This window comes from Petaurus breviceps, unplaced genomic scaffold (genome assembly GCF_028583685.1).
Source record: "Petaurus breviceps papuanus isolate PSGF00001 unplaced genomic scaffold, PetGlider_PUasm1.0 90919, whole genome shotgun sequence".
NCBI lineage: Eukaryota > Metazoa > Chordata > Mammalia > Diprotodontia > Petauridae > Petaurus > Petaurus breviceps.
In genome coordinates, this window is record NW_027187378.1 from 39101524 (window position 1) to 39234023 (window position 132500).

Sequence of the window (132500 nt, forward strand, 5' to 3'; positions counted from 1 at the left end):
CCCCCCAGCCCGCCCTCCCTTCCATCATCCCCCCTCACATCCCCTTCCCCCCCTATTCTCCTGGAGGGTGAGATCCCCTATTTAGTGTGTATTTCCCTCCCTCCTCAAGCCAGATTCAATAGGAATAAGGTTGACCCATTCCCTTTTGTCTTCCTATTCTTCCCCTCCATTGTAATCATTTTCCCTTGCCTCTTCTGTATGAGATAGTTTGCCCCACTCTGTCTCTCCCCATCTCCTCTCATTATATTCCTCTCACCTCTTAATTTCACCTTTTAAGTATCATCCCTTCCTGTTAAATTGGTCCCGTGCCCTCTATCTATGTATACCTGTAAATGTATATACACACATTCACATATGTATTCACATGCCCGCATACCCTCATATAAAGACATATATATATATATACACATATATATATATATATTTCTAATCCCTTCAACTACTGAGAAAAGTTTCATAAGTTACAATTATTGTTTTTCCATGTAGGAATGGTAATAGTTCAACTTTGGCCAGGTGGCTAAGCAAGCAAGAGCACCGGCCCCAGTGCCGGGACGACCCAGATCAAATCCGGGCCCAGACACCCAGCACCGCACCCAGAAACAACAACTGGCCGTGTAACCCCGAGCAAGCCAGCTTTAGGCTATTTATAAGTTTATCTATTACTTGAATAAAGGCACCAATAGTATGCTTATCCATTGTGCATATGGCATATAGCTGGGAAGGACAGCTAACATGGTGGATGATAGAACCAGGATCCAAAAGGATCTTGACAGGAGAGAGCATTAGACTGAATCAAATAAGATGAATTTTAATAAGGATAGCAAGACTTGAGCTCCCCAACTCTTTCCATTGCAAGATGTTACCTTTCCTTAAGTAGTTTAAATTTTTAAAAATTTTATGATCAAATCAAATACAATGAGTGCCAAGGACTCTTTGTCCTGACTCTTTGGTATTGGACAGAGATATGGAATATCAGGAAACTTGCAGCAGGCTCTGACCCACTCATCCTTCATCTGAAGAGTGATATATCAATTTTCATTGAGTAAGAGCCATCTTCTCTGGCTCCAACCAAAGCACAAGGGTATGATTCTATAACCAGATACAGAGGAAAAAAATGCTCCCAGAAATGAAAACCATAGAGAGGAGGTGCACACCAAAAATATACCCCAAAAGGGAGGAAGATCCTAAGATAAGAAATATGTTATCCAGGGATTATTTTTTTTCCATGCAGAGGGAAACAGACACCCTCCACCTGCCTGACCTTTGTTAAGCTTCTTTTCCTTAGGAAGAATGGAGGGGGGAGAAGGATTAGACTTCATGGATAAGTATCTATCCAAAACAAAACCTGCCCCTCAGCAAAGTAGCTGGATTCTGTTTTTGCTTAAAAGCAGTCACTGTGGAATCAAGACATTTCCTTTGATTTTAAAAAAAAAATGTGTTTGTCACTAAGGCAGCGTTTCTTACAGGCTTTGGAGTGGGTAGCAGGTTTGAGCAAAAATTGATTTTCAGTTACTCTGGAACCCAAAGACTATGAGAGATAGGAACAAAAGCCTCCCTGTAACTGTTACTTAGCTGTGAAATCCTGGGGGAGTTGCTTCACTGACCTGAGTTTTGGTCTCCCCATCTGTAAAGTGGAAGTAATGGTGGAAGTAGTATTACCAACCTCATGGATTTTTATGATTGTTATATAGTCTCAGTGTTCACTTATGGTATCCATGGCTTAAACAAGCTAGATGACCCCTAGGCTCCCTTAGAAATAAGATCCATTGGAATGTAGTATTTAAAGATTATCTAGACCAGAAGTCCATAAATAGATTTCAGGGGGTCCATGAAGTTAGTTGGTTGGGTGGGGGGAAGCATTTTTTCCACTAACCTTTGGTTTCTCTTGTAATCCTATTCATTTTATTTTATTCATTTAAAAACATAATCAGGAGATGAGGTTCATAGGTTTCACCAGACTGCCAAAGGGAACCATGGTATATGCATACACAAAGGCTAAGAAATCTTGATCTAGACCAACCTATTCATTTTTGAATCTGAAACCTAGAGAGGTATGGTAACTTACCCAGGGTTAGGGCAAAAAGCTAGAGGCAACTAGGTGTCAGAGTGGCTAGAGAACTAGGTCTGGATTCAGGAAGACCTGAGTTCAAATTTGACCTCAGACATTTATTGCTGTGTGACCTTGGATATGTCACTTAACCTGTCTGCCTCGGTTTGTTCAACTGTAAAATGCAGATACTAATAGTAACTTCTTCCTAGGGTTATTGTGAGAATCAAATGAGATAATATTTGTAAAACAACAAATGTTACACATTAGGAGCTTAATTTTTTTTTAAAAGAAGGTAACAAGTAGCAGAAATGAGATTTAGACCCAAGTCTTTTGGCTCTGTGTCAAGTGCTCCTTCAATTTAAACATAATTCTATCAGTCCGTTTCAATTTTCTCCTTTACTATGGAGACTTAGGTCTGGGGAAAAGTAGCTCCTTTATTAACTATTCTTAAAGCAGGCTGTCTGGAGAACATTAAAACCCAAGAGAATTTGCCTGCATCTCATGCCACCTCTCAAATCACTTTTAAATGTTTATGTTCTTATTGGGAGTAGACTGGATCTTTCCAGTGACATTTCATGGTTTTCATCTAGTGCTGTTGATATAATAAGTCTGTAGGCTAGTGAGCCCAGAATTAGAGAAACTTTTAAGGGTGATTATTTTTAAGAAGTCTGCCTTTTTATAAGATTATTATGGGAACTCCAGAGACCTTTGCTTTTTTTGCTCCAAAAAAAGGTATGCCTATTTGCAAAACACAAGTGCAGACCTTCTGTAACGGGGCCAACTGCTCTTGGTGAGTGACTGGGGTTTTTTAATAGCTAAATTTACAGCAACAACAACAAAAAGTGAAGCCTGAATGCGGGGGTTTTCTGATCAGTGGAAGCAATAACATGCTGCCAATTTTATTAATGATTAAAAGTCTTGAAGCTGGCATAGAGTTGGTTCCAAGCACTTAGAAAAACAATCATTTTAGCCATTCATCCACCTACTCTACTTTTCATTAAACTTAAATTTTGAACCACAGACTTTTGCCCAGTAGAATTCTCCCAACTACGGGGAGTATTTCAGAGAAAGGAGGTGGTGGGGGATCTGGAGCCCATGTTTTGCAAAGACAACAGGAAGACAATAAGGACTTGAATTTTCTAGGACCAATAGCATTGATGACATACTTTTATACATCCCAGGTCCACATAGTTATTCCAAAGTCTTAGGAGATTCCCAATGGCTTGAGACCTCACAAAGTGTGTATATAACTGATAAATTCCAAATAAAATCCCAAAGAGCAAAGCAAAGAGGAAAAGTACTAGGCATAGGGAACCTGAAACCTCAAGACCACATGTAGCCCTCTAGGTCCTCAAGTGTGGCTTTTTTTTTTTTTTACCGAATTAGGGTTAAGTCAAAGGGCCACACTTGAGGACTTAGAGGGCCACATGTGGCTTCGAGGTCACAAGTTCCCCACCCCTGACTCACAGCCCATCCTGAGGCCTAGGTTTACAGATTATGCTATTTTCTGGAGTGTCAATGAGAGCTTTTGATGGCAGCAATATTCTTCAACTGAGCTCTTAATGGTGCTCTTTACCATTTTAATTGATGAAGGCCATATATTTCTTCCCACCTTTCTCTGAATTCTTCATATTTATAATTTCTTACAACACAAACACTCTATTATGTTCATATACAATTTGTTGAGCCATTCCACAATCAATGTACACTCACTTTATATCCATTTTTTTTTGTTGGTGTTTTTGGAAGGGGAAGGCAGGGCAATTAGGGTTAAGTGACTTGCCCAAGGTCACACAGCTAGTAAGTGTTAAGTGTCTGAGGCTGGATTTGAACTCAGGTCCTCCTGACTCCAGGGCCAATGCTCTGCTCACTGGTCACCTAGCTGCTCCCCAGTTAGTTTTTTGTTACCACAGACACTGCTGCTATTAATATTTGGGTACACAGGGGACATTTCTTTTTCTCAATGACCTCAGGTACATATCTAGTAGTAGAATGACTAGTTTGAAGAATATTAACAGTTTAGTGACTTTTTTCTTGAATAATTCCAACTGGTTTGGTTGGACCAATCTCATATCCACTAACGGTGTGTACTAAAGGACCTATCTTCTTACCAATCTGCCAACATTAGTTATTTCTGTCCTTTCTTATATTTGCCATTATAATGGATATGTGGCAAGACCTCAGAATCACTGTAATTTAAATTTCTCTTATTAAGGATTTGGAACATTTCTTTCATATTGTCCATTACTTGCACTACATTGCCAGTGATGCCATTTACATTACATTACCAGTGGTGCCATTTACATTACATTACATTACCAGTGGTATCATTTACATTACATTAAATTACCAGTAGTAGTAGTAATTTTTATCTTTTGAAAAGTTTTCTTCTCATATCATTTGAGATATGAGTTATCTACTAACTAATGGACCTTAATTTTAAATATTTGTATCGATTCCCTAGAATATCTGACTTTATCAGGAATGTTTAATGCAAGGATTTTTCTGACTTAGATTTTTGTCATCATACTCTAATTTCATTTATTTTATTCATATAGAAAAGCTTTTACATCTTATATAATCAAAATTGGGCATATTGATTTTTATGATTTCCTCTGTCCTTCTTATCTGTGAATTATTACCCTAGACAAGTTCTGAAAGGACCTTCTTTCTGTTTTATTTATGTTTTGTGATTTGATTATGATTTTAAATTTATGTCTCTTTTCCATTTGGAGTTTATTTTGGCATATGGTATAACATGCAGCTTTATATCTGATTTCTGACAAGTTGCTTTCTAGTTTTCACAATTCTAATCAAAAATCATTTGAACTGATGAAAAGTGTAGAAAGCAAAATTACAACATATACAACTACTATGATAATATAAATGAAAGCAACACTGAAGGCAACTTTTTGTGGCTGTTCAGCAATTTTTTTTTTTCAGTTTTCAATGCTTCATGACCAAATTTGAGGGTTTTTTTCATGGCAAAGACACTTGAGTAGTTTGCTGTTTCCTTCTCTAGCTTATTTTACAGGTGAAGAATCTGCGACAGAGTTAAGTGACTTGCCCAAGATCACCAAGTTAGGAAGTGTCTGAGGTCAAATTTGAATTTGAGAAGATGACTCTTCCTAACTACAGGCCTGGAACTCTATCCGCTACACCACTTAGCTACCTCAGAATAAATGTAATAATCATCATTCCAGATTATAGATTAATCAATCGCTCACTGAGCAAGCATTTATTAAGTTTCTACTATGTGCCTTATATTAGCTGTGAAAAAAAATAGTCCCTGATCTTAGAGAGCTTACATTCTATCAGGGGAAAAACATATAAATACATGCAAAATAGAGGTAATTATGAGGAAGGGGAGACTCTAGCAGCTGAGAAGATTTGGGAAAATCTCATGTAAAATTTATAATTATAACATTTAAGAGGCAGAGGTGAGGAAAGAGTGCCTTCCAGAGTTGAAGGCTAGCCTGTGCAAAGGCACAAACATAAGCAGCACAGAATCTGGGAGAAACAGCCACTTTGGCTGGCCTACAGAGCGTACAAAAGAGGGTAACACATAATAAGGCAAGGAAGACAAGTATGTCGTGTCCAGGTTGTAAAAGGTTTTAAAGGTCAATCAGAGGAGTCTGTACTTACAGAGGCAATAGGGAGCCATTGGAATTTATTGGCAAGAAGATCATATGGTCAGATCTGTCCTTTAGAAAAATCCCTTTGGCAGCTGAGTGGAAGAAGAGTGGAGGAGAGACTTGAGGCAGGTGTTGTTGCCGAGAACAGACCCCAAAATCTGAAATAGTTTTAGAAAGAAATACATTTGGTCGTCTGGTAGAAGAGAGCAAGCCAGAAAGGGAGAATGTCTCTGTCTATTCAGATTCTGGAAGATTTATGTTATAGAGGAAGCCCACATACCTCAAATACGCAGTTTAACAATTTTGCTGAGAGAGCAGCCTGAAACAAGGTATATTGAGACAGATATGAGAAATTATAACCCAAAATAGAAGCTTGGAGTGGACCCCTCTGGAGTTCCTGGGTGTGGTAACCCAAAACAAGAATGCTTTAGGTGGATCTGGGGCTTGGCAGAATTGGAAATGCCTTGTAGTGGTCTCTGGCATTCCTGGAGAGTTACTGGGAGAGTCACAACATTCTGGATGTGGAAAACCTTTAATCACATAAGGTTGGATTTAAACAGTATAAGAATTTTTTCCCGAATACTATAATAAATCATTTTTCCCACAAAGGGCAACCCATTACAAGACTATTGCCTTCTAATACGCTGGGTAAGAAGTAATGAGTGCCTGATGCAGAGCGGTAGCCATGTGAATAATGAGAAGAGAACAGATATCACAGATATTTTGGAAGCAGAATTAGTAAGACCTGTGTTCTGGACTGAGCCTGACTCAGGCCATCCTTCTGGTAGTTTAGGCTCAATGTTGGAACAAAAGAGGGCACTCATTCAACAGTTAACAAAAGGAGATTTATTCCACTATTAGAAGAAAAGAATATTCAGTAAGGATCGTCATTAAAGACCTCTCCAGTTGATTGAATAGCAAATGTTCCATCTCAACCCACTGGCCAAGCATCTTATCTCCTGTCCTCTGGTCCTTTGTGGTTGCTCTTCCTTGGAGGAATTAAGTCAATTAAGTTTTTTGGGGTGTTTTTTTTTTTTGCTTTTTTTCTTGGAGGGGCAATTGGGGTTAAGTGACTTGCCCAAGGTCACATAGCTAGTAAGTGTTAAGGGTCTGAGGCTGAATTTGAACTCAGGTCCTCCTGACTCCAGGTCTGGTACTCTATTCATTGTACCACCTAGTCACCCCAAGTAAATTAAGTCTTGAAGAAAATCTCAATACCTTTTTTAAAGGAAATACTAGCCTTATTTGCATGGGGGAAGGGGACAGAGGAGGGCTTAAGATATTGCTCCTATTATGCTTGGCAACTCATTGGCTATTTGGAATTAGGAAAAGTTAGAATTAAATAATAATGTTAAGGTTCTGATCCTAGGTTATTGGAAAGGTGGTGGTACCCTCAATAGAAATAAGAAAGTTTAGATAAAGGTTAAATTTAAGGGAAAAGATAATGAATTCTGTTTGAGGCTTGTTGAGTTTGAGATCCCAATGGGACATCTAATTCAAAATATCTAGTAGGCAGCTGGTGATGAGGTACTGGAACTCAGGAAGTCATAGGAGGAGTGAAGTGCTTTTGAGTCATTGGATGAAAGCAAACATAGCAGTTCCTCAATCTACTCCTTCCCATGGTTTCTTCTCCACTCCATTTTAGCTACATACAAAGCTACTCACACCCTTGATCTCATCATCACCCAAAAAGTTCCACTTCCATAGTTGTGAATTCCAAATTTTTTTAAATCAAATTATGATCTTTTATCATCCCATCTTTCCCTCTGCCTAACAACCCTTAACCCTGTTCTTCATCCTCACCATGATCATCACCCATGCCCTGGTTTTACTCCCTTCCATTCCTATATTGCCCTTCAGTGAATCAATTCCAGTCTACATTGAAGCCCCTCACCCTTTTGTCCTTTCCAAATGCTGATTTTGGACTAGTCCCACAATGTTTTGCCTTTGTTCCTTTTTACTTACTGTTAAACGATGCTAGAGAAAATCATGAAACCATGCTAACTGGAACCACTACAAATTTATGCTATATAATTTCAATTGTACTCTCATTGGATCAGGGCAACTTTTCTACACTTCCATAATCAATTCACTATCAAACTCATCACAGAAGTTATATGTATTCCAGACCTTTGCATGCATCCTCAATTATCTCATAGCAATCTCTCTCTCTCTCCCTTTCTCTCTCCCTTCTGCTCTCTCTCTCCCCCTCTCTCTTTGTTTCTCTCTCTACTCTCTCTGTCTTTCTCTCTGTCTCTATCTCTGTCTCTCCCTCTCTCTCTCCTCTCAATATTGAGGACTTTGCCTCAACCTTCACTGAAAAAATTGTTTCCAAAAAATTGCCGCATTTTCTCTTCTGTCCTCCTCTTCTTCATCTCAAATTATTCAGATATCTTCCCCCACTATCTCCTCTTTCACCCCAGTGTCTCACAAAGAAGGGTCCCTTGTCCTTGCCAAGAGATCACATGCACATGTATTCCCATTCTATCTTCTCCAATAGATTTCCCCCTCTGTCATCCCCATTCTCTTACTAATATTCAAATCTATTTCTATTGGCCACTTCCTAACACACCCATATCTCTCTCATCCTTAAAAAACCCTCACTTGATCTGACTATCCCTGATAGATATTGTCTTATATCTCTCCTCTCTCTTATTGCTAAACTCCTGAGAAAGTCATATACAGTTAACGCCTCCTGTTCTTTTCAATTCCAAACTCTCTTCAGTCTGGCTTCTTACCTCATCATTTGAAAGAAAATGATCTCTCCAAGTGTTACCAATGATTTCTTAACTGGCACATTGAATAGTTTTTTCACAGTCTCCATATTTTTCTCTTTTACCTCTCTGCACTGTGAAGGATCCTCCTCTCCTGCATACTTTTTCTTCTTTAGATTTGCATGAAATTATTTTCTCCTTAGTTGTATCTTCTTCTATATCACATCCAGTAAATATGGGTATCCTCCAAGGCTCTGCCCTTCTCTTCTCCTTCTATACCAAGGGTGAGGAACCTGTGACCTTGAGGCTACATGTGACCCTCTAAGTCCTCAAGTGCAGCCCTTTGACTGAACCCAAACTTTTTGCTCTCTGAAGTTTGGATTCAGTCAAAGGGCAACACTTGAGGACCTAGGCTACACATGGCCTCAAGGCCACAAGTTCCCCATCCCTGTAATCTATATTATCTCATTTAGTAATCTCATCAATTTACAAAGGTTAAATTATCATTTCTATGCTGGTGATTTATCTATCTCTAACCTCTGTCCTAACTTCCAGTCTTTATTACCAATTGCCTATTAGACATCTTGAACTGATGTTCCAAGACATCTTAAAAACATGTCCAAAGCAGAATGCTTTATTTTCCTCGCAACTCTGCCCCCCAACCCCTCCAACTTCCCTCTTACTTTTGGAGGTACCACCATCCTACCAGTCCCCCAAGATCTCAACTTCAATGTCACCCCATACTCCTCATTCACACTCACCCCCCCCTCCCTGTCTATCTAATCTTTTGCTAAATCTTAAAATTTCTACCTTTACAACATCTGTCATATACAACCCCTTCTTTCATTTTATAGCCATAATTGGTACGTAAATAGTCATTACCTCACTCTTACACTATTGCAACAGCCTTCTGGTTGGTCTCTCTATCTGAAGTCTCTCCCTATGCCAGTCCATTCTTAATTCAAGTTAAGGTCAGTTGTGGACACATCAACCCTTCCCCACCTTTCCCCATCACTCAATAAATTCCAGTGATTCCCTATTAGCAAATGGGATAGTAGGACAAAGTAATAGGGTTTGGGTTGTTTGTTTTAAAGACTGGTGAGGTCTAGGTATATTGATAAGCAGTGGGGAAAGAACCAAAGGATGAGAGACTGAAAATTAGCAAGAAATAGAATATGATTGAAGATACTCTGAAACCGGGACAAATGATCTAGGGTGGGCACAGGACCTGGAAAACTCAGTTCTCAGTATGCTAATGAGAAGGCAGAACATTTATTTATTCATTTGCATTCATCCACACACAGGCACCAACCATGTGCAAAAAGAGTCCCCCCAAATCTGAGAGGATGAGTAGAGATTCAAGACAGGAAAAAAGATCATTTGAGGTATAGGTAGCTATGTGTATAAAGTTACAGTGATGGGAAAGAATTAATTGTGGTTTTGGAAGAAAGTTGTCTAATTTTGCTAGAGTTGAAAATAATAATAATAAATAACTACCTTGCATGATGCTTTAAAGTTGGAAAGGCACATTACATGTGTTATATCATTGATCTCCTCAATAACCCAGTGAGGTATGTACTATTCTTGTCCTCATTTTACAGATGAAGAGACTGACTTGCCCAGGGTCACACAGATAGTAAGGGCCTGAGACAGGATTAGAATTCAGGTCTTCCTGAGTCCAAATCTACCATTTAGCACAATGTGACAAAGGAAGGCAGTGCCCAAGCAAGGCTGGCAAGTGGGTAAATAATCAGAGCATCTCAGAAGCACTGTGTTGGCAGGATAGACTCTTGCTTAGAGCAGAAAAACAAGCCAGAGAGGAAGCTGTTTGGCTGATCAGAGTGCAGATAATCAGAGGTTCACTGACTTGGAGTTATTTCTATAAGTGGGCCTGTACTAACTGGATGGATCTCAGGCCTCCAGCTACAAAATTTTAGCAAAGCTGGACCATACCAAAAACATTTTCAAAAAAAATTTTTTTTTAAATCCTGGTTAGAACCAGCCAAGAAAAATGAAGATGAAAGGTGACAATATTTGTGCAAGGCAAAAACTGCAGAGAGAAAAATGATAATATTTTGGCTGAGAGCAGAGATCATTTGGATAAGAAAAGAAGGTAATAGAAAGTCCAAGGATTTTTTTTTTGCATGCTTCTAGAAACCTCTGAGGTCCTGTAGAAAAGCTGACCAGGGAATGCTTTGAGAACTTAAAAGAACTATGCTACAGAGGGCTTTAATTACCTGGAGTGTAGTCCCACTAACAGTACAAAGTCCACCCAAAGAAACCTGCTGCTGTAGGGAATTGGTTAATTGATCCCTCTTTGGTTGGTGAAGGACTGAAGAGTTTGGCTCCTGTTCCAGACCTGATTCTAGGAAATCCGCCAACTCTGACAGAAGCTGTTGGAATTAGGAAGCATCTAGAATCTCAATGTTTGTGGCACTGTTCTGTTTCAAAGATTCATGAGCATAACAAGCAAGGGAAAAGAAGCCAGAGGAAATTCGGAGGGGGTTGGGGAAATGGGACTTCAGGGACCTGCCGTTTACCCCAAGGAATGCAAATGGGAACATCCCCATGATGAGAAAGTTGCTGCAAATGGTGGGAATAGTTTCAGCAGCAGCTGGGACAGCTTGCAATGGAAATTTATCTTTGTGGAAGTCTAAACAGGGAGGAAAGGGCAGCAGAGGCCAGCCAAGGCAGACAGAAGAGAAAGCTGTGAGAAGGACCAGTTGGATTCCAACAAAGTAGGCAACAAACAATTCCTGCCTGAAGACTTTGAAGTAAGCACCTCTCCATGCTCAACCCATTATGAGACAAGTTCAATGAAGGTCAAGGTGACTAGATCCCTTCTCATACCATAATGTTTTGGGGAAAAAAAATAGCTCTCCATCCAGGGAGCATCTGAACGGCAGCTAGCTGAATTGCAGATTTGATTTATTAAAATAGAATACAGAGAAGTTTAGTAAATAATCTTGCATACAACCACTTAGTATCTTGCAAAGCATCAAGGAGTTTATCCTGGATGTAATGATTAAAAAACATATGATATCAGAGCCTAAAGAGACCCTGTTTCACTTAACGAGGGAAGCAGGTGGGGAACTGAGACCCAGAGAGAAGAAGATATTTGCCCAAGGTCACAGCTAATTAGTGGTAGGACACTTGGGGCTTGTGGAAAGAATCCTAGATTTGTTGTCAGAGGTACTGTGTTTGAATCCTAACTCTGATGGCTTTTACCTGCATGACCTCAAGCAATTCATTTTATCTCTCCATCTCTTCTTCTTGTTTAGTTGTTCAGTCATATCTGACTCTTTGGACCATACATAGCATATCAGGTACATCTCTCAGTATCTCCCAAAGTTAGTCCAAGTTCATGTTGATTGCTTCCATGACACTGTCTATCCATCTCATACTTTGCCATTTCCTTTTCCTTTTGCCTTCAATCTTTCCTAGCATCAAAGTCTTTTCCAGTGAGTCTTGTCTTATCATTACATGGCCAAAGTATTTAAGCTTCAGTTCTGTATTTGTCCTTCAAATGAATAATTAGAGTTAATTTCTTTTACTATTGACTGATTTGATCTCCTTACCGTTCAAGGAACTCTCAACAGTCTTCTCCAGCACCACAATTTAAAAGCATTGATTCTGTAGCCCTTGACTTTATTCATAGTACAACTCTCACAGATAAGCATTGCTACTGGAAAAGCCATAGTTTTGACTATATGGACCTTTATCAGCAAGGCAACATCTCTACCTTTTAGTATGGCTGTTCATATTTGCCATAGTTTCCCTTCCAAGGAGCAAGCGTTTTAATGTCATGGCTGAAGTCACTGTCTGCAGTGATCTTTGAGCCCAAGAATGTAAAATCTGACACTGCTTCCATTTCTTCTTCCTCTATTTGCCGGAAAGTGATAAGACCAGTTGCCATGATCTTAGTTTTTTTGATGTTAAGCTTCAAGCCAGCTTTGATACTCTCCACTTTCACTCTCATCAAGAGATTACTTAATTCTTACTCATTTTCTGCCACCAGAGTGGCATCATCTGTATATCTGAGCTTGTTGATATTTTTCCTGGTAACCTTAGTTCCAGGCTCTGATTTGTTCAGCCTGGCATTTCACATGAGGTACTCAGCATATAAGTTAAATAAATGAGGTTACAATATTCAACCTTGTCATACTACTTTCCCTATCTTAAACCAATCATTTCTTCCATGTTCTGTTCTAACTCTCGCTTCTTGGCCCATATACAGGTTTCTCAAGAGACAAATAAGATGATTTGGTATTCCCAGCTCTTTGAGGATAGATGCTTTAGTGTAGTTAATGGAGCAAAAATAGATATTTTTTCTGGAACTCCTTTGCCTTCTTCGTAATCCAGCAAATGTTGGCAATTTGGTCTCTTGTTCCTCTGCTTCTTCAAAACTCAATCTGAGCTTCTGGTAATTCTTGGCTCACATATTGTTGAAGCCTTGCTTGTAGAAGCTTAAGCATAACCTTGCTAGTGTGTGAGATGAGCACAATCATCCTATATTTTGCTTTAGGATTGGGGCACAAAGTGATCTTTTCAATCTAGTGGCCACTGTTGAGTTTTCCAAATTTGCTGGCCTATTGAGTGTGGCACTTAAATATATTTCTGGAATTCTGGCACTTCCACTAGCCTTATTGTTAGCAGTGCTTCCTCAAGCAAACTTGACTTCTTTTTCCAGGATATTTGGCCTTCGGTCTTGGTTTTACTATATGAAGGGACTAGGTGACTTACTACATATCACAATAAATATAGTTATTAAGATCACCTCCTTTGCCTATGCATTGGAAAGAAGGAAAAAATAGCAAGAAACATAAATGATCTTTTCTCCTTTTTTTTTCTTCTCACTAGATAAGAGCTCAGATTCTGGATCTAAAAAGGAAATCAAATTAAAAAAACCTAAGAGGCTACATTGAATATCACAATTATCCCCCTTGTGGCAATCCTTCCTCTTTGGGCCTTTTTCTCCTTCTTTCCTAGGCCCAGAAAACATGCCTCATTTTTCAAGGCTGCTCCTCACAAGGTACTCCACAGGGCGGATGGAGCATGGCTCTACACACCAGAGACAACCTGAAGTGCCGTTTCCTCCAAAGCTTTCTCCTCAGGCCATCTCCCTACTGGAAGCCATTTCACATGGCTGAGATCACAGCCAAGATTTATTTCACAAGGTAGGAAAGGCCACTGGTACACACCCAGCTCATTCAGAGCAAATAGACTGAACTCCACAAATCAAACTAGGCTAGGGAACCAATGAACAATGGTTGTCTGGTTTTTGCCTCACAGTGAAGATTCACGGAGAAAGAACTCCTTCTTCTAGGACAGTAAACTTAAAGAAAAGAGAAAAGAAGAACTAAGAATCATCAAAATCAGAGGCAGAAGGAAACTTCAAGAGTATCTCTGCTTTGCTTTCAATGCTATAAACATTAGGTGGAGGAGTGGGTAAGAGCATTGGAATTTTAGTTAGGAAGACATGAGTTCAAATCCTGCCTAAGCTGCTTACCAGTTGTATGACCCTAGGCAAGTTGCTTAACCTTTCTCATTCTCAGTTTCCTCATCTATTAAATGAAGCACCTGCCTCACAATATTGTTGTAAGAATCAAATGAAAAAATGTATAATGGTGCTTTGCAAAGTTTAAAAGCCACATAAATGTTCATCATTTTTATCATTGTCATTATCATTATCTCCTTTGGGAGAGAGACTCATTTGAGTCCTTCTTTTGCATGATGAGGAGAAATGTTTTCCCTAACCATAATCTTCTGTTAAAGTCCTTTTCTGGTGCCTCAGCATGGTACAGAGGTGACCCTGGGCTCTGGAAACCTAGGCTATTGGAGAATGAACTTTGATAGACCACTGACCGCTGATAAGACGGCCACGCTAGAAAGGCTTCAGGTAGAATGGAGCAGCCTAGCTTAGTGCAGAGAGACCCATCACCAGTTGATGCATAAAGGCTCCCTCCAAGAAGGAATGTTTTTATCCACTCAAATTCATGAAGATACATCTCTTAATTTGAAGAAGGGGCACAATCTGTGTAAGGAAGAATTAACAAGGATGAAATCGTGTATCCTTAATGAATTACACATCCCTAAGGACCTCTAGGAATACAATTAGCTACATTTGGTAATGTAAGAGTTCATGAAGAGAAGTAGGGGGTAGTGGACAGAGTACCAGTGTCAGAGTCAGGAAGACCTTGGTTTAAATCACACACACTGACTCTGCGACAATGGAAAAATCACCTAAATGTTTAGAGCCCCAGGCAACTCTCTAAAAATATAAGTATTCAATGAGTTATCCATCTGCATCTGAGGAATTTCTCACGGGCCTGCCAGTAATTGTTTATCTGGGAAGGGTAGAATGTATGCACAACACACTTTTAAATTTAATCTGTATTATTAGCATATTCCCTTTAATCTGAATTATTAACATTTTCTCTATCACTTTATTAAGTCTAGGCAATAAATCAAACCATGATTTGTACTATTTGTTCATTTCTTTCTCTTTTTTTTTTTGGAGGGCAATTAGGGTTAAGTGACTTGCCCATGGTCACATGGCTAGTTTTTTGTGTTAAGTGTCTGAGGCTGGATTTGAACTCAGGTCCTCCTGACTTCAGGGTTGTTGCTCTATTCACTGTGCCACCTAGCTGCCCCCTATTTGTTAATTTCTGAGGTATAAATGAGCACACTGAAAATTTAACAATCAGCTCTTATGAGCAAATATGTCCTAGCTCCAGCACACCTCTGTCCTTTGGTTTCCCGATCTGTAAAATAAGAGTGGGGGGAGGACTTGATGGATTTTATGGTATCCTCTAGCTTTGAATCTATGATTGTATGAACTGCCCTCATAGATAAAATAACAACTCCAATTCCCCCTTCTTTGCCTCCCCCCCAAAATAGTGAGAACAAAAGGGTTCACAGCTGTGAGGAAATGACGTGTGAGATTACTCGGCACAAACCTGGTGATGCTGAAACAAAAGGCCCTGAGAACTGAGGATTCACAAGGTCAAGTTGAATTCATTGCCAGTGGCTGATTAGCTGAAAGTTTTTCTATGAGATTCTGTCTGTCCAGTAGCTAAGTGCTTATGTATGTTGCGGGGCAGGCTGTTTATTGAGTTGTTTTTGTTCTTGCAAGAGACACTGGGACATACTTGTTTTGGGGCTTCACTCCCTATAATGACCAGTTAGGGATCAAGGCTGACTTTGCTTCTGTGTTAGAGACTTTGGAGTTGAGTCCTTTGTCCCTGCAGAAACAAGATTGAGGAAGTAGCTGTCTGCTTCTTCCTTATAAGGGAGCATTCTTTGTCCTGTGTCACGCACAGGGCGGCCTACTCCTTCCCTCACAAATGCAGGTTCTGATCCTCTTACAAGAACTCTAAATTCTTTGGGTGTTTTGTTTGGGCAGCTGGTTCTACTGAATGTTATTTGAAATAAGCGAGTCATCAGTCAGGGCTTGGACATTTTTTAGGTTGGAACACAAGTTACCTGTGTCGTGTCCTTCTCATATCTACATGATTTATTCTGTCACCCCCACAGAGGCTGATCAGGATCACAGTGGCCCCACAAAGTATAAACACCCATTAGACAAGACCCGGTCTTCTGGGTGAATCAAACTTCTGGATGAATCAGCTTTCATTTCCAGAATAGGATTACACATGTAATAGAGGCTGGCCTCTTTCCCCCTTCCCTTTTATTTTGAGAGAAATGATTATTTCTCTTTTATATTAATAACCAATTATTGAATCGGGTCAAGGTTTTTCCTCTTTTGTATTTCCTCATTCAGAAATCAGCCCCTGTATGTTCTTCAGGCAGCCTTTGAAGTACAGGGTTGACAATGAGAGGGAACATTCAGATCTGTTCAAAAGGTAAAGAAATTTTAGTTTAGGTGAATTGATGGATTCCAACCTATTGGGTTTTATTCAGACAGGTCAGGAAAAACGTGTATTCTCTCTTGTTTAGATTATCCTCGACAGGGAGATATGGGTATAGATAAGTCTCTTTGACCAAGATTTAGTGATCAGAGTCATATCCCCCAGACCTTCATTAGAATGAGCCCACCTCTCATTATAATATTTATTCTCATTACTTATTAAACAATCAGTGTTAATTTCCATCCTCAGGAACACCTACTCTTCCGAGAGCATATTAATGTTGAGTAGGTTTCATGAGGGGTCTTTGGCATTTGTGAGTGTCATTGACCCCTTTTATTAATTATTACTAGCATGATTAATAAAAAGATTACCCAAAATTATGTCTCTTGAATTTTTTTTTTTTTGCTTTTTGGAGGGCAATTGGGGTTGAGTTGCCCAAGATCACACAGCTAGTTGTGTGTGTGTGTGTGTGTGTGTGTATGTGTGTGTGTTAAGTGTCTGAGGTCACATTTGAACTCAGGTCCTCCTGACTCCAGGACCGGTGCTCTATTCACTGTGCCACCTAGCCACCCCCACCTTGAACTTTTTATACATCACGATTTCCTGACTCTCCTTCTACAACCTCATAGCACTGTGTTCAAAGCTTGATGAAATAAGTCTCAGAAGGTCAATGCTATGTGATAAACAAGGGAGACTTATCATATGGTCCCTAATCTCCAAATCCACAAAACATTTTTCTTCCTCCCTCCCTTCTATTCTTCCTTCCCTACTTCTTCCCTTCTCCTATTCTCCTTCCTCATTTCTTTCTTTTCCCTTCCCTCCTTTGTTTCTCCTTCCTTTTCCCTTCACCTAATTCATCCCTCTCATTTTACAGGTGAGGAAACTCAGGTTAAATGATTTGCCTTAGGTCATACAGGTGTAATTTCCCTTTCAAAATATATGCCTACCATTTCTTTGGTCATCCACACACCACATAATACCATCACCTCAAGCACTTGGGTTCCATTTTGTGGGAAAATCTTCTGGTAGATAAATCACCTGAGTCACAGTGCCCCTTCTCAGAGACAAGGAAGTTCTAAAATCAATTTGAACTTCAATGTTCAATTATCACTATAATAAAAGATGCCTTCACAAATGACAGCATGGAATGGGGGAGGGGAAGATTAATTGGAAGAGAAACAAAGGCAGGAAACAGTCTTGGCACCCAGTCAACAAATGGATAACTTTTTACTCTCCTTTTTGGCAGCACAATTCAGAAAGGAAACTTTCTCCATTCACTTTCTACCTGCAAATGAGGGAAAACAGGGCAGAGTCTACAACTTAGGACACTCCTGAACGGAATTGTGCTGTATAACTTGTGACTCAGGAATTAGGTGATATTTCCTTCCACTCACTGCTCGTAATTTCTGGTTCCCTGACTAAAGATCTCATAATCTCTACATAGCACTGGTACAACCTTTCCCAGCTTGCCTTACTTATTTGGTCAACAATCTGTTTGCTTAGTCCATTCAGAGACCTCTCTCTGGTGTGTATCATGACTCAGGAGGTACTATGTCCCTATAATCCTTACCATATCTGCTCACCATGATGATATCCCCCACAGTGCTGTCAAAGCACATGTTAAGCATTTAATGGACACAGCCCTGCTATAATCAGGCCTAAATCATGATGGTTACTGCTTCATGGGGAATGCATTTCTTAATCAGACGGCTTGGTGCTTGCTGAACAATGGCTTGCCTTTGTCCAATTCTTGCTATACTTTAATAATACAAGCTAGAATTTTGACAGGAATCAAAGTCAAGGTCATTGACCTTGAACATTTAAATTTGAATATTCAACTCCGTGTATGTGTGTGTGTGTGTGTGTGTGTGTGTGTTTTAAAACTTAAGGCATTTGACTTTCTCTAGTTACAAGGCATTCTCTTTGATTTTTCAAAGATCACTAACAACATCTAAGCAATTCTATTTGCCAGTAGTCAAGGACATAATTTGTCCAAGCCTGATGACTTGGATTAAGAAAATACTTTCTATCCAAAATTAGAATGGGTTGCCTCAAGAAGTGATGTATCCTCCTCTTACTAGAGGTTTTCTGGTAGAAGCTAGACAGTCTCTTATTTAAGATGTTGTAGAAGGGCTTCTTGTGCAGGTACAGCTTGGTTCACATGAGGCCATTCCTTATCCTTCCAATTGCTCAAACCTTCCTCCCTCAGATTTGCATTTATTTTGTCTATACTTTGTGCATATTTATATAAGGTACTTCCCTTTTTGTAAGTGAATGGGTTGGCTGCCAAAAGAGACCCAAAACAGAACATTTATATAAGAAAAGTGACCAAAATAAATTTGTAAAGGAGCACAGTTTCAGTTAAAAATGTTGAGAAGCACAGATAGAGAACCAGATAGAGGATGGTACTTCAGATGAATGTACTGAGAGATCCTTTTTAGCTAAAAGAGCATAACACTTTTAGAGTGCTCTATTAAGGGTGACTATGAGTTAAAAGTACTTGTCACTGCTTCATCTGCCTAAGAGAAGAAGAAAAAGAAATCTAGGCAGTAGGAAAATGGTGATGACCAGAAGGTAAGTGCTAACAGAGAAGAAACTTTGTGTGGTACAGATTGTTTCTGAAGGAATGAAGGACATCAAGACAAACAATCCAGAGTTATGAGTTGTCCCAAACTAATGAGTTTCTCTTCTCATATGTCTCCCTACTATTTTCCCTAAGCATGTGCCTGCCATCCCCTACTCCACACAGATATTGCATGCAGTGGTAGAAGAGGGTGACCCAGATTTATGAACAGACTGTGATGTGTTTATTATTACTCCTTTTGCTTTCTGCTAAGTGTTGGCATTATTATTGTTCTTGCCTTGTTGAGTAAATATTTTATATTTAAGAGACAATACTACCACTGTAACAGATTGATTTTGTGCAAATGGAAAGCATACTAATAGGAAGTCCAGAGTTATAGATACATAGAGAGAGGTAATATAATATAGAGCTATATAGAGGTAAATAACAACATATCTTCCCCATACCAGAATTACTTCTAGCACCCTATGAGAGATGTTAAGTGTAGCACTGTAATTGTGACTGGATCTGACCTCACTCCTCCATTCTAAGGTAGAAAAAACCCCAACCTACCAGTTTGAGGGTAGGAAGAGATAAATGAGCTAGCACAGAGAGAAAGAAAGGGAGCACAGGTGACATGTTAGCTACCATACTCATGGGTTATACTGCCCACATGCATGAGTAGCATGCAGCACACCCAAGTTATTGATATGTCCTTACATATTATATATATAATTTAAGCTCCTCAATGAGGGCAGGAACTATTTAGTTTTTGTCTTTGAACCTATGCTTGGTTATTGCTTAAATGACTGATGGACTACATGGTCTCTAGGGGTCCTTCCAATTCGTAGATTTGGTGATATCATGACAATATAAAAGATAACCCTTTTTTCTTCACCATTTGTTAGCTATGTGATAGGCAAATTATCTTACCTTTAAGGTAAGCCTCATCTATTAAAGACACTATAATAGCTTACCTGATTAAAGAAAAAAAATGTTAAATACAGTTGGGGGAAGGAAGAGCAGCGTGCTGAGGGATGATCTCTTAAGGTCTCTCCCAGGTCTAAGATCTATGATTCCTCAGGATTTGACTCTCAGGGTTAGATGATGGGCGAGACACAAGGTCATTTATTGGAGTTGATGAAAGAAGAAGGCGATTTGGGGTAAGCATAAGGGAGCAACATTAGGTAATCAAGAACAGAAAAAGCCCAGATTAGAGAAGGGATTGTTGTTATTGTTTGTCCTTTCTCAAAAGGGCCCATGACAGCAGGAAGATGATGCCATGACTTGCAAGTGAATTGGATTTAAGTGAAGGAGGGTTGTGCAATGTCACCAGCCTCACTTTCCCCTTTGGAGCCACCTGGGTCCAATGGTCATACACATCAGGACGACTGGAGATGGCCCCCAGGAGAGTGGCTAAGGAAATGATGGAGTTAAGTGACATAGTGATAAGCTAGACTGAGGGGCAAAAGTGGGAGAAAAGAAAGTGAATGTGTAGCAAGGGACATAACTAGGCTCAGGGTCCACGTTGTAAAGGGAAAAAATAGTGCTACTCTGTGAATAAGAAGTGAAGATCATTTCCCTCTAGGTCTTAGTTTCCTGCACTGAAAAAATGAAGGGATCATATTATATTTTCTAAGGTCACTTGTAGCTCTTACATTCCAAGCTCTATGTTCTAAGGTCCCTAACATCTGCTGTCTCAAAGTTCCTTCTGACTCTAATAACAATACTATTAATAATAAATAGCTAGCATTTATGTAGTACTTTAAGGTTTTCGAAGAGCAAATATTATCTGATTTGATCCTTGCAGCAGTCCTGGGAGGTATGTGCTATTAGAAATGAGAAAACTATGGCAAACAGAGGTAAAATAACTTGCCCAGGGTCACATTGCTAGTAAGTGTCCAAGAATAGATTTGGACTCAAGTCTCCTTGACTTCAAATCTAAAATTCTATCCACTTCACCACCTAGCCACTTCTTTCAATAATATATTTGCATAAGAATAATAGCTAGCATTTTATGCCACTTTAAGGTTTGTTCCATATCTTGGGGTCTCTTTGAGCTCTGACTTCTCAGGAGACTGAGTCTCTTCTTAAATGGGGGCACCCCCTGCCCCAGCTCTGCCTTATTTGAAAAGTTGCCAGCTCCACGTTTTGAGCTAAATCTCCTTCCACAATTGGCACGTCCACGGCAATTCTGTCCCCTGGGTGATACTGACCTCTGTGACATTGGTAGGTGGCACAAATGCAGACAGTTCTGACCTTGCTATCAGGCCTGCCCACCCTTTGTTTATCTAAACTGGCTGGAACGCCTAGCCAGCATCCCTGAGCAGAGGCTGGAAGCTGCCAGCAACTCCAGCTGCGTGCCCTCCTAGGGAGAGGCAGACATAACCCACAACGTAATTGAGCATTAACTTCCAGACATGCACATTTAGTTTGAGACGTTCCTCTGGAGGTGGGGGGGGGAGAGAGAGAGAGAGAGAGAGAAGAAAAAAAAACACATGCAAACATCTTGGTGCCAAGGGGAAGTGAATCAATAACCTGCTGTCACCTGGCCAGAGTGGGTTTCTGAAACCAGTTTATCCACAATGAGTGAAACAAGTCAGACACCAGCCTTGAAAGGTTTTCTCCATTGTCTGAAGGGCAGCCCAGGCCCTAGAATGCAGGGGCACTATTTGTCAGAACCTAAGCATCAATTCTTCTTTTCTCTTCCTGTCCCAATATACAACCTAACAAAACATTAAAGGGAAAGATTATGATAATAATGAGCAGCATTTATAGAGCACTTTTTAAGGTTTTCAAAGGACTTTAAACCATTATCTCATTTAATCCTTACAGAAACTCTGTGAGATAGGTGGTATTATTGTCCCCAATTTATAAATCAGAACACTGAGGCTGAGAGACTTGCCCAAGGCCATACAGTTAGCTAAGTGTGTGAGGCAGACTTTGAGCTTGGGTCTTCCCCTGACTCCAAGTCTTGCACATACCCACTGAATGACTCAGTTGCCTATGAACACCTCCAATGTTTTCCATGCAGTGTACATAGAAGAGGGTTGCATAAATATTAATTTAATAAATGCTGATTTCCATAACACGTGGTAACCTATCAGAAGGCAGGGATCCAAAATACTATTTAACAAAATACTATTTGTCAATCCAATAGTACTTTAGGGTTTGCAGAGTCCTTTCCTTAATCATGCCCATTTTACAGAGGATAATAATAGCTTGCTACACATCACAGAATCACCCAGCTTTTTGGTCTTTGGCATGAGCTTCAGCTTTGGAAACCTTGCTATCATTGCTAGCATTTCCCAGATGGAAAGATAGCTGTATGCGTCTCAGTACAGACACAGAGTTTGGATGAGATGCCCTCAGGAATGAGCATTCCTCACCTAATATAAAAATTGTGCAGTCCTTGAGAGGACGGACATTTTGTCTATTTACTATAGTATCTGTAGCACACTGTGAGCTCATCATAAATTTTATGGAGCAATAATATCATAATAACTGTAATCATTCATTTTTATCATCTTCTCATTTAAATCAGCTTTGGAGGGGTCCTCTCAGCCATACTTTGCTTTGGTAACCTTAGAAGTGATATTATCTTTGTTCCAAGGCAGAGAGAAAGAGATGTTTTTCACTCAGTCCATTACTTCTTTCTTGAGCTTTCTCTCTTCTGCCATCCACTGAATATCCAGGAAATCATCATGCAATCTGTATGTTGTCTCAGGGCTGAAAGGAATGCCAAAGGTCGTAGAGTCCAATCTGCCTCCAAGTGGGGATGCAGGAACACATCACAAATAAGGAAAACAACATAAAATGAGCCTTAACAAATATAAAGCACTGCCCTAGGATAGAGACCTTTTTGTGCTACAGATACAAAGTAAGACAGTTGTCAAGGAGCTCACAGTTTTATCCATGGTTAGTCATGATTTCAATCAGTATCAAACCAGAGAGAGACAGAGAGAGAGATGGAGAGAGAGAGAGAGAGAGAGAGAGAAAGAGAGAGAGAGAGAGAGAGAGAGAGAGAGAGAGAGAGAGAGAGAGAGAGAGAGAGAGAAGAGAAATATAGCATTTATTGAATGTTTACTATGGGTCAGGGGGTCAGGTACTGTGGTAATTGCTGGGAGTAAATGAAAGCAAAAAGAAAATCAGTACTTATCCTCAAGGAACTTACATTCTAGTGTAGGGAGCTAAAAAAAGGAAGCTGAAATCAAGGAAGGAAGAGAAAGTGCTCATTCAGAGGAAAAGTGGAGGTGGTGGTTTGGGGTATCACAGGCTGGTCCATATTTGAAGATGGTGAAAGAGAGAAGTCATAACAACCAATTAATATGATCACTGACCTAATATCCTCAAAGGATATTAGTGAAATTCAAGTCACCAAACATTTACTGAGAAACATATATTAAGGCACTAGTTACACCAAGATTGTTTTTAATGATTTAGTCCTGCACTCAAAGCCCCTGAATTCTACTGAGAAGATAAGGGAGACACAATCACAAGACTACATACCATGACAAAATGGAGATCCAACAACTTTTCCAGAAAATTTGAGGGAATGTAACAGTAATGTAATTTGAAGATCCTCTTGGATTGGCAAGCACTTAGCACCTTGTTTTAAGTGAATTCAATGTGAATTCAATTGTGAATTGAATTTGTGAATCCCACAGTGGGAGGAACTTCCTGTTGTAACAGGAAGGGGTGAAACAGGAGGAGCTAATACCTTATATAAGGAAAAGCCCAAGCTGAGAGAGGCCAGAATTTCTGTCAGAGAGCATCTGGAGGCTGGGCTGCTACTGCTGGACTGAGGACTGAACTGAGAAGAGAAATGAGAACTGAGAACTGAGACAGAACTTCTTGGAGTAAACCGTGTGGAGGCTGAGTAGGAGGGGCCAGAGAGTGATTTTGATTTTGAGAATGGAGCTTCTGCTGAGACTTCTTCTGGGAACTTCTTCTGAGGAGCTACTGTGAGTGAGAGAGGAGGATCCCTGCTTGAGGGAACCTGTTCTGTTGTGAAGGCTTGGGAATGTGGGCATTCACTGCATTAACCATGTGTACCAACTTCGTGGTTACTGTAATGACTTTGACTTTCTGGTTCTGGGGCTCGGCTTCCTGGTATTTGAATACGGACTTGAGGTGGACTAGACACTGTGAACTTCAATATGGAATAGGAACTGCATGGAGAACTGGACAAGGAATGGGAGCTATCTTCCTGTGAACTCAGGTGGCGGTTGGTTAGGTTAGGGCAGTAGCTGGGACCATGGAAGCTGAGAGCCTGCCTCAAGTCAAGATGAAAAAGCCTCTCCTTGGGTATTTAATGCTGACTGATGAAATTGTAACTTACTTGTGACCTAGGGGTGGATGGCCTTTGTACTTTCCACTACCCCTTAAGAGAGTACTAAGTAGTGACTGATGAAATTGTAATTTACTTATGACTTAGGAGTGTACTTTCTACTACCCCTTAAGAGGGTACTGAGTATATTGTAATTTAATTGTGACCAGGGATGGACTTTGTGATTGACTAAATGAATGCACTTTCTTTAAAAGAGAACTTTGACCTTTGTACTTTGTGATTAAATTAAGGACTTACTAAACGATCAAGTTATTAAATGAATGTACTTTGTTTAAAACTATGTGACCACTTTGGTGAAAACTACGTGGCCATTTTAGTGTTAAGTTGTTAAGTTATAACATGGTGAATGTTGTATTTTGATTTTCTGTGAATTTTTTGCCTTAATTTGTTACTAAATAAATAGAGAATTCACTATACTGTGTAATCAGAACCTTGGAAGCTATTCATAGCAGCAGTCCTCTGGAAAGCTGCTCATGTTTGGCTTTACAGGGAAGAAAGAATATTTCTATTTGGAAAAATCAGAAATACCTCCATGGAGAAGGGGACAACTGAGCTGAACTTTGGAAGAGAAATGTATCTATGAGGCATGATGGAAGAACCCATTGATTTGTTGTACTTGGGTAATTCCCATGGAGCTTTATGTATGCACTGGCCTATTGCAGAAGGATGTGTGCTCTGTGGGAGGAGAGGATTAGGTTGAAGAAGATTGTTGACTCATTCCAGAGGAGTCACACACTTTATAGACCAGAGTTTCCCAAAGTGGGCGATACCACCCCCTGGGAGGTGGTGGAATGATCCAGGGGGGTAGCCTCAGGTGCAACTGGGGAATGTTAAATAAAAATAAGGGGGCAGTGGAAGCATAAGGAAAGACGATAAGAAAATTTTTTTAAACCGTTCATATCATTCATACATGTTTCATTTGTTGTATAACAGTAAAAGTCATAGTGATTATATTATTTTCCAAATAAACACACAAAATGTAAGTTATAACCTATCAGTGGTCAAACTGCTGATGGGTCTTTTCAAGTAAGTGTTAGCAGGTAAGGGTATTGCACATTGTCAGGAAGTCCGGCATGCACTGGCAGGAGTATGTGGGCGTGATGACCTGTTTACAATATATTATATGACTACATGGTGCAATATTGTGCCATCAAAATTTCAATGCAGGAAAACCCCACAAATTTACAATAAATTATTAAATTTAAGATGCATAATTTAAAAATATTTTGTATGTTTTGAAACAATGAAAAAAAAATTTTTTTTAATTAAAGGTTTAGGGGCAGCTAGGTGGCACAGTGAATAGAGTACTGGCCCTGGAGTCAGGAGGACCTGAGTTCAAACCGGCCTCAGACACAACACAAAACCTAGCCATGTGACCTTGGGCAAGTCACTTAGCCCCAATTGCCCTCTTTAAAAAAAGGCAAAAAAAATTTAAAGGTTTAAAGATTTCCAGGTGGGTGCTGAATATTTTTTTTGAAAAGGGGGTGGTAGGCCAAATAAGTTTGGGAACCTCTGCTATAGACTATAAGTGAAAAGGAGGAGAGTAGGAACATGTGCTAGCCCATGTGAGTCTGCTTTCTGTTCTCTTTTTTCTTTCTTGAGCACAAGCCAGTAGGCAGTGATCTTTAAAAATGGATATTTCCATCTCTGGAGTACCCTCTGGAGTTCAAGAAATCTAAAGGATTTGAGTGGGGTGCCCAGGCAGGAGAAAAGGTAGTCAGTCACCTTCTTCTAAGAAGAAAAGATGCCTGCCTCTTGGATCACCCAGACACCTGTAAGATGGAAGGGCCATTCCTGGCTTGCTGGGATAGTTGGACTATGGGATAGCAGGACTATGGGAGCTGATCAGACTTTGCAGCTCTGAGGTGAATGTGAAATATCTGTTCACTCGTTCCCTAATCGCTTCTGCCTTTTGGAAGAGTATCACGAGTGTGATGGATTATTGTTTTGCATGTTCTGTATTTGTTTCTGCACATCTGAGAGTTATTTGAGTCTTCTGAATCTTAAGCAGGTTGAGGTCAGGAAACAGCTTGACTTAATTTTTATATATTGTCTCTCTCAATTAGGGCATTCCTTAAGCATCCCAAAGAGCAAAGACTCAATTCTTTTCTCTGTAGTCTCAGCACGCAGCACAGTGCTTGGCACAAGGTAAAGGGTTAATAAATGCTTTTTCATTCATTCAGCATTTTTTTGCAGTGTAAGAAATTAACAGCTGTTCTATAGCTAATACTTTATTTTAGCTAGAGGGACCCTGTTATATACATTTTAAGGGAGACTATAGACATGAGTTTAATAAAAGCTAAGCTTTGTCTTAGAGTTTTGAGGGTGACAGACAATGATGCAAAGACAGAGAAGCCTGCCTTATTAGTCTCTTCTTTGAAAAGAAATCTGGGTCCATGAGAATCCAGAGCCAGAGCCCCTTGTAGGAAGGAGCCCCCATGACCACAGGTCACAGAAGGATTCTGAGAGACAGAGATGAGAAGGGAGTACATTCTAGGTATGGGGGAAACCCTGTATGAATACACGGAAGCAGGAGAAAGCATGTCAAGGTCAGGAAACAGCTTGATTGGAGCACAGATTGTGTGAAGGGTAGTAGTGTACAATCAGGCTGTAAAGGTAGGTTGGAGGAATGTTGTGGAAGACTTTAAATGTCACATTAAGGATTTTGTGGGTTTTTTTTTTAACAGGATACAATATGGTCAAACCAGTGCAATAGGAAAGCCATTTTGACAGCATTATGGAATGCAGAGTGGATAAGGAGAAAATAGAGACAGAGAGATCATTTAGGAAGCTATCATAATAGTCCAGGAAAAGGATAATAAGGCCTGAAGCAGGGAGAGGGTGGGAGTGAGGGATGAGAGGGGAACAAATGAGAGAAAGAAAAAGATTGTGGAAAATTGTGATGCGAAGAAAGTAGGCCCAGGATATTGATGTAGCCTGAGAGAACAGGGAGGAATCAGCAGGACACATTATAGACAAAGAAAAGTTTACAGAAGAGTAAGCCCATGAGAGAGATGGGAATGTGGGATATACTACGATAGTGGGAAGAAAAGTCCAGAGTTCAAGACCTTAGAAGTAGACCATTTCGAGGTGGTGGCACAGTGTGAGATACAACCAATCACTTGGGTGAGTGACGTAAAATAGAGATGAAGGTCAAGGGAGTTGAGAAGGTTAATGAAATGGGAGGTCGGGGTGTTCAGAGGGTAATGGAAATTAATATTGCAATAACTGAGGTGAGGGCAGGTACCATGGTATAGAGGAGAACTGTGAGGCTGGTACTGTATGGCATTCAATGAGAAAGGGGGGAGAAGAACAATAAAGAGGAGAGTGATATAATTCTTGGTATAAAATTTAAATAGACAGGAGTTGCTAAGTGATGGCAGCAGAGGAAGGGTCTGAAAATGTCAGGTGGGAAACAGAGTGTTTCTTCTTCTTCATCTTGTGTATCAGGTCTGAGTGAAGGACCTGCCAGGACCGGAAAGGCTGGGAGGAACGAAGGGTCCTCCAGAGAAAGTTTTAAGAAAGAGATAAATAGTGAAGGGTAGTTTATCAACACTGCAGTCTAAGTTCCAGATTGTACAGATCAGACAGTGTGTTGTAGTGGAAAGGAAACAGGGTTTCAAATCAAAGGACCTGGTTTCCAATCTGTCTCTGATGCCTCCTACCTAGGTCACCCTGGACAAATCATTTATAGTCTTCATTTGGAAAATAAGGGTTCTGAACTCAATCACTTCTAAGGTCCTTCTGGCTTTAGGTCTGTGACTGATAGTCCAATAATCCAATAGCAGTAGTGGGCAGGGCATAGCTGATGTGATTAGGGATAAAAATTCAGGAGTAGGGAAGCAGGGCTTTTCATCCAAGCGTGGGAATGGTAGGAGAAAGGACTCTGTAGGCCATGGGATTAGAAGTGTGCCAAATATAAAGCAGTTAGTACTGCTTTTGTGAATGTTGCTTTGGAGATGAGGTACGCAAGTCAACACTGTCCTAGAGTTCAATGGGTAAAGTGTTTGAACTTGGGTATCTGTGACTTTCTACAAAGCTTTTGGGAAAGGGAAGTGGATTCCTATTATCCATCTTGCAAAGAAGAGGGCAGGTCACATGACCTCTGGAATGCTATATCCCTGTTCCTCCAGAGCTGGACCAAGAAAATAATGGTCAACAGTGTATGATGATGAGTATCTATACTATAGAGTATCCATCAGAAATCATTGATTTTCTCTTGATTACCTATTGAAAGGAGTTTACCCAACACTTCTGTCTCTGCTAAGCAGGTAGATGATTTCTTTACTTTCTGGGAGAGAACAGAGTCCAAGGAAAGCTGATTGCAGCTGGTAGTACAAGCTACTGACTGCTTCTTGTCCAAATGCACCATGCCTCACCTTTGCTCTCTGTCATTTTACTACTACTGTTTTATTCCCTCTTGCCTGCTGTTATATAAGGGGAAATCTGGAGGCTTTTAACCCTTGTTTGTGTAATAAATTCAGGCATGAGTAGAAATCTAGGGAAAGGGTGGCTCTCTGGAAAGGGAGAAACAAGTATAAAGAGGGGTCAGGCAGCGATTCCATTAAAAAAAACATTGAAAAATTTCCCCCAAGCAATTTCCCATAAAAAGGAGCATCTACAAAGAGAGTGACATATCTACATCATCTACAAAGAATGACATAAATATAAATTGATGCCTATATTTATCAAAAGTAAGCTCTTATTTTTTTACTTAATAGAATTTTATTTTTTTCCAGGTTCACGTAAAGATAGTTTTCAATATTCATTTTTGTAAGGTTTTGAGCTCCAAATTTTCCTCCCTCCCTCCTCCCTCCCCACAGCAGCAAGCAATCTGATATAGGTTATACATATCATAAATTACTTTAAACATATTCCCACATTAGTCATGCTGTGAAAGAAGAAACAGAAGAAAAGGAAAAAATCAGGAGAAGAAAAAGAAAAAAAAAGTGAAAATAATATTGTTCACTCTGCATTCAGACTCCCATAGCTCTTCTCTGGATGTGGACAGCATTTTCCATCATGAGTCTTTTGGAATTGTCAAAGATCACTGTATTGCTGAGAAGAACTAAGTCTATTGTAGTTGATCATCACACAGTATTGCTGTTTCTATGTACAATGTTCTGATTCTGTTCACTTCATTCAGCATCAATTCATTTAAGTCTTTCCAGTTTTTTCTGAAATCTGCCTGCTTATCATTTCTTAAAGAACAATAGTAGTCCATTACATTCATACATCACAACTTGTTCAGTCATTCCCCGATGGATGGACATCCCCTCAATTTCCAGTTCTTGACCACCACAAAAAGAGCTGCTATAAATATTTTTGTACACGTGGGTCCTTTTCCCTTTTCTATGATCTCTTTGGTATACAGACCTAGTAGTGGTATTGCTAGATTAAAGGGTATGCACAGTTTCATAGCCCTTTGAGCATAGTTCCAAATTGCTTTCCACAAGGGTTGGATCAATTCACAACTCAACAACAATGTTCCAATTTTCCCACATCTTCTCCAAAATGTATCATTTTCCTGTTTTGTCATATTAACCAATCTCATAGGTGTGAGGTGGTACCTCAGAGTTGTTTTGATTTGCATTTCTCTAATCAGTAATGGTTTAGCACACTTTTTCATGACTGTAGATATAAAAATAAACTCAAGGCAAAAGTGAGACAAGCCAGGGAACTAGGAGAACCATTTCTTGATTGGGGCATCTGCCCCTTAAATCTGCTATTAAGGACCCATCCTCTAAACCAGAGATTCTTAACCTTTTTTGCATGGATACTCATCTCCTCCTTTTAATTGGCCTTTACCTCAAGTTTCCCCTCACTGTAAGGTTCTCCACTCCACTATCAAGCTAATGTTCCTAAAGAATAGATCACTTTGTTTCACCTCCCAACACTTACAACTCAGCAAACTCTAATGGTTCCCTAATTCTTCCAGGATCAAAAATAAAGCCTCTGTTTACCATTTAAATCTTTTTCACAACCTGTCTTCTTTCTATCTTTCCAGTTTTCTTCTACTTTATTTTTGCAATTTAACAATAGCACCCTACTTGCTGTTCTTTGTACATGACGCCATTTTCCCATCTTTTCCCCCTTTTCCCTAGCTGTCCTTCATTTCTGGAAGGTTTTATCTCCTCACTTCCACCTTAGCTTCTCTTATTTTCTTCAAATTTCAGCACAAGTACTACCTTCTTCAAAAGGCCTTTCCAGCTTTCCCTAGATGCTACTCTCTTCCTCTCTGAGATTACTTTCTATTTACTCTGTATGAATCTTTCCATATACTCTGTATACATCTTGCACATACTTACTCACTGTATTTACACGGTGTCTCCCCCCATTACATTGTACACTCCTTGAGGGCAAGGACTATATTTGCCTTTCTTTGTACCTCCAGTGCTTAGCACAGTGTCTGACACACAGTAAGAGCTTAATAAATGCTTATTGACTGACAAATAAATGGAGAAGAATTAATTGCTCCTTTCTGAGCCATGCTATTAACATGAAAATTACAATACTACCTTAAATTTATTTACAGATTCATTGCCATACCAACCAAGCTACCAAGGATTATTTAATAGAACCAGATAAAATTGTGACAGAATTCATCTGGATGCACAAAAGGTCAAGAATCCCATGGAAAATTGAAAAAAGAAAAAGACAGGAAGGAAGGAAGGGGGAAGGAGGACTGGCAGTACCAGTCTCAACCTTCACTATGAAAAAGCAATCATCTAAGCAATTTGGTACTGATAAAAAATTGAAAAGATGATCAGTGGAACAGATTAAGCACACAAGATCCAGAAGCAATTCAGAACAGTTGCATAATGTTCAATAAACTCAAGGACACAAACTACTGGGTTAAGTAATGACTCACTATCTGACAAAAACTGCTGGGAAAATTGGAAAACAATCTGGTAGAATTTAGACTTAGAGCACCAACTCATACCATGTATCACAATCAGTTCCACATGGACTCATGACCCAGATGTAAGAGGTCAGATCCTCAACAAACCAAAGGACAACAGAAGGATTCACAACCATGGATAAGGGAAGAGTTCTTAATGAAATTGTGGGTAAGGATGATCACAGAAGATGAAATGGACAAATTTGATTACATAAAAGTGCATCAAGCTCTGGACATAAAGTCAAGAAGACCTGAGTTCAAATTTGGTTTCAGACCTTAATAGTTTTATGATCCTGAGCAAGTCACAATTGCTGTCTGACTCAGTTTCTGCATCTTTAAAATGGGATAAAAATAACATCTAGCTTCCAGGGTTGTTGTGAAGATAAAATGGGATAATATTTATAAATCACTTGGCTAACTTTAAAAAACCACACAAATGCCACTATTGTCATCATCATCATTATCCAAGACATGTAAGTGAATTTATATAAATATATAAAAACAAGAACCATTGCTAAACATGTAAATGGAACAAGTATTACCAAGGGAGGCAGTCTAAACTATAAGCTACCGTATTAAAAATACTCTACCACTATAATAAAAGAAATCCAAATTAAACCCCTGAGGTTCCACCTCACACCCATCAGATTGGCAAAGATGACAAAAAATGGAAAGTAACAATTGTTGGAGGGATTGTGTGAGGATAGGCACATTAAAGCACTGTTGGTGAAAGCTGGGGATTGGTTCAATCATTCTGAAAGCCATTAGGAGCTAAATTCAAAATGTCACTCAACCATGAATACCCTTTATCCAGGGTACCTTATTGATCTGTTAAACATCTCTGACCAAAGATATTCTTTTTAAAAGAGGGAAAGGATCTGTTTGTACAAAAACATTTATAGCAGCACTTCTTATGGGAACAAAGTGGTTGCCCATCGATTATGGAACGACTGAATAGATTATGTTGTGTGAATGTAAAGGAATATTATTGCTTTGTAAGAAATGATAAAAGGGATGAATTCAGAGAAATTTGGGGTGACTTATATGAATGAATGATGCAGAGTGAGATGATAAGAACAAGAAGAAGCATTAATACAATGACCATATTGTCAAAGAAAACAAAACAATATTGAAAAGTTTAAGAACTCTAATCAAAATAATGACTGATAACAACTTAAGAAGTCTAATGAAGAAGCATACCTCCCATCTTTTAGTGGAGAGATGATAGAATATAAGTACAGATTGAAATAAACAATTTTAGACAAGATCAATATAACACAAATTTGTTTTTCTTGACTATGATTATTTGTTTCAAAGAAAAGCTTTTATTTTCAAAGAGAGAAGGGGAGATGGGGGGGAGTGATACTAATGATTGATTTCTTTAAAAAAAGAAAAGGGTAACAATGAATCTTTTAAAACACAGAGAACAGAACAAAGGGGACACAGATATTCAAAGGGGACACAGATATTCAAAGGGGACACAGAGGAGCACTATCACATTAAATTTAATATACATTTTTAAAAGTTGTATATAATAGATTCACAGTATCAAAAACAAATCTCTTTTTTCTGGCCTTCTTTGTACATGGAAATGTCCATATTTGTTGATGATTCTTTAGTATATTATTAACATTTTTAATTCATGAAGTTAGAGGGACATTTAACCTTGACTAACTAAGCATCAGCCATAACTTTGTGGCTCTTTAAGAAAACTCTTTGAGAAAGCATTCAAGGGAAGAGAGCCAGTTACAGAAGAGCCCAGCTTTTTGAGAAATCAGTCCTCTCCTCCCCACAACTAGGACTGGCTCACTTGTCAGCTCTCAAAGCTTACAATCCTCATAACTGTCTTCTGCCTCATCTCCTAGTATTGGCCTGTGATGGGTATAGTGTCTTCTATTGGGCAAATGGTTCAACCTTAAATACCATGGACTATGAGGGGGAGAGGGAAGGTAAGGACTAAACCCTTTCAAGTACTAGTTTCTTTTTTCCATAACTGACTTTCTTCTCTGCTGTCCATGATTACTCTCATAAGAGCTATTATCTGGTTCAATTGCCTTCATAGAAAGTATGAAATCCCTTGCCAGTCAGTGACTAAACTATCTTCTAATTCCATCAGTTTTGGTCAGAAAAATCTCACAACTTGCTATGGAATTGCAGAGTGTAAATGCTTCATTACAAATCAGTAGGTCAGACATGTTCTGATAAACTCAGCTTCTCCCTGTCTCTCTTCATTATAAGTGTAAAGGAACTTTGGTCATATAGAGTCCCTTCAGTTGTTTAGGGGGGAACCTATGACCAGTGAGGGATGGTTGGGGAGGGGCAGCAATCAGCCTATGCTGAGGTTGAATGGATCAACCCAGAGGAAAAAAGATTCAGTGGGATCTGGGTGTGTAGTTATGCAACCAGCCAGTAATTTCTAGTTTGGGGACAATTTGTGCCAAAGAAAACTTTGTCATGAACAGGCTGTTGATAACAATTGTGTCCTCCTTGCCACTAATAGTGACGTTATCATGTTCTCTTTCCCAGTCAAATGAGAGAGGTGAGTGTGAGAGAGGGGTGACAGCAGTCAGTACAAGAAAGCAGCTATACATTACCTCCTAGTTATTGTTCCCTCAGCAATTGGCTTTCTTACATCTCACCAAAGGCAGCTGTTGAAGTTGGAGGCTGAGACAGAGGCTTCAACAATGATTGCCTCAATGGTTGTCATTGGTTGGATTTTCTAGAGGAGGAGGCAAGGGAACACATCTTCTTCAATAAATGGTTTGGAAAACCATACAATTGCTCTTAGAAGTAAGAAAAGATCTGAGCACAACAGTGCTCCTCAAAGAACATTTTCATGATATGTTCATGGGCAGGGGAAAGGAGGTGGAGTCTGCAGTAGGGAAAGTTATTTAGACCATGTTTGCTTCCCAAGCAACTTTAGAAAAACCTGTCACTGCCTTACAAAAGGAGGTCAAGAGAAAGCCTTCCTCATTCTAATAAGAGTTCACAATGGAATAGTTTATATAAACAATTTACATAAGTAAACTGTATTGAACCTGTTTATACAGGTAAAAAGGTGACCGAGACTCAGAGTGAACAACTCTACCACGATCACCCAGCTAGTACGTATTGGAGCCCAAACTCAAACCCAGTTCTCTTGATTTTATAGCAGCAATAACACTGACTCCTATGCCATGCTAATGATCCATGAATCAGGAGGGCATTACTGAACAGTGTGCTGGGCTTAGACTCAAGAGTACCTATTATTCGTTGTTCTGTTGAATATGACTTTGTGACTCCATTTGGGGTTTTCTCGGCAAAGATACTGGAGAAGCTGGCCATTTCCTTCTCCAGTTCATTTTACAGATGAGGAAACTAAGACAAATAGGGTTAAATGACTCGCCTAGGGTCACACAGCTAGCAAGCGTTGGGGGCCATATTTGAATTCATGAAGAGGAGTCTTTCTAATTCAAAGTCCAATGCTCTATCCACTGCACCACCCAGCTGCCTGAAGAATACCTGATGCTTCCTTACTAATTATGTGCATGGGTAAGTTACTTGAATTTTTTATACCTCTAGGATTCATCTACTAATATGTGTTTCCATACAGAGAGTTTATAGTAAGCTCACAGATCATTCATCAATCTGTATATTCTCAGGTGCTGGCTGTCCCTCAGATTCTTTTATGCAGAAGTGTCAGAGTCCCCTGAGTAATCTTTACAGAAGCCATGGAAAATAGTGGGAATGATTTTTATTGGTCTGTTATTGGTCTATTCTTGCTTACAGTTGAGCCAGATCAGACTTTGCAAGGTAGAGTTTACTAAATCCCTTGCCAGAACTATTTACACGTGACTATTAATTCCAAATGAAATTATTTCATCCCTGAGAGGACTGGCAGTGGAAACATATCTGTTCATGGTCGAAAAGTTGTGAGGTGAATGCCTCTCTTTACTGCCACCTTTGGGAACTTTCTTTCCCATCAAATTCAAAAATTATTGCAACATATTAGAAAAGTTGCCTTCTCTAGGAACTCTGTAACAGAGGGTGCCTTCCTCTGGGTCAGGGAGGTAATTTTAGGGTAGTGGGAATTACTCAGGACTGGAAATTAGGACTTTTGCATTTTAGACCCACCTCTGCTATTTGACAGATATGTGACTTTGGGCTAATCAATCTCCCTAAGCCTCAGTTTCCCTATCTGTATAATTTCATCATAGGGTTGCTGTGTAGAGGGTCCCATATAAATATGAATTATAGTCAAAATTGGGAAGGGGTTGGGCAACAAGCATTTATTAAGCTGGGTGACAGGAACTGTGATGCAAAAAGTTGAAGTAAAAAAAGGCTAATATTTCAAACCAGCCCTTAAGAAGCTTACATTCTTATGGGGCAAAAAATAAGCAAAATAGTTTATGTACAAATGTAAGTGAAAAGTAATCTGGGAGAGAAGACATAGCAATGAGGGTTGAGGGGGGTGGAATGGGAATGACCTTTTGAAGAAGGTAGGATTTGAAGAGTTTTAAAGAAAGCCCAGGAAGCTTCAACAGACTCATTGTGCTTTGAAGGAAGCTGGAGATTGTTCAGGGGGGTTATGAGGAGGAAGCATAGCCCAGACATGAAAGACCGTATGTGCAAAGGCACCACAGAGGGGAGTGGTGGGGTGCCATGTCTAGAGAGATGGGCTGTCATGTCTGACAAATACTTAGAGCAAGCCAGTTTGATTGGAACAGAAGGTACATGGAGAGAAGTAATGAAAAATGGAATTGGAAAGGAAGGTAGGTGAGAACTAGCTACACTGAAAAGGACTTTAAATGCCAAGATGAAAATTTGGTGTTTTGTCCTAGAGGCAATAGGGAGCAATGGGAGATTTTTGAGTAGGGGAGAGGCTAAGGCAGGGGTGCACTTGAGGACCTAGAGGGCTACATGTGGCCTCCAGGCTACAGGTTCCCTTCCCCACCCTGGATAAGCATTGTCCATTTGCACAGGTTTCTCTGATTGTCAGTTTTTAGAAGTAGTATATGGCAAAGAATGTTTTTGTTTAGATTTTGGGATCTCTGAAAGACCTGGAAGATGTTGTGTATCCAAATAGGAAAAAAAAGTTCTTTTAAATCCTTATACATTCTCCATCTGTTCCAAGTCTTTTTCAAGGAAATGTTTTAGAATTTCCACAACAAATGGAATGTTCACTTCTGATGCTGCCTTGGGAAAATCCAAGTCCCCTCTTCCCCATCCCTCAGGACCAGTTCAAAGTTCTCCCAGGTCCTTCAGGAAGCTCCCACTGTCCAGTACAGACTGGAACATCTGAAAAATCGATTCAGAGCCGGAAGGGAAGTTCATGAACAGGGATCAGCTAATCATTTCACTTCATAGGATTATCACCTCATGGCCTCTATAGCTGGAAGATGCCTTAGACGTCATCTAATCCAAACTCTTCATTTCACTGAGGCCTAGAAGGCTTACAAGACTTGTCCAAGGTCACACAAGCAGTAAGTGGCAGTCAGGATTAAAATCTAGTTCTGCTTATTCTACTACACAACACTGCCTAAAAGGGAAACCTCCAATATCTGAACACTTAGGATACTCTGTGATTCACTTTGTGTTTCCCTGTCTTGTTGATCAACAGACATGTTTGTCTACATCTTTGCTCCATATTGAGATTGAAGTTTCCCCAGAGAAGAATCTGAGACTTCTAATTTTTTCATTTCCTCCACACCACATAACATCGAACTGACCACATAGCAAGTTATTTAAATGAGAAATGTTAGGCTGTTTTCCATAGAATCCACCATCTGCCAGTTATGGTAGTTTCCTAAGCAACAATATTTGGGGCCTGCTCAGGTATCTGAATAAGAGTTTGTTAGATGGAGAAGTTGTAGGACAAGGTAAAGAAACAGGCCTGCTCTAAGAATCATGATGACATTTCAGGGGAGAAGAAAATCTAACCCACATGCAATTGGGCTGTCAGAAGCTTAATGGCCATTCCCTTGACATTTCAAATTAGGAAAAGGGGAGACCCTTAAAAAATAAAAGACATGACCTTAAGTGTAAAGGGAGTATGTATTGAAAGCAAGTAAGCATAAATATAGTTATTAAAGTGATAATAAATAATAAGTTTATATAATAAAGTTATACCAATATTGATTTAATAATAATAAATACTTGATAAATATACTAATGTGTATTATAATATAGTATATTATACAATAGAGTTATTTTAGCAAATAATTATAAATAAAGTTATAATAATAAAATAAATGTCTCCAGAACTAAGCAAAATACATGTTCTTGGATCTTCAGAAATCTGAGCAAGTAGAAAATATCTTATTGAAAAAGCAATACAGTAACTAAAGAGACAATTCACATAGGTGGAAAGATGGAATTGTCTGTTACTGTTAGGACTGCAATGCACCAGGTCTTACACATTAGAGTCGTGGCCTCCCTAGCTTACAGCAGTGTGTGAAGCAAACGACTGCAGGATATTTAGTTTGGAGAAGTAGATCAGCATTCCTGATTTTACAGCTTTAATCTAAATTTAGACCCATAACATGGCTTTTTGTTGTTGTTATTGTTGTTCAATTGTACATAACCCTTCATGACACCATTTGGGGTTTTCTTATGAAGATACTGGAGTGGTTTGCCATTTTCTTCTCCAGCTCATTTGTACAGATGAGGAAACTGAGGCAAATAGGGTTAAGTGACTTGCCCAGGGTCATACAGCTAGTATTACCTGAAGCCAAATTTGACTTCAGGAAGACTAATTTTTCTGACTCCAGGCCTGGCACTCTACCTGTTATGCCCCCAGCTGCCCTACAACATGGCTGCCATTTTTAAAAATAATGAAACATACAATTGTAGAGATAATCAAAGGAACTCCTGGTATGTGAGCTCCTTCTACCAATGGTGATTTGTAATCTGTCTATGATTTAGTAGTTAAGAGCTGTCTCAGGTGTTTGACTTTAAATGACTCACCCACAGTCAGAGAGCTAGTATAAAACAGAGCAGGATGTGAACCTAGGTCTCCCTGAATCCAAACCTAGCCCTCTATCTGCTACACCATGCTGCCTTGCCCTCTCTGGACAATAGCATGCCTATTGTGCTACAGTCATAATACATATATGTATATATACAACATATATACATATATGATATATACACATATAATACATGTGCATATATATTATATATTATAACAGCCAGCACATATAATGCCTACTATGTGCTAAGTGCTTTACAATTATTATCTCATTTGATCCTCACACAAGCTCAGTGCTATTATTATCCAGTTTTAGAGATAGGGAAATGGAGGCAAATAAAAGTTAAGTGACTTGCCCAGGGTCACACATCTAGGAAGTATCTGAGGCTAGATTTGAACTAAGGTCTTCCTGACTCCAGTTCTAGCACTCTATCCACTGTACCACACAGCAGTCTATAGGTGTGTATGTGTAAATAATAAATTGTTTTAAACAGGTGCAACATTAGGGGCATTGTCCTCAATATTAGGGAACACTGTTGCTTTTATTCAGTCCTTGTTATGTCTGGACTCTGCATGACCCTATGGATTTTTTCATGGGGTTTTCCTGGCAAAGATGCTGGATTGGGTTGCCATTTCCTTCTCCAGAATGTTTCTGTTTTACAGATGAGCAACTGAGGCAAATAGGGGCTAAGTGACTTGCATTCAACTAGTAGGTGTCTGAGGCCATATTTGTACTCAGATCTTCCTGACTCTAGGCCCAGTGTTCTACCCACTACATCACCTAGTTTCCCCAAGGGAACATTAGGGAGAACATTATTCTAAAAAAAAAAAGCAACAGTCTCATGGGTGTTGTAGGCAAGAAGCAAATCAGTGTCTAAGAGTACGACAAAGACAGTTTCTTTGGTGGTCAGCATCTATGAAGGGATGAAGGGAGAAGGCACCAGTGGCCTAGACACTGGTTAGCACTAGAATTAATAAAATCATCATGAGAAGAGTAACTGTGGTAGAGAAAGCATTGGCTCTAGATTGAGAGAAACTTGGTTTAAACACTACTGCCCTAATTATCTGTGTGACCCTGGACCCTTAACCTCTCTGGACCTCCATTTCCTCTTCTATAAGATGGGGGCAAAGGGAAAAATATGTTAACTGGTCTATAAGCTCCCTTCCAGCTCTGACACTCTATGCCCCTATTTGGGGACACTGGGGTTGTTTCTGTATAAGCAGCCAGATTGGTATAAAAATAATAGCTAATATTTATATAACTCTTTAAAGTTTGCAAAGAATTTTACAAATATCTTGTCTTATGCTCACAACAACCCAATGAGGTAGGGGCTATTATTATTTCCATTTTGCAGATGAGGAAACTGAGGTAAACAGGGGTTAAGTGATTTGTCCAGTGTCATAAAACCAGTGTCTAAAAGATTTAGTGTAGTAGAAAGTTGTCCAGATGTAAAAAACCTAGGTTCAAAATCTGGATCTGTTTCTATACACCTGAGTGACATTTTGGGCAAACCACTTAATCTGTCTCAGCTTCCACTCCCTAAAATGAGAGGATTGGACTCCGTGGTTTCTAGTCTTATGATCCTACCCTTTTCCAAGAGATAGATTCCAAAAATGTCTATATGAGAACAAAGATAGAGGAGTACATGAGATCATCTATCTCCAGACAGTAAGTATAAAGAATGAGTGTAAAGCCTAAAGAACACACTTAGAGAGTCAATGAGATGTAGTAGGAACATACTGGATCTGTAGTCTGGAGACTTGGGACTGAATTCTGTCTTAGAAACTTAGTAGCTATGTCACCTTGGGTATGTTGTGATACTTCTCAGAGTTCTGCTTTCCTCATGTATATAACGGATTTAAAAATACTTGAACTATCTAAACAACAGGGTAGTTATGAATAAGGTGCTTTGAGAATCTGAAAGTGCCATATATACATTTGATTTATTGTTATTATTTTAGCTCAGAACAATATAAATGAGAATCCTAACACATTTCAGGTCACTTAAAACTTTTGTTGTGTTTTTCAAAACACATGCATGCACACACACATATATACATATGTATATATTTCCTTCAAAAATATTTTATTTTAAGATGATTTCCTGTATTCAAGGATGGTCTATATTTGGGCCATTAGAGTAATGGAAGCACAATAAATTTGTTTGGGGCTTTAAAAAAATGATTAATGATTTCTGCCCTACAAATAAAAAATCCTTGTTAAGGTAGTAGTCCAATGGTGAGTTCTAATTTGATGCTCAAGAGTTTAAACAGAGGCACAGAATTAGATCTGACGCTGCAAGCACTTTTTCTTTACTTGAAGGTGAGTTTTCTGGGCACAGGCATTTGAGGAATAAACTGAGTTAGCGAACCATGAAAAGTCATCATCCTCTCCTGTTGCCAATCCTCACATTCTGGTTGCAGAGAGATCTTGCCCTATTAAAGCCATAAGTCTTTTGAAGGGGGTTGTTTCCAAATTACTCTAGGTGAGAGAAAATGAAACATAATTTTATGGCAAAGCTATTTTATTAATATAACTCCCTTCCCCCATTTAACAAATGTTTATCAAGTACCAGTTACTATGTGCAGGGATTTTCAAGGTCCTTCTCCAAGATGTGCCCCATGCATGTGTTAAGATTATAAAGAATATTTCAAGAGGTGTAACAACAGAGGTACTTTCAATGACCATCTCGTCAATAATATCAAACAAAATATAACATGGAGAAATTTATGCACCCCAAAAATATTTGCTACAATTATGAGACATGAAGTATACAGAGTTAGAATGGAAATTGGTTTCCTACAGCTGGTGCAGTCTTCCATTTGTTCCTATCTAAAGATGACATTTTGCTGACTTTATCATGCTCCAGAACATTGTACAGTATCCCATATGAGATCTACAATCACTCAAAAGAGTTTTGTCTAAATATCCACACAGGAAAAACTAAATGGATAACATGCCTGTTGTCCAGAAGACTATGGTATGCACTTGGATAGATAACCTAGAGAGCTGGTTCATTAGTACACAATACTCAATAAGCAAATCCTAAACCTCCCAGTCTTCTTTCAAAACACCACCTTCCATGGGGCATATAGACTATATGAATTGCTAAGATGTTTCATTTGTTTTCTGAGGTCCTATATCTCAGAGAGCTGTAAGAATGATCCTTGGGAAAGGAGTAATCATTGAAGAAGATTTTGTGGGTCACATCTTGGGCTCAACTCACATTCTGCTCAAGCAGTGAAAATTCAGCAGTCCTTGTGCTAAGTACCTTCCACAGATCACTCCACCATTCCTTTATCAACCATCTCTGAAGCTAAACTCTTCTGGCTCCTTCTGTGGGCTATATGGTTTGGTGCTTTGTTCTCTTGCCATGATTGTTCTGTAATTTTCTGTATAGAAAAAATGATTTGGGTATTGAGTCCTAATGTATACCCATGTATTGTAGTTTTTTCCTCATATTTGACTAGGTTATTGTTAGTCCCATTCCACACCAAAGCACCAGAGATATTTGCTAGATCTGAACATACCAGGCTCGTAAGTGCTGACCTTACAGGTATAACTTTCTTCAAAGAAGTCTAAAGTTACAATGTCATAATCCAAATACTAGGAATTCTCACTCAGTGAACAGAGGATCAGTTGCTACATGAGATTCAAAGGGACGTGCTGCAAGTATTCTACATAAAACAGAATAAAATCATCAGTTGGTCAACACTGAAAAACAGGACTTTCTGCTGTTGCTATTGTTCAATCATGTCCTAATCTTTGTGACCCCATTTGGGGTTTTCTCGGCAAAAATATTAGAGTGGTTGGACATTTTCTTCTCCAGGTCATTTTACAAAAGAGGGAACTGAGGCAAACAGGGTAAAGGGACTTGGCCAGGGTCATAGAGCTAGTAAATGTCTAAGGCTGAACTTGAATTAAGGTCTTCCTGATTCCAGGCCTACCATTCTATCCACTAATACCACTTAGCTTCCTGTACAATTATTTGTCTTCCTTTATTACTATAAATAATGTTTTGTATCTGGGCATCTTGGTAAATTGGGTTCTAGGTGTTTGTGCATTTTGTAGTTGTTTTCATTGAAATTTCTCTCTTTCATATCTTCCCAGTTTTTATTGCTGTTGCATTTATATCCTGATCATTTTCTGGACTTATTTTGCATTCTGCTTCTCCACTAAAGTTATTACTCAATTATCTCAGCTAATTTCTTTGTTGATTCTCTAGGGTTGGCTCTCTTTGGACTTCAGGGGTTCATAATTAGAGAAAATTCTTGGGGAAGTGTGAGGTCAACTTTCATTGCCCTTTATGCACTTTGTGAGGACCTGGTGACACTCTAGGAATCCCATTGCAATCTTTGGGTGAGGCTTAGGTCTCTCCACATGGTCATGAAACTCAGAAGAGACCTCCATTAAACCTTAATCTTTCTTGATGTCTTCTTCATTAATTACTTTGCTGTGGATGTATGGCCTCATAAAAAAGGGAATTCTTTTCCTCTCAATGAGCATATCAATTCTAAGCTTAGACATCATGAGGAAAGCAATCCTTTCCCTGCCTTGGCCATTCCTATTGCAAATAAAAGATAGACGATGTTACAATCACGAAAGAGATGTAAACAAGATGCTACAACTTCAAATAAATCATAATAACTTACAAATATGAGGATAAGGGAAGACTTCCTGAAGGAGGTGGCATTTGAGCTGAGTCTTAAAGGATAGATAGAATTTGGTAAAATATACAGAAAAGTGGGATCAAAAGAGTAAAGATGAGAAAGTCCAAGGCATGTTCTAGACATGACCACCAATTTGAATGATCACAAGAACATATGAAAGAGACAATTGTGAGATAGGGATAACGATAATAAATCACATTTAAAGTCACATTTAAGCAGCATAGCACAGTAGGTAGAAGGCAGCCCTTAGAGTAAGGAAGAACTGAACAAAAGTCCTTCCTCTGACATGTACTTAGCTGGGTGATGAGGTTCAAGCCATTTGACTACTCATTGACCCCACTCAGCTCTTTAAAGCTATCAAGTAAGAGGGATTGCTGAAGTATTTTTTTCTATGGTAGCAAAGAACTGAAAACAAATTAGATGCCTATTGACTGGAGAATGGCTAAACAAAAAGCAGTTACATAAAAGTAATTGAATGCTATTGTGCTATGAGAAACAAGAAACTTGATAAATACAGAAAAGTATGGAAAGATATGGACTGAAGCAAAGCAGCAGAAACAGCTAGATAAACTATATATATATACATACACACACACACATATATAACATATATACTAACTGCAAGATAAATGGGAGGGGAAAAAGTCACAAAATAAAAAATTAATATTTCAAGATTACCAAAAAAAAGGGTTCCAAAGAAGAAATATGAGAAGATACCAGCTCCAGTTCTTTGCAGAACTGGGAAATCCATGAATTGAGAACATAGCATATAATGTCATTTTTTTGATACATTTATCAGTTTTGCTCATTGATTTTTTTTCTCTTCCTCTTTTTCTTCTTTTCACTTGCTATTCTTGTTGTTGTTTTACATTTTCAATTCCAAATTCTCTCCCACCCTTCATCCCCTTCCCCACCCATCAAGAAGGCAAGAAATATAATGCCCAAATATACATATGAAGTCATGCAAAACCTGTTTCCACATTAGCCACGTTGCAGGGTGGTTGGTGGGGGGGGGGGGGGGGAGGCAAGAAAAATAAAGTGAAAAAATATGCTTCACTCTGTACTCAGAGTTCATCATTTCTCTCTGGAGGTAGATAACATTTTTTTTTAAAGCATGAGTCCCTTGAGATTATCATGGATCATTGTATTGGTCAGAGTAGCTAAGTCTTTCACAGTTGACTGTCATTACATTATTGCTATTACTGTATACAATGTTCTCCTGGTTCTTCTCACTTTATTTTGCATCTGGTCATATAAGTTTTCCCAAGTTTTTCTGAAACCATTCTTTTCCTATTTTTCTTTTAAAAGAAAATTATTTGTTATAAAGTGATGTCTCTGTGTCAATAAATAAATTGTTGAGCTGCATTGGTACAGGGAGTCTTTCACACTAGGAATCTACCACACTGATAAAATCACAGGACCAGACCACATCATGAAATGATTCTGCATGAAGTTATTTTCAGTTTGTTAGATGTGAGGTGAAATTACAGAATTGATTTAATTTTTTTCTGGTATTATTAGTGAATTAGAGCCATCTTTCACATGGAAGTCACCAGTGCGGGGTTCTGATTACATCTTTCTACATCACAGCTGCTTCTATTATATCACAGCCACCACAGTAGAAAGCAATTACCTGAGGAAACCCTTCCCTGGCCTTTTGGAAAGAGTGAGTAATTCAGGTGTGTAACTAATCACTGGGCCTGAACTCTGAAACTCAATCTGATTCTCTGGATGAGGGACCATAAATGGACACCAAACCATATCACCTCTGGGCTTCCCCACCCAGAGACCTCGTATGAATGGCCAGGAGAGGATTTTTCATAAGCCAAGCCCATAAAATCTATCTATCATCCCCATAAAAAAAGATTGGATTTAAGGTCAACACAATTTCTCCACTGAGTTGTTTACAAAATCAAATTACTTCTTTCTGTTTCCTCCTCCTCTTGCTCTGACATTTCCCGATAGGGATTCCTGAGGGTGGTACTTATGCAGTTAATGTAGGTTGTGACCTTGCATTGTGGGCTGACAGATAGGATCACTTTTTTTCCTCCTTAAATTATTTGTTGCCTTCAATGTTACTTCCAGCTTACAGATTACAGGTTTCTGAAGTTGAGTAGAACTGTTTACTAAGGGTGAATCAAAGTTTAGAGGCTAGATTCCTGACGCACTGATGACTGCTAGATGAGTCATTTTTGGAAAGAACCCAACAGTCAAAGCCTTTCTTAAGGTGAAGGTGCCTCAGGGAAATTGCCCCAGGTCCAGTGTTTTTAGCAGATGCCTTGTTGTTGTTTCCAGGACTAGAAAGAGGGATGAGGGCTGTGGCTTGGAAAGATGTTAAGCCTTCAACAAATTCAGGTGGCTTAATAGACAATAATATATTGATTTAAAGTTTGCAAAGCAGTGTGTGTGTGTGTGTCTGTGTGTGTGTGTCTGTGTGTGTGTGTGTGCGTGTCTCTGTGTGTGAGTGTGTAGTCTCCTTTGATCCTCATAATGGCACTGGGAGGTAGGCTCTGTTCTTTTCTCCATTTTACAGATTTTGAAAACAGGTTCAGAATGTTACTCAGAGTCACATAGCTGGTAAGTGTCTGAAGCAGGATTCAATTCCAAGTGTCTCAAGCTTCAAAAGAAACCCAAGATATTATTGGGGGGAAAATGCAGCAAGGAACTGTCTATAGATGACTGGACTGGAAATAGAGGTGGTTTTGTTGGGGAGAAAGTACTGCATTTAAAGCAAGAGGCTTGGGTCAAATTCCAAATATGGTCTTTACTTGTTATGTGATCTTGGACAAGTCACTTTACATGTATGTGACCTTGGGCAATCCATTCACCTCTTGGGACCCCACACCTTTTCCGCAAAAATGAGGAATTGGAGTAGATGAATGATTTCTAAGGTCCCTTTCAGTACTAAATCTATAAGTTTATGATCTATTATAATAGAAGATTATATACCAGGGACTGGTAGGTGACTCATTGTAGAGTGCCAACATGAGTCAGGAGGATTTGAGTTTAAATCTGGACTCACACATACCAGTTGGTGACCCTGGGCAAGTGACTTAACTACTTGTTTCACTTTCCTCATCTGTAAAATGAGCTGGAAAAGGGAACTGCAAACCACTCCACTATTTTTGCCACAAAAACACAAATGGGGTCACAAAGAAGTTAACACGACTAATTGACTAGACAACAACAGGTCTCTCTTTGGGTCTTATTTTCCTTATCTGTGGAATAAAGGAGGTGCATTAGATCGTCTCAGATCATATAGGATCATAGATGCAGAGCCAGAAGGGCCTCTAATAGAGGTCATGTAATCTAATTCCATTTTACAGATGGGGAAATTGAGGCTTTTGTTGTTCAATCATTCAGTGGTTACTAACTCTTCCTGACTCCATCTGGGATTTTCTTAGCAAAGATACTGAAATGGTTTGTCATTTCCTTCTCCAGCTCATTTTATAGGTGAGGAAACTGAGGCAAACAGGGTTAAGTGACTTGCTGAGGGTCAAACTGTAGTAAGCTTCTGAGGTTAAATTTGAATTCAGGCCTACCTGCCTCCAGGTCCCACATTCTATCCACTGGGCCAGCTTGATAATCAAAAAGAGGCTTTGTGAGATTAAATGATTCATCCAAGGCCATGCAGGTAGTAACTGGCAGAAACAGGATTAGAACTCAGCTCCTCTGACTCCAAAATCCTGTGCTATACTGTCTCCCTACCACCACACTGCCTGATAGGGTCCTTTCCCATCTCTAAACTCTTCTAACATTCAGCAGTTACACTATTCAAATAAGTATATAGAATTTGAAATCAGGTTCTCTGACACCAGATCCAGTGTCCTTTACTCAGAAATCCACCTCCTCACAGATACCATTAATTCTTTTTTTTTAATTCAATTTTTAATTTATTAATTTGTTTGTTTCCTTTTAGTTTACAGGATTCAATTCCACAATTCCTTGAATTTCACATTTTGTCCCCCTCCTTCCCCTCCTCCCCCATGGCGTCTTATAATCAAGTATAGGATCTGTAAATACTTTCACATTATACAATGGTCAGGTTATAAGGATGGATTGTACCAGCTGGAATGAAAAATGGGAAAGAGGACATAAAATCAAATAAGAGAATGAAAAAGATCAGGTATTTTGCTTCCACCTGGATATAAATTTAGTTCTTTCTCTGGATGCACGTTTTTCTCTCCATCATGCAGATACCATTAATTCTAATATTCTCTGTCTCTAAGAGATAGCAACCCCTGTACCTGGCTCCACCATCAGCCTGAATGATGACCACTTCTTTGACTTCCACTATTCCTAGTGTTCACATTAATGCTGTCCCATGTTGGAGAAAGCTTCTTTCAAGTCAATCCAACATACATTTAAATACCTCAACTTAGAGTAGTAGGAAATGCGAAATTTACATAAGATATGGTCCCTGTCCTCATGGATCTGAGAGCCTAGTAGACTCTTACTGTTCATTTTAACCAAACTGTGGTATTTACAAATATCCCTGGGGAACAGAGCAACATTATGTTTTATCCTTTGCTTCACAACCCATGAAACAAATAGCTTTGTTCACACCTATGACTCAATCTCTTATGTAAGTTCCAAACCACCTGGAATCCACCCTCTTCACAAACTCTGCAGAATTCTTCATGCTTGAGCTAGCTGGTACAAGAATAAGTGCACTGGTGTTAGAGTCTAAGCAATCTGGGTCTGAATCCTAGCTCAGTAAAATGCCTTACTGTATGACCTTGGTCAAGTCACTTCCCTCACTGAGCCTTGGTTTTCCCCTCCATAAAGTGACATAATTGGACTAATTCAATGGCTACCAATTTTGTGGTCTCAGGATGCCTTTATATGATAATATGCTATTAAGGGCACCTCCCCACACCCCCCAAAAGGGCTTTTATTTATGTAGGTTATATATACTGAATTTTGTTGTTGTTGTTTAGTCCTTTTTTGGTTGTATCTGACTCTTTATGATTCCTTTTAGGGTTTTCTTAAAAAAAGATACTGGAGTGGTTTGTCATTTCCTTCTCTGGCTCATTTTACAGATGAGGAAACCAAGGCAAACAGGGTTAAGTGACTTGCCCAGAGTCATATGGCTAGCAAGTATCTGGACCGAATCTGAACTCAGGTCTTCCTGACTCCAAGCCCAGTGCTCTGTCCACTGTGGCACCTACCTGCCCTTCTTCTGAAATTTACCATGATAGAAATAAAAACTTTTAGTTTAAGATACTCATTTAAAAAATAATAAGCCATAACATATAAACCTAATATATTTTTATGAAAAATAATTGCATTTTCAAAAACAAAAAATATTTAGTGAGAAGAGTGGTATTATTTTATATATTTTTGTAATTATAATGTTTGGTTTAGTAAAAAGGCTTTATGTCTGCTTCTTCATTCAGTCTGTTTCAATACATTCTTTGGGTTGAAGAATATGAAGAAAATCCAACCTCAAATAGTCTTCTCATATTTCTCAGAAGTTCATATTCATCATTTCTTATGGTATATCATATTATATTTATGTACCACAATTTGACCATTTCCTGATCAATGGACGTCATCTACTTTATCATTCTTTGATACCACAAAAAGTCCTGCTGTGACTATTTACCATTTTTGGAACCTTTCTTTTTGTCATTGACCCTGGGATATTGTTATGGGAATGTGAATTTAAGATCTTCCCTGCCCCTAGGACCCTTGATTGGTTTAAGTGCACCTGCAGTCTGTGGCAGGAAGCTTGTTTTTCAGGAGATACTTTGTGATTGGGCAGTGGGTCAAGAGGGTTGTGACATTCTCTGAGCCAGGAGAAGGCTATATAAACCCGGATGTGAGGCTTTGTTTTGGGGTTCACTTTGAGAAGTGTTGTGTGATTTGACCAGATGAGACTCTGGGCAGCAGTCGAGCCCCTGGCTTTGAAAACCCAGATGTTGATGCTTCCCTCTCTGGTAACTGACTAGGTATGGATGTAATGGTCAAGACATTTGGAGGCCTGTCTGCTTGATCCCTTTCTGTCTCTTTGTAACTTCCCTTGTAACTTGTTTGTATTTTGTTTGTATTCTCTGAAGTTTGGGGTACTGACCTTTTCCCCCTAAACTAGGTAAATGACATATGTTTGATAATAGCAAGATTGTTTACCCATTCCGAGTTGCTTTCCTTTAGAAAAGCAGATCTAAGAACCTGTGTTTGCAGCCACCCTGGGCATGTTGGGGTTCTTGCTGCTACAGATACATACTTAGCAGTGGGTCAAAGGGTATAGACAGTTTAGTCACTTTCTTGGCGTGATTCCAGACTATTTTCAAGAAGGGTTAGACCAATACCTTGCTATCCTAATGGTATATTGGTGTGTGTGTCTTTCTGTAGCCTCTCCAACATTGAATATTCTCATCTGTTGTGACCCTTACAGTTGTTTTGATGTGCATTTCTCTTATTATTGGTAATGTGGTTGTATAGTTTGCAATTCTTCTTTTGAGAATTGATTATTCATATCCTTTAAAGACTATTGGTTCATGTATTTGTGTAACTACCCTATAAATCTTGACTATCATGCTTTTATAACATAAATTTGATACAAAGAAATTTTCCCCAGTCAACAGTTTCCCTTCTTAATCCAATTCCATTGACTCTGTTCATTTGGAACAAAACTCAAAAGTTTTCCAATGTTACATAATAGATATTATCTGTTATATCTTTTGTGGCTGCCTCTCTTATTAGAACTGTCCCCTTCCTATTACTATAAAAGGCACTTGATCTGATTCTACTTAAATTTTTTTTTGGTTATGCTGTGACATTTAAAATATAGGCCATCTATTCATTTTAACTTATTGCTGTATATAGTATAAGATAGGACCCTAAGTCAGGTTGGTACTGAGAGTTTCCTAGTAGTTTTGGTCAATTAAGGAATGCATCTTCAAGTAATTTATGTTTTTAAGCTTATCAAATATTTGTTTATTGAATTAAATTACTCAGCATAGTTATTTTTTCTAGTCCCAGAGTTCTCAATATTTGGTGTGTCAAAGATTCCTTTGGCAATCTGGTAAAGCCTATAGACCCCTTCTCAGAATATTATTTTTAAGTACATAAAACGAAATGGCATGGGAATAAAGGAGAAATCAAAAAGTTAGTGAAAATATATATTTTTTCATAGACTCCTGAAACTTGTTCACTGGGCCCAGTTTTTTTGGAGGGCGTCAGGGGGCTGATCTAATAAAAACTAATAAGTTCACAAGAAACTTAATTTTTCAATATTTCCCCTTGAGATTTTGAACCTTTTATTTTTCCAAATGAATTTTACTGTATTATCTATAATATAAGGAAATGTGGTAGTATCTATAAAGTATTGGTAGTATGATTGGTATAGTACTATATCTGTAAAATGCTTTAAGTATTATCATTTAAATTATATATATTATATATTTAAATATATATGGCAAGGAACACCTCCTCTAATTGTTTAACATATTCTTTATTTCTTTAAAAAGGGTTTTATAATTATATCTATATTAGTCTTGAGTATGCCTTAAAGGATTGATTCCTAGATATTTTATGCATTATAGCTGTATTGAATGGTATTTCCCTTTTAATATTACCACATTGATTAAATTGTTGTTATATAGAAATACTGTTGATCTTTATAAATTAATTTTGTATCCTGCCTCTTTGTTGAAGCTATTCATTGTATTGAACAGTTTCTTTGCCAATTTTATGGGATTTCCAAGTAAGCCATCATATCATCAACAAAAAGAATGATAATTTTATCTCCTCTTTGTCTATTGCTATACCTTTATTTATTTTTTTCTTACCTTAGTGCTCTTGCTTCCAACTCATAGGGCTGTGGTAAGAGCAAATTTAACATACATACATACATGCATGTGTATGTATCTGTATGTGTATCATGTGTATATGTATATATACACATACAGATGAGGATATAGGGATAGGAAATAGATGTAAGGATAGGAAAGGTTTTATTTACTACATTTGCATTTTTTATATAAATATATGCAAATTGTAATATTATATAAAATATATGCAAAAAATAAATGCAAATGCAATATGTATATATATAATTTTGTAGTCTCTATCAATTCTATAATCCTTTTTCCATTTTCATCTATTTCTCATATAATTTTGAAGATTTGTTTATAGCACACACCTGATTAATTATCTCCTCTACAACAAGCCTTGTAATCCTAAGGTCACTTCCATACCACAATAAGACATTGAATGAAGACTAATGGAATCACCCCATAGAGGGATTCAACCCGTACCCCTGCAACAAAACTAGAACCAAAAATCTTTCTTATTACAAACTACCTTTTCCCTGAGAACAATCACACACCAGTGTGTGAAAGCAATGCTTACATTTTTGGATTCCTGGGACAAGCATCCAAATACAGCTATTTGTCAAACTCCCAAAATTGAATTTGTAGGATACAGCTGATTTTTTGTGAATTATTTTCCAGCTCTAGCTGACCTTTCCCTACAAGAAGGTTTTATGTGGTCTTTCATTTAGCTAATACAGCAAAAGCTAGTGATCACCCAATATAAGTAGTAGATCATACTTTGGGAACCAGTTTACCCCTTGAAAGAAGATGGCAGGATTTAAACCTAAATCTTAGAGACTAACTCATTCATTTTATAGATAAGATACTGTAGCCTAAAAAACAAAAAGGAGGTTACTTGCCCAAAGTCATATTGTTAGTAAATAGCAAATCTAGCATCCAAATCTACATTCAAAACCAACCGTTAGTCTTAAGACCTTAGTTTAAATAAGGTTATGAAACTAATAAAGTGACAGAAAGTTGGGACAAGGTGACATTGTACACAGAGAGCTAGACCTGCAGCCAGGTCCCACCTCAGACATCTGGCATGATATTGACTGAGTCATTTAATTTCTTAGTCTGATCAGTCACAGCTGGACACACAGTAACTTGACTTGAACTTAGTGACGTCATTCTGGTCCTCTTCAAGAAGGAAGGATTACAACCAACCAGCCTCTAAGCAATTCCTTAAGACTATCAATTGTACAGAAGGTACATATCTTTTTTTTTTTTTTTGCTTTTTGGATGGCAATTGGGATTAAGTGACTTGCCCAAAGTCACACGGCTAGTAATCGTATCAAGTGTCTGAGGCCACATTTGAACTCAGATCTTCCTGACTCCAGGGCCAGTGTTCTATTCACTGTGCCACCTAGCCGCCCCTAGAAGATACATATCTTTATAGGTATTTCTCACTAGTAAATCATATTCAGTTCCAGGGTGAAGTTCAATGAAGTCCCAGGTACAGCCCAAATCATAGGGCTGCTAGTTGTTTAGTTTTTCTAGCATTTAACCCAGGCTCTCATACTATTTTGTGGAAAAGAGAGAGAGATGTGAGCTAGACAATAGCTCAAGTTGGTGGATTTGGAATGAATTGGATAGTTAGGCTCAAAGAATAGAAATTGATTGTTCAATAGCAATTTGGAAAGGAGGTGGAGTGCCTTGAAGATCTGTGATTGGCTTTGTGCCAATTTTAATGATTAAATCATCGATAAGGCTGGATTACTCTCTTCACATACTTAATGTAAAGATGACACCAAGTTAGGATAAATACAGTGATTTGCTGGTAAATGTTTAAATATCATTTAAAATGTAAATGTAAATCTGCATTGTTAACATTTTCTTCACTTTCTTCATGAAACTATAAATGAAGACCTGATTTGTAGTTGACTGACTTTTGAAGTATAAATGCACACACTGGAAATTTAACAATTGGCTCTCTTAAGCCCCTTCAAGCTAGCTCCAACATGCTACTAGATAAATACCAACTTGGACAACCACAGTCAGGACTGACAAAGATAGAGAGCATCCCTTTTTTCAGGTCTGGTTTGGTCCAAGCTGCTTAAGGATCTTACTTATCATGACTTCTTTTTACCAAGAGTACTTAAAATGACTTGTTTCTTTGTCCCTCATGCACCCTGCCCTGCCTCTAGCTACCTAAGGTTACACATTTACTCCCTGAAATTGGCTGCTGAAATTTAATAAATTAAGACTCTTCTGAGAATGAAATAGTCCCATTCATCACAAATGCTGCTCCTCTTCCAAAAACAGAGCTAGAGGAGCAGAGTTTCAGTGGAGAAAATGCACTGAATGGGTCAGCCATTGGAAGATGAGAACAAACACACTGCTGGTCCTTTTGAGCTATCAACAGAGACTGGTGTGGGGAGAACACACAGTGTGCTATGTTCAAGAGAACAGAGTGTGAGGACTCTCTCCTTGAGGATCAAAAGTCTTTCCCAAGACAAGGTAGTGGATGTTGCAAGGGAAGACCCCTGTGGGATTTCTTTTCCCAGCAGAATGAAAAGAAACACTATAAAACTCTCTGGTTCATAGTCAATAGTCAATGAGCATTTAAATATTGAACACCTACTGTGTGCCAGACACTGTACTAAGTGCTTCATCACCAACAAGGAATTCAAAACCCAGGATAAAGAAGCAGGGATGGAATTTTTGTAACCTAGGAAAAGCTAAATTATCAAAGCATAACCCCAAAGTCTTAATGTAGTTAAGTCATTAAAGCTTAAAACTGCACTAAAAAAAAACCACTTTCGGGATACCCTGTACATAGGAGTAGAATAGCCATACCTCTGTGATTCAAAAACCAGAGGCAAGGTGTGCATTATTAATGGAAGGTCAGGTAGTACTACCTGCCTCCAAATACTCTCTCTGTTGTGACCTGCCTCCCCATCTCAAATCAGAAATCCCATCGCTAGAGGCCTTCAAATGAAAACCTCCATCCCTCTTTATCTCCACCTCCTGGCTTTCCTGGCTTCCTTGAAGGCCCAGCTAAAATCTCACCTTCTGCAGGAAGCTTTTCAGTTCCCCTTAATTCTGGTGCCTTCCCTCTGTGGATTATCTCCAAGTACCTTGTCTATACATGGTTCTTTGTATGTTGTCTCCTCCACAGCGAGCCCTTGAAGGCAGAGACTATTTTTACCTTTCTATCCCCAGAGTTTAGAGCAATGCCTGGCACATAGCAGACATTTAAAAAATGCTTCTTGGCTTAATCCTGGTCAAAATGTACATACCTCTGGGAGGCATAAGGCTTTCGGTTCTCAGTCATTTATTCATGTTACAAATGTATTTAGCATCTGCTATATAAAGAGCACAATGCTAAGTGTTGGGAGAATTTCAGTTTAGGTAAACTCAATGCCCTCATGCATGCTCAATTTAGGTGGGGCGGTTCAGAGACTAGCTTCATAATGGCAATATACAATATTTACAAATAAATATGTGTGGCACAAATGGCCTGGTAAGTGCTAAGGGAAAAACCTTTATGCATAGGGAAGGCCTGGTAGAGGAATTAGCATTCCTTTAGACCAGAGTTGTCAAAAGCCCAGACAGCAGTATTCTACCTACAACACTTCCAATTACCAGTTGAGCCAGATTAAAATATAATTAGAAAATATTTAACAAAATAAATAAAATACAATAAAACACAGGTAACATTACATTTTAAAGCTAAGTCAATATGCTGCTGGCAGAGATCATTACCATTGTATTCATGGCCCCAGTTTCTATTTTGAGTCTGACATCACTGCTTTCAACTTTAAGGAGTAGGTAGTAATTCAGAGGACAAAAAAAGGGAAAGAAAAGCATGCTGGGAAATCCTGAGCACAGACCTAGAGCATGGAATCCCCTTGGTATGAGTGAGAGAGCTGCCCAGTTTGTCTCCTTGAAAGCTGTAATATGACACAAGGCTAGAAACACTGGTTGTGAAAGACCTTAGATCCTCAATGGAGTAGTTTGAACTTTACTCAGCCACATAAGGGAGCCACTGAGGAGTTTTGAACATAGAAGTAATCTGATCTAGATAGAAGAAAGGTTATTCTGTGACATCTTTTAGTCCCAGAATCTTTAGCTCACTCAAAAAATATTTGTGCAGAGCACTGTCCTAGACACTGGAGGAGATACAAAATTTAGATCAGACATGGTTTCTCCCCAAATGAATGAATGAAAAAATTTTTATTAAGCTCCTGTCCCTTGCCAGGCACTGGAGATACAAATCCAAAAGTGAGACAGGCCCTGCTGTCAACAAACTTACCTTCTGATAGGGAGACACAATAGGGGAGTAATAGGGGAGTGGTCACCAGAAAAGAGTTTTATCTGGAGAGTCAGAACAATGGGGAGAGGAGCTACAGGCAGTCCATTTTCATATCTTTTCCAGATGCACTATTAAATTGCATTCCTATCCCTAAAGCAAGAGAGGGGAAAGGGCTCAGGGGATAATCCAGCAAGATATAAATGTAGAAGCGGCAAAAGGAGAAAGAGGAATGGTGATGATGGTAGAGATAGTAGTAGTAGTATGGGTAGCTAGGTGGTGGACTGGACAGAGGGCAGGGTCTGGAGTAAGGAAAACCTGAGTTCAAATCTGGTTTATATCCTAGCTGTGTGACTCTGGGCAAGTCACTTAACCCTGTTTGCCTCAATTTCCTCATCTGTAAAATGAGCTGGAGAAGAAAATGACAAACCACTCAAATAACTGTGCCAAGAAAACCCCAAATGGGGTCACACAGAATCAAATACTACTGAAAAACAAATGAACGACAACAAAGTCATAATGCAGTAGTAATAGTAGTAGCAGCAACAGCAGCAGTTCTAGTAATAGTAGCAGTAGCAGCAGCAGTACTAGTACTAGTAGTACTAGAAGTAAAGGGTGCCTGGCAAAAAAAATTATCAAGGTGATAAATATTTGTAGATTGATGCTTGATCCAGAGCTTATATGATGCAATGGGGGCATCAAGGAGAAAAATTCTTCATTTCAGACAGGATATCTGTCTGCTCCTTCTAGGAAAAGATGCAACTTAGCTGTCTGAAAAAGCTAGTCCATGATTAGACTGTCTCTTTGCTTGTTGGGGCTGTGTTTATTTCATCCTTCCTACACTAAGTGAAATTTTCTGTCTTTTTTTCCCCAGAGTTTGACTTCCTTTGCCCATTACAACAGTGAAAATTAATTTAGTGAATGAAAAAGCATTTTTAAGAGCTCAGTATATGCCAAGTACTGTGGATACAAATAGAATAAATGAGATAGCCCTTGTTCTCATGGAACTCACATTCTAATTGGGGGAGACAATATGTAAAAGAAGGTTCAACTGTAAGGGTAAATGGAAATGCCCAGAAATCCTAAGAATGAAGCAAAGGTTTAGATAGAAGGGTCCAAGATTCCTTAAGTTATATTAGCAGGTAAGATAAATATGCCAAGGATCTGGAGGTAGAAATAGTGGTAGTAGTAGTAATAGTAGCTGTAGAAGTAGTAGTAGCAGTAGCAGTAGTAGAAGTAGTAGTCATAGTAGTAGCAGTAGTAGTAGTAGCAGTAGTAGAAGTAGTAGTAGTAGTAGTAGCCATAGCAAGTAGTAGTAGTGGTAGTAGTAGTAGCATTTGCATATCACTTTAAGGGTTTGCAAATTACAAATATCTCATTTTATTCTCACAAAAGTACCGAGAGGTAAGTGCGCTTTACCAGTGAGGAAACTGAGGCCGATAGAGGTTAAGTAATACCTAGGCTCACACAGTTGGTAAGGCGGTGAAAGTCTTGTAAATTATAAAGTTTCTATCAGCTATTAGGGTAGCTAGGTGGCACATGGATAGAGAGCGGGACATGGAGTCAGGAAGACTCATCTTCCTGAGTTCCAATCTGGCCTCAGGCACTTAATAACTGTCACTCCACCTCTTTGCCTCTGTTTCCTCATCTATAAAATGGGCTGGAGAAGGAAATGGTAAACCACTCCAGTGTCTTTGCCAAGAAAACCCCAGATGGGATCATGGAGAGTCAGACATGACTGAAAAACGACTCACCACCAAAAAAATATCAGTTGTTTTTAAATGTGGGCTATAATTCTCACCTTTCTGTGACCTGTGCAGGTTGAATCCACTTATATGGGAAGGAGAGTGAAGTCAATGGTCCTCCAATCCCACAACACTAGAAACAAAGAAGTTTTCCGTAACCAGAAAAACCTTCAATGCATATCTCTGTTTTGTAAATTGATCTCTAAAATCTGATACAGCAAAAAATGGATACCGCAGAGCATGCGTTACCAGATGGAAGAAATGTAGGCCACTGCTGCCATCTGGTGGTTAAATGGATTTGCAAACGAATTTTCAGAGTCCACATCTGATTTGAGCAAGAATCCCTTCTCCAACATCTGGGAGAAAATAGTTACCTCCCTCTAGTGATAGGAAGCCCACTACCTCCCAAAGCGTCCCATTTCATTGTGGAATAACTCTTGTTGTTAGGAATTTTTCCCCTTCCATTGAATAAACATCTGTCTTCCTGTGACTTACGCACCTTGCTGTGAGCTCGGCCCCATAGACACAACCTTTAGAACACATGGAAGAATACCTGATTGGTTAGAAACCTAAGGGACAAGATGCTGTTTGGCTCTCCAGAAACAGATGGTAAAAGGTTACAAAGAGAATGCAATAGTGTGGCCACACCCAGATGACAGCTTGACACCATTGGGGAAAAGCCGGATCACTTGTGAATTCCACTGGTTCTACTCAAGATGCAGACCAGCGGTCTTGCATTCCTTTGTATTCAGGACTAAACAAATGTGTTAGGCTGCTTTATGAAAATGCCAATCTTTAGTAAGCCACAAACCTACATATTTGAATTGTAGCCGGGGATATAGCAGACAGAGAGCTGGGACCTGGAGACAGGGAAACCTGAGTTCAACTCCAACCTTAAATACTTAACAATTGTGTGTGACCCTGAGCAAGTCACTTAACCTCTGGCTGCTTCAATTTCCTCATCTGTAAAATGGGGATAATAATAGCACCTAGGTCCCAGGGTAGTTGTGAGGATCAAATGAGACAATATTTGCAAGTAAGGCATACTGCCTGTCACAGAGTGGGTGCGATATAAATGCTAGCTATTGTTATTATTGAGGCAGCTAGGTAGGTACAGTAGATAGAGCATTGCTCTGAGAATCAGGGAGAATCTTGCTGAGTTCAAATACATTCTCTCAGATATTTACTAGTATATGACCCTGGGCAAGTCACTTAACCCTGTTTGCTTTTGTTTCTCATCTGTAAAATGAGCTGGTGAAGGAAATGGCAAACCACTCCAGCATCTTTATCAAGAAAACCCCCAAATGGAGTCACAAAGAGTTGGACATGACTGAACAACAAAAATTATTATTATTACGTAACTATCACCAGCAAATAAGGCTGGAATATGCAGCTAGGTTGGTATTGTCACTTTGGTGACAGGGGTACAATGGGTGGAATCAGCAGTCATCTGATGTTTATGTTAATATTTCTCTTTCTGGGACTGAGAGAGGCCTGATCTGACTCACCTACATTATATCCCTTCAAATACCTTAAAATTAACAGTTCACTTTCTTCTACGTTTTCTCTTTTCCAAGTTAAATATAAAGAGTTTTGTTAACCATTCTTCATATGGCATGACCTCAAGGCCCTTCCCCATCCTCAGTCTCTTCACTCTGGATGATCTCAATTCATATTGTCCTTCCTAAAATGCAGTGTCCAGAACTGAACACAATATTGTAAAACTTGTTCCAGCCAAGTCAGGGGAGAGCAGAACCATTACCCCCTCGTTCTGAATGCCCTGCTATTTGGCAATGGAAACCTAAGGTTTCTATTCATCTGAGCCTCATGCCTCCTCTCCACAGCAGACAGGAGGAGATTTGTGTCTAACTTACTGAAGAATGAAAAACTTCAAATAAGTCTACCTTCCTAAGAATTACCTACTGGCAATTCTTCACAAATAAGATCAGCCATAGCCTGGGGCCTGCACTCTTGTTTCAGGAGTGTGTCAACACATGGATTTGTGCGTTCACTTGGAATCGCTTAGCCAGAAAATATCATTTTCATTTTTGATGGTGTTTATATCCAAGGACTAAGTTTGTTAATGTTACAGAGAAGCAGATGCTAAATTGCAGGCATTGACTACCAGCTGCAGTTCAGAAAGCAATGACATAGGACTTCTTTATTAACTTTACTGTTAAATGAACATGGAAGCGAAACAATAGACTTTTTCTGACAGTAATGTCAATAGGACATCTGTGCAAAAGAAAGTGGAAGATAACATTCAGTGGAAAAAATGCCTCATAGAAGACACATCCAGTTTATGGGAAGCAGAAAGTAGATTCTAAGGATCTCAGAACTTTAGAACTGGGACAGGCCTAAGAAAAAACAGCACAAAATGTTGGAGCTAGGAGGGTCCTTAGTAGGCAGAAGTCAAAATGTCCAGAACCTTAGAACACAGAGCATAGAATGTTAGCACAGAAAGGGACCTTAGAACATAAGCGGCCATACTGAAAGGACATAAGACAAAGAGCCACATAACATAAGCTCCAAGGCAAGGATGGGTTTGTTTATTGTCGTTGTATCTTCAATGGCAGTGTAGTGCCAAGCACACATTGGGTATTTTTTAAATGTTTGTAGCGTTCAGTTGAATTGAATTGGAGTAAAAGGGACCTTAGAATAAATAATACAGAATGTCTGAGCAGGAAGAGACCATCTAATCCAAATCTCCTTTTCACAGAGGAGAAAACTGAGACCTAGATGGCCTTGTAAATGGAAGAAGCTGGACCAGAACCAAGTCACACTCAAGGTAGGCAAGCCAGCCTAGCTTAAGCAGCAAGGCACCCTGAGGAAGAGAAAGGAGTCAGTCCTCACCAGGCAAATCAGACCAACACCACCTTGGCCACCATTTCCCTTCAGTACTTGGAACCCAAGACCCTTGGGAATAGCAATGTTTCCAGCCCAGTGCCCACAGCCATCTTCTTGGGAAGCAATCCCTGTGGAGACCCCACAACTGCTCCTGCTGGTGCCACAGACACAGCTACTGAAGACCCAGAAAAGAAAGTTCTTGCCACAAAAGCCTTGAGACTATCAAATAGTTTCAGCCTCAGAAACCAGTATCATTAACAGTTAAAGAAGAAGCATTAACAGCAGCATTAGTTAGTACTTTACCCTAAGGACTGCAGGACTTTTCCATCTGACTTGCGGCTGAAACCTTCCCTGGCATTGTTTCTCCCATTAGAATGTGAGCTCCTTGAGACCGGGGACTCTCTTACTTTTCTATTTATATCCCTGCCACTTAGCATGAGGCTTTGTACATAATTAAGTGCTAATAACTATATAATGAATAATAATAAAAAATAATAAATGCTCCATCCAATCATTCATTCAGGATATATATCTCATAGTTCCTAGTGTCTCAGTAATGTCCCTGCACATAAATTGGGCAGGCTTTCTTTGTTTTTCCATTCCATTTACCTAATTCTTTTCAGCTAATTCAGTTTATTTTTTTAAATTCTAAACTTTATTTTAGAGAAAAAATGATAAAAACAAGCTATGAGGTAGCTGCAAAGAGACTACTGCAAACTGTCACAATTTCCTCACCAAAAAAAGCCTAAACCAACAGACCATTTCATGTACCTAAAATAAATTTTGACCACTCTTCTAAAATCTCAGGCCTCTTATAGTAACTCCCTCTTAGTTGTGGAACTATCCCTCCTGAAACCACCATCTCTGCCAAAGGTATTCTAAATACTAATAATAAATAATACACAATCTTGTAAAATAAGAGATTCAAGATAGTGGTAAAAGTAATAACTCATATTTCTATAATAATTCAAATTGTACAGATTCACAGTTACCCTTGAGATGATGAATAATACAAGACTTATATACCAGTACCTTCCCTGCTACCTTCAAATATGACTAAGCTTCCTCATCCTTAGACCCTCAGGCTATAGTCCTATATCTTCCTCAAATACAAAACCCTAGAAACTGTCTACACTCACTGCTTCTTCTTCCTCTTTTGTCACTCACTCTTCATTCTTTGCAGTCTGATTTCTGATCACATCAGTCTGGTGAAACTACTCTCTCCAAAGTTACTGATGATGTCTTCATTGCCAAGTCAGATGATTGTTGGATTTTTCCCCCAGTCTTCCTCCTCCTCTTCCTCCTTCTCTTCCTCCTCCTCTTCCTCCTCTTCCTCCTCCTCCTCCTGAATACTCTCTCCTCTCTGGGCTTTCCTTCTCTCCTGGTTCTCCTCTTATCTACCTAACCTCTCCTCAGTCTCCTTTGCTCATCCAGATCATTTCTCCTAAATGTGGGTATTGCCCAAAGCTCTGTCACGGGCCCCCTACTTTTTTCTTCACATACTCTCTATCCTGGGGCCTCTTCAGCAACCAAGAGTTTAATGATAACCTCTATGCAGATGATTCACCAATCTATATACCCACTCTCAGTTTCAGTGTCTTTCCTGAGTTTCAGTTCATCACCAATTGCCTATTAGCCAATTCAAGCAGGACATCTCAAATGCAACACATACAACAGAATTGATCTTTCCCTCAAACTCGCTTCTTTTCTGAGCTTGCCTCCTCTCTATCTCCCCAATTAATAATACTGACATTTTCTTCAACTCTCCGCTCTCCATTATCCCATGGGACCCAGGCAGTTGTCAGATCTTTCTGTCTTTATTTCCACACCTCTCACATTTGACTTTCTCTTTAGTTCTGGCTCTGATCACCTCTCACTGGGATTATTGCCAGAGCCTCCTAATTGGTCACCCTGCATCAAATCTCTCTCTACTTCAGTTCATCCTTCCCACTGCTACCAAAGTGATTTTCCTTATGCACAGATCTGAACATGTTATTTCCCTTCTCAGTAAACCACAGCACCATACAGCCTCTAGAGTAAAATATAGCCTCCTTTCTTTAGTGTCAAAATCCCTTCCCAACCTAAACCAGCCTACCTGTCTAGGCTCATTGTACTTTGTTCTCTGCCTCACACTCTGCTATCCAACTATTGAAATCACCTCTTACTTGGTCTGATTCTAGTCTCTTGTCCCTCTAGGCCATCCTACACACAGTTGCCAAATGGCCTTCTTAAGGCACATCTCAGATCTTGCCATGTCCCTGGTCAAGGACTATCAATGTCTTTCTGCTGCCTAGGGCCTGATGGATGATGGTTGAATTCCTCCAGCTATCATTTAGTACCCCTCTTCACCCCTATTTATGGTTTTATTTTCACTGTGCTCAGCCAAACTGGAGTACTCAAGAATTTCCTTAATACTCTACCTCCTCACTAGCCATTTTGTCAAACACCACCTTCCCCACAAAGTCTTCCCATATTCTCCACCCTACACCCAGTCTAAAGTGATCCCTTCTTCCTATGAATTCTTGAGATAACCATGATATAGTGGAAAGAAGTTTAGAGTGAGAAGACCAGATCCAATTCCAGCTGTGCCACAGTGGCACAATTTCTGGCAATTCATTTTGCCTCAGTTTCCCCATCTGCAACATGGTGGTAATAATCACTGAATTACCAACAGAGCTGTATCTAGGATCTTTAACTCCAGTGAAAAACACTACCAAACATGCTTGGATCAGGCACACTAAGTGAATTCCCAGTAAAAAGGAGTGAAGATGGAGAGAGAGAAAGTCACTCTACCATCCTCTGATGAGGCAGCAAAAACCACCAAGAAACTGGCACAAGACTTTTATTGGGGAGGCCACCAAAAGAGGTAGCAATACAGGTGGAACAAGTTAGTAACACACCAGTGTATTATCTGGTAGCTGCCTATTTTCCCTAATTATTCTTGCAACCTAGGTACTAAACTGCTATTTCTAGCTGCTGGAAAGAAGTGTTTCCTGTACCCCCTCAAGTACAGGGTTGTTGACAAAATAAAATTATATAATGGATAATGTTATAGCACAAATAATAATAATCAAACTGCACTCCTCCCTCTTGGTGGGAGTCCAATTTGACACAGTTTTCATCATGGTGATTTACGTCTATGTTAGCACAGCATAGCATGCACAGCACTGAATTTGGAATAGGAGTGACTTAGGCTCAAATATTACTCACTAACTGTGACACTAACATGAACTGTGGGCAAGATGTGGGTCTCTTTGATCCTTAGTTTCTTTATCTATAAAATGGGAATAATATTATATGTGATACCTACTTTTCATGATTGTTGTGAAGCTCAAATGGTATATACATAAATGGCTTTCCAAACTTGCAAACACTATGCACATATACACATACACATACACATATACACATATACATATACATGCACACATACATATATACATATGCATGTGTATATATGTATACATGTCAATTCTCTTTGTTTCTCCACTAGACTGTAAGCTCTATGAGGTCAGGGATTGTGTCATGAGATCTTTGCATCCTCTCCAGTGACTAACATAATGCATTGTGCATAGCATCCATCCATTCATTCATTTATTCAAAAATTTTTATTGAGTACCTATCATGTGGAGGACACTATGCTGGGAAACACCCCTGGGAAATAGACAAAGTTTTAATAATTCAACATTCATCAATCTTTTATTAAGCAGTTATTTTGTGAAAGGCCCTGTGATAGGTATTGGGAAAACAAAAACAAAAATGAACCAACTTGGAGCTTATCTTTTAGGATTTTAAAATGATTACTGTAATGGCATTGAATGTTTGTTGAATGAATGCTGGATTTTTCTTCTAAAGAAGCAGTCAAAGTGGCAATCCCACAGAATTTCATTTGGTTTTGGAGTTCTAGACCAACAGCAGATTTGCCTTGAAGGCAGGACAAAGTAAACATTGTCCATTATATGTTTATAAATGGGGATGTTTTCAAAAACATATTCTATTAATTAAGCACTACCCAGACAGGGCAGTGTCTTGGGCAAAGGGCAATGCTCATCCTTCTCTCTGAGGAACAGCTCTTCACAAAGGAGAACAAGATGTTCCATGGAGCCCAGAACACAGGGTCCCACTGGATTCCTAACAACCACTTAAGGAGAGGGGCATAAGGCAAGTTTGGGGTCTAGACAAAAAATGGAAAAGGGGAGGGAAGATCTTTCCTCCCCATTTTTTTTGGACTACCAGAAGCTGGGACAAATTCAATCGCTTTGGTCAATGATTCCTCCCAGGGTTGTGTCCCTGACACTTTTCAGAAAACGGAAGACAGATGTTCCACCGGTCCCCCTCTCTGCCAGTGCCTGAGGCGGCCCTAGGAGGTGGCCCAGGTCGCCATCTTTGGCCTTGACTGCCCCTGTGAGGACATACTTGGCCACTATGTTGATGTGATGGCTCCTCAGCTCTGCCAGGGCCGTCACACACTGGTTATAGGTCTCACGCAGCAGGCAGCTCTCAGATGACAAGATGTACTCCCTCAGGGAAGGGGCAGAGCGGACTTCCTCTATGAAAGCTCTGTGGGAAGGAGGCATGTATTCCCGCATTCTGTGCAAGAAGGCAGCTGAAAGAGACCAAAGGAATGCCACATGAGCCAAGTCAAAAGAGAAGAAAGATTTGCCTCCTTCCAGACATCACAGCTCCACTGACCTAATGCCTTTTATATACCATGTTTCCCCGATAATAAGACACTGTCTTATTAATTTTTTGGACAGAAAACCACCAGAGGGCTTATTTTCAGGGGAGGGCTTATTTTAATGAACATTGACAGCAATTTTAATAAACAGGTAAATGTGAACAAAAAAATGTACCTTTATTCAATAAGCAAATCACTGGGGAAAAACAGGATGATGCGCTCACTGCTGCAGCTCTGATTGGATGCAGCTCGGAGCGTGGCGTGCGTTTCATGGGGGGGGGGGAATGGTGCATACAGAGGGTACTGTAATGTAGCATGTAGCGCAGGGGATCACCTTCACTACAGTAGCAATCTCAATAGGGCTTATTTTCGGGGGAGGGCTTATTTTAGAGGAATCTTACACAGTAAGGGGAGGGCTTATTTTCGGGATAGGTCTTATTATCGGGGAAACACGGTATTTATTTACACACTATCATCTCCCCCAATAGAATATAAGCTCCTTGAGGGTAGGAGCTATTTAATGTTTGTCTTTGTATACCCAGTGCCTAGAACAGTGCTGGGTATGCAATAAGTGCTTAATAAAAGCTTACAGATTGATTGATCATGGATTTAGAGCTGAAAAGTGACCCAAGAAATTATCAACTCTAAGTTTCTTATTTGACAGATAAGGAAGGTGAGACCCAGAGACTCATTATAAGCAGTAGGACCAGGATTTGAATTCAGGTCTTTTGATTCCAAATTCATGGTTCCTTCCATTGTCCCACAATGACTCTCATATGGCATTCTAGAAAGAGCATTGGACTTGGAGTTACTGAAACTGGCTTCCAAGGCTTATCTCTGGCATCTGCTAGTCCTGTGACCTTGGAAAAATCACTTAACTTCTCAGTTAGTCTTTTCTTTTTCTTTTTTGGAGGGGCAATTGGCTTAAGTGACTTGCCCAAGGTCACATGGCTAGTTTTTGTGCTAAATGTCTGAGGCTGGATTTGAACTCAGGTCCTCCTGACTCCAGGGCTGGTCCTCTATTCACTGCATCACCTAGCCTGTTAGTCTTTTCATCTATAAAATAGGGATAGTGATACTTCCTTCATCTGCTTCATAGGGTAGTTATAAAGAAAGTAGTTTGTAATCCTTAGCTTTATGCATACACACATATAAATGCGTTTGTTTATTTGATTCATACTCATCTGATCTACTCTGTTGGAATTCTTTGATGGATGGAGTGGAGATGGACTCACTATGGCATTTCAGCCTTGAGCCTCAATAGTTCACCTAACCACTTAGGAATTGGAAAGACAGGGAGCTACACAAATTCTCTGACCATGTGTGAAAAGTATCAAGGTGATATCTTTATTAACAGACATGATCACGTCTCTCCTCTTCTCCAAATCTTCCATAGCTCCCTATTGCCTAAAACAAAGTCCTAACTCCCTAGCCTAGCATTCAAGTCTCTCCATGACCTGATGCCACTGTGCCTATCCTGCCTTATTTTTCACTACTCCGTCTTCTTTCCACACCCCAAACTCAATACTCCAGCCCAACTGAGCAATTCATTATTGCCCAAGACATTAAGTGACTTCAATCAAGCAATCAACAAGTACATGCCTGAACCAAAGTCCCACAAGGAGTAAACAATAGATCAGGATTTGAACCCAGGCCTTCTAACTCTGAAATTAGCTGTCAATTCATGATATCATACTGGGTCCCTTACTATGTGGCCTCACCCTCTGTGCCTTCTACCTTCTCTCAGTCTTTAAGCCATGTAATATTTCAGCTTTGGACTTTAGTAGATGTTAGCACGATCATGGAATCTGTAAACAGTGGGCTGGAGGGGAGCCTTTCCTATAGAGGAAAGTGATGGAATTTGTTATTATCAGCAATTTTAAGAATCTTTCCTGATAGTAATAAGATATAAAATATTAAGAAACACCAATCTAGTAGCATTTCTTTTTTTTTTCCTTGGGCAGTCTGACTTTATTAGCCAAGGGCAGGCCTGGCCCCTTAGGTGCTCGCGGGGGGCGCAGGGAGCGCATCCGCTTCTTCTTCACCGCCACTGGCTTCTGGCTCTGAAGGATGGCGCTGGCCCTGCGCAGAGCAGCCATGCGGAGGTCTTTCCAGTACTTATTCTTGCGGATGATGTGCCGCACGCTGGTAAGTGTGGCCCGGGCATTCTTGTTGATGGTGGTCCTGACATAGGAGGTGGCAAGCTTCCTCTGACCTGCCCGCAGCTTCAACACCACCACGATGCCTGTGCCGTTGGCCGCCGGCTCGATGCCCACCATCTTCCGGTGAATCAACCCGTTGTAGCAGAATGAATTCTGGGGCTTCAGGTTGTTGGGCTTGTGCTGTACTTCTGCTTGTTGCGCTTGATAAGGAAGCTGGAGTAGTTCCTAAGGGCCATCCACTGCGGGTGGGCGGACGTGGCGGGGGCTGCGAGGATCTAGCAGCATTTTATATTATATATACATATGTACATGTATTTTTTTTTAAAGCAATGGGGGTTAAGTAACTTGAGCAAGGTTACACCGCCAGGTGTTTCTGGATGGATGCTAAGTGTCTGAGCCTGAATTCGATCCCAGGTCATCTCGACTCTGGGACCGGTGCTCTTACTTGCTGTGCTACCTGGCCACCCCTATTTTATATATTTTCAATATAATTGATTTCTTTTGTAATTCTAGGTATTTTATTTTATGCATTTAAAAACATCATTCTGAAAAGAGATCTATTAGACTTTACTATAGACTCCCAATGGGGACCATGACAAAAAAAAAAGTAAACACCCATGATTCAGAGGTCAGAGTGACACCCTGGTTCCTTCAGTTGGTCAAGAATTGATCTGGGATTTGTGTTCAAGTGTTCTGACTCTCTCTCTCTCTCTCCTTTAGATGAAATATTAGTGACATTTTAGGCAAGGTTCCCCAGGGTTATAACAGGTCCCTTTGTTGCATCTTTTACAGGTGATGTTGATATCTTTTTTTTTTTTTTAAGCAATTGGGGTTAAGTAACTTGCTCAAGGTTACACCAGGCCGCTTATTTCTGGGTGTGGTGGTGATGGTGATATCTTAAAGCCAGTGTTGTACATTGCAAAGAATAATGACTTTGGAATAAGAGGAGCTGAATTCAAATCATAATTCTGCTAAATGCAGACTATGTGATCCTATGTGATTTTACTTTTCTAAGCTTTAACTTCCTCATCTGTAAAAATGAAAGGGATGGACAAGATAATCTCTAGGGACTCTTCTGGAGATTTAGAATGCAAGCTTTTTGCAAATAGGGCTTGCTGCATTCTTGGTACTTGTGTCCCTAGTACCTGGTGTTAGTCAGAAAGTCAATAATCATTTACCAAGTGCCTACTAGGGGCACCTAGGTGACACAGAGGATAGAATGCTGTGCCTAAAGTCAAGAAGACTCTTCTTCCTGAGTTCAAATCTGGCCTCAGACACTTAGCTGTGTGACCTTCGTCAACTCATTTAACCCTGTTTGCCTCAGTTTTTAATCTGTAAAATGAATTAGAGAAGGAAATGGCAAAACATTCTAGTATCTTTTATGACCCAAATAGGGTCATAAGTTGGACATGACTAAAATGACTCAACAACAGAAAAGAAACTGGGGGAAAATTTTACAGCAAGTTTCTCTAATAAAACTCATTTCTCAAGCATGTAGAAAACAGGATAAAAATATAAATAATTATAATAAAAAAATTATAAAAATAGGAGTTATTACTCAACTGATAGATGGTCAAATGATATAAACAGGCAGTTTTCATAGGAAAACATCAAAACTACTAGTAATCATATGAAAAATGTTCTATATGACTAATCATTAGAGAAATGCACATCAAAACAGCTTCACATCTATCAAATTGGTTAAGATGACAGAAAAGGAAACAATATATGCTCGAGGGCATGTTATAAAATAGATATGCTAATGCACTATTGGTAGAACTGTGAACTGGTATAACCATTCTGGAGAACAATCTAGAACTATCCAGCAATACTACTACTAGGTCTATAACCCAAAGTGATCAAAGGAAAAGGGAAAGCATCTGAATGTACCAAAATATTTATTGCAGCTTTTTTTTTGTGGTGGAAAAGTATTGGAAACTCAAGGGATGCCTATCCATTTGGGAATAGCTGAACAAGTTATGGTATATGAATATGATAGACTACTATTGTGCTATAAGAAATGATGAAGGGGATAGTTTCCAAGAAAATTGGGAAGAATTATATGAACTGATACAAAATGAAGTGAGCAGAATGAAGATAATAACATACATAGTAACGGCAATGTGTAAGAAAACTCATCTTTGAAAGACTTAGTAAACCTGATCAATACAATGATCCACCACCACAACTCCAAAGGATTCTTGCTATAAACTGCTATTCACCTCCAGATAGAGAACTGATCAACTCAGAGAACTACTAATTAAAGCTTTTTTCTTACTTTATTTTTTTCAGAAAATGGCTTAATGTGGAAATATGTTTTATATGACATATGCCCATGTATAATGAGCATCAGACTTCTTGCATTCTCAGTGGGTAGGGGAAGGAGATGGAGGGAGGAAAATAAAGTGGAACTAAAAATGAAAATAAAATTTAAAAGTAGGAATTGGGTGACCATTTATTAGGGTTGTCATGTGGGGTTTTATACTTCAGAAAGGGATCGGAATAGATGATTTCTGAGTTCCCTTTCCACTATATAATTCTATGCTATGTCAAAGAAAAACTAAAAATCCAGCACAATGTGGTGCTACTCAAAGATATTTCCTGCAGATATCTTCTGAACACATCGCATGCATAAATATTAGTAGGACTACTGTAGATCAGGGCTAAGACATTGCAAGGATCCAGGCCCAGGCCCAGTCCCACAGAGAAAGACTAAAGGTTTTTTTCTCATGGTTGGAGGGATCAGAGTTCAGGGCTGGGGCTGAACTCTGTGGTTCTGGCTTCAAGCCTGGATCACTATCTCTCAGTCCAAAATGGCCTTTACTTTGCACAGTGTCCCAGGTTGGGGTAAGGGAATAAGCATTTTCTCTCAAACCAGTAAAGAAATTGCAGAATCTCTGTCTTGGAAGGGAACTCAGGGGCCATCTAGTCTAGCCCATCCCAGAACAGACACACCCTCTACAATGTCCCCAACAAGTAACCATTCAGCTTCTGCTTGCAGAACTTCATTGATGGGAAAGTCACTATTTCCCAAGGCAACATGTTCTACTTTTGGATTGCTTGAACTGTTAGAAAGTTTTCCTTACAACCAGTTGACATCTGCCTTTCTGAAACTTCCACTCTGCTACTTATTCCAAGAGGCAAAACAACAAGCCTACCCCTCTTCCACATGGCAGTTATCATGTGACCCCAAATAATAACTAGCATTTATATTGTGCTTTACAAATGGTATCTCATCTGACCCTCCTAATAACCCTATGTTGTTGATGCTCAGTTGTGCTGAACTCTTGGGGACCGCTTTTGGGAGTATTCTTGGCAAAGATGCTGGAGTGCTTTGCCATTTTCTTCATTTTACAGATAAGGAAACTGAGGCAAATGGGATTAAGTGACTTGCCCAGGCTCACACAGCCAGGAAGTGTCTGAGGCCGAATTTGAACTCAGGTCTTCCTGACTCCAGAGTCCTATCCACTACACAGTCCAGCTGTCCTAATAATCCTATAATTGCTATTATTATCCACATCCTATAGATGAGGCAAATAGAGATTGAATGACTTTTCCAATATCATTTAGCTATTAAGTTTCTGAGGCAGAATTTGAACTTGGGTCTTACTGACTACAAGTCCAACACTTTATCCACTCTACCACCTCACTGCCTTAAAAATCTCCACATTAAATGTACTCAGGTACTCCTTCAACAGACCCTGAAATGGCATGATTTTCCAGTTCCCTGGTTGCCCTTGTCTGGGTACATTCCAGGTTGCCAGCATTATTCCTAAAATGTGGCTCCCAGATCTGAACACAGCATTCCAGACAGAATCTGACCAGGGGAGAGGCAAGCAACGCTTTCATCTTCATTACTCTATATACTCTTAATGTGATCCAAGATTGCTGGCTTTTGGAGCCTCCATGTCACACCAGTGAGTGATACAGAGATTGATGTGGGACAGGGAATTAGTGCAGGTTCTCAGATCCATCGGATCAGTTCCAGATAAATCAAAGCAATTCCCTCCACCAGTTCCTCCCTAATTTAGAATGAGGAAACAGCTACTTAGGAGTTTCAACCTGAGTCACAGTGAATAGCTGAAAACAGACTGCTGCCTTGGGGTTTCCTTGTAATAAGAGCCAGAGGCCTGCCAAGATCAGAATAGAATTGGCTTGGTGCAAACATCTTTTGAAGGGCCTCGCCTTCCCAGCTGACTGGGAAGAATGTGGATTTTGTGACATTTTATCTGCCCACGGCTTTATCAACTGGAAACTACGTCTATCCTCTTTCCAAAACTTCCTCATGGCACAGCAGTGACCCTGGATTCTCAAAAACTATGCCAGTAAAGCTGAATCTCTGGAAGATTGTTCCAAGCTGAAAATGAGATCAGAGATGGAGAATGTGAGAAAGCTATCAGGAGGTGGGCCCAGCTAGGTGAGCTAAAAATGTTATTTTGACTCATTCTCTCAGGTAGATTATTTATAGTCAGCTAGTCAAAAAATATTTATGAAACACCTAGTATGTTCCAAGCACTGTGCTCAGCACTGGGTTTATAATCTGCACTGGCTTCATGTACTTTCCACATTCATGGAATCTGGCTCCTTAAAGTATTGACCAACCTGTCAAGAAATCTTTGGCAAAAGCGCCCACTGAAATTTTTTTTAAATTTTTTAAAGCAAATAAAGAGCATTGAACTTACTGCTTTCCTTACTATGACAAACACCTAATAACTCATCAAATGCGTGAAATACTGTGCTCTGAGCTGCGCTTCCTCCAGAATATTTCAAAGGCTCTTCTGAGACTCCTTCATATATCAGCCCCTCTGGAATTGCTGGGTTATCCTTCCAGCTGCAAAAGAAAATAAGACAGAATTTTTTCTATGAATTCTATGCAATTGAACTGTACAAAGTACATGTAGCAAGTGCCTAGCACATACAGAGTAAGAGGAGGTGAATTGGATTTGGGTCATGCATAACATATACTGAGTGTTTGACCAGAGGCAAATCATGTAATCCCTTAGTGCCCCAATCAATGATTTTAGAGTACAAATCAGATGAAATCCCAGTTTTCATCAGCAAATCCAAGGAAGTTTCTACACCAGGTGTTTCTAACATGGATAAAACCACAGGGCCTAAAAAGCAAAATGTGCAAGGCATTGTGCCATGTGCAAGGATGTAGTGCCAAGCAAAGGCAACTTCCCAGAAGAACTGCTACTATGTACAGCTTTTTTTTTAAGGTTCTGATTACTCAGTATTGTGATCACTCTATTCCATAACAAAAGCAAAACATCCATGGAAAATCAAGGTACAGCATAATTCAAAATACAGCATTCACCATATTTCAACTTATCACAGAAAATCACAATATAATATTCACAACATAGTCTCAAAGTAAAATGGTCTCTCTTAAGTTAATGCAGTCAGTCACAAAATAGTCACTCAAGTTAATTCAATCAGTCACTTATCAGTAGTATCAAAGTACACAGTCAAAGTCTTCCACTCTTGGAGCAAAGTCTTGATTAACTCAATCAGTCACTTATCAGTAACAATAGTCAAAGTACTCAAAGTACAATCAGTCACTTATTCAATAAAGTCTTACTAAGTATCATACACAAAACCCTCCACCCCTTAGGTCACTAGTAAACTATAATTCCATAATTACTCAGTACCCAAGGAGAGGTCTTTTCTTCATCTTGACTTGGGGACTGTTCTCAGATTCCCTGGATCCCCTTCCATGTTCCCAGTTTCTACCTGGATTCAATGGCAGACAGATCCCAGTTCCTTGACCAGCTTTCTGGGCAGGTCCTACTCCACACTGGCATTCATAGGGTCTGGTCCATGTCAGCTCCTTCACCATTTCTGCTCCAAGGAATTCAAGGCTCAACCAAGCCACAAACAAAGTCTCAGCATCTCAGTCATGCATCAGTCACCTGGGCTTCTGGCTCCTGGGCTCTGGGGCTCCTGGGCTCTGGGGCTCCTTCCTCCAGATTCTGGGCTCCTGGCTTCTGGCTCCAGCTCCTGGCTCTGGCCTCCTGGCTCCTGGCTCTGGGCTCCTGGGCTCCTGTTCAGAAGAAGCTCCACCACCACAAGTTCTTAGGACTCAGTTCTCCATTCTTCTGTAGCTGTTCTGCCACCAGATCTCAGTCTCAAGGAAATTCTGACTGTGCCTCTCTTGGGCTTTTCTTATATACACAATATTACCATACTTCCTTCAGCCAATTTCCTGTTAACGTCAGTAACAAGGGGACAGGAGTTCATACCTTCTGTTCCCCCAATCAGAGGCTTGATCAGTTACTAAGTGTTAAGTACCTGCTACTTTTGCCAACACAAAGGGATCTTCAAATTCAAAATTACATTACCATTACAAAGGACTATTAAGATAGAAATAAGAAAGACCTTATCCTCAAAGAATTTAATGACAAATGAGGTGGTTCCAACATGCACTCAGTTAAGGATGCACAGGACATCTGCTTTTAAGTTTTGAGAGCTTAAAAGTTCTCTGAGACATGGTACATCCGATATAGAGTACCTAGATAGTAATACAAAATAATTCAGAGAAAATAAGGAGGAGAAGAAGAAGGAGAAAGAGGAGGAGGAGGAGGGAGGGAGGGAAGGAAGGAAGGAAGGAAGGAAGGAAGGAAGGAAGGAAGGAAGGAAGGAAGGAAGGAAGGAAGGAAGGAAGGAAAGAAGGAAGGAAGGTAGGAAGGGGAAGAGGGAGAGAAAGAAAGAGGAAGAAGGGGAGGGAGAGGGGAAGAAGAGGAGGAAAGAGAGAGAAGAGGAGAGAGAGAGAGCATCAACAACTAGAAGGATCAGGAAAGTCCTCATGTAGAAGATTGTACCTGAACTGTATGTGGAAGAAAACGAGGAGGATAAGGAGGTACATTCCAGATAGGGGGAGGGGACCACCTATCTTCGAAAAGGATCAAAGTTATCTCTGTGAAGGGAAACTCCAGTACAGGAGAACAGTGAGCAGGCCAGTCAGTTCGACTGGATCAGAAAGTCACAGGAAAGGCATCAAGAAGGAGGATATTATGATAGAAGACTGCAAGGGTAGAGGAGCCTTGTTGTGAAGGGTTTTAATGGCAGAATGAGTTACTATTTCATCCAATAAGCAGGAGGGAATCATTGAGTAAAGACTGTGATCTGTACAATATAAACAGGAGTAAGGGAACTGGAAAGTGGCAAACTGCAGGGTGGTGCCCACCACAATCCCCAGACTAGCTCTTCTCTCCCAGAAGTGTTTACACATTATGGAGTCAATGAAGCTAGTTTCTGGCTCTGCTCTGGCTCTGCTCTTCACTACCTTGTATGACTTTAGACAAGTTATTTTCCTTCCCTAAGACTTGGTTACCTCCTCTATAAATTGAAAGGATTGAGCTTACTGATCTCTAAGGTACTTTCTAGCTTGATATCCCATGATGTTGATTTTCCATCAGCTTCCAATGAAAATACATCCACTGACAATGAGTTTATCTGGTAATATAAAGATGAATGCAAATTTGGACATAGAGGACCTGGGTTCAAACACTAGCTTTCCATCAAGATACATATTCACGGAACAAAAAAGAAAGAAAAAATTAAAAAAAAAAGAAAATTTGAAGAATTTCAGAGTTGGAAGGGAATTCAGAGGCCATCTAACCCAACCTATGGGTGGAGGGAATCCCCATGATAACATCAACTATTCAAGTCAGTAAGCAATCATTGAGTACCTACATGCCTAGTACTCTGCAGATAGCCTTCCTTTTTTTGTTTGTTTTTTGGAGGAGAGAAGGCAGGGCAATTGGAGTTAAGTGACTTGCCCAAGGTCACACAGCTAGTAACTGCTAACTGTCTGAGGTCGAATTTGAACTCAGGTCCTCATGACTCCAGAGCCAGTGCTCTGTTCGCTGTACCACCTAGCTGCCCCCATCCTTCCTTTTTTGAAAGAAATGATCAAGACTAGAAAAAAGTGAGGACAAGCTCCCTAAGTGGCATAGCAGAGGCAAAGGGCCATGAACAAGGCCTGGTTCTTATCCTGCCTAGCTCTCTGAGCCTCAGTTCTTCATTTATAATATGACAATAAGTACTGGCCCATTATCTCAGGGCTATTGTACAGAAAGCATTTTGTAACCCTTGATATGTGTATATATATATATATATATATATATATATATATATATATATACCAAGCACTGTGCCAACCCTTGGGGCTACAAAAAAAAGCTGGGTGGTGCAGTGCTAGATTCAGCCTCAGATGCTTACTAGCCTCTAGTTGAATAATTACCTAACCTCTGTCTGCCTCAGTTCATCATCTGTAAAATGAATATAGTAATAACACCTACCTCCCAGGTAGGTGAAGACAGAATGAAATAATAATTGCAAAGTTCTTTGCAAACCTTAAAGTACTATATAAATACTAGCCATTATTTTATTATTATTATTATTAAAGACATGGTTCCTGCCTTCAAGGAGCTCACATTTCATTATTTCAATGGAGGAAACAATGTACAAATAACTATGTGTTAACAAAATAAATATAATGTAAATGAAAAGTAATCTCAGAGGCTGGGGAAGGGGGTAAGTGATGGGAAAGACCCCCTACAAAAGATGGAATTTGAACTCAATTCATAGGATCATATCCTTAGAGTTGGAAAAAGCCTTCAGAAATCATTAAATCTAACCATCTGCATTACATATAATAAAACTGAGACCTAGAGAGGTTAAGTCACACCAAGATCATCCCTTAGGCATAAAACAAGACATCCTGGGCATGTTGGTATAATGTGTAGCATACCAGCACACCTGTATCCTCTATGCATGCCTATGGATGGCACACTGGTAGAACCAGCATTCGTTTTCCTAGAATAGAACCCAAAATTGGAGACTTGAGCAACTGAAGGAGGGTATCTTGTTCCAAACACTGTATCTTTAGCTATTATGAGATGATTCTAGAAAAGGAGAAATTCAAGAACGTATAAAAGTCTTTGGATTCCTCTGAAGCCTAAGCAGCTGTTTTCGAGAGATCTGAGAGGGAAATAGTTGCCTTATCAAACAATTATTTTTAGCCTTCCTTGGAGCCTATTTATGGCAACCCTAAGAAGTAGATAAATTTGAAATGATTAAAGATTGAAATGTCATTTTTTTTTCACCAGGGTCAATGACCTCCCCAAGATGGTTAATGTGAGTGGGAACTGAAGGGGAGGAGCTTCATCTTGTAATAAAATTTCTCAATGCTTAAAAATAAAATCTTAAAAGAATCCCAAATATAGATAATATCAGGAATAGAAAACTAAGGAGAAATTTTGTGAATGAAAGTAAAGATATTCCTTATTCTTAATATTGTCAAAATGTCAGTATTGGTGTCCATCTATTGTTTTCAATCCAATTCAAAACACACTCATTGAGTGCTTACTGTGTGAAGTGTACTGCATTCACACTGGGGTTAAAAAGATGAAAAATGACACAGTTCCTACTTTCCAGTACTTTGCATTCTATAGTAGGGCTATGACATGGACATAGATTAGTATGTTAGAGGGTAGAAGGTGATTTAAACAAGGAAGAGATTCAGAAAAAGTCCTCTAAGAACATTTGAGGACAAAATTGGGGAAGAGACAACAAGGGAAGGCTTCATGGAGGAGGTGGGAACCCAAACTGTGTGGTAAAAAAAAAAGTTTACATTACATAGAGATGCAGAATACAGAGAATAATTTGACCAGCTAATCCTGCTGTAAAAAATGTCTATTTCTAGTTTTGTTAGGCCATACTAGGTGGCAGCTGGGCAGCACAATGGATAGAGCACTGGGCCTGGAGTCAAGAAGACCCATCTTGAATTCAAATTTGGCCCCAGATACTTCCTAGCTAGGTGACCCTGGGCAAGTCACTTAATCTTGTTTGCCTCAGTTTTCTTATCTATAACGTGAAGGAAATGGCAAACCATTCCAGTATCTTTGTCAAGAAGACTCCAGATGTGGTCATGAAGAGTTGGACATGACTTAATCTATTCAACAATATTAGGTGGGAGAAGCAATGGTGAGATCAAAAGCATGGAAGAGGTTGATATTTTCATTAGAAAAAACAACACCTATTGACCTCCAGGAGGCATCTTTAACCTCCTTTAAAGTCTTCTTTGTGTGAAGTCTTTGTACTCTCCTCCCTAACTGCCTCATATTCAACTACTTTATATATTTTTATATTGATTCACTTTACACATATACTTTTTATAAATATACATTACTGTGACATTTAAAAAGTTTGAGAGACAGTTTCTGGGTAACATTGTCTTATTAATAATGCTACCATTTTATTAATAAAAGAAGTCAGTAGCACTCTCAAATGCCAAAGAGCTCATGGTGGTGGGCTCACAGTTTATATGCCCTTGTAAGAGTAGGTGTTCGGTGGTGGGCTCACAGTTTATATGCCCTTGTAAGAGTAGGTGTTCCTGAGGGTGGCAATAAACTTTGATCGATTAGCAATTAATGAGAAAATGAATATTATAAAAAAAGTGATCTCATTCTAATGAGGATTTGGGGGTACCTGACTTGGATTAATCAAAACTTGGTCAAAGAGACTTCCCATATCACCTGTCTGACAAAGGGGAAAATTTGGTTTGGCTAGGTGGCACGGTGAATAGAGCACTGGCCCTGGAGTCAGAAGTACCGGAGTTCAAATCCAGCCTCAGACACTTGACACTTAACTAGGTGTGTGACCTTGGGCAAGTCACTTAACCCCAATTGCCTTGCCTTCCCCCTCAAAAAGAAACAAAAGGGAGAATCCACATTTTCCCCCAGACCTGTCTGAGTAAACACAACGAGCAGGAATCCACCCATTCACCTAAACTTGGAATATCTTTTACAGTCTTTGATTAGATCTTAGCCTGGTCTTTGCCCAAAATTTCCCACACTGATTGATTTCTGGATGAGGAAGTAGAAAAGGGGAAAAACCTCAGTCTTAACTCAATAATTATCTATTAAACAGAATAGAGAAATAGTGATATATATATATGCACACACATACCTTTATATAGAATATATACATATGTGTACATATGTTCATATATTTGTATGTGATACATACACATGCACACACACAAATACCTATTGCTCCCCCTTTCCAAAACTAGTTCCTCAAAATTAGGTTTTGTTTCTTTTTTTGTACTTTTATGCCCAGAGTCTAGCACAATGACTGGTATGCAGTGTTGTTCTTCAGTCAGTTCAGTCATGTCTGACTCTCTGGAACCCCATCTGGGGTTTTCTTGGCAAAGATACTGGCTTGGTTTGCCATTTCTTCTCCAACTCATTTTACAGATGAGGAAACTGAGGCAAATAGGGTTGAGTGACTTGCCCAGGGTCACACAGCTAGGAAATGTCTGAGGCCAGATGTGAACTCAGGAAATTGTCTTCCTGTTTCCAACCCAGTGCTCTATCCACTACTTCCCCTAGCTGCCTTGATACATAGTAGTCGATTAATAAATGCCTGTTGATTGATGGAAGGATGGAATGTGTGAAATGGATTCCCCTTCCACCATCTCCACCTGCTGAAGTACATCCTTACCTTGAGGCCCTCCTCAAATGTGACCACTTTCTCAAACCCTCCCCTGACTTTTCCCTCTGCTCCCAGCCAAAAGTAATCCTTCTCTCTTTTCACATATGGTGTCTCGGGGTGGCTAGGTGGCGTAGTGAATAGAGCACTGGCCCTGGAGTCAGGAGGACCTGAGTTCAAATCTGACCTCAGACACTTAACACAAAAACTAGCCATGTTACCTTGGGCAAGTCACTTAACCCCAACTTCCCCCCCCCCAAAAAAAAAGCAAAATCATGGTGTCTTATAGCTCTTCATTCAAATCTCTCCTTTGTCATTGTCAAGCCAACCACTGTATCATAGCACTTTATGAATGCACCTTGTCTGCCCTCCAGTCTTTAAGAACTGGGTTGGTTTTCATCTTCTAATCCCTTACATTATTTTTTATCCCTCACATTCAGTTCAAGATCTTTATTAAATAAATGGTTGTTGAGTTAAAGTAAACAAGTACTTGCTTAGCTCAATCAGGAAATGTTTGCCCATCTAGGGGGCAAGAACTGTCATCCTTCATCCTGGTGTCCCCACGACTGAGCACAAGGCCTCACTTATTTCTTTTTTCTTTCTTTTCTGTTTCTTTTTTTAGGGGGTCTGTGATTTCATCAGTATAGGTAGGACCTAGTCAGGGACTTCCTCTGTAATTTATAGTCTTTAGAGAGTTGCCTGAGGTGCCAAGAAATTCAGTAACTTGACCAGGGTACTGCAGTAGCCATATTGAACCTCAGGTCTGACCTTGAGGCCTGCTTTCCATGCATCATGACACACTGTATATGAGCCTAAGTTGAGCTAAAGGTTATGGTAACCCTCTGCGGCTCTTTATTTATAAGACACGCAGAGAAAGCCATGCAAGTTTAGTAGTAGCGTTATGTGGTCCTCTCTGAGAATGAAGGACAACAGTGGGTGGTATTATTTTACTCAACTGATTTATCTTGGACAAACTTTGGCAAATGAAACAAGGAAGAAGCAGGGATTTTGCTTTCCATTACAAGGAGGTAGCTTTCATGTCATGTTACAAAGAGGTAGAAGGAAAGTGAGCCATAAGAAGGGAAGGTTGTTGAGGCCTCCAGTCTCAAAGCCAGGGCTTAGTTTAGGAATGTTAATTCCCCATAGGGTTCTAGACTAACTTCTTACCTGGCATGAGGTCACACCATATCTTCATGAAGCAATTCAGTTCAACTCAATTCAACAAGCCAATGAGGTACAATGCACTGATACTAGGGACTGTATGAAAATAGTCCCTGCCTTCGAGGGGCTTGCACCCTCCTGGGGTGAAAGGACATGTACACAGACAATTAAATATACTAAATATGAAGTAATTTCAGTAAGGGAAAGCATGTTCAAGGGATCAGGAAATTCTCCCTGTAGGAGGTAGCCCTTGAGGTGAGCCTTGAGAGGCACTAGGAATTCCAAGAGGTAGCAGGGAGGAGGGAGAGTACTCTGGGCAGTGGAGACAGACAGCATGTACAAAGGTGAGATGTGGAATGCTATCTATAGGTAGAAATAAGTAGGCCTCATTAGCTGGAACTTACAGCGTATGACCACTCTACATAGTAGTGTGCTAATAAATGTTTAACATCTGCCTTTCTGAAAATGAAATATATATATATATATATATATATATATATATATATACATAGCAAGACAGGTTTTGAAGTTTAATTTGAATTATTAACATTTTCCCCATAATTTCTGTAAGTCAAGACAATCAACAAAAGCAATAGATCAAGACCCAATCTATAGTGTCTGCCAAGTTCCGAGGTGTAAGTGTTCATATTGAAAATGTAACAATCAACTCCAGGGGACCAGTATGAGCTGGCTCTAGCACATTCTTTACTCTTGGTAATAAGACTGGAAAGCTAAGTTGAAGATAGATTTTGCAGGGCATTAAATATGAAAATGAAGATTTCGTTTTTCAAACCAGAGGTAATAGGGAGCCATTAAAGCTTCTTGAATAAGAGAGTGACATGGTGGCCACATTAAGAATATTAATTTGGCAGCCATGTGTAAGGTGAATTGAAGAGTGAAAAACTTGGAGACAGCTTAATGATTGGAGTCTGGGGTCAGGCTTCATGTTGGGCCTCTTTCCACACAAAGGCATGTAGATAGAATAATGGAGCTCCCCACCTCTGCCCCGCAAAGCTTATCTCAGAATTTGGAGGAAAGGCAATGTGACCAACTATTGAAGGAAATTAATTTATTTTTAAGTCGTCTCCTGCCACTATTCCCATACTTCTCTCCCATTACCCTTTTCCTTCTCTCCCCCAATGCCTTGTCTCCTAGGCTGCTACCTACTGACTACCCACAGTTCCCCAAATACCACATACAATGCAGTGCTGCTTTCTCCTCAAAGTGCCAGAATTATCTCTCTCTGCTTTCTGCTGTTTACCATCAAAAACCCCAGTCCCTCAATGTAAGAGCTCTTAGACAAATGTGAGAGCTGATTGTTAGATGAGTTATATGATTAAATTAAGTCATACTGTGTCGTGGATGAATTAGGATTATCTGCATTTTAAGAGGAGGAAATTTATGGATGTTAGATTTTGGAATGAGAGAAAGGGGATGCTGGGGTGAGGCCTCATTTAGGTTTCTTAAATCCCACTCATAAACTGTTACATACTGCTCTTACCTGGCCTACTGGGGAGGTAAGATATTGGGGAAAGGGGAAGAGTAGGAAAAAGTAGAACTGAGAGTGTAAGGTTCTCACCCTCACTTTTACAGGACTCAGAAATAGTTCAGAACTCATATAGAGTTCTGTCATAAGGACCCAGAAAGAGTCACCCATTTCTCAGACATCGCAGAGATTACACAGGCCTGGGACCACAGGCAAAAGGAAATTAAATGTCACTTCTCACCCTAGGGAATTCCCTGATCCTTCAGCTGTGGCCGGGACCCAAAGAGGTACACTACAATCCCCCTCTCATCCCCACCCCAATTAGGAAAGCGCTCACACAAGGAAAGCAATTGAGCTGTACTTACCCAGATAGAAAGATCCGGATGACTGCATAAAATATGGCTGGATCTACATAATCTAGGGGAACAATCAAAATGTGAACTTTTCTACAAGCCAAAAAAGAAAAGAGTGAGAGAGAAGGCAATTGGTTACATGTGCGACGGCTCTATGCTCTTTCGGGCACTTCCTCCATCTGATCTGTACAATGACCTGGAATTACAGTGGCCCAGAGAGGGATGGAATGTTCTCTCCCGCAGTTGCCCTCCGTGGTGTTTGCAGAAATCTTAAACTATTCCATATGCTACCCTGCTCTATTTGTTGTGCTTCCCAACTAAAAAAAATTAATTGAAAAGAAAATTCCCAGCAGATCAAGGCCCTCATATGCTGAATTTTGCTCAAGGACATCACGTTTGTGAGGGCAGTCTGGCAGTGGGTACAGAGGAAAGAATAGATTTTAAAGCAAGGGGGTCCCCATATGGTGCCCCATAAAGAATGCTGGCTTTGTAGGACCTGGCTTCAAATATTGAGAAAGTCTCTTAATTTCTCTGTGATTAAATTTCCTCGTTTATAAAATCAGACAATTATCTCACCTTTAAAGTCATTTTTGGTTACAAATTTATGATGCTATCATCGTAAGTTCTTACAATAGGGAATCCAAGGTTAGTAATGGTCTGAATCTTGGTGTCATAGGATTGACCTCAGAGCTGGAAAGGACTTCAGATGCCATCTAGTCCGATCCCCACCCAAATCATTTATTTTTCCCATAATCTTTCCAACACAGGATCATCCAGCCTCTACCTGAAGATGTAAATTAGGAAACTCACTATCTCCCAAGGCAGTACATGTCACCTGTGACAATACAATCTTAGAAGTTTTGTTTTTTCTTTGACCTAACATCTCTTTGTAACTCTTTACCCATTGCTCCTAGTTCTGACCTCAGGGGCTAAGTTCAAGTCAATCCATTTTTCATGTGACAGGTCTACAAATGCTAGTGGTGTTTTGTCTAAGTAACAGAAGGCATCAGAGTTAAGACTTCTCAGCTCACAAAACAACACAGGAATGCCCACCATCGTTCATGATCCATATAACTCAAGGGTTCTTAAATTTTATTGGGTCATGAACCCCTTAGTTTGGTGAAGCCCCTTTGCAAAATAAGGTTTCTAATTGTGTAAAAGAAAATACATCGAATTATGTAAGAAATCAAAGGCTAGTGAAAAAAAAATACACGCATGCACATATTTTTCCCCATCCAAGTTCATAGGAACCTTGAAATCTATACATACATACACACATTTTTTTCCCCATCCAAGTTCATAGGAATCTTAAAATCTCTCCACAGACCCCTTGGAGGTTGATGGATTCCAGGTTAAGAACCCTTAAACTATTACTGAATATTTTCTTACCAAAAGAAGTACCAACTCCTGGGGGCTCCATAAAATGATTATCTACAGTGTGAACGGGCTTGCTGTTAGTTGTCCTAAACTCCAATGAATTAATTCAATTCAGTAGACCAAGTATGGATGAAGAGGACAGGGCCTAGTCAAAATTGGAAATGTTCTTTTTAGGTCCACTCCATCACCTTCCTTATTCCTTTATCCTTTGTATCCTTTCAGGCAGTCCCACAATTCAGGTGCCTAATGCCCAGTTCTGTGCCCTGGCTCTGTGCCCAGGGCTGCCCAACAATAATTATAATAACCATTTTTTAAATAATACTTTCAAGTTTATGGAAAGCTTTCCTCACAATAATCCTATGAGGTGGGAAGTGCAAGCATCATTCTAGAGCTGGAAAAAAAAACTGAGGCTCAGAGGCAAAATAAATTGTCCAAAATAACCTAGCTAATGAGTATTAGAATTGAGATTTGAATCCAGGTCTCAGGACTGCAGGCCCAGGGCCCCAGAATTATATCCCACCCTGACCTTGGCAAGAGTCAGTTTCAGATCTTTTGCTGCTGGCTTGCACCACTGAACTTTACCAACCTGGTGCCCCATTCCCTTAGACTTGGGCAACTTAAACTTGAGAGCTTAAACTGCTAGATTCCGTTTCATCTGTAAATGAGGACAACCTATAAAATGAGAATAATGATAGCTCCTACTTCCCAGAGTTGTTATGAGGATCAACATGCAAAACATTATGAAAACTTCCAAGTGTCATATAAATGCTAACTATTATTCTAGCTGTTATCATTATTAGACTAATTCAAGGTGCATTATTAATGGCCAATAATGGCTTAATCAGTTATCCCCTGAAGAGAATATAGTCACACTTTAACAAAAATCACAAAATGTCAGAATTAAAAGAGAGCTCATAAACCATCTAGTCCAACGAGTAACTGAACAGAGTTTCCTTCTACAACAAGAAAACTTCCAGTGAAGGGAAACTTACTACCCATTAAGGCAATAAAAAGAGAATACTTTGAACTGTACTCATTTTTTATGAGTTTTTCCTAAATTGATTTGAAATCTGCATATCCCTCATTGCCTTAAACAAAAAGATGGACAACAGGGAAAATTTTAGTCAACTTGATGGGGAAGATATTTTAGGAATATTGGAGGACAGAAGAAAAGACCGTTTTGCATGCCTCAAATCAGAAACTTGTAGAGGCTATTTTTGCTGCCTCTTTGGAGAACCAACCTTGTTGGTGAAGAAAAAAAATATGTTTTAAACTGATGCTTGATCGTGGAATTACCAAGAGACAGCTTAAGAGCTGAAGGGGGAGGAAGGAGCTTTGCTACAAACCAGGTAGATTAATGGGTACAGAGGATAGTGTCCAAGAGCAGAATTAATTTAGCCTTCTCCATCTCTGCATACTAGAATGGGGAAGTGGCCCCAGAAATTAAGGAATCTACCGGGACAAGAGAGCCCAAGAACAGCTAGAATCTGACTCAATGTCTTCAAACAATGTTTTGGGGTTCAAGAAAGCTCAGAAGACAAGGCCAAGAAGATTTTCCATCAAATTTTAAACCAGCGTAGATTTCTAAAGAAATTTAATCCATCTGTTTTTTATTAATTTACACTCAGCCCATCAAAATGTTATGTTGCAAGAATTATTTGATGTCTGGAAAGCCTGAAGGAATTTTCTTTATAAAGATTATTATTATTATTTAAATATTTGCTTTGTAGTGGGGGAGTTTCCTTTAATCAAAGCAAAACTCAGACAATACCTGCTTTGGGCCAAACTCTACACCCACAAGCCCACCCCAAACTTCAGTGTTTCAGGCCATAATTTTATGGTTCATGGTATTCATGATCTGGAAAGCTCTACAGTCTTTATTATTACCATGAATGGACAAAGTTTTGGAGGGAGATGCTTGTCTCCCAGGCTTATGGCACCCAAATCTTCCTGCCACCTGGGCCCCAAGCCCAGTATGCTATGATCACATGATCTCCCACCTCTTACAAGTGGACAGGATTAAAACTGCCAATCATTGTTCGTAGCACTTCAAGCCAGCAGCCTCTTCTAGCTTCCCAGGACGGGTCATTAGCACTGCCATCCTCCGAGTTACCTTGTCTGGAAACCTTGGAATTCTCCCTGCTTTCTCACTTACATCTAGGAATCACCAGTTCTCATTCAGACTGGCTCTCTTACTCATCCCTTTGAAGTTTCCAGTATCACCATGATTTAGGCACCCATAGCCAATATAATATATCAGAGTCCTAGATTTGGGGGAGGACCTGGGTGCAGTGGCTGGCTCTGCCCATTACTATCATTATGGCTTTGGACAAGACGCTAGCTCTCTGGGCCTCATCTATAAAATGAGGTGGGGGTGGGGTGGGGTGGGGTGGAGTTGGCTTATTCCTAAGGTCTCTTTCATCTCTGTAATAACAATACAATAGCTAGTATTTATAGAGTGCCAGATACTGTGCTTAGCACTTTGTAAATACTATCTCATTACATCTTCACAACAGTTCTGGAAGGTAGGTGCTATAATTATGCACATTCTACATTTGACGAAAATGAGGGTGAAAGAGGTTAAGTGCCTTGCCCAGGCATACCCAGGTAGGAAGCCTGTGAGGTTAGATTTGACCTCTTCTCTTCCTGACTCCAAACCTAGTACTCTGTTCACTGTGCCACCTAGCTGCCTATCTAAATGGCCAGGATTATGGCCACGGCTGCCCTCTCTGATTCTAATCTCTGCTTGATCCTAAATATCCTATGTTATACGGATAGCCTAATGTTCCTAAACAGCAGTCTCATAACATCACTGCTTGGGTCAGAATCTCACTGAGTCACAGAATCACAGGCATCCTGCTGGAAGGGAGCTCAGAGGCCATGCAGTTCAACCTCCTCATTCTTCAGATGAGAAAACTGAGGCCCACTTCTCTCTCTCTGCATTCTTTTCTCTGCCTTCTTCATATTATATCAAATCCAAACTCTTTTGCCTGATTTCCAGGTCTTTTATAATCTTTTATAATCCCATATTTCATATTTAGCTCATATTTATAAATCTCTTTTATAATCTCATATTTCATAGCCACCCTTATTGGCCACTGCTCCTACCATGAACCTTCTCTCGAGAGGCTTGTCTATCTGTCTGTCTGTCTTTCTGTCTCTCAAACACACACACACACACACACACACACACACACACATCATGGCCAACTCCACCTCTGTGGCTTTTCTCATATTGCTTGTCTCACCTAGAAAGTTCTTTTCTTCCTCCTCTGCTTATTCAAATCTGATTCAACCTTAAAGTCCAGCCAATGTTCTCTCTCTTTCAAGAGGCCACCCCTGTCTTCATTTTTCATCTCTCTCTCTTCTCCAGTCTCCTATAGCACTTGTCACCTATGCCATGTAATTTGTCCCTTCCGTGGGACGTGACTATAGAGCAACAAAGTATCCTGATTTTCCCTCCTATGTTTTAACAGCTGGAGTCAATAGAAGGTGATGTGGGTTTTTTATGTCAGTGTAAAAATGAGTGACTTGTTTGGAGCAAAGAATAATTATCGAATTTTCTGTGACATTAAACAGATCTGCAGACGCTTAACTTGATACAGTAAACGAAGCTTATGGGAATCACGTAATGCCAAGAGTCGGGGTTTCTGCCTTGCAGAGATGTTTTAAAGGAAGTAATAATGGTCTGCATTTATATAGCACTTTATAGTTCATAAAGGCTGTTCTTCCTAAGAGAAGCCCGTTCTTCATGTTTGCCCTTTGCAAATAATATTATCACCATTTTATAGGTGAATAATAATAATAACTGACATTTGCACAGCATTTTAAAGTTTGCAAATTGCTTTTCATACATTCTTTCATGTGTTCCTCTCAGCAGCCCTGCTAACTGCATTTATTATCATCCCTTTATTACCTACAAGGAGAATGAGGCTCAGAGTTGTTAAGAGATTTGCCAAAGGTCACACAGCTAGTTTTAAAAGGAATTCAAACCCAGACCTCTCTTATCTCCAGGTTTAACACTTTACTCTTTGCTCAGAGACCTTAGGTGACTGGCCAAAAGTGTAGTATGGGGCAGAGCCAGACTTGAATACAATTCTTGGATTCAATTGCCCTTGGAATACCAGAGCACTTTCCATAGAATACCATAGCTGCCTCTTCAAGAGACCTCCAGTGAGCCAAAAAGTCCGATCACCCACTAGACCAATGAAAACAAAGGAAAGGATTACAGCTGGCTTTGTGCAAAGTGACCATTAATAGGGAAAATGGTGACTGGTTCAATTTGGAGAAGAAAATAGAATTAATCTGAAAGAAATCTAGAGCATGGGAAAGCTTGGGCAAAGAGGATAGGTATTTCGTTGTCATTGTTCAGTCATTTTTCAGGTATGTTCAATTCTTTGTGACCCCTTTTGGGGTTTTCTTGGCAGAGCTACTAGAGTAGTTTGTCATTTCCTTCTCCAGATCATTTTACAGATAAGGAAACTGAAGCAAATTGGGTTGTTACTTGCCCAGGGTCACACAGCTAGTGTCTGAAGTGGGATTTGAACTTTTCCTGACTTCAGGTCCAGTATTCTATCCACTGAGTGAATAAGTTTCTTCTCGAAAGTCAGAGAGGAACACAATATTTGTTTCTTTGATACATCAATGGCATTCTTCATTAAAAATGTAGCCCCACAGAATAAATCAAACAGACAAATTAGGTAGAACCTCTGAAGCATTGTTAAGATTACATGCTATGTAAAAAAAATAAACCATCCTTGAATGTATGGCTGTAGTGTGTAATAGTTTTGAGCCGAAGTGATATTTAGTGATGATCCACTATGTCACCCTATTTGTGGCACAGTGAATAGTGTTTGACCTGGAGTCAGAAAGACCTGAGTTCAAATCCAGTCTCAGATACTTATTAGCTTTATAACCCAGGGCAGATATCTTTCTTATACTGTCTCCTCAAACATAAAATGAGGATAATAACACTTCCCAAGATTATTATGAGGATTAGGTGAGATAATACTTGTAAAAGTGCTTTGTGAACATAAAGAGTTACATAAATACTTTAATATTTGTAAGCCATGGTGGACAAAGCCATGAACTTGAAATTAGAAGATCTGCGTTTGATTCTGCCCTCTGCCATTTATTAGCTGTGTGACCATGGGGAAAGTCACAACCTCTCCAGTAGGGGGGGTGACTAGAGCTCTGGTCTAACTGCCTGATTTTGCAATTTAGGAAACTGGGCACAGGTAGAAAGTAGTAGAGCTTGGATCTTAACTCAAACTTCAGACTGTAAATTCAATCCTCTTTCCATTACACTAGGGTTTCTTTGACAGTAAGTACTACATGTTGGGCATGATCTAATGCCAAGCATTTGTGCTACCAGGGTTTTTTCTTTTGTTGGCTATGAAGAATTTGAGCCCCTGATATCATTTCCCATGTCCTTCTGTCTTCAAATCACAAAATTTAGCTAGAAGGAAATTAAAATATCAATGGTATCCTAAATCTCTTAATTTTCACCCATATCTTTAAATTTTAGAGAAATATTCAAAGTTTCTTCTGAGAGGCACCATACTGAGTTGGATAGCATACTGGATTTAGAGTCTGGAAGACCAGGGTTCCATTTCTACCTTGGACACTAGCTGTGTGCTCTCTTAAGTTCCCTGAACCTCAGTTTCTGTATTTGATAAATAAGGATACTCAATACTCAAATGGATTTGTGATCTCATTCATTCAGAAATTCCTTCCATTGATGAAGATTGCAACCCAGCCTCAGTTTCCTAAACCATAAAATCATGGCATTGGACTAGATCTCTAGTCATTTCTCTATTCAACAAATTACAGTGGTTCCCTGTTGCCTCTATGAGAAAATATGAGTAATTTGGTTTGTTTAGCTTTTAAAGTCCTTTACAACCTGGCCTCAACTTCCCTTTTTCAATCTTATTGTTGGAAATACCACATCCTACACATTCACCAAAATGGGCTTATTGCTTTTATGATGCATGACACTCCATCTCCCATTCATGTTTTTGCTTGGAATGCACTCGCAATTTCACTCCACCTCTTAAATTCCTTGTTTCCTTCAAATCTTTGCTCTAGCAAGAACACCCATCACAGAAAGTCTTTCCTGATCTCTTCAGCTACTGATGCCCCCATGTTATGCTGAATTTATTTATTTTAAATATGCTTTATATATATATATATATATATATACACATATTTACATGCATGTTTCTCTCCCTTCCTTCTCCCACCTGAATGTAAATTCCTTGAGGACAAGGACTAATTCATTTTTTGTCTTTTATTGGCAGCATCTACTATGGTGCCTAGTACATAATAGGTGTTTAATAAATGCTTTCTTAGGGGTGGCTAGGTGGCACAGTGAATAGAGCACCAGCTCTGAAGTCAGGACAACCTGAGTTCAAATCCGGCCTCAGAAGCGTAACACAAAACTAGCCACGTGACCTTGGGAAAGTCACTTAATCCCAACTGCCCTACCTTCCCCTCTCCAAAAAGCTAAATAAATAAATGCTTTGTGACTGATCACTTGATACCTAAGCCTCCTTCCAATTCTAGGCCTATGATTATAGCCCACATCCTGGCACATAGGAGGTATTAAATATGTTTATCGATGGACATCTGAGAATCTATGCATGGAAGCATAGTGCATTGAGAGTAGTCATACATTCTACTGAACTAGGGTTTGTGTCCATTGCCACACATGGAGACCCCCTCCCCATGTCTGCATCTATGACCTAATTGATTCAGAGTTAGTGGCGCTGTTACTCTGCAGCCAAGACATCTTGTATAGAATTTTATACCCTCATACTCTGACCCTACAGTGTCTGTGATCCCCTCATCAAATCAATCATATGATTTTGTTTCTGAATTGGAGTCATAGAGAGGAATAATTTCTCAGGAGAACTGGGACTTCATCAGGCAGCAGAGGTCCACAAGTCTGTCATTCTCTGTGGGAAGCAGGAAGAAAGGGGGTAAAAGGGTGGAAGAAAACTTATCTGAACTGACCAAGGTACTGGATACTGATAAGAACTGGTCCAGACTAGATTACTTGGGCTGTCGTCTAAGAACATGACTTTGAGATCCACATGTGTCTCCAACAAGTAGAAAAGATGGTACCCTCTCAAGTGACCATATGTCTATGCAGATAAAGAAAGGATGGCAATGGGGCATCTAGGTGGTGTAGTGGATAGAGCACTGACCCTAGAGTCAAGAGGATCTGAGTTTAAATCTGACCTCAGATACCTACTAGCTGTGTGACCCTTGGCAAGTCACTTAACCCTGATTGCCTCATTTTAAAAAAGGTAAATTTGAAAGCATTCTAAACTTGGAGTCAGAAGACCTGGGCTCAGATCTTGGCTCCACCATTCATTATATTAATAGTGCACCATGAACAAGTTATCTGAAGCTGTCAGTCTCAGTTTTTTCATGTGTGAAATGGGAATGACATATATATTTACCTCTTACACTTTCTGTGACAAAGCAGTCTACAAGTTATAGTTATGTAATGTGAACTTTTTTTAGTACTGCATTTCAAATTTGCTTTTCTGGAACATTGCTTATGATACCAGATAAATAGTGGAGTAAATATAGAAAGAAAATGTTTAGCAGGAAATTTAGCAAACTCATCAGGAAGGATTTACATTCAAATTTTAAATAAGGAGAAAAGAAAACCCAGAAAACATTGAAACCTGATGATACAGAAGCCAATATGTGTAGTAGCTAGCAAGCTGTATCACAATGAAAGAAGTGCCCAATAATTTGCAGGTATAAATAACTTAGGAGTCTAGGAACAGTTTGAAGCATAGAATATAGATAACAAATAATATTACCTTGAAATATTAATAGGTGGCAAATGCCATCTCACAGACATAACTGATTTGGTATGTTGGGGTGCATGACTGAAATAAGGCAATGGAGAGGAGTATATCATGTTTGAAAGAAACAGAGTTAATAGAAAGAGAAAGAAAGTAAGCCTAAATAAGAGTAAGATATATGCCCACCTGGGAATCCACACCCCTGAGGCTAGCACAATTGAATGGTGAGGATAAAAGGAGACAAAAAGCAAAAGTGACAAAACTATAAGAGTTCTGTTGCAGATAACTCAGTCAGATGGAGGTTATGGATGATGCTTCCCTAATACAGACCATAAAGCTGACAAAGAGGTAAAACGCACTTGTTCTAAATGGGGCATATTTAGGCATTTTTTAATGTCTAAATTTATTTTGAATAAGACAACATTAATGACAACAACAAATTAAGCAGCAAATTTAATTCAGTTCAGCAGACATTTTTAGGTATGTACTCTGTATAAGTAACTGGTAGGAGGTAGGAGTATCATTCTTCTAAAAGCAGATACTTTAATACTAAATGCAGAATCTCTGAAAAATTCTTGACAACTTCATAGTTCAAGTAGTAGAGAAAATAATGCTACTTGACTTACTTCTGACCAACAAGGAAGAACTAATTGTTGCTGCAGAAATAAAAAGAACCTATGTCGTTTTGGAATTTGTAATGCTGAAGGGAGGGAACTCTGAACAAAACCAATAACCCAAGGCATGAGCATTCTTTGGGCAACAATATTTATTAGCCACATCTCCACCTAACTATAGTATCATCAGTGGAAGGAGCCCTAGATTTTGAGTCAGGATGTCTGTTTTCTTCCATATTGTCTTGGGCAAGACATTTAACTTCTTTCTGAACCTCACAATCCTCTTATATAAAATGCAGATATGAAAATTTACACTTCCTGCCCCAGAGGGTTATAGAAACTTCATCAACTTTAAAGTGTTATAGAAATGTGAATCAATCAACTGGCAAGCATTTATTAAGCACCTATAGTATACTGGGCATTGTGCTAGGCTTTAGAGAGATACATATAAAAACCAAAAGTGAATTATTACTGATGACAAAAAAGACTTATGGGGAGCAGAAATAAGGATTGCAAAACAGATTAGATAACACAGAGATTCTCTCTGTTTTTCATTGGTTAATTATTCAAGATAAAACATTCATTTCTTAGAATTGGGATGTAAAAGCAAACTGAAAAGAGAAATGACTTTGGAAAATTCCCCATCCATCTTCCTTCCTTCATACAATTTATTTTTCCAGAAGCTCTTAGCCCTTGGGAGAAGCACTGCCTTGGAAAACTTCTTTTGAAGGAAAAAAAAAATCTTGTGTCTTTTCTAACATCTAATCCTTTCTCCACTCCCACCTTCAACACACAAGTCTTTATTATAGTAAATACCAGGTATATTTCCAAGGTTCTCTACCCTTCCAAAACCAACCGTATCAGAATAGGCAGTTCCCCAATGTGACTTGAGAGGTAACAAGAAGCTCCTCAGAAATATCACATTCAGGCTCAGTGACTGTCAGGATGCCTAGAATCATACAATTAATTATTCTATTCTCCAAAACAGAATATCTTGAAGATTTAAATTTCTCCTATTAAAATATAAATACCCCATGGGAATAATGATACCTCCCTCTCCTTTCTCATCTTACTCCTTTGGGGAAGATTGTGATTATAACAACCAATGGATGTTGGGTAGTATAGTGTAAAAATAATTGATCCTGAAGTCAGGAGACCTGGGTTCAAATCCTGTTAGTGACATTTAACTAGTTATGTAACCTTAGGCAAGTCATTTAACTTCTCTGAGATTCAGTTTCCTTATCTTTAAAACAGGGATAATAAAGCTTGCATGACCTATTGTCATAGGATTTTTTTAATAAGGAAAATGTTTCTATACTTGAAATGCTATAGAAATATTGATTATTTGTATGATATGAGTAAAGTTTTTAGAAACAGGACCCAGAAGACACACATTCAATATGAGGACCAGGGGGAGAGAAAGACTCATAAGCTAAGGCTACATTTTACTTACATCACTATTTTGTTGAGGCCTGACTCTACTCTCATTAATATTTTTCAAGTAATTTTTTTTACTGGACAAAATCCGGGATCTTGAATGATCTCCAAACTGAGCATGTACGTACCATGCATCTGTCTCAAGGCTTTGGTCATCTCAGCAACAGATGCCTTCAGCTGCTTCAAGGCCTGGAGTAGATCATCATCACTGGACTGGAGGACTGCATTTATGGCCTGAGCCAGTGCCTGAGGGACAGATGGGGGTAAAGTACACACATCTTGAGGGTTTGGGGTAAAGTTGCTGGGGCCCCCAGTAGCCTCCCCTGCATCTGATTCTCTTCCTTGTCTCCTGGTGTGATGCTGAAATCCATCCTGCACCTACATGAAGGCATCACCCCTATAAGCCCATCTCTGTTGGAGATGTTTCTGAGAGGCAGCCTGGCAGCATGAATTTGAATCAAAAGGCCTAAACTCCACTCTCAGATCTAGCACTTTCTAGCTGCATAATTACGGAAGCCATTGTGGGTAAGGGAGGATGTATATGAGCATCTTCTCTCCGAGAATCTGGTACTGATGGGTCATTATCCCTTCACTTTTTAGAAGGCTGGGTCCAAACTTTACAGACAATTGACACCCTCCAGGAAACCTTTTCTCCTTCAGTCAAAAGACTGGAGTTCAGAAACTGTCAACCTCTTGGATATTAGGTTCCCCTTTCTATGGCTCTTTTCTCTCAATATCAGCAGCTATGTGCTCTACCAGAAACCCTGTCTAGTATAAAAGTGTAAACCTGCCATTATGAGCTTCAAGTTAAGCATTCTGTGCTCTATAGCACCACCTTCTGGTGCATCAGGGCCCTTCTCTAAAGATACATGAATGACAACACTAGCAATATGCCTCTGCCATTAGTAAATCAGCTGTAGAGTTATCTCTTACAAGAGGGACCCTATCTTCATTAACCCAGAGGTTAGTGCACTCTCCCACCAAAGCTATTTTTATAGATTTTGTAATTCTTGAGCAGCCCCAGCTTCTTGGGAGTAAGAGAATCATACCTGCGGCTTCATTCCAAGAAGAACATCAAGGAATTGATGCACAAAGTAGGGGCACAAGAGAGCTAAGTAAGGCAGGAGAGCATGAAGAATACTAGCTCTGGAGTGAGAAGACCTGAGTTCAAATCCTACCTCTGATAACTGCTACCTGTATGACATTGTTGAAGTTCTTAATCTCCCTATGCTTCTGCTTCCTCAGCTGTAAAATAAGGGGGTTGAACCAAATAGCCTCTTCCCGCTCTAAAACTTTGATCCCACTTTTAGCCTTCTTCTTTATTATTTCCATGCTTTATTAGGACAGTGAAGGTACCAATGGAAAAGAGATCACCTCTCTATCCATCCAAAATTCATTTCCCTTCTGGGGAAGATCCAAGACCATAGAGTAGTAGCATAAGGCTGGAAGTCTCTATAAATCCTTGGATTAACAGTGGAATTCAATAAAATGTTGGCAAGGGTAGGGGTGGGGGAGAGAGATGGTTAGAATCTCTTCTTCATACTCCAGTTTATTTAGGCAGTCTAAACCCCAAGATAGTATTTTAATTCTGAGGGAGCACCTTAGGGAGGATATGGGACTTACAAGAAGAGGAAAATTAAATCAAATGTTTATAGGTGATTGTGAATTATTTATATGTTTTCTGCAGGTTCCATGGGGGGGGGTGATAGAAAAGTCCTTTGTTACCTTGAGTACTTACTGGAGAACTGGAGATTCTTTTATGTAGGCCTAGATACGAATTATTTTAACTTGATTCCGAGAACCTCGAAGGAAACTCTAGGATCAGGGTTGGGGAACCTGAGGCCTTGAGACCACACATGGCCCTCTAGGTGGTCCTCAAGTGTGGCCCTTTGACCAAATATAAATGATCTGGCCAATTTGCAATCATGTCTGACTCTTCATGATGTCTTTTGTGGTTTTCTTGGCAAAGAGGCTAGAGTAATTTGTCATTTCCTTCTCCACCTCCTTCTTCAGATGAGGCAACTGAGGCAAACAGACTTAAATGACTTGCCCAGAATCACACAGCTAGTGACTAAGGTCAAATTTGAACTCGGCTCTTTCTGACTCCAGATTCAGCATTCATCCATGGGATCACCTGACTGTCCAAGGGAGCAATAAAATGAGCCAACCAGAGAATGAAGGAGAGGAAGGGTTGCTCAAAGGTTCAACACAAGTCTTTATAAGCCCAGAGCCTGGGAGCTAAGCCATGATGAGAAGGAAGGAAGGAAGGAAGGAAGGAAGGAAGGAAGGAAGGAAGGAAGGAAGGAAGGAAGGAAGGAAGGAGGGAAGGAAGGAAGGAAGGAGGGAAGGAAGGAAGGAAAGAAGGAAGGAAGGAAGGAAGGAAGGAAGGAAGGAAGGAAGGAAGGAAGGAAGGAAGGAAGGAAGGAAGGAAAGAGAAAAATAAAGAAAGAAAAAGAGAAAGATGGAGGAGAGAGAAAGAAAGAAAGAGAGAGAGAGAGAGAGAGAGAGAGAAAGAAGGAGAGGGAGGGAGAAAAGAAGAAAAAGAAAAAAGGAAGGAAAGAAGAATTATATATGTATACATTGAAAAATATATAAAGTTACTATAATAAACATATAGATCTCTACACACAGTGTATATATAGATATATGCACACAGTACACATGTAGGTATATGTATACATACACATGCTACATGTAGTGCATATACATTTATATAATATACGTGGTATGTTTATATGTGTGTCTATGTATGTGCATACATATATTTGCGTGTACATATATGCATGTCTATGTATACACACATGTACTGTTTATATATGTATGCATACATATATGTGCATATATTAGAATTTGCTGGGCACATGATAGAGTCCTAAGGTGCCCTAAGGTCTGTAACTGCCCTAGCAAGGAACAAGGAGAGATCAGGAAAAGTGGACATACTTATAGATACAAATTCTTATAAAAGGGGGAAAAAGTTCAGTATAGAGTGACTTCAAATTCTGTTTTCAATGCTAACCTCTTACTAGGGAGACTTCAGTCGGTAAAAAAAACTAATTAGAATGGAATTATAAGCAGAACTTTGGATTTATATAAATCTGATATGAGAAGAAATAAATGAGTGACATATATTATATTTATATATATGAAAGCCATAAGATATTTAAATACTATTCATTCTGACACTCAGTAATTTTCTAACATCATTGCTAGAAGGGGCCTCCAGGAATATCTATTTAATCTAACCTCTTTTATTTTACTGATGAGAAAACTTAGGCTCAGAGAGGGGTCATGATTTATTCAGGGTTGTACAGGGAATACATATTTCAGATGCAAATTATTTTACTTTCAAATCCAGAGGTTTTCTAATATGCCACTGACAGCTATCCTTACCTACTATGTGCTTTGCTTTATTCTTTAACTATTTCAGGGTGCTGTGGAAGGGAGAAGGGGTGTCTCTCACACAAAGTCCTTTCAAATGCTATCTAGAATCAGGGAATCTGATCTGAACGGGGCCTCAGAGTTCATCTAGTTTAATCCATACCTAAATATTTCTCCCTTTATAATGTCACCAATATGTGACCATCCAGCCTTGGCTTAAGGGCCTCCAGGGAAAAGGAATCTCCTAAACCTATTCTACTTAGGGCATCTTTTCCTTGAATGAAGAGAAAATTTGTCTTTCTAAAACTTTCTTTGCTTCTCTCTCAGTCCCCTGGTGCCACACAGTATAAATCTAATCACTTCTCTATATAATGGTATTTCAATTATTTGAAGGCTAATCTCATATCCAGAAAAGTAGCATGTTATGATAGAGAGGTGACCTCAGAAAAAGGATGACCTAGGTTCAAGTCCTACTTTCTTCATATACAATAGTATTGGCTGTGTGACCCCGGTCCAGTCACTTAATTTCTAAATGCCTCAAGGAAATCTCTAAGACTAGAAAGTACAGAGCAGGTGGTCATCTGAGAGTAGTGTTTCCTCAGTTTGTCCAATGACGAATTGTTAATGAATGAGAAAGTCAGACCTCAGTTTTATGATGCCCACTTCAACATCCTTTACATGTTCTTGTCTTTCTGGTAAGCTTCCTGAGACCAGGGACCTTGTCTTAAACTTTATACCCAGGACAGAGTTTGTCATGGTGCAAAGTAGGTATTCAATATATAGTTGTTGAATTGAATCAGGGGAACAACCTGTCTCTTTCCTTCAACTTTTTAAAAATCATATATATATATATATATATATTTGAATCAGAAATCTGCCTTTTTACCCTCTTACCTGAAACCCCACACCCTTACCTTGAGAATTAAAGAAAAACAAACTTTGTTACAAACAAATCTATCAAAATGAATTTCCACATTGGCCATATCCTAAGTCATATGTTATGTGTACATACATATATGTGTATTTGTATGTACATGTAATCTCTTTATATATTATATGTGTGTATATGTCTCTTTTTATATACATATTTATCTCATCCAGCACTCTGATTCTGCCTCTATCAGTTGGCAGTTTTCTTTTAATGTTTCTTGAAATATTAAGGTTTAAGCTTTTTTTGGTCATGGCATTCAAATAGTCCAATGATTAAGTTTTTTCCCCTCAATTTGTTTTCCAGGTCATTTGTTTTTGCAATGAGATGCCTTATTTTTTATATTTTTCTGGCCTTTAATATTTCTTGTTGTCTCATAGAGTTATTGACTTCTATTTGTCACATTCTAATTTTCAAGGAATTTGTTGTTTAAGCAAGATTTTGTACTTATTATGCCAAGTTGCTGATTCCCTTTCTAACTTTTCTTCCATATTTTTCATTTCTTTTCAATTTTTCCTCTGGAATCCTGGTTGGTCATTATATTGATAAGACTTTCTAATTCAAAGTAATTTTCCCTTTAAGAAATTGTTGTCACTGTATAAATTGCTGTCCTGGTTTTGTTCAATTCACTTTGCATCAGTTAATATAAATCTTCTAAGTTTTTTTCTGAAGCTATTCCTTCATCATTTCTTATGCCACAATAATGTTCCATCACATTTATGTACCATAACTTGTTCTTCCATTCCTTAATTGATGGGTACTTCTTCAGAATCTCATTCTTTGTCACCTCAAAAGAGCTATAAATTTTTTGTATGTTCTTGCAGGTTTATTTTTTGCTTAGGGTTTATATGTCTCTTAATCTACCTTCCCTCTAATTCCCCCTCCTCTCTTGTCCCTTTTCCTCCCTATTTCTGTATTGAATGAAAAATATCTCTGTTCTCAACTCTGTGTATGTGTATTCTTACTTTAGTTGAGAATGAGGTTGAAGTATCAGCTCCTCCCCCCCCCACTCTTTGTTTAAATAGGTGTCTACTCGTGCACCCTAATTATATGAGGTCATTTTCCCTAACCTTCCTTTGTCTTCTTCTCCTTTGCCCCACCCAGTGTATTCCTCTTCTTCTTTCTTTCCATTCTTCTCTTAATCATTAAGACAAAACAGAACCACTCTCCGGCCTTGTCAAATTGAACTCTCTCTATGACCCCTGATGATGATGGAACTCAGAGGGGATACATGTATCATCTTCCCATATTTGAATGTAAGAGACATTCTCATTTAGTCAGTTGTCATAGTTCATTCATGTTTACCTTTTTTGTGTTTTTCTTCACTCCTATGTTTGAGCTTGAAAATTTCTATGAAGTTTGGTTTTCTCATCAGGAATCCTTGAAAGTTCTGTGTTTCATTAAAGATCCATTTTTCCTTGTAGCATTATACAGTTTTGCTGGGTAAGATTTTCTTAGCTGTAAGCTCATATCCTTTGCCTTCTGAAATATCGTGTTCCAACTTTTCTGCTCCTTCAGAGTAGTAGTTGCTAAATCATGTGTGATTCTACTGTGGTTCTTCAGTACTTGAATTTTTTCTTTCTATTTGCATTTTCTATTTCTATTTTCTATTTCCTTTCTATCTCTCTATGCAAATAGAATTTTTTCTTTATATTTTTATTCTTTATATTTTCTTTCTATTTGGAAGCTCTGGATTTTGACTGTGATGTTTCTTGAATTTTCATTTTGGAGTTTCTTTCAAAAGGTGGCTGGTGGATCCTTTCTATTTCCACTTTAACCTCTAGTTCAAAGAGATGTTGGCAGTTTTCTTTCTTTTTTTTTTTTTTATAAAGCAATCGGGGTTAAGTAACTTGCTCAAGGTTACACGGCCAGTTATTTCTGGGTGTGGTGCTGAGTATCTGAGCCCGGAATTTGATCCAGGTCATCCCAACACTAGAGCCGGTGCTTTTACTCACTGAGCCACCTGGCTGCCCTTTGGCAGTTTTCTTTTAAGGATTCTTGAAATATTAAGGTTTAAGCTTTTTTTGGTCATGGCATTCAAATAGTCCAATGATTAAGTTTTTTCCCCTCAATTTGTTTTCCAGGTCATTTGTTTTTGCAATGAGATGCCTTATTTTTTATATTTTTCTGGCCTTTTGACTTTGTTTTAATATTTCTTGTTGTCTCATAGAGTTATTGACTTCTATTTGTCACATTCTATTTTTCAAGGAATTTGTTGTTTAAGCAAGATTTTGTACTTATTATGCCAAATTGCTGCTTCCCTTTCTAACTTTTCTTCCATATTCTTCATTTATTTTTCAATTTTTTTTCAAGTGCTTTCACTTCATTTATTAACAAAAAAAAAACCCTTTTTAACTAACTAGTTGAGTTTGTGAATAAGCTTGAAGCTTTGTTTATAGATGTTTGGGAGTTATTTTCTTCTATATGTGTATCTTGAGCATCCCTGTTGCCACAATAACTTATTGTTTTCTTGGGATATTGAGGGTTGGGTTATTCTTGGTTCCCACTTATAGGATGGGGACCTAAAAGCTTTCAATGCTCTCAAAGTAATCTGATCTAGGGGAAAATGTCTGATCACTGCCCCTCTGGTCTAGGCTCTGCAAGTTCCTGATCTGGGGGTGGTTCTGGGCAAGAGTAGACTGCTGTGGGGTGGCCAGGTAGCACAGCAAGTAAGAGCACCGGCTCCAGTGTTGGGATGACCTGAAGATCAAGTCCTGGGCTCAGACACTTAGCACCACACCCAGAAATAACTGGCTGTGTAACCTTGAGCAAGTTACTTAACCCCAATTGCTTAAAAAAAAAAAAAAAGTAGACTGCTGCTAGACTCAGGTCCTTTCAAGTTTTGCTGGTTCAGAGTGACAAAACTAGAGACCCTCCCCTTTTTGGTTTTAGATTGCTACCCTGTTTCCCCAATAATAAGACCTATCCCGAAAATAAGCCCTCCCCTTACTATGTAAGATTCCTCTAAAATAAGCCCTCCCCCGAAAATAAGCCCTATTGAGATTGCTACTGTAGTGAAGGTGATCCCCTGTGCTACACGCTACATTACGGTACCCTCTGTATGCACCGCCCCCCCCCCCAAAACGCACACCGCCCTCTGAGCTGCATCCAATCAGAGCTGCAGCAGTAAGCGCGTCATCCTGTTCTTCCCCAGTGATTTGCTTATTGAATAAAGGTACATTTTTTTGTTCACATTTACCTGTTTATTAAAATTGCTGTCAGTGTTCATTAAAATAAGCCCTCCCCTGAAAATAAGCCCTCTGGTGTTTTTCTGTCCCAAAAAATTAATAAGACAGTGTCTTATTATCGGGGAAACACAGTACAGGTCACGCTGGATGCTGGAACTGAGACCCTGCTCTGCTTCTTTCAATTGAACCAAGCCATTTCTACTTCTGGCTTCTGAACCTCTTCCTTTTTCTAGATACTGTGTAAGGTTTCCCTACTGGGGAAAGTCATTCCTGTGTGAAAATCTCCTTCTTGGTTCCCTCTAGATCTGTGACCCAGAACTTAGGAGAGGGTGACAAAGATGCCTTTTGCTACCTGTCCATGACACAGTACCCCAGTATAGTTCTGGCAGTGCTCCAGTATAGGTCTGGGACCTCCACTTGCCCGGGCACACAGTCTTTCTCTGAGCACCAGAGTGCTCACGTGCACTGTGCTCTTGCCCCAATCCAGTCCTCAGTATTCTCAGACTTTCTTTTCTATCTCCCTATGCTGATCTGGGCCAAACAAAGGATTTGCTGTGACTTTTTCTAGACTTCCCCATCAGGCTTCTGTCTAGAGCATTTTCTAGATCTGTTTAGAGGAGTTCTGTGGTTGGAACTCAGCTATGTTGCTTCCTACTATCTGCCAACTTAGTTCTAACCCACTGTCATTCAACTTTAACAAAGATCTATGGATCTTCATTAGCCTTCTAGGTTCAGACCGCTGTTTTAGGCTCTGGGAGGATACAAAAATTAAATAAGATGCCAGCCCCGTCCTCATGAAGCTCTCAGTCCAGCTAACCAAATACTATACGGCAGTACATCAGCGGTGGCTGTTGTAACAGAAAGTTGTGTCTCTAGCCAAGTAAAACTCAAGTAGTCTGAATGGTCAAGTTATTCAATAGACAAGCACTTAGTAAGCCCCTGCTATGGGCCAGGCTCTGAAATAGAGGCTGAAGATACAAGGACTTACATGAAACAATCCCTATCTTAGAGGATTTTATGTTCTAATGGGGAAGACTGCACACAGAAATATAATTAAGCATATACCAACAAAAAATAATAAGTAAGTAATATTGGGAGAGAATGCTAACAGCCAAGGGACTCAAGAAACGCTTCATTAAATCTGAACTGGAAATAAATTTAAGGAGAGCCTTGAGTGGTCAGAAGACCTAGAATCTGGTCCCAAATTGACCGCCAGATGGCAGCATAAACCTTTATATCTCGGTCTGTTTTCTCATTTGTAAAGTGAAAATAAGAAAAGTTCTTCCTGCATCACAGAGCCATTGTTAACCCTAAATCTCTATACAAACAAGAGTGATTATTATGTTACATCAAAGCATTTTTGAGTTTTGTGAGGAAGGTGGCCAGGGTAGATCTGTGTCTGCAAAGAGCATGCTTAGGGATTTGAGTGAAGCTGGGAAATATTTGTATGTAGATCATGGGATGAAATTCATGTTGGGGCTAGGGTTCAGCCATGGAGAGAGAAGCAATTTTAGAGTTAGAAGAACCCTTAGAGATCATTTAATCAGTGCCTTAAATTTGCTGATGAACGTAACCAAGAAATTGAATGATTACACCAAATCGCAAAAATAGTAAACAAAGCTTACATTCAAATCATCTTAAATCAATCCCTAACCCTATTCCAAATTAAACTAAGGCAAATTTTTATTTCTCAATCAACAAAAGGTTGTGTGTGTGTGTGTGTGTGTGTGTGTGTGTGTGTGTGTATCTTCTATGTAGAGGGCACTATCCTAGGGGATATGGAGAATGCAAGAAAATATAAGACATAGTTTTTGCCCTCAAAGAACTTAAAATCTAGATGAAGCGACAGAATAACTAATCCACAGGGGTGTGCTGGCAGAAGTTTAATAATCAGCTCTCTGAAAACCCATGACACATTTTTAAGTTTAACCTTCATTATTAACATTTTCACTATTGTTTTTCTTAAATCTGGAAAATCAAGAAAACAATAAATTACACCCTGTTTTGTTATTGTGTTTGTGTTTGTCCTTCATTTTCGAAGAGAACATAGTATTTTCTGGCATGTAAATGCTCACACTGAAAATATAATAATCAACTCAAGGTAGCTCCAGCACCCCCCAAAGTGTGTTAGTAATTGAAAGAATTATGCAGCGGGGCTGATGAGGGGTAAATCATTGCACTTAAAAATAAAGTCAACTATGAAACTAGTTTCTTATGTCTTGCTACACTTTGTATCATTAAGATATGTGTTCATGTGCTTCCCTCCTGGCAGGAGGGAATTAAAATGGAATTAAATGAATTAAACTTGAGTTGGGTCAGTGGGTTTATAACTGGACATGAAGAATAACCGTCTAAGAATCATAGGTTCATGGGGATACATTTAAAGTTAGAAGAGACATTATAGGTAAACTGATCCAACCCCACCATTTTGTAGATCAGGAAACTGAGGCTTAGAGATTGTAAGTGATACATTAAAAGTCACACAGATATTAAGTATCAAAGCCTGGGTCAGCACATTCTCCCCCCCCCACCCCCCCCACAACTAGGTTACTTAGTTCCAAATACCACTAATTTGCTCCACCTCTGACATTTACTAAGTGACCTATTTTGAGGCATCTCACACACCCCCGCCTCAGTTTCCTCATTTGTTAAATGAGGGAAGTGGAGTCCTCTTTTAGCTCTAGATTTACGCTGCTAGGACTGTGAGCTCTCTAGGTTTCTTCCCCTTATAAGATTAGGGTTAACTTCATTTCAAAAAGCTCTACTATTCTGTGTTCTCTCTTCTAACATTCTGTCTTGTAAAGTCCCATCCAGCCATAATATTCTATATAACACTCTTGTGTTCTAAGGTCCCTTCCAGCTCTGACATCACATGAGTTTTAGTGCTTTAGTTCAATGGAAGGCAAAATTACTAGGGAGTTGGGTCTTGGCTCTCTGAGTGGCCATAAGTAACCATCGGAAGCTAGCAGAGAATATTGGAAAGGCAAATTGTAGATGTGGGGGATTAGGGTTAAACAAAGCTATCAGGCTTACATCTTATAGATAGAGCAAGGTTCTGGTTGGGGAAGTACCTTAATCCCAGGCACTGCTGCCTTCTCCACCAAAAGAGTTACTAGGATAAAGCCCTTCAGGCTCTCACCTCCTGGAAGTGAGATAATGGTGTCCAAGTTCCTTAAGAAAAAAAAAATCATACACTCAGAAAGCAATGCACCTTCTCCTTCCCCGTCCTCTTCTTCCCCTGAGTCTGACACTTTTGCTGCTTCTCAAGACTATCGGGAAGCATAGGATCTCCAAATTTTGAATTGGAAGGGACTTCCATGGCTATCTAAGCCCTCCACCAATAACAATAATTACTATTCTATTTGAAATAATTTCTAATTATTATTCTATTCCAAATAATTCTGACATTTAAATAACTCTTTAAGGTTTACAAAGCCATTTACAAAATTTTTTCTCATTTGATACATGACAATTCTGGGAGATAGGTGCAATAATCATCCCCATTTTGCAGATGAGGAAACTGAGGCAGACAGAGGTTAAGTAATTTGTCCAAGGTCACAGAACTGGTGAGTATCTGAGGCCAGATTTGAACTCAGGTCTTCTTAACTCCAGGTTTTCAAATCTATCCACTGTATCACCTAGCGTCTTCTAAAAATATCCTAATAACAAAACACCTGACAAATGGTCACCAAGGTCCAAACTATTACTTTCCAAAGGAGACCATTCTATTTTTAAATAGCTGTGCTGGAAAGTTTTTCCTATATCAAACTTAAATTTGTTAGAGTTTTTTTTTTTTTTTATTTCTGACCATTGTTTCTAGTCTTGTTTGCTGGGGACACTAAAATCAATCTAATCACTCTTCCATAGGACAGTCCATCAATTATTTAAGGAGAGACACTTCCCTGTTAGCCTCATTTCTCTTCACCAGCTAAACATCTCCACTTTCTTCAATCAGGGTTCATTTGGCAAAGACTCAAGGTCCTTCACCATTCTGGTTGCCCACCTCTGGTCATTTTCAAACTTGTTAGTATCCTTCCTAAACTGTGGCATCCAGATCCAAACACAATACATTAGGGTAAAATATGGCATGACTGTCACCCTTATTTCTAAAAGTTATTCCTCTTTCTCAGTTTCCTCATCTGTAAAATAGGGATAATGGCACCTAGTCATTGTGAGGATCAAAGTATGAGAAAGTGCTTTGTAAAATGTTAAGTAGGACATAGAAATAGCAATTTAGAGTATGGTAATTACCTGATTTCCAGTGGTCTATTCAAGTTTCAGGTATTGGTCAAAAAGATATAAGGAAATAAAATATGAGGAATTCAATTTAAGAAACATGTATTAAGCACCTACTGAATGCAGTAATCAAATATACCCCCTCCCTCTCTCACAGACACACACATTTATAATGCTTCAATTTTACAGGGCTTGGTTAGTGCCTAGATTCAGAGAGCTGGGGAAAGGGCCTTTACTAAAGGTAAATGGGAGAGAGAGACAGAGAAAGACAGAGATGAACTGAGAAAAAAGCAGATTGAAATAGAGACAGACAAAAATAAAGAGAGGCAGAAATCGAGAGACAGGGGTAGAGAGGATCATAGTGGAGGTAATCTGGTAGAACTAGAGAAAACAGGAGATGGAATCGAATGTGCACATACAGAGGATGGCCTTGTCAAGGAGAAAGGGCATCTTTTCATCTGCAACTCTGTCTCCCTTAAATCCAATTCATAGGCATGTCAAGCCATCACCCCCATGATGTCTGTCACTGGTCGTCTTTGAAAACAAAGGATGAACAACAGAGAAAAAGATAATGGAGTAAGATGTCTCTGTGAAGTAAGTGAGATGAGGAAGAAGGAATAAGACAGAGCTCATAGCAAATGGCCTCTCTCAATTTTTTTCTCTGAAAGATATGAGGGGAGGTCCTCATCAGAGATGTGCAAGAGGAAAGTGTGTCACAGGAGTTTTGAGGAGACATGAATAGGTTTGGAAAAGATGTTGTAGATAATGGGATAATAAATCTATGGGGAGGTATAAGAAGGACTGGCAATTTGTAGTGGACCTAATCAACAAAATTTTGTAATTTCTTCCAGCCCCATAGCACAGCATATGGATAGGAGTGAAGGAGGAAGACTGTAGGAATAATACAAAGTTGGGGTTTGGCCAGTCAGTGATAAGACAAGGGACAGGGGATTGAAGAATTTAGGATAATGTGAGTTGAATTGGTTTCCCAAGGAGTTAAGATAGAGAGGGGAAGAGAGTATAGCCAGTGCAGGACTGATGGTATAAGAAAGAATTTAAGAGTGGAGCAGGTAGAAAGAATGGAGATTCTAATGAGTATGCAGAGGAGCGTTATGTGTCGTAAGGCATGAAGATGGAATGATAAGATATTATGATCAGATAAAGTTATTTTAGAGTTTATGAACATGGAAGTGAAACATCTGCAAGTGATGTCAATATCCTTTGGTAGTTGAAGCAGAATGGATTAGTAGGTCATAGTTTCCCATATCATATATATATATACACACACACACACACACACACACACACACACACACACACACACATATATATATATATATATATATATGATATCAGTATGTATATTCAAGTACTGCATATGAGGGCAGGAGTTAACAGCATGCATCTCCTTCTTTTCAGGAAGAGACATGGAGTCAATTGCCTGGTAGACACTTCAAGGCACTTCCAAAGCCAACCTGTTGAAGTCTCTTATAGGCAAAATCCATGAGCTGAAGCTGATTATCACCAAAATGAATACAAGGTGAGGCCAACTGAGGATTTACTGAATATGCTTGACTCAAATGGATGAGCAAGAGAGTTTGGAGGATTTTTTTTAATGGAATTAATGCATCGCCCTAGACTTTAAATGAAGGCTCCTGGGGACAAGGCTTGGACAGAGGTGGTTTTTTGCAAATTGTTTGAATTACAAGAACAGAGTTCAAGCTGTGATTGCCACCTGGTGGCTAGCTTTAATAAGGCATCCTGAAGCAACTATGAAGTAATCCCTTCTAGTGCAATCAACACTTTCCTCATAGAACCAAGGGTGTTTCACATGTGAACATAGCATCAAATTGAGTTCTAAATCAGCTGCTAGTGCAGAATGACTGGAATACAGAATAAACAAAATTAGGCTGAAAAGGTAGGATGGAGGCAGATTGTGGGAAATCTGAAATACCATGAAGAGCTTGTGCTTTGTCCTTGAGGCAATCAATAGGGAACCATTTGAGTGGAGGAATAATGGTCAAACTTGAGCCTTCAGAGGATTTATGTTGGATGTTACATGGAGGATGAATTGGAGAAGGGAAATATTCAGAACATGAAGGCCAGTTAGGAGTGTAATAGAATAATCCAAATGAGAATTTGAATGTAAGTAAATTTGACTAAGAGTGATCATCTCCTGGTTGGGCAAAACAGGAAGAAAAGGGGATGCATAATATGGAGGCAGAATCAACAAGACCTGATAATGGAGGTTAGTAGTGCCCTCACTAGAAATAGGGAAGTTTAGACAAAGAGATAGGTTTAGAAGGAAAGATTTCCAGTTCTAATTTGTATATTTTGAGTTTAGGATGCCAGTGGAATACCAGGTAGAGACATCCAGCAGAAAGCTGTTGATGAAGAAATGAATTGAGGGCATATATATGTTTGTGAGCGATGGGAAGGAGGAAGAGAAAGAAAAGAAAGAGACAGAGACAGAGAAAGAGAGATAGAAAAAAAGGAACATAAAGACAGAGGCAGGGAGGAGAAAGTAGAGTCAGAGAGGGAGAGGAAGGGAATCCTTAATTTATTGTAATACTTAGTGCACATATGAAATTTCTTGGGTTCCAAAAAGATGATATTGCTTATATTAGAGGTTTAACTTGAAAGTTGCTTTTTCATTCTTTCAGTCATGTCTGACTCTTTGTGACCTCATGGATGTCTATGATATTGTTGCCTATGAGATATTTTTGGCAAAGATAATGGAGGGGTTTGCTATTTCCTTCTCCAGCATGTCACCATTTTAGAAATAAGGAACTGAGGCAAATAAGGTTAGGTGACTTGCCAGGGTCACACAGCTAGTATATGTCTGAGGTCACATTTGAATTCAGATATTGACTCCAGATCTGGTGCTATATCCACTGTACCACCTAGCTGCCCTTTGAAAGTTGCTTCAGGGTGCCATATTTGTGAAAGCCACAAGGTGGTGATCAAAGTTTGAGCTACATTAGTTCACTTTAAAATGCACACTTGCCAAAAGCACCTAGTCGGGGCGGCTAGGTGATGCAGTGAGTAAGAGCACCAGCCCCAGAGTCAGGAGGACCCGAGTTCAGTTCCAGCCTCAGACACTTAACACCCACACAAAAAAACTAGCCGTGTAACCTTGGACAGGTTACTTAACCCCAATTGCCCTCCACAAGGCAAAAAAAAAAAAAAAAAGCACCTAGCTATCTTAGCCTTGCCCTAGGACCTCTAGGTTCTGAATTTAAAGTGGATAAATTCCCTAAATGAATGTTATGATTCTCTTGGGAAATGATTCCACTGACTTAAGTCAATCATTCTCAATCTACCAATTACCTTCTCTAGAAGTCTATAGAGAGATCAATTCCACCAATACCCTAAATTGGTGGTAGTCATGTGAGTGTGTGTTATTTTGTTATGCTCAACATGTGATCTCATTTATTTAGGAAACTCCTGGTGATAAAGCTACCTCTGCCAATGTAGCCTATCATCTACTCTGCTATTATCTTATTCTCTTTAAAAGTTATGCGAAGGCTTGGGAAGTAAAATGACTTGCCTAGGGTCACATAGCCAGTATGTATCAGAAAGGGTATTTGAACTCAGGTCTTCCTGACCTTAAGTCCATCTGTCTGTCCCATCTTGCCTTCAAATGGGCAGGGGCAGAGATCAAGGGCAAGAAGAATTGTCAATAGGACTAGGGAGCAAGGGCTTAAAAGGTGTACAGTATGCCATTTAACTAGAAAACAAAAGGGTCATGATTTAAGAAAGGAAAGTAAGGCCAGAATAGTGTACTGAGCTGGGAAAAGAGAGAGAGTTAGAGGTACTGGAGGTCACAGTATGGATAAAGAATAGGTTTAGGAGCAGTAAAACATAGAGAGATAAAAAGACAGGATTGGGATCAGAAAGGGGTCTCTGAGAGCACAAGCCCATGGAAGGGTTATAGTTATGGCAAACTCTCTCCTCACCTCCCAGAATACAGAGTTTCCTTCAAAATTGAGCTCTGGTACTTCCTTCTCCATGAGGTCTTGGTCCCTGTATCTGCTAATGCCTTCCCTTTCTCCCAGTTATGTGTGGTTTGCCTCTCCCTGTTTATGAGTTTGATATATACAGCTAGGTCATCATGATAAATGCAAGCAATGAATCACAAGAAGTAGTCCCATGTATTTGAATTCACATCCTTCGAAGTTACATGATTGATTCCAGCCAAATGAAAACATGGGGTATGAATTCAAATTGTGCAACTGTTCATGAGATTCATTATATGTACTAAAGAAAGGGGTTTACTTTTGTCTCTGTTTCCCAGAGGCCTGACGTAGTGCCTGGTGTATTGTAGTTATTCATTCTCAGAGGACCAATGACATGAGGAGGGTGATGTCTTGACTTTGCAAGTGAATTGGATTTGAGACAGAGCCATGCAAAATCATCAGCCTCACTCTGTCCTCCAGAATCATCAGAGAATATGGCAAGACATAGGTCAGGAGGACTAGAGATGGCCCCAGATGCAGTGGGGAAAGCTTGGCCTTTTTAAGTTAAGGCCTTTTCCAGGACTTAGCTTTCACCTGGAATATAGCAAGACATTGAATAAGGGCTGGTTTCCTTCCTTGCTTACTTGCTTAATGAGATTTATGGTATAGCCAGTCTGTGAGTATCAAAGGGAGAGAGAAAATACAGTTCTTGAGAACTGGTTTAGGGCAGTTAGGTGGTGCAGTGAATAGAGCACAGCCCCGGAATCAGGAGGACCTGAGTTCAAATTTGGCCTCAGATACTCGACACTAGCTGTGTGACCTTGGGCAAGTCACTTAAAACCAATTACCTTGCCTTGCCCCCTCAAAGAAAAAAAGAGTTGAGTTAAACTTGGAGAACAGAATATCCATATGGACATGTATATTGAAGCCTACAGGTATCAAGATAGGGGTAGGAATAGAGAGAGCCCTCAGTCAGATACTGAACTCCATGGGAAGGAGAAAAGAGTGACCTAAAGATAATAAGAACAAGGATAACCTAGAGAGATTGAAGACACCCCAAGTAAGAGCTGCAGAGTACTGGGGGGAAGGGGTTTGGAAAGGAAATGAGCATTCATGAATTACTGTAAGCCAAGCACTGTGCTAAGCACTTTGAAAATATTATCTCATTTTCTGGTAGTAAAAGGAGGTGACATTAGGGTGTAAGCAGGAGACCAAGCCCTTCCTGGTCCAGGGCTACACAGCACATAAAAGGAAGAACCCACACTCAAGATGGGGATGGAAGAAACACTGTCTTCTAGAGAATGTCTGGTTTCTATGCACACCAGAAGATGAAAAGATCCACAAGGAAGAGACCTTTACTAAGAAGAGGTTCCACAGGGTAAGAAGGAAGGGGAAGACAAAAGGAAGATGGATTGTGGAGGGATCTAGAACTGAGTAAATGACAACTCTGGATTTCAGGGATAAGGGGAGCAGAGCGCAAGTGGGGAGAAAAGAGCAGAGAAAAGAACCAATTAACCTAGGACCCAGTTTTGTAGGATTGGCACAAGGGCTGGGGACTGGCTTCTGGACTGTCACGCCAAATATCCAAATATAGGTATAGGGAACTCCATGAGCAAAGGTGGATACTGGGGGTCCCAGGGAGTCTTGTCCATACAACTGGGTCAAGAATTATCTAGCAACAAGGATTTCTGGGGGAATGATGTGAACTTATTATACTCCCGGGACAGTACCTTACGCCAAGATGGTAGAGAACAAAGAATATAAAGGGCTAATGCCAATCTTTGAGTCTATAAAATCATACATCTGTTAATACATTGAGTACCTGAAGGCTCATAATCATTTTTTCTCTTTTGTTTCTACTAAAGCTCTCTCTCTCTCTCTCTCTCTCTCTCTCTCCCTCTCCTCTCCCTCCCTCTCCCTCTCTCTTCCCTCTCTCCCTTCCCCCCCCCTCTCTCCCCTCTCTCTATCACCTCCCCCTCTCTCTCTCTCATCTGCATCACCAGGCATCCAGATCATTCCCTAGGTACCTTCTTTACTGAGTAGGTCAATGTTCTGCAAAGATTCACATCCACAAATTCCCACCTCTAATTGAATTTCTTTTCTTTCCATCCCAGGGATACTTGCTGCTAAACTTACCCATCTGGATCCTTTTTCTTCCAGTTTGTAAGGACTAAATCTGAGTGCACCAGGACAGGGGGCAGACCCAAGGTTCGGGAGACTTCCACGAAGGGAAGAGCCAAGTTTCTCGGCAGAACCTATCAGACACAGACATAGGCAGATGGACAGTCTGGAAACCCCATGGGCCCTTGTCATAGGGGCCCCCAGTGGCAGTGGGGGGCAGTCTAGGTTAGAATTAAATCTATCCCCTTAGGTCTTAAAGGGCATAAGTGGGAACAAGTGGTAGAAAGAATTTGAAAGGACGTTATTTTGGCTAGATACATGGAAACAATTATCTCCCACCTCTCTCTCTCTCTCTCTCTCTCTCTCTCTCTCTCTCTCTCTCTCTCTGCCTCTGCCTCTCTGTCTGTTTCTGTCTCTGTCTCTATCTGTCTATCTCTGTCGCACACACACACACGCACACACACACCATACTAGTTCAGGCCCTCCTGATCATCAATTTGGACTATTGTGATAACTTTTTTATACTTCATTCTACCTTCACCCTCTCCCACCTCCAATCCATCTCTCTGACTACTAACATTCCTATCCCATTATGATCTCTTTAAGAACAAAGGCCCTGGCTTATTTAAGGTCTGAATCCCTCCTACCTCCTAGCTTAGCACTTAGCACAGTTGATAGACAGAGAGGCTTTGCCATTATTGGGGGTGCTTAGGAAGAGGATGGGTGATCTTTTAGTGATACGCTAACCCTTTTCCAGGTGTGTTTGACTAGCTGATACTGAGGTCCTTTCTTACTCTGGACTTGGGTCATTCTAGGATTCTTGATTTGATCAAGGTCACATCTAGTTAGCAAGTGTCAGAGCTGAGTCAATATTCTGACTCTGAAATCAGTACTACTTTACAATGATGGGAAGATATTTGTGTGATAACCTAGAAGTGGTAAAGGCTGCTTAGGAAAGAGCTTACAGCTTTGTATCTGTTGTTTTTAAAAGGTTCCAATAACATTTATAGTCTAAATAGGAAGATGTGAGGTACACAGTCAGACAATTAGCATTTATTAAGGACTTTCTATGTGCCAGGCACTGTGCCAAGCACTGAGAATACAAAAAAAAAAAAAAAAGGGTGGAGGGAGTCCCTATTCTCAAGTTGCTGACAGTTAATGGTACACAGACCATGAAATTAAGGTAACTGTCACTACAGGAGGGAAGTAAGAAGACTTGAGGTTCAAAGGGAGAAGGGACATTGCTTACTTGGAGGTATCAAAGAAGACTTCATGGCATTGAAGTTGTGCATAGAAAACAGCATGGGGGCAGCAAGGTAGTGAATAGAGCACCGGCCCTGGAGTCAGGAGGACCTGAGTTCAAATCCAGCCTCAGACACTTAACACAAAAACTAGCCATGTGACCTTGGGCAAGTCACTTAACCCCAACTGCCCTCCAAAAAGCAAAGAAAAGAAAGAAAGAAAGAAAGAAAGAAAGAAAGAAAGAAAGAAAGAAAGAAAGAAAGAAAGAAAGAAAGAAAGAAAGAAAGAAAGAAAGAAAGAAAGAAAGAAAGAAAGAAAGAAAGGAAGGAAGAAAGAAAGAAAGGAAGAAAGAGAAAGGAAGGAAGGAAGGAAGGAAGGAAGGAAGGAAGGAAGGAAGGAAGGAAGGAAGGAAGGAAGGAAGGAAGAGAAAGGAAGAAAGAAAGAGAAAGGAAGAAAGAAAAGAGCATGAATAAGGGCACAAAGGCACAAAAACATGAGGCATATATAAAGAATGAGGCTTAGTTGGAATGTGATAATGAGTAGCATTTATGTATCTCTTTAAGGTTTGCAAAGCACTTACCTGTTGTCTCATTTGATACTGACAGCAGCCCAGTGAGATAGGTATTATTATTCCCTTTTTACAGATAAGATAACTGAGGCATAAAGAGGTCATGTGACTTGTCCAGGGTCATAGAACTATGAAGTACTTGAAGCAGTATTTGAATTTCTGGTCTTCCTAACTCCAACTTTTACACTCTACCGAATGTACCATCACATGATGGGATGTTGAAAGGGAGAAAAGGTTGTAAAGGTTGAGTTGAACAGGCAGTGGAAGACCTTGAATGTCTGGGTGAGGAAGTTGGATTTTACCCTGTGGACAAATGGGGAACAGTGAAGGGTTTTGAACAGAGAAGTACGATGACTAGATCTGTGATTAAGGAAATCCTTACCAGTGAAAGAATGGGGAGCAGAAGTGATGGAAATATACTGTAATAGTCCAGTCATGTGGTATTAGGCCTCTACTAAAATAAAACAGAGTAGAGAGCATAGCTAATATGTAGGATATAGAATAGGTTTGGACACTGGTTGGCAAGGGATAGGGAAGAGTCACCAGTGATGTTGACAGGGTTTTGAACATGGATTTTATGGGAGACAATGTGTCTGAAATCAATTCACAGAAGACAGCCATGTTTACTTCTAACATGTCCTGCACTGCTACTGTCAGAGATAGAATTCTCAGCCCTTGATCTTATTTCAGTTTGGTTCAAAAATCAGTTATTAAATACATGCTATCTGTTTGGTACTGTGCTAGGCACTATGGATATAAAGACAAAAATTATTCCATCCCTATCCCAGAGAGATGTCTATTCTACTGGGAGGATATACCATTTGTAGACAGATAGTAAACACAAGATAATTTGAGGAGATAGATGTCACTAACAGCTAAGAGAATTAAAGGGGTCCTCATGGAGAAGGTGGTCCCTGAGCAAAGGTTTGAAGTAAAATTAAAATTCTATAAGGAGGCATGAGAGTATTTCAAGTAAATGGAGGTGAGAGATGGAATGTGGAGTTTAGGGGAAAGTTTGTTCAATTTGTCTAGATTACAACATAAAATATAGGGAAGGAAGTCACATAAAATCAGCCTGGAAAGTTGGGTTTAAGTCAGATTGTGGAAGGACTAGATTGTTAGGCTGGGAAATTTATATGTTATGCAAGAAGCAATAGAGAGGGAACCACTAAATATTTCTAAGTAAGGCATAAAATAGTCAAACGTGTCCTTAAGAAGATTATTTTTGAGGTTAGATGAAGGATAGATTGAATACAGGAACAACTGAGAAGCATATTGGCCGATTAGGAGGATAGTAAGGGCAAGCAGGAAGTTAGATACCACCATGAATAGAGAAGTGGACCTGGAGTCAAGAAGACCTAAGTTCAAATCTGGCCTCAGACACTTACTTGCTTTGTAACCTTGGACAAGTCACTTAACCTCTGTCTGCCTCAGTTTCCTCATCTGTAAAATGAGTATAATAATATTTACCTTTCACTGTTATTGTGAGGATTAAAAGGAGTTAACACTTGTAAAGTATTTTGCAAACCTTAAAGCATTATCAATGCTAGTTATCATCATTGTCATCATCACCATCATCATTATTGACTTTGTGTGTTATGTTATTGTACTGGTGAAATCACTAGACCAAGATTCATGAGGTCTGGATTTTAAGAACAGTCACTAATTGTGTGACCTTAGTCAAGTCATTTAATCTCTTGAGATATTGGCTGCTTCATCTGTGAAATGGAGATAATATGAACCCTATCTTCCAAATGGGATTTAGAGGATCACATGAGATGATATGTTTTAAGTGCTTTGAAAAAAAGCATGCTTTTAATAATTCTTGGGGGTTGCTTTGAATCATTCTTCCTTCTGAAGGTCAAAAATATAGGTTGAACGAGCCTGATTTGATAACTCCAATAAGTGGCATTTGGAACCCTGACCATCTCATTATTCCCCATTCCCTCTCCAAGTTTCCCCAAGAAAACACACACAAAAACAGAGACTCCTTTGGGTGATGGTAGAGAATAACAATGGCATGGAATCTGTCTAATGAGCTTAAGGCCCATCAATGGTCAACTTCAAGAAGAGAGTCCAAGTTCCCTACCTCTTACCTTAGGAATGTTCTTCTCTCCTTCCTGCCAAACATATCCCATGGTAATGAAGCTGAGCAGCAGGTGGGCCAAGCGTAGTTCTCGATGACCTTTTAGGAGGTGACAACTTAGTAGGGGCATCTGTCCAAGAGAAATTGTTGAGTTGGGAGAGGGACCAGGAAAAGGAAAGTGGGGGGGGGGGATGAAGTAGAGGTTGAGGTGGCGTTAATAAAAGCAGAAGGAAGATGGTGAGGGGAAAGAGTAGAGGAGGAGAGGGGAATGTGGAACAGGAAGGGAGAAGGAAAAAAAAGAGCCTGGCTTGCTGCTAAGAAACTGAAAAATACTGTGTTCATTCACTCCATCTCCTACTCCCTGATCCTGCAGCCTGGGGTAGCCCTAGATAGCACGGGCAGAATAGGCTGCTGATGACAAAATTTCCTGAGGAAGATCAAATAGACTCCACCATTATCTAACTGTTCTCTCCTTACCTTCCTACCACACGTACAGTCATGCTGCTCTTGTTCATCCTTCATTTTTGGAGACCAATGGCATGTGGGGGTAATCTTGACTCATGTGTGAATTGAATTTCAGTGAGGCAGAATTGTGCAAAGTTGTTGGCCTCACTCTCTCTTCCAAAGTCATCAAAGTTAAGTGGCAAGATGAATGAAGATGACCAGTAACGGCCCAGGATGCAGTGGAAGACCTTGACATCTTCAGTGGCCAACTCTAAACACTCCACAGAATCTGCTTCAGCCATCTTTGTGGTCATTGGAATAAACTGTTCTCACCTACCCACATAGATATTCCCCTAAATCACCAACAGGTTTGTGGCCTGTCAGTTATTATCACCCTGGTTTAGCCCAGCTAATAAAAAAAAAATAACACCTAACTACCTTCTTGGGCAACTAGGTGGTGCAATGGATAGAGTGCCTGGAGTCATAAAGACCTAAGTTCAAAGTCAGCTCAAATGCTTACTAGCTGTCTGACCCTGGACAAGTCACTTAACTCTGTTTGCCTCAGTTTCCTCATCTGTAAAATGAGCTGGAGAACGAAATGGCAAACCACTCCAGTATCTTTGCCAAGAAAACCACAAATGGAGTCACAAAGAATCAGAAATAGCTGAACAACAGCTACTTCTTCTCCCTTCTATCTTTACTTTCTCCGTTTACATGCCCGTCTGTTCCCATAGGCTCAATTATTATCTCTATGATGATGAGTCCTATAAGTACATATTTCTACCTTTATCTCTCTCCTGAACTCTAGTCTAATGTTTCCAACTACATTCTGGATTTCTCCACCAGGATGTTACATAGGCATGTCAGACTCGACATCGACAAAATTAACTTTTAACCTGATCTCCCAAAACTGCCCTTTCTGCCAGCTTTCCTATTTCTTCTGATGGCATCATTAGCTTCTCTGTCGTTCACTCTTAAAGCCTCTGGAGCAACTTTGAATCTTCCTGTTTCCTCACCCTCATCTCTAATCAATCATTAAAATCTCTTTCTTTTACTTCACAATATCTTAGCATCCATCCTCTCCTCACCTAGTTTCATGCTGTCCCCGCCTTCAATCATACTCTCTTAACATTGAGCAACTGGATTCTTTTAATAGCCTCTTAATTTGCAACCTCTGCTGTGAACCTCTCTTTTTTTTTTTTTAGCATATTCCCCACCCAATTGCAAAGCTAATCTTCCTAAGGCATAGCTCTGACTTCTTTTTTTTTTTTTTTTTTGCCTTTTGGAGGGCAATTGGGGTTAAGTAACTTGCCCAAGGTTACACGACTAGTATTTTTGTGTGGGTATTAAGTGTCTCAAGCGGGTCCTCCCGACTCCAGGGCCAGCGATTTACTCACTGCACCACCTAGCCACCCCCACATAGATCTGACTTCTAATTCCTCTGCTCAAAACCTTTCAATGAAGTTCTTTTACCTCTTGGGGAAAAATAAGACAAACTCCTCAACCTAGCATTCCAGAATCTGACTACAATCTACCTTTTCAGGACCATTTCTCTCTAGTCTCCTTTATACTCCACTCCTCCCCACACACACAATAGATTATAGCCAAACTACATTCCTATTCTTTCCAATTAGTCCTATCTCTCCTATCTCTGCATTTTTAAGCTGTCTCGTATGTATGGGAACAATGCCCCCTTATTGAAATTCTTTAATTCCTTTTAAATCCTCCATGAAGGGATCCATGATTCATAAAACCATAGGATCATATATTCAGAACCATACGGGACCTTGAAGCCCATCAAATCAAACACCTTTATACTAATAGTTGAGGAAAGTAAGCTTAGAGGAGTTATTTGTCACATATTCCCACACCTTAGCTGGTATCTGAGGTGGGATTCCACCAGGTGAAAATAATCACAGTGCTATGCTGGAGCTGGCTCATTAAGGCACTTGAGAATTGATAGTTAAATTTTCCATTTGAGTATTTATACCTTGGAAATTGGAAAATGCTACAAATCAGGCATTGATTTATTGTTTTGTTGATTATATAGACTTGAGATAGTGATGGAGAAAATGTTAATATTAAAATATTAATTATTAATTAATTAATAATATTAAAATGCATATTAAACTTAAAGTGTGTCGTGAGTCTACATTTTTATGTAGACACACACATTGAAAGCTGGTTGTTAAATATTTACTAGCACAATACTGGGTTTCTCCCTCCTCATATTCCTTCTAGTACTTTATCTAGATATCATTTTGCCCTTACCACTTGCTCTCTTGTGTCACACTAATTTGTGTGAGAAAAACAACATGGTATCTTGTTTTTCATTTTTATATTTCTTCCAGTGCCTAGCACAAGGCCTTACATAGAGATGATACTGAGTAAATGCTTGTTGAATTGAAAGTCTAAGGTAAAGGAGGTATTTGGAGACAGAGGTCCCTTTCTTGCCTGCAATGAAATAATACCAATAGGTATCCCCCCTCCATGTGTATACCCACATACATACTATGCAGACTCTCTATTGACCCAGTAGGTCCTTGAGGACTGAATGCAGAGAAGGAAGAGAGAAAAGTAAGGGGAAGAAGAGAAGAAAGGGAAAGATGGGGCAGGGAGGAGAAAAAAGAGAAATAATGATGAGAGGCAGAAGGATGAAGGAGAAAGACAGAGGCAGAGACAGGAGAGAAGAGAGATAGAAAAATCGAAAGGGAAAGTTACCACATCCACTCTGACTCGGAGTTGATGATTCTCAATCATGAGAGGCAAATTACTGGCTATTTCCATCCAGGGCATGTAGTAATGGGAAAGTTCCTTCTGCATGTAAGAGAAAAGCAAATACCTCAGTACATTGGCCAATTTCGGAACACCCATCCAGGTTTTGTTATCTAATTACTTCTGTATTTCCATTTTGAGAGGCTAAGAAATAGGCTGTTTCCAATAAACAAAGAATGAAAGACTCCAAAGCAGTGTTCCTGTTTGGCAACCTTCCTTACATCATATCTTTCAAAAACAAAATCATTATTGCAATAACAGTAACCATCTGCAACCACAAAAATTCATATGCACAAACAACAAGAAAACAAGTGACAAAATAATAAACTTCCATGGTTTAAGAAAAGTTTAAAATACATCTATGAACTTTAATGAAGCAGTTTGAAATGTGTCAAATCTCATCTGACTCATTTTCTTGTTCCCTTCTGAATGTGTATTTGTTTTTAAGTTTTATTGTTCTTGTTACTTTTTTTTTTTAAGTGGCTTTCATTACCCTTCGGAAATTTTCAGTGCTTTTAAGAATACAATCCCTATAAGCCTTTGCTCTCTCTGAAACAAAGGCTTATCTTTTTAACACAGGTGTTCTTCTGGTCATGCTGAATACCACAATCTCTGAAGAATCCGAGAGGAGGGTCCCTCCAAGAGCAGGAAATGGGCACATGAGGTTACAACTGACCACCAAATAAGTTTTATGTAAAAGAAACATGTTTAATAGCAGAATAAAAGATGTCATCAGGGGAGGTTTGGCAAAAAAAAAAAAAAAAAAGATGAATGAATGAGTCATATAGGAAAACCAAGGAAAAAGAAACAGAAACCTGTTTGGTCCGTTAGCACCTACCCAGAATTAAGGAGGCTAGAAGAAAACTCCCGGCAGAACATCAGTTAGATCCAACGCGTTATTCATTTGTTAAGTAAGCATTCATTAAATGTTTAGTAAGGGTCAGGCATTGTGCTAAGCACTTGAAAAACATGACTAACAAGAAATAGTTTCAGCCCTCAAAGAACCTCTGTTTTATTAGGAGAAGGAAATGTATATAAAGATAATACAAAGGGAATACAAAGTGATTTCAGGGGTGTGCTAGCAATGAGGGAGAGGGTAAGACTCAGGAAAGTTCTTTTGCATGAGGTAGCACTGAGATGATCTTGGAAGGAAGCCGGGGATTCTGCAAGACCGAGTTGAAGAGGGAGTACCTGGCATCAGATGGGAGAGAGAATGATCTGTCCTGTGTAAGAAGCAACAAACAGTTCTTTGTCTGACATGAAGTGTCTGTGAAGGAGGTTGGTGTGTAATGATCCTGGAAAGACCCTAGGGCCAGATTGTGAAGGGGTTTAAAATTTGAACAAAGGAGTTTATATTTTATTCTAGATGTAATAGTGTAGAGAACTTTTGGGGATTTCCTGGCCCTGATAACGGAATGTTCCCCTCCCCTATACAATTATCTGAAAAGTTACAGGGCAGATAAGCAGGAGGGTGTGTAATCTTGTTTGTTTATGCCTCCAAACATGGTCCTAATGTCCTCCAAACATTGCCCTTATAAATAATTAGCCTTAAGCAAGGGTAAATAGTAAACAAGATCAAGGGAGGGTCCTTGTACATTGTCTGCATTCTTTTGGGACACATACACCACCTGCTGGGGGGCATATAAACTGTGCTCCTTGTATCGTTGGGTCTGTATGAAATAGTCCTGTAATAAGCAAACTATTGATTGCACCCCTGTCTCGTTATTCTCACCACTTGCTAGGCCACCAACTGCACTGGCTGCAGTATAATAGGAAGTCAAGGGAAAATTTGTTTAATAGCAGAAGAGCAATGGGATCAGACCTGTGCTCTCACAATTTCACTCTTAATATTAGGAAAATTATAAACAACCATATTCATAATAAAATGAATAAAAATCTTATAATTATGTCAACAAATGAAAAGAGCCGGCAAAATGCAATATGAATTTACGTTCAAAAGACTAGAAAACAAAGGAATAAATGGCCCTTTCCTTAAAATGATAAATAGTATTATCTAAAACAAATAGCTACAATTATACATATTGGAGATAAACTAGAATATTTTTCAATAAAATCAAGAACAAAACAAGAATGTCCATTATTGCCTCTTCTATCTGATATGAGTTCTAGAAATTCTGACTATAGCAATAAAAAAGAAATTGAGGGAAATTGAAAAAGAAAAAGAAATTGAAGGAATAAGCAAATTTTATGACTATATTTAATCATCATATCTATGATTTTATTCTTATATTATTATACTAAAGAACATTAAAAAGTCAACTGAAGCTAATTGAAACAATAACTATAGCAAAATTTTTGGTTTTGTTCAGTTATTTTCAGTCCTGTCAGACTCTTTGTGGCCTCATTTTGGGTTTTTCTTGGCAGAGATACTGGAGTGGTTTATTTCTTTCTTTAGATTTATTTTACAGATGAGGAAACTAAAGCAAACAGGCTTAAATGACTTGCCCAGGGTCACTAAGTTAGTAATTATATGAGGTCACATTTGAACTCAGGTCTTTCTGACTCTAGGCCCAGTGTTCTATCCACTGAATCACCTAGCTGCCTCCACAGCAAACTTGTAGGATATCAAATAAAGTTACACAAATCATGAGTATTTCTATGTAATACCAATAAAACTTAGCAGGAAGAGATTAAAAGAGGAAATGTATTTACAATAACTACAGAATATATAAAATTCTTGCAGTTTGCCTGTCAAGATACATGTGAGAACTATATAAAACATCAACAAACTACTCTTCACAGAAATAAAGACAGACTTAAATAATTGGGAAAATATTAATTGCTCATGAGTAGAATGAGTCAACATGATAAGAATGACAACACTATCTAAATTAATTCATTTGTTCAATGCCATAGCAATCAAACCACCAAAGCATTACTTTATAAAACTTTAAAAAAAAAAACAGAATTTACATGGAAGCTATATATATCAAGAATCTCAAGGGAAATAATAAAAGGAAGTGAAAACAAAGGGAACCTATCAGTGCCAGATCTCAAACCATATTGCAAAGCAATAATTTTCAAAATCATTTGGTACAGGTTAGAAAACAGAGAGACTGATTAGGGAAACAGATTTTGTGCATACATACAGAAACAAATGATACTTGTGCCCTCATATTCAGTAAACACAAAGACCCTAGCTACTAGGACAAGAACTCAATATTTGGGAGAAAAAAATTGCTAAGAAATTTGGTCAACAGTATTGAAGAAATTAGATTTAGACCAACACTTTACACCGTATACTAAGACAAATGAATATATGACCTAAGTATGAAAGATTACATGATAAACAAAATAAAATAAATTAAAAAGAGAAAAATATTTATTAGATCTGTGAATAGAAGAAAAAGTTCATTAAAAAGTGAGGAATGGAGATAAGAGAAAATAAAATGGATTAATTTTAATTACATAAAATTAAAAAGTTTTTGCACACAAAAAACCAAAAAAGCAAATTAGAAAGAAAACAATTTATCAGGAAAAATCTTTGCAGCAAGTTTCTCTGTCTCTCATTTCCAATATATATAAGAAATTGATTCAGATATATAAGAATAAGAGCCATTTCCAAAATGATAAAGGGTGTAAGGTTATGAATAGGCAATTATCAAGGGAAGAAACCTAGGCTATCTACAGCCATTCTTTTTTTTTTTTTAGTAGTCCAAATCACCAGTAATTAGAGAAATGAAAATTAGAAGAATTCTGAGATATGACAATAAAAGGAAATTGAAAAGTGTTGGAGAGGCTGTGGGAAAACAACAATATTGATACACTGTTAAGTGGACCCATGAATGGGTAGACCCATTCTGGAGAGCAATTTGGAATTATACACACAAAAAATTACTAAACATTGCTTTCCCCTTGACCCAGTTTTGCCACTATTAGTCTTATAATCCAAAAAAAAAAAAAAAAAAGGATAAAGAAATAGGAAACGGGTGCTCTTCAGTTAGGGAATGGCTGAATAAAGTGGTGACATACAAATGTGACAATGCTATTATACTATAAGAAATGAGAAAATTGATGATTTCAAAGAGACATTGAAAGATTTATAGAAACTGGTGCAGAGTGAAGTAGGACCAGAAGAACAATTTATACCATAACTCCAATATTATAAAAATGAACAATTTTTGAACATTTTAATGAACTGATTAATGAAAAATGAAATGAGCAGAACCAGGAGAAAAATTTGTACAAGTGTAAAGACAAGTAACTTTGAAAAGCATAAGAATTATGATCAATGGCATAACCATCCATGATTCTAGAAGACCAATTATTCTATATACTATCTACATCCTTACAGAGAGATGAAGGATTTAGGGTACAAATGCGACCTACAATTTTGTATACAGCCAATGAGGGAATTTGTTTTGCTTGACTATGCATATTTGTTACAAGAACTTTGTTTTTCTTTCATATTTAAAAAAAAAATGTTAGGGTGGGGTGGTGAGAAGAGAAAATAAATTTCTGTTCATTAAAAAAATGAGGTTCATTAAAACAGAGGTGAGGTGCTTACTATGATGCAGAATGTTGCATGCACTTTCAGTTGAGGTCACTGTATTGTTGGTTTTGCTTAATTATTGTTGTTTTCCTATGACAGACTGCTCAAGGAATGGGGGGTAATCTGTGAACATTTATAATGTAATTTGTAGTGTTTGTGATGTAAAAATAAAACAGATGAAGCAAACTTGAATAAAAAAGGAATATTAATTTAGCAACTATGTGGAGGATAGGTTGGAATAGAGAGACTCAAGAATTTCTAGGATTGGGGCAGCTAGGTAGCACAGTGAAAATAGAGCACCAGACCTTGGAGTCAGGAGGACCTGAGTTCAAATACGGCCTCAGAGATTTGACACACTTAGTAGCTGTGTGACCTTGGGCAAGTCACTTAACCCCAATTGCCTTGATTTTCCCCTTCTAAAACAACAAAAAAAAAGAATTTCTAGGATCATATTCACATAGGTATATGGCTTTTGATTTGCATTTTCTAGCAGTTACTCAAATTGAAAAAAAAAGACAAACCAATCAAAGCATCAAAGTAGTCATTTATTTAATTACTAATCACTCTGAATATTGTTATTTTGGTTCTGCTTTCTCAGAGTCATTTCATGTTAGTCTCATATTTCTGTTTATTTTTTATATTTCTCATTTTATGGCATAATACTACTTATACAGAACATATTATTAATTTATTTTTATATTGTTTTATATTAATATAGTTATATGAGATATCCTTAAATATACACATATGTACTTATACATATATACTATATCCATAATACTATTTATACATATATAATTTACCATATATAATACATTTATTTACCAGGATTGATTCAACTATTCCCCAAACATTCACAACATGGGTTGTTTCTAGATTTTTTTCCTATTATCAATGCAATCACCAAATCTCAAAGTCAAAATGTATCTGAGAGGTAATTTTGTTTAACTCGTACCTATGCAAGGATGTCTTCTATAACAGTTCTCAAAAGGTGCTATCCAGCTTTCACTTAAAGAGCTCTAGAAATAGATTGGTTAATTTGTTTGTTTCCCCCCTCCCAAAGCAGCCAATTCTACTTTCAGAGAAGTATAATTATTAGAAGGATTTTCCTTCTATAAAATCTAAATCTAACTTTAACTTTCTGAAATATCTATACATTTTTGGTCAAGATGAACAAATACAATCTCTCTTCCACATATTAGCACTACAACTGCTAAGTGGTACAAATGGTTAGGGTCCTGGCACTGAGTTCAAATTCAGCCTCTGATATTTAATTACTGGGTGACTCACTTAACCTCTGATTGCCTCAAACTCCTCATCTGCAAAATGGGAAATATTGGTTTACCTACTTACCACAGTTGTGAGAATAAAATTAGCTAATATTTGTAAAGTTAATTGCAAATCTTAAAGTGCTACAAAAAGTTTGCTATTTCTACTCCTGCTGCTGCTGCTGCTACTGCTGCGACTTACTACTGCTACTCCTACTACTGCTACTACTGCTGCTGCTACTGTTGCTACTCATTATTACTGCTACTTACTACTATTACTGCTGCTGCTGCTACAACCCTGTGAGGTAGATGCTATTATTATTCCCATTCTGAAGATAAGAAAAGTGAAACAACCAAAGGGCAAATGACTTGCCCAAGATAACAGAGTTAGTAAGTATCTAAGAAAGGATTCAAACTAGAGTCTTCCTGACCTGCGCCACTTGGATGTTTTTATTTCAGATGTATGTTGTCAGCAGAGTCAAGATGTCAGAGAAAAGGTAGTTTGAGCACTCCCCAAAACTCATCTGAACAATTTTAAATAATGCCTCAAAAAAAATTCTGGAGCAGCAGAAAGGACAGAGTGAAGCAATTTTCCAGCCCAAGACAACTTAAAAATTTAGAAGGAAAAGTCTATTGCACTGGGAGTGAGTTGAGCTGGAGGGCACTCCAGGAACAGGACAGTTCCAACAAAGAAGTAGTAGACCTTGGGGGTGACTAAATCAGTGGAGGCAATGGTGATTTCCAAACCTCTCAGGCCATAGATAGTCAGGAGATTACAGGGGTTCCTTTGCTGGCACTATGCAGAGGACTCTGATGCATTGTCCATATCTAGGTCACAGTCCCAGAGCAAGGAGGAGCATTAGTAGAACAGAGCTTGGAGCCACAAGAGAGTTGGGACCCTAGTCACAGTTCCAATGTGCTTGTGGCACTTGTGGTCACACAGAGACCAGAGCACAGGCCAGGAGAGCAGTAAACACATCTCTTCCTAGATCATACCACCTTGGAAGAACTGAAAACTTATAGACCTCTAAGAATTATCTCTGAAAACAACTGCACAAAACACCTGAACTTTGTGACAGTTATCCCTCCATTCCAGAAGCAGAGCCCCACTTAAGCATAGGGTTAATAGTCAAAAAGTAGATTGGGGGAAATGAGCAAACAGCAGGAAAAGATCCTGACTATTGAAAAAAATATTATGGTAACAGGGGAGATCAAAACGCAACTCAGAAAAAAAAAAACAACAAAGTCAAAACTCCTACATCCAAAGCCTCAGAGAAAAATATAAATTGGTCTCAAGCCATGGAAAAACTCAAAAAAGGATTTTAAGAATCAAGTAAGAGAGGTGGGGGAGAAAATGGGGAAAAAAAGAGAAAACCATAAAAAAGAGTCAACAGCTTAGTAAAGGAGGCACAAAAAAAATACTGAAGAAGATAACAACTTAAAAAAACAAATGGTAACAAAAATCTAATAAATAGAAGAATGCCTTGAAAAGAAGTATTGATCAAATGGAAAAAGTTACAAAAATTCATTTTGTCCAAAGCAGAGTACAGTAAAAAACCCTGTGCCCCATAATAGTTTCTTGTATTGCAACCTAAGGTTGCTTTAAACTTTTGACATGTTGAGCTTAGCCCAGTAAACCTATGAGGTTCAAGTTTTATTTTTTAATAAAAAATAATTAATGCAAATTAAATAATAATGTTGCTAAGAATATCTTTTATTTTAAAAGGCTTTTTTTCTGACAATGATAGTATTAGGATATAAGAAAAAGAAAGGGAATAAGCACTTATATGACACTTACTAAGTACCAGGCACTTTACAAATATTATGTCATTTAATCCTCACAACAATCCTGTGGGATAGGGGCTGCAATTATCCCCATTTACAGTTGAGGAACTTGAAGCAAAAAGAAATTAAGTAACTTGCCCAGAGTCACACACAGAGTAAGTATCTGAGTTCGGATTCTATTTGGATTTGATTTGGATTCACAGTCGGGTCTTCCTGACTCCGGGTCCAGTGCTCTCTCCACTGTGCCACCCAGATGCCTTATTGTTATAATATCATTGGATCAAATAAACAGTTCATTTTGGCCTCTTGCTTTCCCCAAAGATCATATTAATATGCGACTGCAACAATAATGTGACAATATACTTGTTTCTCTAAAGCCCTACTGTCATAGCCAATTTAATGGTTGTGATATGGTGTCTTTGAGTTAATTTGCATTTTTCTAATGATTAGAGAATTTTAACATTTTTCCACATAGTTACTGATAATTCATTTTTCCATTTCTGAGCATCATTAGTTCATATTTAACCACTTACGTATTTGAGGTTGGTTTTTACTTTCATAGTTTTGTTTCAATTCCTTAGAGATTTTGTATGTCAGACTTTCATCATATATGTATGTAGCAAAAATATTTTTCCAATCCATTTCTTTCTCTTCCTTCTTGAATGAATTATTTTGATTGTCTTAAAAATCCTTATTTTTTTATGCTCAGATATATCATAATTTGTTATATTTGTTGAACAGTTAACTTTTCCCCTTTCCCCAACTGTCATAAGCATACATTCCATTATGCAATAGCATTTATATAATGCTTTAAGGTGTGTAAAATGTTGTGCATATGTTATCTCATTTGATCCTCACAACAATCTGGTGAGGAAGGTGCTATTATCATGGCCATTCAATAAATAAAGAAATTTAAGCTAGGAGAAGTTAAATGACTTGTCCAGGGTCACACAGCCAATAAGTGTCTGAAGAAGGATTCAAATCCAGGTCTTTCTGACTTCAAGTCTAGCACTCTATCCCTACATCACCTAGCCATATTATCTTCTAACTTTTGGTGATTTAAAATATATAATATATGCATTTATACATATATAATTGATCAATTTGGAATTTATAATAGCATAAGATAAGATGTGGATCTAGTCCAACTTTTCATTGGGCTGCTATCTAGTCTTACCAACAGTTTAAAAAAATCCTCCTATACTGTTTGTTATATAGAATTTATCTAAATCTAGTCTACTGTATTTCTTGAATTCCAGTTCATGGGTATTTAATCTGTTCCACTGATCATAGGATCATGTCTTGGAGCTCAAATGGATCTTATGTAACAGTTTATCTAACTCCCTCATTCCCTAGATGAGAAGACTGAGGCATAAAGAGAATAAATTATTTTCCCACAATAACACAGGCAATAAGGGGCAACAGCAGAATTTGAACTCAGGTCTTTAGATTATAAATGCAGCACTCTTTCCACCACAACATTGCCTGGCATTTTTTAAAAATCCACTATAAGATCATTTTAAAAATTACTGTTAGACTCTAAATCACTATTGATTAGAGAAATGAAAATCAAAACAACTCTGAGGTATTACATCTCCAGTCAGATTGGTTAAGATGACAAAACAGCAAAATGATAAATGCTGGAGATGATGTGGAAAAATTGGAACACTAATACATTGCTGGTGGAGTTGTGAACTGATACAACCATTTTGGAGAGCAATCTGGAACTATGCCCAAAGGGCTATAAGTAATTTCATATCCTTTGATCCAGCAATACCACTTCTAGGGTTGTATCCCAAAGAGATCATAGAAGCATGAGGAAGACCCATATGTACAAAAATATTTATAGCAGCTCTTTTTGTGGTGGCAAAGAATTGGAAATTAAGGGGGTGCCCATCAATTGGGGAATGGCTAAACAAGTTATGGTATATGAATGTAATGGAATACTATTGTGCCATAAGAAACGAGGAGCAGATGGACTTCATGTTTACCTGGAGAGGCTTATACAAACTGATGCTGAGTGAGAAAAGCAGAACCAGGAGAAATTTGTATGCAATTACAGACACAACATATGTGTGATGACCAACTTTGATAGACTGGGCTCTTGTCAGAAATGCATGGCTATAAGTCAATCCAAAAGACTCATGATGGAGAGAGATGTCTACATTCAGAGAAAGGACTAGAAAGAACAGAATTTGAATGCAGATTGAAGCAAATTACCTGCTCTCTCTCTCTTTTTCTTTTTTGGTTTTGTTTCCTCTTTCCCATTGTTCATTCCATTTGATACAATCCTTCTTTATAACCTGAATAATGTCTAATGTGAAAGCATCTGCAAATTCTGTACCTGATTATATGCCACCATGAGGTGGGGGGGAGGGGGAGGGGGGAAGAAAATTCGAAACTCAAAGAACTGTGGGACTGAATCTTGTAAACTAAAAGTAAATGAACAAATTAATAAAGACCAAAAAATTAAAATAATAAATAATAAAAATGAAAATTACTGTTAGAGTATAGTTTGAAACTTGGCAGTACAAGTTTCTTTACATCCTTTTTTTCTCAATTTGTTTGATGTTATTCTCTATTTGCTCTTTCACATAAATTGCATTACCATTTTATACACAAAACTAGAGCTGAACTTCTCTTCTTTTCTTTTGATAAAAGACTACAGAAATCTGACCTCGTATGATTTTTTTTTACTCAGGTGAATATTCAAAGGCTTTAGCAATTGCATTACAGGATTCAGAAAAAGAATCCAGTAAGAGTTAACTCCATTTTAAATGGAAAAATAATGAAAAGATGGAAAAGAACAGATGCTGTGAGAAGGAAAGTGGGACAGGAGGAATGGGAACATATGGATTTGCCTTCTCCAAGGATCCATCCTCAGTGTTCAAAGGCCCTAAACCTGGACTTCTATATGATAGGTCACATAAGAGCCCAATTTTTACTCCAGCAGTGACATAAAAAAATAAACCAGATTGTGCAATGACTAAAAATCCAAAAAGAAACTTCAGTAGCTCCTTCACTCTGTCTAATACTGCAAATATAATCAGAAGCTGCAGAGAATGGAAAAGAAGTCTTCTTCGTTCTCCACCTCCATCTCCCAGAAACCACAGGGTAAACAAAATAGAAAACCTGGCCGCTGACTAGGAAAGCCCCAGAAAGCACAGAGGTCACACCTGAGGAGGAAGGAGATAAAAGTAGCAGCACCCTTTCTGGGAATGTCTCAAAGGAAATAGAAGACCACTCAGTACCCCAACTGGGGAAGTTTCAGCGAAAGCTTAAGAAGAAACTTTCCAGACAGGGAAATCAGAGAAGAGAATGAAAGCACACAGCATCTTTAGTGGGAAACTCCAGGAGCAAGAGAAAACCACCTAGCTCCCTGATTGAGGAAGCACAAAGTATAGACAGAATAATACCCAGCACCCTCCTACGGAAAACTTAGGGTAGTATAAGAAATTAAACAGTACCTCAATCAAGGAAACCCCAAGGGAGAAAGAGTTTGCCCAGTACCCTGCTCATACCTCAAAGAATATAAAAATTACCCAGCATCCTGATGAAGGAAGCCCCAAAGGAAACAGAATGCCCTAAAAAAGGAAACTCCAAAGAGGATAGAAGACACTAAAGTACTCTGATTACGAAATCTGAAGTGGGGACAAAGGACAATCTAAGACCCCAATCCAGTATAAACAACCATAGAGCATTGACTAGGGACATTGAAGCCCATGAGAATTCTGAGATCAAACAGACCAAGTAAAAGCTAGCAGAAGGAACCCAAAAGAGTGAAGTCATTGTAGGGGGGGGGGCAGAGTCAGAGATTCTGCCCACCCAGAGATGACAAAAACTGCTGCAGTTTCATGATGGGCTGTCGTGGAACCCTTTCAAAGAATTCAGTGTCAGACCACCTCTAATACAAGTTTAGGCATTTATTGAGATTGATGCCTGTCATGAAGTGGGCTAAGTTCTAAGAGGAACCAGTAAGTTTAGGAAAAGCAAGAAAGATTTCCATAGGATAAAGATGAAATTACATATCAGAAATTATGAATATTAAAAAGACAGGAGGGGTTTGTTAAGGGATTAGGTAATAGGGGAGGGGTCCCAGTCACAGTGGAACTGTGCATGCAATTACCCACAATGCATACAGAAAAACTCATGGTGGGGTATGTATGCATAATGATGATATTATAATAAGCCTCTCTATATCATAAGTTCACCCTAGGTCAGTTTTTTAATATCACTGCACAGGTGCCTACTTATGGAAAATCCCTTCTATTGTTTTGGAGTCCACATCCTGTTTGGGTATGCTGGTGGTGTTACTTTCTCACTGACTGAGTACTGTGTTCCTGTCTGAGACTAGATGGATGTGGTTGTGGTTGTTTCTGCTGTTTCTATGGGAAATATGAGAAATGGGTCTGGGGGGCAGTAGCTAGCTAGAGGCAGGGGCTGGGATCCCATCACATGGACACACCTGCTGTTTTGTTGAAAAAATATGAGCTCATGGACACACCTGTTGTTCTAGTGAGCAGTGAGACAAATATGAAGAAGGGATATTGAGTGGGGACAGCATGGCTAGGTAGGGGCAGTGGACCTGCTATTCAGTGGAGCCTATAAAGGAAGTTAAAACATTAGGGCTTGGGGCAACTTTATTAGGATTCCATCAGTCATGACCAGAAAGATCCTGACCACTCATCCCAAAAATGTCAGAAGGGAAAAGTCAGGCTCTTACATTAAGCCCAAAAAATGAATAAACATAAGAAAATACCAGTGATAAAGAAATAGTATTTAGCCAGGAAAGCCCAAGTACAAATATAGAACAAAAGTCATTATCAGCTACATATAAAAAAATCCCCAATTAAAGTCACAAATTTAATACAAGCTCTACTAGAATTCCTGGAAAAAGTTAAACTATTTTTTTTTCAAAAATCATATAAATGAAATGAGAGTTATAGAGGAAAGAATGGAAAATGAAATGGGAGCTCTAGAAGATATGCTTGAAAGAAAAATTGCTAGCTTTATGCAAGAGATAAAAGCCTTATTTTAGTAAATGACATCTTGAAAATTAGATTCAATTGGTTGGAAATTAATGAGTTAATAAGAAATACTAGAACTAAATTGAAAGAATGAAAAACAGATGTAAATATAAGAGTTCTCCAATCAAAAACAATTGACTTGCGTGAGGGGGACTCAAGGAGAGATTATCTAATAATCATTAGACTACCTGGAAACTTTGATCATAGAAAAGTCTAGATACCATATTTAAAGAAATCATGAATGAAAATTACCTAAACCTAGGAAAGTCAGAGGGCAAAATGAAGATGCAAAGAATCTACTGCTCACATCTTTAATGTAACTCCAAAATGAAAATTACTGGGAATGTATAACCAAAGTCCAGAACCTCTGGATCAAAGCAAAGATGTGACAAGGAGCAAAAAAGAAAAAGTTAAATATTAAGTAACCAAAGCCAGAATCACATAAGACATGGTAGCTGCCTCTACAAAGAAGTAGAAACCTTGGAATTCAAAATTCCAAAAGACAAAATATACCAGTTTAAAATTAGTAAAATTATTGGCAAATATGTTTATAATCTTTCATGAGGAGGGGGAGAAGGTAATGAATAACTTTGAAGTAAATACTTCCAAGTATTCACAGTGAAGAATTAAGAGCTATGTGGATACTTTTAAATGCAAATATAAAAGTCAAGAAAGACATAGAAATGTAAACAGATTGGAGCAATTAAAAGGGACTCTACAATGATATGGGAAATGAAATGAGTGTCATATCAGAACCGTATGTCTTCAAGAGTCATAGAAGAAGTAAGAAAGGGAGAGCAAAGAAGAGATTTTGTTATATTTTGATAATGAAAAATTAATGGAAAAAAATAAAAAGGAATATGCTATGGAAGAAAAGGAGAGGGAGGGATTAGAACCCATTATGAAATTTTAAAAATAGGGCTGCTTAAGAAGACTACAGTCATGTATGAAGGGGTAATGGGGATGGGCTATGTATGAACCTCACTTTTATCTGAACTGGACACAGGCGGATTGAAGTCATACAGACTTCAATACAGAGTTTGTATTAAAACAACTTCATACAAACAGAATTTGGTGAAAGAAAGGTACTAAATTCCACAGGAAAGCAGGCAGGCTCAGGAAGAGGGGAGAATGGAGAAAAGGATTAAGAATAGGGAAGGTGAGGGTAGAAGGGATTAGTCATAAACAAAACAAACACCATATTTAGTAGACAAGAGGAATAAAGCAAGAAATTATGGTAAATAAGGGGAAAACATTAAAGGATAGGATTGAGGGAAATACAAAATTTACAATTACAACTATAAAAATGAATGACATGAATATAGGAAGGTAGTCAAATGAATTATAAACAGAATTCATTAGTATATGTTTAGAACAAATATACTTGAATTAGAAATATTTCAGAGTTAAACCAAAGAGCTAGAGTAAAATCCATTATGTTGCAAGTGAATTTTTTAAAAAGCAGAGATAGCAATCATGATCTCAAACAAGGCAACAGTAAAAAATAGACGATTAAAAACATACCGTGTTTCCCCGATAATAAGACCTATCCTGAAAATAAGCCCTCCCCTTACTGTGTAAGATTCCTCTAAAATAAGCCCTCCCCCGAAAATAAGCCCTATTGAGATTGCTACTGTAGTGAAGGTGATCCCCTGCGCTACACGCTACATTACGGTACCCTCTATGCACCGCCCCCCTCCCTTGAAACGCACGCCACGCTCCGAGCTGCATCCAATCAGAGCTGCAGCAGTGAGCGCGTCATCCTGTTCTTCCCCAGTGATTTGCTTATTGAATAAAGGTACATTTTTTTGTTCACATTTACCTGTTTATTAAAATTGCTGTCAATGTTCATTAAAATAAGCCCTCCCCTGAAAATAAGCCCTCTGGTGTTTTTCTGTCCAAAAAAATTTAATAAGACAGTGTCTTATTATCGGGGAATCACGGTACTATGCTTCTTCCTATACTATTGTGTCTCTCTGCTGTGCCCACCTGATGTCCAGCCTTATGTAAGAAGAAGAAGGAGACCTTCCTATGGTTTCATGGTTGTGATCTCCTGCTACAAGTGCCCCCTGAGGGAAAAATGCTAGAGGCTTGCAGAAATGCTTCCATCTGTATCAGCTCAAGCGAATTTCTACCTCCTGCTGCCAGGCTAATCTCCCACTTGCAACAAGGTGAGCCTCTCATGCAGAGAAGAGTAACTTTCCTTTGACCTCAGACCTTCCATTTCCAGTTATTCCACTTCCTACGTAATTTCCAGCCTTCATAGGAAGGAAGAGCATCTGACCATGTGTCTTCCATCTCCTGATGCACTTGTCTCCAGACTAGTTTCCAACCTCCTCGATGAAGAGGAGTGGTGCCTTCCTCTCAAAGATGAATATTCTCTCACCTGATCATACCCTATATATCCTAGTCATTTTGAACCCCATTATCCAAACCTAATTCTCCATCTCCCATCATCCAATTCTCTATTTCCATCATCTTAACTGCTCCCACCTCAAAGTTCCAACCAAACACTATCTGCTTCTTCCACTGTGCCTTCTGGAATGCCTATTTCATAGAATCAGCCTTCCTTCACTCTAAATTTTTTCCACGTGCACTCTTTCCATCTTTTAACTATTCCTGAAACCCGGATTCCCACTGATAACACAGTCTCCCTGGGATGGAGAAGTAGATAATGGGAAATAAGTAAGTTGAGGAATTAAGTGGTTAAACTGGGAAATTGAAATGCTCCTTCATGTCCCATTGCAACTTTCAGATTCTCTCACTACTACTACTACTGGTAACCTCTCCTCCTTTGAGGTTCATGCGATACACATCTACCAACCAATCAAAATCCTGGAAGCTGTTGTCTGAAGACATTCAGATTACTCTTCTTCCTTCTTCAATGAGTTTAGTGCCTGGCTCACAAATTTTCTCTCCTACCCAACTCCTAACTTCATATTTGAAGACTTCAATATACTTATTGACTCTCCCTTAAATACCTTAATCTCTCACTTCACCAACCTACTCACTTCCGATGAC

The 132500-nt window shown here is 39.1% G+C and overlaps 1 protein-coding gene and 1 pseudogene across 1 annotated transcript; both read right to left on the bottom strand.

Moving 5' to 3' along the window:
- Positions 1–63042: 63042 nt before the first annotated feature.
- IDO2 (indoleamine 2,3-dioxygenase 2) lies at positions 63043–117002 on the bottom strand. Its single transcript, XM_069075849.1, has 9 exons — positions 116833–117002; positions 113678–113797; positions 109787–109905; positions 103707–103721; positions 102527–102626; positions 92090–92207; positions 80723–80774; positions 70894–71042; positions 63043–63977 (listed from the first exon to the last, which is right to left on the bottom strand). Exons 1-9 carry the CDS (start codon positions 116983–116985, stop codon positions 63622–63624), a joined length of 1182 nt encoding a protein of 393 aa, XP_068931950.1. The 5' UTR covers positions 116986–117002; the 3' UTR covers positions 63043–63621.
- LOC138152160 (large ribosomal subunit protein eL28 pseudogene) lies at positions 65969–69978 on the bottom strand (annotated as a pseudogene).
- Positions 117003–132500: the final 15498 nt, after the last annotated feature.

Excerpts from the sequence above, each read along its gene's own strand:
- IDO2 (XM_069075849.1), bottom strand. The coding sequence starts at position 116,985 with ATGGGTGTTCCGAAATTGGCCAATGTACTGAGGTATTTGCTTTTCTCT. Across the intron at positions 92,208-102,526 it reads CAGCAGTGCCTGGGATTAAG|GCACTGGCTCAGGCCATAAA; the intron begins GTACTTCCCCAA and ends TCTGTCCCTCAG. Across the intron at positions 71,043-80,722 it reads ATCCGGATCTTTCTATCTGG|CTGGAAGGATAACCCAGCAA; the intron begins GTAAGTACAGCT and ends TTTCTTTTGCAG.